We start from the raw sequence: 144,179 nt of genomic DNA, 5'->3' as shown, positions 1-144,179 counted from the left end.
CAGAAAAACCATAAACTTGAATTCAGGCTCCTCTTTAACATTTCTCTTCCAGCATGGAGATGGACTCATTCTGCTCCGTCAGGCCTCTTCAAAATTGCACTCGAAGCCGCAGCCCTTTCCTCCTGCCTTAACAAAATCATGTCAAAAGCAATTAATATCTTTAATACCTCCATCAGCGCCGACCACCAAACTGTCGATAGGCCGGCCTCTTTTTTTCCACCTTGGTGTTTGCAGCTCTTGCCTGGCCAGTGGTTTCCTCGGTTTCATTTGCTAGTGCCCTTTTGGTCAGCTGTGGTTTTCAAAGGGGCACGGGGCAGGGTGTTGTGGGCAGGACGCCCTTCCACTCTCCCCCAACCCACCCTCCAAGTATTAAGTACTTCTCTAGTGGTTGTAAAGCCTGCCGCATCTAATGCATCAGCCTGCGGATTAGACTTGACCAGACACACTCCACAATCCATTAAGGACAAGCAGAAGAAGACATTGTTGCTGCAGGTTTGAACACAAGCGATGTTGGCCAAACCTATTCTCATTTATCTGAAGACTTTGTTGAATGTCACTGTTCGCTTATTTTCCTCTCTTACAGGCATGCTGGAAAATGATGAATAATGATGCCTTTTCTGTTCTCAAGCCACCTAATTTTAAAATGCTGACAGCCATTTGTTGTCATTGAGTTTGATCTTATGCTGCTGAAGAAGTTGCCAGGGGAATTTATAAATTCTTCGATTATAGTGTCCTTTGCTTCTCATTCACTAAGGTGTTTCTTTAATAGCTTAGATTTGCAAAAGGAAGAGGAAGATGAGTTTTGACTTGTGAGCCAGGGTTCCACAATATTTGGTTTCTCCACATTTTCATTCATTTCTCTTGGCAGGCATGACCAGCAACTGAGTGGAAGGTCTTGGCAGAGCATGCGATAAAAGCTCATGATTAAAGGGGCTAAAATAAGTACTGTATATAGTTCATGTATCCATTAAACACTGGGAAAAGAAACAGAAAGGGTGAAAAAAAAATGTTTTTCTTTTCAACACTCCCTTGGTCAGTTGGTCTATATTGTATAATAGATGAATAAGTAATGTATTTGTTTTTAATATACTTTCCCGTTTTGTTTCTATGATGCATTCAGTTTAGGAACAGGACATGTAAAGCTTTCTTTGCAAAACAAAAAGTGGATGTACATCGACGCACCTACTGTCCATGATCACTCAATATCATTCAGAAGGCCCACACACCTTGGCGGGTTGGGTGGTGTTGCCGGTGAGCGCACTGTAGTGGTTTGGCACTGGGACCGAGCCTGGCTCACCAAGTGAGTGTGTGCTTTTGCTCTTCGTGAGCGTTGGCGTCCATGTTGCTGTCAGAGACGGGCTGTGCGCCTCTGCTTTACTTTGAAAAGGCAGCTATACAGCAGCTGTGCAAACACATATACATTAAGACAGAATAAGTGACTTTATGTTGGAAATGTGGTTCTGATGTTTTAGGACAGTTGTTGTTGTAGTGGTGGTGGTCTTATGTATAATTATTGCTGATGTCAATGGACTCTACTTATAATAGCACACAGGAGTGAGGAATGGAAGAATACCAGCTGGGAACAGCTTTTAGTCAGAAGTTGACTTGAATATTATCGTATGATGGATGACAATGTACCAAATTAACGTGTGACTTTGAAGTCAGTTTTAATGATCCACTATTTATCTACTGTTTTGATGATCACGTACTTTAAAATGTACTTTGTTATGATGGGCAAGTAAACAGATGACTTCATGTATGTGGCTGAGAGTTGTAAGTCACAAGTGGTGCAAATAAGTGTTGCGCCAGTGCGCATGAGCACTGGAAATTAAATTAAAACATTACTCTCCAAGTTTGTCTATGCGCTTTTACGCTCAAAAGGACAGAAAAGGTCAACATCAATTCAAAGTCAAGTCGCCACAACGATTGCTTTCAAGTGATAACTTCAAAATAAAAGCAATAAGGCATTGTTATGCATGTACATTATTATTATTATTATTTGTTCTTTTTTTATTTTGAAGTTAACCCTCGCGGAGTGTTGCATAGAAGCCTATCAGCAACCGTTGTAGTGGCTAGCTTAGCTAATGGTACATTCGCTAGCCAAACGTGTGCAAGAGCGCTGTGCAGCTTTGTTGGTTTTATCTTCATGACGCTGTATTGCAGATTCGATGGTTCAAAATATGTCTTTACGCGGCCCATGGTGGTGCAAAAAATGAATGGTCATCAGTTGGCTGCCCTAGAAAGTTATGCTCAGCAAGCTATCTGATCACAAGCATAGGCCTACTGCAAGTCAAAGGGTGGGCCATTAATTTTTCAATTGTTTTAATCAGCTGCCATTGTGTAGCCCCGGAATGAGTATGTTGTTGTAATTAGGAAATTAAAAAAGGAAAACAAAACAGTAGAAAAAGTTTATTCTGTTACATTAACTCTTTGACTGCCAAAAACGTTAAATGACGTTTAGTAAAAACCTACGGAGGGCCGCCAAGGACGTTAAAAGACGTTCTCCAATTTATTAATTTTTTGGGGGGGAAATGGGTTGAGGAAAGCCTTGCCGAGCTGTGGTGAAAGTTTCAAGCAGATCTAGTTAGCCTAATGACTATTTTTGGCCCCTAGATGGCAGCAATGACTCTCTTTTGACAAGATTGGGTAGGGGTCAGTAGAAGACGTGAGGCGGAGCTAGAGGGGACAATGGCTGGGGAAGGGAAGAGAACATGGCGACCGGTTGCAAGCAGCTCACGCTGGAGCAGTTTTTTTCAAAGACGAAAAGCATTGACCAACGCTAAAGAGCACATTGATGACGACGATGATCATCATCGATGATGATGATGGTGACTCCGAGGTTGGAAGCATTGACGCGGCAGTAGAAGACGTGAGGCGGAGCTAGATGGCTGAAGAAGCGAACAATGGCGACCGGTTGCAAGCAGCTCACACTTGGGATTTTTTTTCAAAGACGAAAGGCATCGACCAACGCTAAAGAGCACATTGATGACGACGATGTCCATCATCGATGATGATGATGGTGACTCCGAGGTTGACGCCGAAGTTGGAAGCGCTGACGCGGCGGCTATGACGACGTCATAAAGGTTCACGGGCTAGCGATGCTAACACCGGAAAACGCGGAGCACAACCGAGCACGCTCAGGCGGACGTTCAATCGGACGACGAAGAGTGCCCCGAGTCCAATGCATATTCATCGGAGTAGTGGGTACAGTCCGCTACTTGCTATTCCCCGGAAAAAAAGGCCGTCAAGAAAGTGTAACGTCTGCACGCGAAACGGACAATCGAAGTGAAACGTATCTGTTGTGCAAATCCTGCTCCGTCTCCTTGCACGTAGGGCAGTGTTACAAAAAGAAAAACTGTATTTGAAACATCCACATAATTGTAAATAGTACCACAGTTGCACACATTTGTAAATAGTTTGCGAAATTGTTTTGTCAAATTGTTACACTGTTGAATGGAAATAAACGTATTTTGCAATCTAAAAACACTTTTTCATTGTTGGTGGTGGTGTATTACAGAAGTAAAGCACTATTTAGGTGTTTGTGGCATCATTCATGGACAAAAAGAAGTGTAGAATTCACTAGAGTGCATGAAATAACATCGTTTCACAAAAAGCTCTTTTTCTCCGCTTTTTGTTTCAAAACAGAGCATTTCGGTGAAACTAACCATTTTCTATTGTTGATTACTGCAGAACGGAATAAGGTAGAAACAAACTTTTTTTTCTGATGAAGGATGAGAGTTCAATCTTTCATTTGGTAGTATGTGTGTTTCCATAGTCCAAACACAACATTTTCTGTGGACCTTGAAAGATCAGTCCATCCATCCATTTTCTTGACCGCTTTTCCTCACTAGGGTCGCGGGGGTGCTGGAGCCTATCCCAGCTGGCTTCGGGCAGTAGGCGGGGTACACCCTGAACTGGTTGCCAGCCAATCGGAGGGCATACAGAGACGAACAACCATACTCACAATCACACCTATGGACAATTTGGAGTGTTCAATTAACCTGCCATGCATGTCTTTGGAATGTGGGAGGAAACCGGAGTACCCGGTGAAACCCACGCAAGCACGGGGAGAACATGCAAACTCCACCCAGGAAGGCCGAAGCCCGGACTCGATCTCACGTCCTCTGCACTGGGAGGCGGACGTGCTAACCAGGCTCTCACCGTGCTGCCAAAATGCTTAAATCGGCTGGCACTGGCGACATCCCGTTTCTGAAAACGTCTGGCAGTCAAAGAGTTAAAAAAGAATTAAGAATTTTAAAAAAAAAGATGTATTTACGGTATCCCATTATTTGCAGCACATTTTCATATCTCTATCATACTGTGTATTTAGAATGTATACTTAAGAAGAAGTCAACTCCAACAATCCACCCATTTCATCCATCTCAAGGGGCAGGAATTTTGCCACTTTGTGTCGACTGAAAATGACGTCAAAGTTGCTCAGGGATTGCTCAGCCATGACTGGTTGTTACCCGAGCCCTTCAAGACCTTTGACAAAATGACCACTACATATTAACAGAAGCCCAGAGGTGTTGATTGAGAAGGATTTCATGTGTATACATCCTGTGTTTATTTAGTGTTTATTTCTGAATGAAAACTTTGGACTCTAACTTTAAACATAAACAAGAGGACTTCAGACATTTTACAACTTGCCTTAAATATATGTATAAATTATAAGCTTAATGATGTTTACAGGAGGAAACTTGTATATATATATTTTTTTTTATCAAAGAATTATAACTGTAATTCAACAAAAGATGCCTCTGCCAAATCTAAAAGTGGGATCTAAGGAACTGAGCGATAAAAGAAAAAGGGTGTCTTTTCAAAAAATTTTTTTACTTTTTAATAAATAGTGACCACCCCGCCCCAAATCTCTGGCCCAATACTAACTGCCTACGAGCTGTATATGTCTAATCTGTATCTATACCATATAGTTTATGCAGTAGTCCGCTCGCGAGATGGGAGGAGCAAGATGGCCGGCCTGTGACTTCAACGGCTTGCACGGGCGAATATAGGCTATTCAGTCATATATTCAGATCAGTGCCGTGAACATAGTTTAATTGCTTCCGGGTCGGGGGAAGTGACTAACGGCTCCTCTCATTCCCTTTAAATTCAGACTCAACTTGCTTGACTTGGATTCTTTGGCATTTGACTCAGACTTATATTTTAATAAAAATTCTCAACTCAACCGAGTCCAACTTTGTTTTTATTCCTGAAAATGGATGTCCTAAAAAGAAACTTGAAACAAAGTTTTATCAAAATAGGCCAGTATACATTGGCCACCCGGTAAGTATGGCTACCGGGCAGCAAGTCATCTGATTGGTTAACCTGACCTCAAGCGCCAAAGCACACAGTCTTTTTCTTTCAGGAATATCAGTCAACAGTGGGGTAATAAAATTTGATTTTACCATCCATCTAGAACTGCCCTTAGCCACAACATATATATATTAAAATAATAATAATAATAATAATTAAAAAAAAGCATGAATCAACCAGCAGGTTCTGTAAGAAGACAATTCCGGACACTTAGGGAACCACGTCGATCTTTATTCGACATTTACAGAGGCACCACAAAAAGATAAGTCGCCACCTGCCAGTATTCTTTCTATAAGAGGCAAGTGGCATGTTGTCACATTTTTGTATTTATATTAGGGAAAGAAAATAACACAGTTCCAACCCAATGTGCGGAAATGTAGAGTGCATTGCCTATTGTGAGCAGATTTTTCTATAAGGATGTATTTGCTATGGGCTTTCAATGCTGAATCTATCTTTGACAGATTGTGGTTCACTTTTGAGGGATGACAAAAATGAGCCAATTGAACAGCTTTATCTGTTATTGTTGTTCATTTAAAACAGAATGAGGTTGTCAGAAACCATCCCTTATAAGCATCGGGGCTAACTGCAGATAAGATTGATTTACTCTTTATCCCTCTGACAGCACACATATAGGGAAGAGTCATAATTCTGTGCACTGGGGAGATTAAATTCCTGTATCGCTGTCAGCTACATTAACTGACTTCCTGGATCTCAATTCAATTAGCGCAGCAGCATTCTCTAGCATTAATAAATCAATAGTGACGGCCTGCTGATAGGCGTGCCGCAGCATGTCAAAGATGCTTTCTGTGTGCATGCATGCTTACTCAAAACACGCAGACTCATCCCTTACAGAATGTCCTTCGCTCTTTAATGATCTCCAGCTGCTTCTCTTTCACATGGACAACTGGCCTTTTTTTTTTTTAAAATACACATGTACTATATGTATTTTACTATACATCTATGCACATTTTAAGACACACAAAAGATTTGCTTATTGATATACTGTAAATGAGCCAGCTTGGGATAATACAACTTTATATTACAATTGATTATTTTGAGCAGCTTACTGTTGCTGTACACAGTAATTAAAGGCTGATTGTCCCTCGAGGCTAGTAACTCTTTGCCTAATACCTTGTCAAGGACTCCAGCCAAGAAATGTTTGCCCCTGCAAGTTTAAGAAAAGACATAAGCCATTATTTTCCAGCCATTAAATCCCCACAGCTGTAGGGAAATGTCCGTGACAGCCTAGCTGGTGGAAAAGCGGAACCAGATCCTGTTGCCTCTGATGAGAAGGACAAGAAGGGGAAGAACATTCCCAATATTAATGTACTGGAGCAGCGGGAGTAAATGTTATGAAGGACTTAAAACCTCTAAAACAAAATCAACTCAGACAAGTTCCTGTGTTAGTGAACTGCCAAATTGTTGACTTGCCAACTATCAGTCATTTTCAGCTCATCTATACGTGTCCTTTACCTCCCGATAAGCATCTTTGTCTACTTGTGAACACACAAGATTCTCATTTGATGAACGAATTTTTATCAAGTTCTTCATCAGGTTCTGTCACTGGTCATTTGTCTAGGTAACTATTCAACTCTCTATTTTTCCAGTGCATATTCCTGTCTCTCAGATGTTGATTTCTCCCTGATTACACAAACGATGCGTCACTCTGTGAATCGCCAGGAGCTAATTTGGCCAGTCGGCGTGATCAGACGGTTGATAAGGGCATTGATTGGCAAAAAAGAGAAGGGTTTCATTGAGTCAAAGATACGGGGGTAACATAGCATCCATTTTAGCAATCAGTCCCGTATTTCCTCCTTCCTTCCCTTTTCCCATTTGGCCAAACTCTTCCCAGAAGTCTTTCAATATGGATTACACTACACGGAGCTTGCGGTAATTCAAGGTGAAATAAAACTCTTTAAACCTTTACATTGGTTGAGTCTGCAAGAGGAGAGGAAAGTGTAGAAGGACAGACATCAAACTGGAGGTGATTATGTCATCCCTTTGATGCCCCTATCTGCCCATTTCTACTCCTGAAACTTGATTTGGTAGTAACGGTCTAGTGAGCACGTCCTCGTTGAAGTCGCTGTCTCTTTGGATGTGAGCGCTGATCACAAAAAAAAAAAAAATCATAGGCCTTCATTATCTTCAGTCAGGCAATTTTGGGAACATAATACTGTCCTAGGATTTGGGAGCTTGCCCCCATCGGGTTTGGGGCTTGATCAAACCATACACATGGAGAAGGAGAGTTTAAGACAAGCTCACCCACCAATCGGTTCATTTCCCTTCAAAGGCATATGGTGCAAATTTGATCAAAAGTGGAGGAGAGGAGGGGAAGGACGGGGGCATCCATGTTGCTGATCTAAAAAATAAGAGTCGGTCTGTAAAAAACAAATCAAACTTTGCTTGGATTTCTGGGAGCGATTAGAGCAAAAGAAGAACCAGCTGCCCTGTTGTCAGACGCATCTCAATCTCCACTACTGGCTTGAGACCACAGACAGGAAAGAGACTAGTGCTCAACCCTTCATCTCTCATAATAATCATATAAAGAAAATATGTTTGATATAGGGCTTGTAAATTAGGTGAAGAAAAAAAACAAGTAGCGCAAGTAGAATAAGGTGATCGAGGATAGGGTTAGGAGCCACTGATAGTGTAGTCCACACAGATTACTTTCATGCAGCTGGCACGGGATCAGTTTCTATACTCAACGCTGTCTTCACAATTGTTCTGTGATTGTCTGGCAGAAAGTCTAGAGACTAGGCCGTCTCCCAAATTCAGCTGGGATCCACTCCAATCTCTGCTGTGACACTCAACAGAATAAGTGTTATCGAATGTAGAAGTGAGGGTGAGCGGGTCTACTTCACCCGCCATTCACCTGAATGTCAAATGAGCTCCAATGTGTCCTTAAATATTCATGTCTAGTGGTGGTATTAAGAGACCAGACCCTTGAATGATGAGCATATTTAATTTGCAATTATACCGCCTATCATACAGAGAGTTTGTTTTGTTGTTGCTGGCTGGGCTATAAGTTACGTTCAAATTTAGGTTGTTTTCATAGGTCAGAACTCTGGTCTGGACTAAAAAAAAAATATTGTGCATTCGATCATTTGGCATAAATTGAATATAGTCAGCAACCTGATTTAAATGCAAATGCAAAGGTTTTTCACTGACTGAAAAAAATGCCAAATCACTTAAGTGCTACAAACTAGCAGAGGCCTAGCAAAACATCTTCAGAGAGTAAACCGTAATAATACATTGACATGGAACAGTATTTAGTACAGACCATTTTTTAGGTTGTTCATCCCATCTCTGTGTACAATTAAAGCATTTTGTTTGCCATTTGTTAGATGGTTGATCAGTCAGTCAGTCAGTCAGTCAACAGAAGATTCCACCTCTGAATCTAAATGTCACAGTCATTCAGCTTTAGTAAGTAGAGTCCTACCAATTAGTACTACTACCAACTACCAAGCAGTGTGCAAATAATAACATGATTTAAAATGTAATCAAAGAAAGATCTCCAAAAAGATCCATCTGGATTTTTTTTTGTGTATTCACATCATATTGTTTTGTGGTTTTAAAGAAGCATATCTTCATATGTTGTACAGAATGGGGGGGGGGGGGCATTTCCATACCCAAAGGTTAAGAGGAAACATCAGTGGGGTCTCCTCCTTGAAGTCATCTCTACGTTTAATTGACAGCAGTAACTGAGAGGAGATGGAGAGAAGTCCTCACCCCGTGACTCTTCAGGGCCCTAAAAGCCCCTTTGTCTTCCACAAGGGACGGGGTAGAGATGGAGTTGAAAGAGTGGAGGGACCAGAGGGATTGCATACTTCATATTTTATGCCTCTAGGTAGCCAGTATTTGTCATCACCATTAATCATTCAAAATACTCAACAGAGTCATACAACATCCATTTTGTCCCTGTGAATTAAGGCGATCCCTTCACGTTATCTGCAAAAAATGTTCACTATATCAAAGTGTCACTAATCAATGCCATTACCAATAGAGTCACGGGAATAAGGGACATATAAGGTATATAAGGTACAACCCCCTCCCAGTGCTCCAAAGCCATGGTCAGGTCCAGAGGTGAAGGTCAAGTCGCAAGAGTGTCTCTCCAGCTGTAACCGTCCGTCTGTTTGCGCATTTTACTCTGACCTTGGCCTTTTGTCATAGCAGTGGACCCCCAGATTGGTCACTCTGTGTTCAATTGGTACTCATCATGCTGTTAGACAGAGAGGGGGTTAGACAAAATTAAGATTTCTCCTGTTAGCTATGGAGAATAGAGAAGTTCAGATTTTGCAGGTTTCAAAATCAATAGGCAATCTTCCAGCCACATTGATATCACATTGATTTTTAAGTCATAGGCAAAGTGTTAATTGTAATCTGCATCTCCAGTTTAAGGAGTGACTTTTCCGGTCCATTGAGCTATTCTAAAGTCAAATAACTTAATTATGGGCCTCATTTATCAAGTGCGTAGAACAGGGTCTAAATTTGTTTGTGAAAGTTAGAATGTGTGTAAGTCCCTTAAGAAGTGATCTCAACAGCAGTAATGGCTAGCACGTCAGCTGCACAGTCAAGGGTTATGGGTTCCAATCTAGCTTATTATCTTTCCATATATATTTTGAATGTTCTGCCTGTACTTGAGAGTTCCATTTTCAACCCAAACCATGTATGTTACTTTGATTAAGTGAAGTTAATTGGAGGCTCTAAATTGCCCATAGTTGTGAATGGTTGTTTGTTTATATGTACACTGCAATTGACTAATGAAGAGTACAGGGTGCTTTCCCGCCACTTGCCAGGAGGCAAATTAAGATAGGTTCCAACTCACCCGCAATCCCAGACGGGGATACGTACGTTATCAAAAATGTTATCAAAGTCTCCCCAGAGTGTTCTGGGTCATCCCCGGGGCCTCGGTGGGATATGCCTGGAGGCGTCTAGGACGCATCCTAACCAGATGTTCAAGGAACTTCACTGTCCACTCTCAGATGACCAAGTTTCTTCACCAATCCACCCTCACTTGAGAATAACCCCAACACCAAGATCTGGACCTCACCCCACCACCAGAGGAGAACACTGCACCCTCTATCGACCAAGAACTATCATCTCAGATTGGAGGTGCTCATGCACACTTCACACTTTGCTCTGAGACACTCAAGTGAAAGTTGAAGGTTGCGGCTGGATGAAGGCAGAAGAACCACATAACGAAGGGAAGCGTTAGCGGAGTCCAAACCCATACCGGAAACTTAAAATCCCCCCTGGGATTAATTGATATTTATTTTCTGCAAACAACTGCAAATATTTTAAAGGTTGACTCAGCAATACCGTACACCATTTACAAACATTACCAAAAAAAGGACTTTGTTGGCCAAATAAAAGCACTCATATATGATTGATCAACATGTTTCAAATGTCTGACAGCCCATCACCCCTCAACCCCCACCCCACACACACTTATGTGAGTTTTGATCGTTTATCTTCCATTCTCATGTATGGCTACAGTATATGGGTGTATTTCATCATTCCTACTGAAATATGCTATTGCACAGCCAGCGTAACCTTTATGTAACCACTAGTCAAGTGGGGAATTCATTTGATGGAGAGCCTTGCTTGATTTGTTTGTGGCTCCATAGAGGCTTACGACACGCATGCTGCCCCTGTTCCGTTCTGATAAATGTTCTGGTGAGTGTGGGGCAGGGGAGGGAAAACTGTGTGTGGAAGCCCGCCAAAGACTTTGGGGTATTTCACAGCTTAACTACATTAAGTGAAAACCCCACAGACACCCGCATGCATATTCAGTTATTAAATACACATATATAAGTTCCTCACACACACTGGGTGGTATTCATTGTAACAAAATGATGAAGTGGGAAGTTTGTTTTGTTCCAACTGCAAGAGGAAGGATATTCGCCTTCTTCCTTCACTCAATAGTCAACCTTCTTCACTGTGTATAAACTGTGTGTGCGTAGTATATCATTTTGTGCTTAGTATCGTCTTTTTGTCTCCATCATTGAAAATGGCACTGCTGCAAAACACTGCCGCAGACCATTATCTCACACTTAAGCTATGCTAATGATAACAATCCCTGGACACACAAATGGACCCACATGAAAGTATTGAAGTACAGCGGTACCTGTTAGTTTGAACATAATGGGTTCCTGCAAAGTGTTGAAAGTCCGAATTGTTCAACCCCCGAAACATTTTTTCCCATAGGAAATAATGTAAATGCAATTAACCCGTTTCCAAGCTCCAAAAACAGAAAATTCCTATTTTAATTACTATTTATGTTTTTTACATTTGCACCCTGTACAGCATTTAAACAATAAAAAAAAATACCTTACCTTTATGTTGTGGTGTGATGGCATCAGTGGTGAAAAAAATGTTAATGCTCGCTTTAGTTCAGTGCTGAGTTGGTGTATTTTACATTGGGCATATTGTTAGACTACTAAGGGGTCCTTGCGTGCACTGTTGGCACATTGTTGAACAGCTAAGGGGGGTCATCGTGCCAGTATTTACGGAAATAGTCACGGTAGATATAACAGATAATCTTCCTAAATTTTTCTTTGCTGTCACTGTCACTGTTGCCTTTCTTTGAGCCTATGGCGAAGAAAATTGTCGTGGAAAAATCAAAATGCACTCGCGAATGTATGGAGCACCTCCGGGACTATTAACACTCTGACTGGAAATGAGCAGCGCATCGTCTCAACTACCTCAACGTGAGCATTCAGCATCGCTCGGGTTCACTCGGCTACCAGTTCAAGGTACGTTCGGCTTAGCTTGCTTTGCTTGGGTGTTCAAACTCCGAAAATGAGCTCAAACTCCGAGGCATTTTTTGTTCCGATTTTTTGGTTGAAGTCCAATTTATACGAGTTCCGAGACGTTCAAACTCCGAGGTTTCACTGTATGTATATGTGTCCTTTCCTGTCTGTAAGACTATAAATGACTAATGAGTATTACTAGTATTATTATAGTGACCAGCTGCTGACAGGCCATACGAAACGGAACACAGTGTCCATCCAGTTGCTGCCACTTCACTCCCCACTACACACGCACATCCAAACACATACACACACACTCCTAATGTCAAGACCGGGCAGAGAGCGTGCTATTGGAACAAACACATTTACTCCGGCTGATGGCAAACCACAGTAGTGGAGTCTGTGGTGGCCTGCATTTCCTTTAATATCCTGGATAATGTACAGAGAGAAGCCAGCGCCCCAGAAAGCTACTGGATCCCAGCCAGACGTCCTAGCCCAGCGCCACAGAAGTCTTATGTAACGTTTTGATCACGACAGTAGGCAATCTCTTTCGTGTGGGAGATGTAAATTGGACTTATAACTGGACATGGCAATGTCTCAACTCTTATTAAAGTGTTCCATTTGTTGCAATTTTCCTGATGCTTGCTGAATTTCATGGTTCCATTCATTATTGCAGTTGAATTCTTTCTTTCTGAGGCACTGCAAGGACTGTACATGTTGTATAATAAAACAATAATTCTTTCTTGATAGGCAATGCTAGGAATAGTTTTCAAGCCATTTGGGGAAGGGGGGGGGGGGGGTTACACAATTGTGGCCATAAACCCAGAATACATTTTGATTTGAATTAGAATGCTGAAACACTAGTCTCCATAAATGTGTCTAATATTTTAGATGCAGATGTATAGCTACCCAATGCATTTGTTAATTAATTATTATTACTGAAGTGAGGCTACATTCAAATCAGCAGATTTGGCGTAGGCTGCTGCATCTCAATGTTAAATTGACTTTAAGATAAACATGATGGGCACTGAGAGCACAAACCTCCACAAATTACAGCAAGCAGACGCTTTCAATGTAACAATTCTATAAAATATTTCAACAGCATGTCTTTGTGCTATATATATTTTTCCAGTAATTGTGCTTTTATAATTTTTTTTTAAATATACAGATAGACTGAGATGATTTTGTTTTGCAATCCAATTGTTCCACAAACTGACACCTCGAGTTGAAATACATGTTTCTTTTTGTTTTGTCCTATATTTAGGTTTGGAAAAAATATATGTTCCTCTTAATTTGTACTCACTTTCCCTTTTTTTAAAATTGATTTGCATGTCAACTGGTAAAATGATGGGCTTTATGCATTATTTTAAGGCTGGTAAACCCCATCAATTCTTTAAATTTTAAAGTTTTTAGTTGTATAAATAATGGGTTAGGCTTAGGGTTAGTGTGGTCTCTGTATCCACATCCGAAAATGACACAAATAGCATGTTTTTGTAGAAGAAAGATGGGTTCGGTGTAGGTTTTTGTCAGCACACCCCAACACTGTCATATATAGAACAATCAATGAATTAACAAAGCATTTTTTGTTCAATGATTCTTTAACCTTGTGTAAAACGGCTATAGTTTGGGATACCTTAGATTTAACATATTCTATATGCGTTTTCCATGTTAAATGTTCATCAATAATAATACCTAGAAACTTAATTTCATTAGTCCTTTTTATTTATATTCCTTGCACTCAGTGTTGCTTCAACATCTATATTTCTACAGCTAAAAATAAAAAATCTGGTTTTACACATTTTTAGAGACGTCTGGTGGCATTGACTGTGCTATAATTGAATGTTCTAACTATGAAGAAACTGATAATTACCAATTATCTTAGATAATTCAATAAAACCTGTCTATCAGAGCTGTGGAAAAATATTATTATTATTATTATTAGTAGTAGTAGTAGTAGTAGTATTGAGTTTTCATCAACATTGACATGATGTTTATACAGTATACATGCAGATGCTGAGGATTGAGATCTATACAGAAGTAGGAGAATTATGGAGTGATAGCATCAAACAGTTTTCACGCTTTCAGTTTTCTTCATTTCTTGACCGTGACTAAAGAGGCCCCAGTGAAGCGCTTGGGCATCAGCATGAGTTGCCCCTCGCCCACTATATATGAACTTTAGCACCTTCGTTCACAACAGGTTATCCAATGCAACAGTGAGTTACTTTACCAGGTAGTTATTCTTAACTCTTTGACTGCCAAAAACGTTAAATAACGTTTAGTAAAATCCTATGGAGGAGTGCCAAAGACGTTAAAAGACGTTTGTTTCAAAACAGAGGTGAAACTAACCATTTTCTATTGTTGATTACTGAAAAACGGAATAAGGTAGAAACAAACTTTTTTTGCTGATGAAAGATGAGAGTCCAATCTTTCATTTGGTAGTATGTGTGTTTCCATAGTCCAAACACATCATTTTCTGTGGACCTTGAAAGATCAGTCAAAATGTTTAAAATCGGCTGGCACTGGGGACAACCCATTTCTGAAAACGTCTGGCAGTCAAAGAGTTAACAGGTCTACTATGCTACTACAGCATATAGTTACTGTAGGTAGCTAGCATTGCTTACGCTCAAAAAATGCTAGATGCCACAGCTAACATAACAGTTAGGTGTTATTTAAAGTGGGAAGTCACTTGAAATTTGCACTTAAAATCAGCAGAATTGACTCATTTATAAGTTATTAGTAGAGATCGCAGGCGCATGCACAGAAATGGTAAGGTGGTGTGGGGGTGGGTGGCGGGGGTACTGCATGTGCCCTAACCACAAAAGTTAATCATGGCTTGACTCGAAGTCCTCCATCGCTCTATTCACTGAAGAAACCACATTACCTCCCATGGAATAAAGCGAGTGCCACAATCAGATCTGAATAAGCATCATCTCTTTTAAACCACAAAAAAAAATGCATCAAGAGGCGGTGCGGGCAAGACGGGGAGGGCAACACTATAAGGGAAGCTGTTGGCATTAGTGTTGAGGTGCCGAGGAGGTGAGGAAGGAAACCACAATTGGGGTTTTGCAACTGAGGGGTTCTGTGTTTCAGTTTAAAAAAAAAACAGTTGTCTCTCAGAAACCGTTACAGAGACTGCCTAACCCCCGCTTCCTCACTTACAAATTCTTGCCCGCGCAGCCAAATCACTCTTCTTGACAAGACACCGGCACTTATCTATTGACACGTGTGCTCATTTTTTTTTCAAATTGGATTAATATTTTTCTCATCTCAGTTTAATTGGAGCTGGCCATATTGTTGGATCCACAAATCAAATTCCATGGTTTGTATACATTTAAAGTGTCAGAAACACTTGGATGATGTCTGGTGGGATTGATTCGCATCTGCAACCTTCCTTTCTAGACTTTTCTGTGCTAACAGTTTTCTTTAGAAAATGTTCACATTATGAGTTTAGTGTACAATCTACCCACAGTAACTCTAATTGTGATGGCTGGAATGTGGCCATTGGGCTACATTGTGCTCTTCTACAGACATGAATTCTGGGGGGTCAGTTTCAAGAAGATCAAACCAGAGTGTAACATTTTAAGACTGCAAATGTTATTACTATCACATTTACAACCAAACCTTCTTACAAGCAAAAAAAACCTATTTGAATCTTTTGGATTAAGAGGAATTTAGAACGCTTTAAAAGAGAGAAAGAAGGATTCTTAAAATTGTAATCATTCTTATGACAATGAATATTTTGTATTAAAAAATATATATATTTTAAATCCAGAAAACTTTTGCCACTGTATCATTAAAAACTGTCACAAAACAGTTGATTTGAAGATGCACAAAAATTCACAAAGTAGAGGTAAGGTAGCTCAAGTGTCACAAGGGTAACTTGGTGAATTTGACTCATTTTAGCATTGAACTGTGCCTGATAACACTTGCATATTCACTTTGCTGTAGAACATGGCTATCACCAGTGTCATAGCGTGAAGATTGGAAGCTAAACCTTTGAGAAACTGTGTCATGGCCCTCCCAACTTCTTGATGACCTTGGTGATTTGGTGTTCTGGCTTCAGCTTGGTTTTTTTTTGTTCTCAGTGAAGGCGGCTTTGGATCGACTTGGTTTCCGCGCAACAATGGTTGCTGTTAACAATGGCTGCTGTTAACAATGGCTGAATGTTACAGTTTATTTATTTATTGCAGTACAGTAGTAATTAAAAACATTCCGGTGTTCTTCTTTTTTACAAAGTTATCTGGAGTGTATTAATTCTTTTTTTTCTTGTCTTTTATTTTTAACCATATAAGTTTTCTAGCATTTGATAAATATTCCCCCCAAAAATTTAATTTTAATTTGATCAAAGCTGTCTTGGATTGATGCACATGCAGTCCTTTGTGGTACAATATCACATTTTCTACAAAGATCCTGGAGAAGGGGAGAGGAACATCTGCAAAGAGCTACAGTAATTATATCTGAGGATGTTGAGACCAAGCAAGAAGTATAAAGGAGTAAAATGAAGGGGTTTATGGTACGGGAGGGGGAGTTGGGATGGAGGGGAGGGTGCAAAAAAACTGACTGTGAAATGACTGCCAGATTTCTATTTGTGCATCTTGAAAGGCCTGTGTCTCTGCTGCTGCATATGGGATGTGGGATGAGAGCTCTGGCAAATCAAAGGCACGCTGGATAAAGATCTCTGGAAGCTCATGCTAGTAAACAGGCCCATAAAAGCCGCTTGCAGGGAGGAGCGTCAAAGAAAAACTTGAATGTCTGCCCACCGCCAATAATGCCGGAGCTTCTGCAGGCGTCAGTTCCAACACTGCACATGATGAAGCATTAGGGGACTGCATCGCTCGGTCAAATCCTTTGATTGAGGGTTGTCAGTCATGTCAACATGACTGCAATGCATAATGTAACTGCTCATGTGTTTCCATTTTAATGATGGTCCCTCTTTTTACCATGATTTCATTTTCATTGTTTTACTTTGTGACTTTTGGCAGCCGCCACAGCAAATTACTGACTGACTCATTTGAGGATTTGACTCAGCACTGTGTCAAGACTTTGTTCCAACAAGGGGTTAAAACTATCCATACTGGTGAGTTAAAGCTACCAAGAAATGGGTTACTAGCTTATCAGTATGTAATTAAAAATAATTTAAAAATCATTACCAGCATTTTCTGTGACGAAGATGCAACTTTTCACTGCCAGGGGGTCTCCACAGCAAGTTACTCACATGATGATGTTTGGCACGGTTATGACACTGAATACTCTTCCTGATGCAATCAACCCATTTTTTTACCCAAGCTTGGGACCCAGGGACGAATATGTTAGCGTTCTTCCTAACAGGGTTTGAACTTTGGTCTCTGTGTCCAAACTCACCGGTGGTACATTAAATGTCCTTCAATTTTAATATACATTTGCAAAATAACGACCATCTTCAGCTCTTCAGACTGCTCAAATTCAATCTTCAACCCAATCTGCTGGGTCAACACAATTAACCCAACCTTTGCTGAAAGTAACCCAGTCTGTTCAAAATCAACAGCTACCCAGCGAGTGGGTTAGGAAAGCAACTAGATTCTGATGGTAGGATAACCGTGAACAAGTACAGTATATTGTATAAAATTACAGCTCTAAAATTACCTTTTTCCCTCAAAAAATATTTGTATGAATAGAAACAGCATATTCCCCCAATGAACACAATTTATTTTATTTTAAACAAAATATAGAATATTTGGTACGGAAGAAATTTGGACCATTTTAAGTTCAAATAAATGAAAATTAGCATTCTTTTGTTTTAAATTTTTGTAGTAAGCCACAGTGTCCCATTACTGTAGTAGGTGAGCTATTTTTAGAACAGACCCGTGGGCTACTCATGTTGTCCTTGGGGGTAAATAGTACCTTCTAGCATCATTTTTTTTAAGGACAATGCACAGAGCAAACAGGCATCCGTGTTTGCAGTATTTCTTTCGTCTTGCTTATCAAGAAAGAGAAAAAAAAGTTCATTAGAGGCAATAAACTTCAGAGGTGGCTCATTTATTTGACTTTGCAAGCTGCCAATCATATTGCGCCTTGCTTAGACGTTGTCTAAAAAAAAAAAAGAAACTTTTTAAACCCTGAATGAGTTATTTGTTTTAATCCTGTGTAGTTTTTCTTTATTTCGTGTTTTTAATGTGAAATGTCGAAAGTCGAAGAAGAATTTCTGTCACCATTTGCGTCAGACAGTAAAGTATTCGATTCTATTCTGGTAAACCATCAAACTGGTAATCGTCCCATGTCTAAAAGCAAGCCATAATTTTTGTGTGTGCATGTTTTGGGGAATTTGGGAGAAAGTCAGAGTTATTGAGAAAAACAACAACAACGCAAGCATGGGGAGAACATGCCTCACATTGAGGCTAACGTGCTAACCAACCATCCAACTTGCCTCCCATTATTCTTATATTACTGTTAACCTCAAGGTTAGAGTAATGTTTTGTTTTATTGTACAGTACTTGCAATCCATCAAGTGGAAATTCAACATATTTTTTGTTACACACCCCGCAAGCAACCAGGTCACACACATGCAGGTATGCAGCAACTCTGCCGTTAACAATTAAATTAAATTCTGGTTTGTAACCATATGGGTGGTGTCTGGTCGGTGCTGGATTTCACTTTCCTTTCTTTTCTTTGGTCCTTCCTCGGGTCTCCTGACGGCCTCACGGCTCTGGCTGGGTTCTGAAGTGTTCGGTTTAGGTGAACGGTATGGGATTTTTTAATAGTTTTTCGGTGAACTAATGAATACACACTCACACGCACGCACATGAACATACACATTCTCACCCACATAAAAAAAATAAAAATAAATAAAATAAAAAATAAAAAAGAGAGCAATGATGATGATGAATAAAATTGCTGAATGAACAATACTGAGCTCTACAGAAAAAGAAAAAAAAGGGAAAGCAGAATAGCATCTCTCCAACAATTAATACCTTTTTTTTTTGTCTTGTCTGAAACCCTCTCATTCCAAAGCCCCAGAGCTACTTATCTTATTTTGCCATTCATGTTTACCATTTTCATTGCATTTCAGTCACTAAGTCCGTCCAAAACAGGCCAGATCAACTATACTGTCCTCAGTTTAAAGGAAGGTTATACAGCAAGTATATTAGCCAGTTTAGCTTCGAGGTCCAAGTGAAGCTGTTGACGCCAAACTATTTTATGTGAAACCCTGTAGCATTCCAATGTAGACAAACCTCCTACAGATTGCCCAAGGAAGGGAAAAAGGGAACTAGAAAAACATGGCTGCGAGAGGAAGCTTCATGCTGTGTGGCATTTGTATGTTGTTATTTTTCCGCTTGGCAAGTTCAAGTATTTCACACCACAGAAACACACTGCCTTTCGCATTCCCTAAGGTAAATACTACTCCTATTGAATTAATTACACCTCATTACCATCTTGTTGTATGTTAAATATGACAATAGAACAATTAGAACAAGCCTAAACATATTTACACAGCATATTTAATGTTTGAAAAGTTTGAGGTCAATCAAGCAATCAATTAATCAGTCAATCCTGCACCTAACAAATAATCAATGACTCACACCCAGGAAACAAAAGTAGTTGTTGCTCTTCTGGGATCTCACTGCTTACCATCATCAGGTTTTCTAATAATTAATTGCGTATTCCATGATGTAAGATGTAGTACATAACGAAGGTGACCTGACTTTGCCCCTGTTCAGCTTCCCAGTGTGCGTCTGCAGCAAAAGCATCAACAACAAAGCCCGCTCTGTGTAAACTGAGACGAAGCAGTGCCCTCCAGTGGTGTGCAAATTTAAAAAGGCTGCTTCAGGGCCACGCTGCTTTACATGCATTCCTTCTTGGCTGTAGTCAAGGGCACCTGGCTGACAAAAGCACACAGAGGAGCTTTTTTTTTTTCAACTTCATTTTCCACCACAGTCTGTGGAATGTTTATCAGTGGTGAGCATGCTGCCCCGTTAGCATGGGCAGCGGGGTTTCTGCTTTGGGCGGCGCGGAAGGTGAGCATAAGGAAGTGAGCTCCAAATTATACACAGTATTTGTCTTGCCACCGATTTGATGAAGAGATTCAGCCAGCATAACTCGTGAAGGCTTAGATGGCAATTACAGCCTTAAGGCACGATTTTGTATCAAAAAGAAAGGTTAAAATGATGATGATGTTCACGGTATCAAAATCCAATTTCAAAACATTTAAAGTCTGCTTGAACCAAGAAAATCAGCTGAGGCAGTACTACACAGTACTTACTATAAGTGTGGCACAACCCAAACAGAACAAGCTTCCACGTTTAATACAAAAAATAATAATAATAATCTTTAAGGACATACTCAACAAGTAATAAATACGTACAGCCCTGTAATTGGCTTCTTGGCTTGGTTTCTGCAATAAAACCATATATTTTGGCGAGTCATTTGGTTTCGCAGGGTTATGAAACGCACCATTCAAGATACCGTGACAGGACGTGCCTCTATTTTGGTTCAAATGAGGCTTGTCCGCTTTTGCGTTTGAACTCTTCATATTATCTGTGGCCCGACCTGCCTGGGGAGAAAGCTATGTTACGAACTTTTAATTTTATAAATTGTTCGCTCCATGAAATCATCAGCGATGAAGGAAGCGCTTGTGTGCCTTGTGTTTACAACATGCTGTAAGAGTGCATCCGCTAACTGTACTATACAAGGAAAACTTTTCTTTGTAAATGGATCCGTATTTCATAATTAGATTATTTAAATGAAAGGGCATTTAACAGAATAACATTTTGTATACTGTACCATTACAACCGAGGCAGGAAAATAACTCCGCGAAATAACGGGCTGATTTTACATGTTTTTCTTTTTTGAGTGTTGCTTTGTGCTTTATATTTCAACAGGACATACAGTAATGATGTTCAATAGCACTTTTTTTTAGACTGATACCAGTACGAGTACTCAACTCTTGCGTAGTCACCGATACCAAGTACAGACACCATAATTATGTTTGAAACATAAAATTTCCTTTAAAAAAATGTAAAAACGGACATCATTTTTAAGAAAGACCTATATTATATATCTCAATATAGCATTTTTCCTTATAATTGCGTGAAATTAAAGGGAATTTTCTATTCTTGCAATTTCTAGTTCTTGATCATAAAGGCCACAAAATGGCGGCCGATACGGGTTTTGACTGCTGTTGTGAATACTGATGCCAGGGAACCTGTCAGCCAGGCCGATTATCAGTGCCGATATTTGGCATTTTAACAAATCGGCATCTGACTTTCTTTTCTTTTCTTTTTTTTTACAAAGGTGAAGGCCGGTAAAGCTGGCATCTCAATGAGTGGCGAATGCTTGTGAACTTTGTGAATTTGGGGTTTTCGTAAAGGTTCGTAAAATATTGCAAAAGTTTGCAAAGATATTGACAGACAGTTTTTACTTGTCATAAAGAAATTAGTTTAACCCTAAGTTTTTGTTCGGAATTTAAACAAACAGAGCCTAAGTGAAAGTGAACTTTTTGAACACTTTATTTACTGTAGAAAACTGTCGCGAGCACGATGACTCCGGAAGCTACAAGCACTTTTTGTTAGTATTTTAAATCAAAGCTGTCAATTCTCTAGATCAGGGGTGTCATACTCATATTAGCTCAGGGGCCATATGGAGGAAAATATATTACCAAGTGGGCTCGATAAAATCATGGTATATAACTTAAAAACAACTGACGTCAGATTTATTGCTATTTGCGGGCAATCCTTAAATTGCGTGACTCAACTATAGATATGTTATTCCAAAAAATATCATGAATTCAAATGGAACGCGGCAACACTTTGCCCGTATGAGTTCCGGACATGTTGTATCTACCTATTTTGCATATATATTGTTCCCAGAATGCATTGTGTGGCGCAGTTAATGAAGTTATAAGGACGCTAATCCTTGTCATATGTGTTTGTGTTACCAGTAGTAATGTGTGTCATATAACAAACCGTTACTTTAGGTTATGTGTAAAACAATGACATTCAGGTCAATTCCATGTACAAGTTGCATTGCTCATCTAAGGATTGCTTGTGGAATTACAAATGTATATGTTTTGATAGTGGCAGGCTGATTAATTAGTCATGACCATTTTTTTTCTTTTCTTTCTTTCCTTTTTCTTTTCTTTTTTTTTTTGTTTTACAAAAAAATCTCACGGGCCGGATTAAACCCTTTTGCCCTTTTGCTCTTTTGCGGGCCTGATCTAACCCCCGGGCCATATGTTTGACACCCCTGCTCTAGATGATTGAAATTAAAAGGAAAAACCTTTAACATGCTGAAAAATGTAATAGTTGTTTTAACAAACATGCGCAATGGTGTTTAAACAAAGTTTAGTTGTTGTTTTTACGCTAATATTTTCTCTTTTACTGCAAATGAATATCAGCTCCAAATATTGGATTTCGGCCTCCTTGACTATTAATAATCAGTATCGGCCCTGAAAAAAAAAACATACCATTCTATCACTAACTGATACCTTGAAATAAGGCCTGGTATCGGCCCCATACTGGTATCAGTACTCGCCCATCCCTAACATATATTTATGGTGTGGGAATGAGTGTGTATTTGAATGAAAATCAAGAGAAATAAATGTTGCTATTTCTGCCCCCTTGAGCTGTATGGGAGGATGGGGTAAATTCAATTAACCTAATAAGCATGTTTTGGGTTTGTGAGAGGAAGCCAGAATACCCACAGAAAACCCATGCAAGCACATGGAGAATTTGCAAATGCAACAAACATATGATACTAGGCATCGTTATCCGGCCAATACCAAGCTTTTTCACTAGCACCCGATACCGCTTGTGGCTGTTTTACAATCAGGGACTACAAATTAGAACAACAGAAAATTGCCATTCATTTCCTCTTTCTTTAAAATTATTTTTTATTTTTTAATCTTTATGTATCAAAAGTACTAGAGGTATCAGTACTTGGTATTGGTCTGGGGGGAAAAAACCCAGTATTGAACATCTCCAATTTTTATATTTATTTCTATTTATATTCAACTCATAGAACATCTCGTGTTTGGACATCATCAGATAATGCAGGTGCATCTAATGTTGCCAGTGAATGTACACTGTATAATATAATAAATGTAGTATAAATTCATCCCCCATGCATGATCTTCCTGGTCAGCAAACGTTCCTGTGCCCTCGCTGACCTTCCCCCCCAGTATACATCATTAACTTCTCCTTATGACAAATGAGGAGGTGTTACACATTTGAAAGGTCAGGCTGCTGCTCTTTCGGCAGCACGCCGCTCGCTCAAACTCAAAACACATGTTCTCATCGTCTGTAACCCCGAAAGGTGTTAACTCAGAGTTCACAACCTCATTTGAAGTCGTCTGCGAGAGGCTCGGCTCAGTCAAGCTGAGTCATGCGCAACAACAAGTCTTGCTGGCTCAGGCCACTTCTGCCAGAGAGACAGCTGTTTTTCTTGAGTTCAGATAAACAGAACCTCTGGTGAAGGATGACATTGATACTATGCAACGATGCATGAGATTAAGAGGTGCGGATATACACAGTTAATGTTAACATGATAAAACCCTGCACTAGAGCCACATGTTCTTTATTTTGGTATTATGCCATATGAGTTTTCCCCTCCAGCGTGGGGCAGAAGATCGACCGGCACATCTACAAAGAGATCCTGCAGCGTTTGCTTCATTCGGTACGTGAGAAGAAGTGAGTGTTGTAGCAGGGAATGTCCTGGCTTTTTTTCCATGATGAAACATCTCCTCACAATGCCATGAGCATCCAACACTTCCTGGATGAGAATAACTGAACTGTACTGTAATTGCACTTCTTCCGTTGTATATGTCAACAAGTCACAGTCCCCAAAAATTTTGCAATCTATTTTATCATAATTGTACTTGTATAATACTAGATAAAGAGCGTGGGACAGCAGGGGGGGAGGAAGGGGATAAATGAACCTGTAAGCTATTCACCAGTTAGCGCTGTTTTGGCGTGACCCGTTCTGATCCGAACATTCTGAGATGGGCGTTTGTTTTTAAAGGGCAGTTCAAGTCATCACCAATTCATGCACAGCCATAATTATGGTAATAATTAGGGCTGTCAAAATGAAGGCGTTAACTCTGGTAATGAATTAAAAAATTTTAATGCGTTAAAATATTTACTAAGTGAACTCAGTTGTATTTACTTCCTGTTATGACCTATAACCTGCAGCAAAACTTAGCCACTGGCGCGGAGATGGACAAACACATAGTTTCACTTTGTTTTACTTGAATTTCAAGTAATTTGTGCACTTCACAAAGTCAGATTCCAAAAGCATTTTAGTTGTATTTCTTTTGGCGTGACGACTCGTCTCAGTAAAATGCCCTGCTCACGTTCCCTCCACGGGGCCTCACAAATCTTTGAGTATTCAAGGATCAGTTATTAGAAAACTGTTAGAACAGTCTTTGATTATAAATGTACTTTATATTTGATGATTTTACATTAATTCCAAGATTTAGTTAATATCTGTAACAAGATTTGAAGAAAATAAGTATAAGCAGAAGTAGAAATGTGTGAGCAATTGCAATTAATCGTGATTAATTGTGGAAAATTGTGCGATTAATGAGTTTTAAAAATTAATTAATTAATTAATTAATATATTTGAAATATGACATGTCACTGGCACCTATTCTAGATGCTTTCTGACTAACTTTGATCTTGTATCTCATGATTTGTATGATATCCGTGTTGGCCCGAGAAGCCCTTTGATTAAGTGCTATGTAAATCAACTTGACTTGACTTGACTTGAATCAAATCAGCCCACAGTTGTTTTTTGCTGCTTTCCACTGCAGATTGGGGAAATCAGAACCCACCAGATTGCACTCAAATAACATCCTTGGGGCTCACTGGATCTGTCTACAATGTAGACAAGAACGATGTAATCGTTCTTTTGGTCATTTTTGCAAGTGTGAGAGTAAATTACATGTCACCACCATGAAATATTAAAGCCAATGGAGCATTAATAATAGCCTGTCACTGAAGTGATGGCCAAGAAGCTGGCAAAAATGGCTGCTTGCATTAGACTCTTCTTGAGGTTAGACACTGCGGCCACCGGGCCGAGCTTTTCTTTTTAGCTGTCTGATGGAGGATCACAGGAAGTTCGTAAAAGACAATCTCCCCCGCCCAAACTGCATATTCTTGGGCAGGGAGTGCTGAGTGCATGTAAGTGCTTCTTAAACCACAACTAAGTATGTTCTCTGGACCTGACGACTCAAGCTGTGGGCAGGATGGGTATAATGATCGGTTTGGAGGAGAGAATGCTTTGCGTGCTTGTGTTTGTGTGCGAGTGTGTGTTTGTGCCCGCCTGTGGACAAAGTGGTATACAGCATAGGTTACCCACATGACTTCCACATCATGTAAGCCGCTCCCTCTGCCCCCAAAAGTGGTATGTTTGGGGTGGCTATGGCATACCAGGCCACCACTTCAAACCTTTATTCAATAACTGGACAACCTTAATTAATGTAATATGAACTCAAAACCACTGATGGCATTTGATGGTGAAGGGGAAAATATCCTTCATGAATTGAAATATAGTACCTTGAGCAATGACTTAGTATTGAAAACGATTCTTTTAAATATAAAGCAGACTGAGTATAGTAAGTGAATCCACGCTACCTGCGACGACACCATCAGTCTATAAACACAGTTTATTTAAAATCATAATAAGACAGGCAACAGTATTTTTGGGTGTGGATTCTTTCCAAAGTCTTATGGTAACATCCATCAAAGAATCCTATTGTCATATCAAAAACTATAGGCAGACAAAAAGTCTCACACTTAAGGCAAAAAGAATCTGACCCAAAGGTATTTTTGGCCATAAATTGATTCAACAGAACTGAGTAAACGTGTGAATGAGTAAAAAATAAAAAATAAAAATTAACAACACCTGAGGGACAACATATTCAATATTGCACAATGCAGCCGTTTAGTATAATATGGTGCAAAGAGCTGTAAAAGTATTTCCTTATACTTTTAAACAGCCTTGCAAGCTTGCTTTGCTCACCTATCAATACAGCGTTAATAATAACCAATAATCAGTGAATGATGGTGGGGCTGATGGTTCTTCATCCAATGCGCTGACTGAGACACTCAATAAGGCCGTTTGCAAATTGGCTAATCAATAATAAATGGTGCGCCCATAAAGCTTGTCTACCTTGTCTTGTATAAAGAAGGAAGAATGCTAAATTAACGTCTTCGATGGGTTAATTTAACAGTGAGCAAATGGAGAAGACATACATTAACATTTAGATGCTAACAGTTTTCAGCCCTTTCAATAACATAATCTAATGAAAGAACAACTACAACCTAAATGTTTTATTGATCCAACCATTTTCTTTGTCCTCATTTGTGTCCCCGTTGAGCTGGAACCTGTCCGAACTGAATTTATTCATTTATAAAAAAATTATGTTCCTGGAGTACGGAAGCGTATTACATTCACTTGAAAAAAAAAAGTCCTGTTTTTCTGACAAATTTTTGGGGGTAGCGTTGTTTATTTGAATATTTTTTTCCCTGTTTTTTTTTTTTATAATTTATTTTTCAGTTTTTTTTTATTATTATTTTCCTCTGTTTTTCTGAATATTTTTTTTCTCCTGTTTTCTGAATAATTTTTTTCAGCCTGTTTTTCTGAATATTTTTGGGACAGAATAAAAAAATCTATAAAACGGAAAAAAATATTCAGAAAAACAGAAAGAAAAAAAATAATACTCAAAAAAACAAAGCAACCCCCAAAAAATTGTCAGAAAAACAGGAGGGTTTTTTTCCAAGTGAATGCAATATACACTTTTGTACTGGAGAGCTCAGTATTGTTCATTTGGCAATTTTACCGATTTGACATGTCATCATCATTGCTCTCTTTTTTCTTTTCTCTTTTTTTCCCCCTAGCTGAATTTGATGGGGTACAACGTGAACTGATCACCTGATCATTTAGGTAAGTAAAGGTTTAATCATTCACAAGGAACATAAAGACAAACATTTACACGTAGATTCACACCTACGTACAAATTAGAGTCGTCTGTTAACCTAACAGTTATGTTTCCGGGATGTGGTAGGAAGCAGAAATAAATACCTGTAGAGAACCACAGCAAATGGATTTGATCCACTACATCACCAGGCAGCCTACATGATAATAGTCAAATAAAACAAAATGCTACTTTCTTAAATTATTTGAATGTTGGTAATTGAAGATAAAAAGAACACGCATGTTTAGGCCAGTTACAGCTGATAATTGTGGGTGAAGGTCCTTAGAAAGTGTTTAAAGCACATCACACAGGTAATGGCTTGAATCTTTTCAACTCAGCCTCTGATGATTTAGGTATTTACTAGCTTAAACTTACATGTATTTTGATCTGCGGTAAGAGGTGGCCTTCCCTGTGAATAGAGGACCATTTCACATGGTCAACCGCTTTGATTCGTCCCACTGAATGGTTCTTTTCAGCTGACATAGTTACTTTGAAACAGTGAGCGACGGGCATATAAAAGCAGCTCTTCAGGTCTTAGAAAATATTTTGGGAAACCAAAATAGACTGGTTCTAATGAGAGAGAGACAGACAGACAGACAAAAAGTGTGGGTTTTTTTTCAATGCAACTGAATAGTAGATGAGATATATACTGTTGAAATCACATTAGCAAGCGAAAAAAAATTGCCTATAGGAACTTAAGAAATCGACAGTTCCTCCACTCTTCACTGTATTTGCTTCCAGAATCATCGGGGTGGACTTGTGATTGCCTCTAAAAGTGGCTGAGGTTTCCTCAGGTCTGATTGAACATAACGAGCCACTCCTGTTGAACACCCGAAGTAGCCTCTTTTCAAGGAGAGGAGACGCCCCCTCGTCTGCTCGTCCCTGTCAAAATATTTGTACTATGCTTGTCTGTGTGTGTGCGCACGCGCATACGTGTGTTTGAAAGAGCGATACTTATGCCCCCTCCATGTGTGGGCACTGCCCAGGGTGCCTTGCAACCGCACACACTCACCCATCTCACCTAAGCAGGATGAGTCTCTGTCCATCCCTGTGCATACACACACCTCGCTGCAGCAGATTCAGACCACCCAGGCAAGAAGGGAACCATGAGAAGGCCACTTTATGCTCCCAGACAGCCCAGGCCGACCACAGTGGCGCCCCTCTGACACCCATGTAGCCACTATTACCCACAGAGCGCGCGCGCGTGTGTGTGTGTATACACATCCAGGTCGATCCTCTTGCATTGAAAAATATGTCTGGAGTCGTGGATGGGGCTGTGACTCTTCTCTTTATATTCCGTCAACCACAGGCTCCAGCACATTTAACTGGGTTAATTTAGTTTAATTACAGTTCAACATAAGACGTTTCACGTTTTGTACCTGGCAAATCTCAACGACGCACGTGAATGTCAAGTCAAACCACAGTGATGATTTCACTGCTTTTTTGCACAACCGTATTCGTGCTAATAATCATCAAACCAATGTGTTAATAGAAAAAGAATGAGAGGCTTGATTGGTCAAAGTGCCGACATTTATCTTGTGTGTTTTGTGGCCGTGATGGTTCGGTTAGGACTTGTCATATGACCGGGGCAGCTGCCAGGGATTTACAGCCCCATAAGAAAACAGCACTTTGGACTTCAACACTGCCTAGGGTTCGGGGGTGCCGCCCGTCTCCCAGTGCCCCGTTCTGCACATACTCACGCATATACTCTCGCACAAAAAAAAGAAAAAGAGAAAAAGAAAAAAAGAGAGAGAGCAATGATGATGACATGTCGAATTGGTAAGATTACCGAATGAACAATACTGAGCTCTCTCTCAGGAAAAAGGAAAATAAAAATAATTAGTGGCTTGATTGGTCAAAGTGCCGACATTTATCTTGTGTGTTTTGTGGCCGTGATGGTTCGGTTAGGACTTGTCATATGACCGGGGCAGCTGCCAGGGATTTGCGGCCTCATAAGAAAATAGCACTTTGGACTTCACCACTGCATCTGTTACCATCACCAGACCTTGGGTAAATGTGGACCAGCAGGTCAAAAACCACAACCACTGCGTCATCACTAGATACAATTGATAACACTGTGGATCAATCAAGAGAGGACACATTCGTCGTCGACATTGTTTAATCTGAGCTCGTGCTGGAATTACGTTTTTGTAGTCTCGAGTGGATCCACAGCTGCACAGCAGCACCCCCATTGACAAAACTGTGTAACTGCATGTGTGTTTTAGACTGTTTGCCGTTTTCGACTGTTTGCAGCTTTGAATGAATCCTGACGACAAATCAACATCCGCTACCAAAAGTTCATTTTGGAGGGATTTTATGAGTTACTGCAACTTCCAGCCTGCTTACTGTATAAGTAACATGCATTCGCTTGTGCTCATCAATGCAACAATTCCTCACTAGCAATAATCCAAACCTGTACAGTATCTTGCTTGTTTAATAATGCTGCGACATTCTTGCTGAGGGAGGAGGCAACGCAATCAAGCTGAACTGAAAAATCTGGAAAAGCGTGAGTCAGTTTTCTGTGAGGCTTCTCCAGCCAAGCCTTTGTCACGCCTCACATGCCGTGGCGGCTGTTTCCCCTTTGATAAACGTTTTCGACCATCTTACCTATGATCTGTTGATCGTTTTGACACCCAGTGTGCTAGTTGGAGTCTTGCCAGCAAGAGGACGCTTGAGGTGTTAACACGGTTATTAAGTAATTATCATTACTGAACAGTCTGAGCATAAACATTAGAAAATTCTGCACGGTGGAGGCTGGTGTCTGTGGATCTCACTCTGCTTCGTCTGTCCTTCCTTCCTTTCCTCAGTCTCTCCTTTGGTCTCTTGAGGTCTCCCTGATTTGTTGGAATTTTGATGTTTCTGGGGTTGGTGAAGGACTCTGGTTGGTGGCCCGGCGGGTGGTGGGTTGTGTCTGGTCGGTGCTGGATTTCACTTTCCTTTCTTTTCTTTGGTCCTTCCTCGGGTCTCCTGACGGCCTCACGACTCTGGCTGGAAGTGTTCGGTTTAGGTGAACGGTATGGGATTTTTTAATAGGTTTTAGGTGAACTAATGAATACACACTCACACGCACGCACACACGCACATACACATACTCACCCACATACAAAATAAAAAAAATATAAAAAAAAAAAAAAGAGAGAGCAATGATGATGACATGTCAAATCGGTAAAATTACCGAATGAACAATACTGAGCTCTCCAGGAAAAAATTAAATAATTCTGCACTTTATGGCGTTATTGTGTAGCCTACATGAAGCTTGGTGCTCTAAGTGCCTTTTTCTTTTAATATATAACATCAATAAATGGTTGAAAAGGTTAAACTTAAATGATGCTTTGTGCATGTGGTGCTAAAGGTCATAAGAGGAAGGAAAGAAAACAGTACAGGGAAACTAGAAAAAGTGTCGCCATCCCACGGGATGGTGAAACCGCCAGTATGAGGTGTTCATTCAGTAACTGTGCTTCATTTATTTCCCCTTGCCTCTCCGTGATTGGCTGGAAAAGATGTGTGACCAGTGAGCCGCGCAATTCCCTCCAGAGCCCGACCACGGATCTAAAGGATAGCTCTCTATCCCTCTTGTTACAAATAACTTCCTCTGACATGTTTGGGCACGCTGACAATGTTTTGACTGAAAACAGCTTTCAGGCTTGGATGGAATACAAGCTTTCAACCCCAAGGGTGGGCTACTACTTCAACTGCTGCTTTATCCCCCGAAGGAGACGACCAAGCAGCAAAAAGCAAGTCCGAGCAAGGCCTTGATAAAACAGTGAAGTCCAATGAATAAGTGTGACATAAGTTTGTTAACTCTCTCTCTCTCTCTCTCTCTCTCTCTCTCTCTCTCTCTCTCTCTCTCTCTCTCTCTCGCTCTCTCTCTCTCTCTCTCTCTCTTTCTCTGTCTCTCTTGATAGTCAGTTGAATGAGGACAGAGATGTGTCACTTTGTTGACACAGGCAGGCAGGAGTTCCTGGACATTTTTTTTCTGAATGGCTGCCATGGAATTAGTGTCTGTGGTCTCGGTTGTGTGTCTCGAAGCTGTTCCAGTTGTTGCATTTGATCTGTGTTGTGGTTCCAAACAAGCTTTGTGTCTGTACTCCAGGTCTGAAATCATTGAGCTGAACACGCACTTCAGCTTTGTGCTCTCCGCAAATGCTTTGATTTGAGTCATCGGAGGCTTAAATGCATTGTTGTCGCGGCTCCTCCATTTAAAGCCCAGCTTAGATCCGCTATAAAAGCATCTATAATAGCCAGAACAGGTCCCCTGTCATGTTTATTGTGTCTGGAATGGCTGGAGTAAAATGCTGCATTTATTGATCATCAAGTGGCACTTTACCTATATGAGACAATATATTAGTGATGGGAAAATGAAGCCTCATGAAGCTTCATGAAGCACTTTTACTATTTTTATTACTCCTCGAGATGGTGCTCTTGGTTCCATTACAAAGGCTAGTGCAATGAAAATGTATTACATTTCCACTGCCTTTTTAAACCAATAATGCCATCTAGAGGAGTCAAAAAATATCACAAGTGCTTCATGAAGTTTCATTTGTCCATCACTACAATATAGTACCATACACGCCAACTCCAGAATTATTTTGGTATTCCCTCTCTGTTCTTCATCCACCATTAACCAGAAATTAGACTATGAACCAACAAATATACAAGCAAACCCAAATTTAATGTTCTTTGATTTGTTTTCACTATTATTGATGCTTCAACTTTGAAGTTCATTATTGTGCGGATCAAACAAATCTAAATGTGGCCTAAGACAAATATGTGAAAGTTTATGAAAACGTGACCTACATTAAATAATCAAATCGTCCATACAGTACATACTGTACATTTTCTATAGCGCTTGTCCTCATTAGGGCTGAGGGTGAGAGAGGGTCTACCTCATCCGACTTTGGGCAAGAGTGGACAGGTTACCAAAAAGTAAACAGTCTTTATGTACAGGTCTTCGTGCAGTCAGCTAAATCATGGTTGTTTGCAAAGGCAGTCAATCAAACCACATTCTCAGGTGCGCCTGGGCCAGTTAAGTTTGGGAGTGGCCCTAACTTAAGTTAATTTGAACACTTAGCAGAGAAATGTAATTATATTACTTGTTCTCACAAGCAGCTTGTTGGAAAAGTACCTACTGCAATAAGAAAAAAGCTTTGAAATTAGACACTTTTTTTTGTTTGTTTGTTTGTTTGTTTGGTGATGTTGTTTTTGTTATGACCAATAACACAGGTGGGCACTTCCGCATTTTTGGCTAGTGCTTTATGGCGCAAAGGCTCAAATAAATACAAGGACTTAGCCCCACCTGTAGCACGTTTACGTCCATCGATACGAGTCAGAACAGACGGCCCTTCTCAGTCCGTGTATTTTTTCAAGGCTTCGCGTCATAAAACACTCGCCGAAAGGTATGCATCCGTCAATGAAACGACGGTTTTGCTCACCTCTGGAAAATAGCCATATTTGGATTCTGTGTTTTGAATTGAAGACACTTTAAAGCTGGACAACATTTATACACTAAAAGAAGAGCATAGAGCTACTGTTTCGTAGCGTTTTGTACGGGGAAAAGTCCATTATTGCAATGCAAGACATACGGCTGCTCTGAAATGCACCTTGTATATCTAATGGTGTATTTGTTTAAAAGGTTGAGACATGGGGCTATTTTTTAAAAATACATTTGCTTGAAGTATTTTCAAAAATAGTCCCATGATAAAATAAAATAAAAACCTTTGCTTGATTTGCGGCACTGTGGCTCACTGGTTAGCACGTCTGCCTCCCAGCGCAGAGGCCGTGAGATAGAGTTTGGCCTTCCTGAGTGGAGTCTGCATGTTCTCCCCATGCCTGTGTGGGTTTTCTCCGGGTATGCCGGTTTCCTCCCACATTCCAAAAACATGCATGATAGGTTAATTGAAGAGTCTAAAATTCCCCTAGGTGTGATTGTGAGTGTGAATGGTTGTTTGTCCCTGTGTGCCCTGTGATTGACTGGCAACCAGTTCAGGGTGTATCCCCCGCCTACTGCCCGATGCCAGCTGGGATAGGCTCCAGCACCCCGCGACCCTTGTGAAGAATAAGCGGTTCAGAAGATAGATGGATGGATGAACATTTGCTTAATTTAAAAAATGACTTAAGACAACGGGAAAATGTGGTTCACTGGGTGAGACCTGGTTTAACAGCCATTCCTTTTGGGTCAGACTTCAATCAAACTTTTGTCTCTTTTCACCTCAGCCTTCTCTTTTTTTCACTGGTCCTCTGGGACAAGTCTTCCTGATCAGGCAATCAGAACACTGGAATGCTTATCCCTCAAGTGGCCTAATCAGAGGTGATAGTGAAATCAATGAGGTGGATGGATCCTAACAGGAATTTGAAATTAACACCAGGCTCGAAGATCAATGAGTGTTTGCAGCTGAAGAGATTCGACCTTGCTGGTTGGATTGGACTTCTATTTATAACGCATAGAAGGGGAGAAAATGAGCATCAATAATAGTGTTAATTAGAGGTCAAATTAAAGGTCAGCCAAAGGAGTGAGATACCACTTTATAAAAATCGGATATCTAAAGATAATCTATATGCCACTGTTTAGAAAGAAAACTGATATCGTGCAAATCAATCACAGACATGAACAGATGATTGATTTAGTCTTTAACTATTCCGTGGCAATTATTGAAAACTCAAAACGATAACGAAATCGACGGAGCGCCTTTGACGGTCAACCAGTTATCTTATGAATAAAGTCATATGAGAGAAAAAAACAAAGATGAGAGCTATAGAGATCAGATTAAGGAGGGAATTGCCACCATCTCGTCACCATCTGGACCGTATCACCTCAGCCATGACTCCAATGATGTCACTCTGAGAGAAGATGGTACCAATTAAAACAAAAGGCCACATGTGTTTCTTGAAAAGGATGTTACAGGCTTTGGAAAGTCAATTTATCAGAAACAAGTTTGCCACCAATGACTTTGCTACCCTGTAAGACTCAAGTTGAGTCTTCCATGCTAAAAGATTTGTTCGTTTGGTTGCAGAGCAGCTCAGTGATACGGGCTCTTCTCTTGCTTCTCTTTCAGGATCGGAGACGACTCAAGTGCTTTCCCAGAATCTGTCAGGGTTGAACAAGAACAACGCTCCATCCATCACTGGATGGATCCATGGGTTTTTCATTTGACTGGGGAGGCCCACTTCAGAGACCAGGCCCAAAACATGTTCCAACGCCTGCCATTTGGCTCACGTATATCAAAACACTCACTCATTCATTCGTTTGTCTCTCTCTATTTCCTCTGTCTCATTTATCTTTATTCCTTACTTTCTCCCTCTCCCTTCTGCCTCTAGAACACTTTTTCTCACTTCTAATGAGGAGCGGTGAAAATTATGATGTGATCCAAAGGTCAAAGCTGCAAATGAAACACACATTTCAGAACTCAACTGGTAGGATGTGCTATGCTTCCAGAAATCAAGCTGGAGTGTACACAAGCATCTGAGTTCCTGTCATTGCACAAATATCGGTGGAGGGGGGGGGGGGGGGTTTGTTTTATGTGTGCGCCACTCACACTGGTATATGGATTATGTGACTGTTTGGTGGTAGCCGGAGAAGTCGTACGCGCACACTGGCAGCCACACTTCCGTCAGTCTGTCGCTACGTAAGTAGTTTACTTCTGCCGGTGTGTGAATGTGATAAGTGCATGAATAATGTGTCCATTGTCTTTGAGTGTCCTGAAAAGCACTGTATAAATTTGATGCATTATTATTGTGATTAACTATGAATTCCAGCTCATCCTAAATGTAACTGACAATCACGTCTAATCTCCATATAGTCTCCAGTAATTTGCTCAGTTAAACACCAAGGCTCAGCTTGTGAATGTCACAAGACCAAACTCAGAAAACATGTGAGCTGTGATTGGACGTTACCTGAGCCCTGAGCAACTCTGATGTCATCTTCAGTCGACAGCAAGTGGAAAAATGGTCGCCCCCTAAAATGGATAAAAATAGTTGGATTTTGCTTCATAACTCATTTTCATTTCAATTCAATTCAAAATGTGTATTTCTTTTTTTAATTTCTTTTTTATGAAAGGGACAGAAATTAGTGAAACTTGTGGTATCTGCCCCTGATCAAAAAAGGAAAATAAATAAATAAATAAAATAAAAAATAACAATAATAGTAATAATAATCAACACCAAAAAAATGACATTAGTCAATATGCTATTATGGTAACAAACAAGAGCATTGCCTTGTGCTGTATACATTTTTCCAGTAGTTGAGCTTTTCTTTTTTTTTTTTAAAGACTGAGATGATTTAGTTTTATAATCCAGATTGTTCCACAAACTGACACCTTGAGTTGAAATACATTGTTCTTTTTGTTTTGTTCTGTATTTAGGTTTGGAAAAAATTATCTGTTCCTCTTAATTTGTACTCACTTTTCCTTTTTTGGAATTTGATTTTCATGTTAATTGGTAAGACTTCATGACGGGCTTTATACATTATTTTAAGGCAATTCAATTCCATCAATTTGTTGAATATTAAAGTTATTATTTGTATAAATATTGGATTAGTGTGGTCTCTGTATCCACATCCGAAAATGACACAAATAGCACGTTTTTGTAGAAGAAAGATGGGCTTGGTGTAGGTTTTGCAGGCTCACTCCCACACTTCAATGCAATAGGCCAGGTATGGAACAATCAATGAATTATATAACAATAACAAAGCATGCTTGTTCAATGATTTTTCAACCTTGTGTAAAACGGCTATATTCCACAAATGTAATATTCATCAGAATGTCATGTTTAGACTAGTGAGATCACATAAAACATATTGTCAAGAAATGTTTAAGGATGACTTTCACTTTAACCAATTGTTGTTTATTACATCAATAAATTCATCAGAGTTGAGGAAAGGTTTTTAATGATTAATTGACAGCTGAAATAATAATTACCGATAGTTCCCTAAAAGTGAGGTTAAACACTACCACTCTTACAAAGTAGCATGTCGGTGAATTCAGTGCAGCGCAATCGATGATCTCCCAAATTATTCGACATGTCCAGACATGTTCCGGGTTAGGTTTCCTGACTAATTTGCATGTTTTGATTGTTGTGCCCGGCTGATAATTGCATTCCTGTGTGTTGTGAACGTGGTATCATGTGGAGTAAGAAGCACGTATTGGCCTCAGCATGTCAACACTCACCAGTTAGAGTCCTGAGAGTGAAAATTGATTAGGGATCAGTGGCAAACAGATGGTTTATTTACTCACCTCTGACACTGGCGATTTGAAAGCAGGGACTGACAAATGTTCCTGAACTGCCTCTTTTTCGATTTTGACTTGTTGACCTCTCTTATCCTGCCCTGCCACTCATATCTCCAAGCAGGAAGGAAACTGTTGTTGAGAAACAGTCGACCGTTTTCCTCTGTTCATCTTTTGTCGGCTCTGTTGGAAAAACAGAAGTAACGACCCAAGTCTTTCTGGACATTGTATTGAGGTTTACTCACAGGACAACTACTTATATTTTTTTCTTCAAGCTCCCCGCAAAGCTCCACTTTGATTAAAAGAGAAATTTATTTTCTGTCACTCACAGTTTTTTAAGATGTTTACACGAAGAGCATATTGGGTCTGTTACTTATTTCCATTTCACTCTAGGTAAATACTGTATACGGATCAACCTCATATTAAAACATATTTTTTTAATTATATGATAATCAAACAAATTAGGAGTTGTTTATGGCCCCGTGCTCGAGCGCTGGCTACTTTGAGCAAAGTCTCAACAATGTGGATCTTGTTTGGCTGACGTTTGAAGCGGTTTGACTGTTTGGAGTGTCCTGTTAACTCAGACTTTTAAATAGCTGCTTTTGAAGCCTTTTCCATGTGCTCTCGTCTAAACCCAATCTGTGAGCTCCTGGAAGCCCAAGGGGAACATTATCGAATTAAACACAAAAACACACTTTCATCTTATTTTTTTATTTTCATTTTGTCGACTCTAAACCTTCCACCAACCCTGAAGAGACAGCAGCTCCTTTCAACAGCAAGCGCTCCACTAACTTTGCCTTGATTATCATCTATCCAATAATTGGGGGAGACTGTGGCTAGTTGCATCACTTTTTATACTTTTATATATTTTTGGGAAGGAATACATTATATATATATATATATATATATATATATATATATATATATATATATATATATAGAAACAGAATGTATACCAGATGAAAGACCAAAGTCTTAGTTATAGTTTTTTGTATTCATGTTACTTTCATACTTTGTGTCAGTGCCGAGTTATAAGACGTAAAATAGAGGGCGTGAACATGTGACATGTTGTCCCACCAATGGGTAAGTTGTCACACTACATGGGGTAAACTGTCACACTGGACTTTGCAACAAATAAAAAAAAAACACAATTATCAATTTTCTCCTGTTTTGTTTGGGGGGGGGGGGGGTTACAGCCAGAGAAATTGTCATTGATCTTGAAAATTTACCATCGTTACTGAGCAAACTTTAACATAAAATTTCATGAAATTGATTAAAGTCCTTAGGAACTGCTGGCATGTAGGTAATAGCTCTCAGCCTTAAATGCCTGTTTTGCTTCCCTCAAACTGTCAATTTGAGATTAAATTGAATTTAAAAAAAATTAAGCATTTCAGTTAATGGATTGATGATTGAAACTTAACTTAAGTTTAAGTTTAACTTAACTGGAAAATCCTTTTTTAAACAATGAAACAAAACTAATTTCCTCATTTTAAGACTCATCATCTGAAGGGCGATTCTGGCATATGAAAACCGTGTTGCCAGAGGTGCATTTTTCATTGGCCCATTCTTTGCATATGTGACAACAAACCCCAAAATGACTGAATGAATGAATCTCTCCTATAACGAGTCCACATGATTTACTGCTAGAATTAGTCTAGGTGCGACGCCAGTTTCAAGATATATGAAGTTGAAAATTTTTACTTTGGGTTGTGCAAAACAGATAACTGCCACTCATCTCAGCTCACAATGTGCTATTCTCTTCTCAGACAGTACACAACCCCTGACCATTTATACAAAGAAAAGTAGTATTCCACTTTTCAGTTGCTTTTTTGCTCTGGTGGAAAAGAAAATTGCAATGTGACAACTTACCCATGATACAACTAGCCCCAGTCTCCCCTATATCTACATTAATTGCGACAGTATGTGCATTGTTTCAAAATGATGTGCTCCGCCTTCAATTAGACAACGCATACACTCACTCACCACATCATTAAATACACCTGTACAGTCAAATAGAAGACATTGTGGTTATTGTTTGCTTTAGCACAGAACTACATTATGTCATGTGTTTCTAATATTAGAACACACGAGAGACATTAGAAATATTCAGTTTTACTGCTGCAAATCCCAGCCACAATAAAAAAGAAATTCTATTGCAACTTGGGTACCTACAAAATAATTTCAGTCAAATGTATAGCTATTTTTAGAATTGTTGCTATACCTCCTGATTTAACTATGCTGTGCAAGTGGGCTTAATGTTGTGGAAATAAACCTAAAATAATTTAGCATAGTATGTTAGGTGTGTTGTTAGAGATTCTTCTCTTCTGCCTTTGAGATGAAAAGAGACAAGTGAGACTCTGTGTATCAGTGCATTCCCAGCTAACATTTCAGAGAACACTTTCACAAACCACTGGTAAAAATGTTGCTCTCCAGTTAATGGTCTTCTGCTCACACATGAGACCAAACAGAACAAACAAAAGCACTTATGTTGAACACATAGGAAAGAGAATGTTTTATTAATTCTAAATAAGCCCCATACCTATCGTAAACACCTATATTACTGTAATGCTATCATTAATATGACTGAGAGGAAGACTTTCAGTCTGATAAACAGCAAACAGCTTTCCATTTTCCTCCGACTAAAATCATTTAATGGCCAGATTGAATCAGTGAAATTAAATTGCTGTATCAGCCCCCATATAGCTTACTTGCCAATGGGAAAACATAAGCTTCTAACTCAGAATAACTTGACACTGGGCTACAACAAATAGATCTGATTTGTTTTGTGTAAATTGATGACAATCCCATGTTCACTCTTAAAGCCCTGTTTGAATGTACAGTATATACTACACTGCATGTCGAGACAGGCTCCCCACCTGCCTGAACTCAGAGTCTTGGTAAACCATTATTGTTTTATGTACGAGGCCACAGCCCAGATCGCACCCCGAACATGCGGCAGATACGAGGTGTGGGTGAGCCGTGCGACAGTGCTGCTCATGGCCAGCATGGAGTATTTTTAACTGTCAGCACTAAATGCCTCATTCAGCCCCAGCATATCTCAACCCCTCCACCACCCTCCTCATAACCTCAACCAGAATATCTCCATGTCTGTGTGCACAGAACCACTGGAAGGCTTGCCAGCTGTTTACACGGAAACACACAGTGACACAAACTTGCATAAACATACACACATACATACTTTGTGTTAATATATATATATATATATATATATCGTAATTAATCGCATGACTTCAATAGTCAACTCACAATTAATCGCAAATATTGTACGATAAAATGTACAATAAAATATTTCTTAAGTTTTCACACTATTTTTAACAAATGTTTTTTTTCTTAAATGTTAAACTAAAACAAATATGGCTGCATCTTTTAGTCATTGTTGCGGTAATTTCACAATATTTCATAAAGAAAAAAAATTTAAAACAGTGTGATATTGATTTGTGTTAAGGTCATTTTTCTGCCACTAGATGGCATGATTGCATTTGTGAGACTTTTGTGACAGCCCAGTGCTATCTAATCTTGAAAAACTTGAAAAATTTTGCAAATTTTTTAAATTGTATAATACAACTTGACCCCAGTCTCCACTAGCCTGGCAAGCCACACCCTCCTCTCTACTCTGCTCCTCGCTCATTGATTCATTTCACTGTCTGTTAGCTCAGGTTTGCCCCGCCTCAGAAATGCGACGGATAGGACGGTTGACCAGACTCACTCTCCGGCAAAGGATTTCCAGGCTGAAGTCTCCACAACTGTATGCATTATTATTAATTTTATTACTGCTAAATTTTGACGTGGATGTGTCTGCTGCGATTCGACTGGAATTTCCCCCCCTACAGGCTTTCCAAGTAAGGGATGGTCGCGCGTTAAAAAAATATGTGGCATTAAACGATCTTTAACTCATTTGCTCCCAAAAACGCATAAATACGGTCTATTTGAAATGTCTTTAAGTGTCCCAAAGACGTATTTATGCATTTTTTATGGGGTTTTTTTTATGCTAGCCTCTCAACTGCAAAGAATGGTTGAAGAAATTACTATTATTATTATTACACAAACGGCCAGCAGGTAGCAGCAGAGCAAAAGAGATCAACAATGCAGGACCATGTTGAAAAAAACAAACATTTAATCACATTTCTAAATAGATTTGTGAATAATTAGGAAATTTAGCTATCTTCTAATGGTAATTTCTGCAAAACGGAAACAGATAGAAATATATTTTTTTCCGGGTGAAAGAAGAGACTCTAATCTTTCTTTTGGTATAATACATGTTTTTTATAGCAATAGAACACAATAGTCTGTGAGCCTAGCAAAATCAGTCAAAATCCAGTAAAACAGCCGGGAGCAAAGGGGGTTGCTTCAGTGAAAATAGCTGGGAGTGAATGAGTTAAATTAACTGAAAATTAAAACACAAATTTTGACACCCCTACTTTTTGTACATTATTTTGCAACGTGATAGTATTATTAGGAGGTGGATTAGGTCACATATATTCCTATTGAAGGTCGTGATCCACTGTTATTTATTCAATGCATCCTCCCAAGGAGTATTTACAGAAAATGAAATGAAAACCTAATTAATGTCATTGTCAACACTTCTATCTTCCTTTCTACTGTTCTCCTAAGTCAAAGCGACTCTGGTGCAAAGGTTCATTTAAACAACAATGCTACTGTTGTCCTAGAGCAGCGCTGTATATAAATGTTCATGAAAGTGGAATATTTGAAAATACACACTTCCCCTGCACACATACAAACATGGTGTGATTTGGCCCAGGCCTGTGCAGCCTGTTGACAAGTTGGAGGAATGGAATGTCTAAGAAACTGTGCCCACACATCGAGCAGCCGCCCAAAAGCTTCGCCCAGCCTCACACTCCTGCAGGAGGTGCAGCGAGGGAACAGCAGGAGAGGAATGCAAACAAATAACTTGTTCTTATTAAACAATGCTGCTGCAATTAAACACGCACTTTTTCACGCACCTTGCGCCTCAAACTCTCTGATAAAGGTTTGGAGATGATGGGTGGTAAAGTTTGACAAGATGATGATTATCACTGCAATGCAGCTGCAGGGCATTCGCTCATTTTGATGAGCCAATATTATTTATGACTTAATGAATTACTCTCTCACAACCACCCACCACGCAAGATTTTGAATCTGGACCAGGCGAGGCTTCTTTTTTTCTTTTTTCTTTTTTAATCTCCAGGCAGTTTTCAATAGGCACAATCTTGAAGTTTGCCTCAGCTGCTTCAGTTTTTCCTCAGGTACTGATCAAATCTGAGTTTAGGTGTCCCAAGGAGCCGCCAATGTTCATCGCACCTTCTATTTGAGATATTTCAGCATTGTATCACAGTCGTACGGCGGGGCCCTCGCCTTCCCTTGTGTTTTGAGAAGTAATGAATGAGCGAGTGGAGCTTTAGTGGGGCTGTTTTGTATTTTTAGAGCTGCGCATCTGTGGTCTATCAGACCCGGCCCATTCAGAGGAGCCATAGGAGTGTATTTTGGGCCAGACTGAGTTCAGGCCCACACAGAATTGCTGACAGACACAGTTAAAGAAATAAAGAGGGATGCTTTCCTTTTGGAGGGAGACCAAATTATGTAGGAACAATTACATTCAAGAGAAAAACCAAGAGAATTGGCAGATATGATGTTTAAATGTGTGAAAGTGTATGTATAGGGGGAGAGAACAGCCAGTGTGGTATTTCAACAAATGGGAAGTAGTGTGCAAACATCTGGGGCCATCAGTACTAGCTGATGTTTGAATAAACTTTTTCCAAAGCAGACATTTTGACCAAAACTAAAGGATATAGTGTATTTGGAAGTACATTGGAACATATTTCCAAGTATGTTCTATTGTACCAAGTTGCAAATACATTTAAATGTATTTGCAAATAGGTTTAAATGTATTTAAATATGTTCAAATGTATTTGGTAGTTCGCTTGAATGTACTTGTAGGCTAAATGCTAAAAACATAACATAATTCCATGGGCTATTGACTTGCGCATTCGCAAGTTAAAAAAACAAATGCTATTTTTTTTATAGCAATAAATTCGAAAAAACCTAACATTCTTTATTCATATTTTTTATTATTTATTATTATGGTGCATGATTTCTATTGTGCATTTTTCCCATAATGCCACAGGGTATTGATGTGTATGTGTTCATGCCCAGTAGCATTATGGGGGGGATGCCAAACGGAAACCATGCACTGCAGATTAAATAATGAATAATTTAAAAATTACGAATAAACAGAATTTACTTAAGGAATTTCTGAACCTATTTATATTAGCATAATGTAGGCCATAATATGTTGCTAAAACAATAGCCTCTTTCTAACTTGCCCATGTTCAAGTCAATACCCCTTGGCATTATGGGGGAAAAAATGCTCTGCTTATAGGATTTAGTCTACAAGTACATTCAAGCATACTTACGAATATGTTTAAACATATTTTCAAATACGCTCAAACATATTTGTCTGTTGACAGCTCATCCTTGGCACAGGTCTGCTGTCTATTATGTAGTTTTCCTGCTTTATATGGTCATCATAGCATTGCTAGGACATTTTTTGCAGTTCATAAATGTGCCATGTGTAATGGGGGGGGGAATGCATCATGGGTAAAAATAAATAAATAAATAAATAAATAAACATTTCTACTTGCAACTTAACCAAGACAATAAATATCATACCCCAAAAAATAATGACATATAAAATCTCTTTTTGTCTATGTTTTGTTCCTAGTTGGTTTAGTCCATATTAATAGCGTTAAAGATAACAGTTGTCTTATTTATACACCTGACCAGATACTATTTCAGTTGGCTCACTGATTGAGGCAATTTGCATGGCCCATGTAATGTGGATACAGCTCTCCGGCTATGATTCCCCGCATTAATATTTAATTGCCATCAAAGTGTGTTTTCAAAGTATAGGGTGACACTCCGATCTCCCGCTCCAGTCACAATAGAGCTGATTCCGGAGCGAGTGAGGTGCGTAGTGTGGTTCCAAAGAGACGACTTCTCGGTCATCTTATCCCTCCCTCCCCAGCGATGACACCTGTAGCGCCTCTCCACCAACAGTAAATCACGTGACCATTTCCTCACATGGAAATCCTAATCCGTGTGACCAAGAAGCCTCCTCGGCTCAAGACAGATTGAAACCCGAGGCGACGGCATTAAGAATTAAAAATGCGAGAAAGTGGTCCCCCTGCGCGCCTTGTTTTGTCATCAGTGTTCCATTAGTGTCACTTTATTCCGCACCTCCTCGCCTCCTCCCCTCAGGATGTTTGAGTCAATACCGGGAATACCGGGACGGTTTCTGCTCAAATGGTTACAATATACCTTCTTCACGCCTAAAGAGTTGGCAAAGGTTGTTTGGCTGAGAGGCAGTCTGAGCTTCAGATTGGGCCACTCAGCTTTAGGGACAAACGTACACTGTAATTGTACAAAATTTGGAATGGGTTAAATATCTTTCTTCAACCTCGGCCACACACCCCATCGATAAAGGCGGCCCTTCAAAGATCGTAGATTACGTAATGTTATTAACCAAATTCTTCACTTATACAGTACTGCATGTGTCATTGATAAAATTTAAAAAAAAATCGTTTGACACCATCCCCATGCACACTGTGCTTTATGGTTCGTGATTCATTATGGGGACCCAGATTTTGTTGCCCTTACCTCCAGCAACCCTCCCACATGTTCTGCATTTGTGTCTGATTGTGTTTGCGTCTTCCTCTTTTCGTATAACGCCTTCATGTTTCCTTTCTTGATTTTCATGTCCTTTAGATTTCCCTGTGATCTGCATTCCAGGTTATTTGCTTGTGTAAGCGTTGTTGTTTTCCCATTTGCTCTACATTTTGAAGTGTTTTCCCATTTGCTCTACATTTTGAAGTGTTTTGAGCTTTCACTGTGTTTCCATCCATTAACTCTGAAAGAAAGTAGTTGTTTTGGCCTGTGTACTTCTTTGCTTAACCTCAAGTAAATATTTAGTAAATAAATAAAATCTAGAAAAAGAATCTCTTGTGTTAACCAATGTGAGTTTCCATGTGTACGTGAATATGGGGGCGGAAGTAGACAAAAAAAATGAGCCCAAACCATTACCAATAGCACAAAAGTATGATATACACACCATAACCACATATTGAATAATTCTCCAACTGCCCACAAAGAATGAAGAGTGCCTTCAGTAAACTGTTGTTACACCAAATGTGCAAAAACACTAGAGTTGTCAAACGATTACATTTTTAAATCAAATTAATCACAGGTTATAATTTTGATTAATCATGATAAATCACTCAATTAAAAAGGCTTTTTATCAACAACAAAATCTTGCCAAATTTGAAGAGTACCTGTTATGTGTTAATTCTTGCTGCCATCCCATTTCAAATGGAATTTTGACATCAATAGTCGTCAATGGAACTAAATGAGTTAATGTTATGAGGACGTCTGCAACATTTTTTTAATCCACTGCATCAGTTAATTACTTGCATAATTTAAAATTAAAAAAATAACCCAAATATTTTTACATGAAAAATATTCTGAATGTCATACCCAAACATTTGGTAAATGCTTTTAATGCATGTAGATATGTTTATTGCTCAAACACAACCTGTGCTACCTTTAATATAACCATCTGCTGTCAAGCTAAAAGATCATCTGCGGTCAAAATTAATAGTACAATTAATCTGTGTTAATACATGATTAATGTGATATTTTTGTGATTAATCAATGAGATAACGTTTTATATACATATTGGACAAACGAATATTGCATATCACATATGCATAATAAAACGTGTATAATCAGGAAACTAAGATGATGCCTGTGTTAACCCACATGAATGGCATCTCACTGTGTGACAAATAAATTAATCCTCCAGTTTCCAGGTGACCTCATAGCTGAATGACTGTTTATATATCATCGGTCATTCAAAAGTTTCCTGGAAGTGACCATAATTACATGCTTTAATGAAAACACATCATGCTTTCCAGTTTATATGGGAGGCTTAAATGTAGGTCTGTCTGTGCTAAAAGGAGTCAGCTCACAAAGTGAGAGTGACTTTGGAGCACTACGTTGCAATCTTTTAAAGGTACAATGTGTAATAAGTGACCACTAGATGCTGCTATAGCATAGAATGTAGCCAAAGTGCATGCATTTAGAAGGACGCAGCAAACAAGAGCGGCTAGCGGGTGTTAGTCGGAACCATTGGCTGGAGTGGCTAACAAGAGCAGCTAAGAAGAGAAGCTAGTAAAAAAAATAAATCTAGTAAAAGCTTGCAAGAGCAAAGCAGAAGGTGACAAGCGACAGAAGCCTGAATCTGAATCTGCGACGACCACCTGCAGGCCCCAGCTGTTAGTGGCGGTCGACCCATTGGGTCAGACACTAGATGCAAGCACCACCAAGGCTAACTACGTTCCTTTGGGCATCTAGAGCAGGAAGATGGCGGCGAAATATGTCAGCCTCTTGTAAGGTGAGGCTCCAGCCATGTAATATAATTAGTGATTACTAGACCTTCGATTACTTTTTTTTTAAGCACATTAATGTGATAGAACATATTTTTTTGCATATTATTGAAATCAATAGTGTTTATTTTTTATTGAATTAATTATTAGTTCACCACTAGGTGGTGCTAAAGATTACACACTGTGTCTTGAAAAGAAAATAATCAGTAAAGTAACTAGGTTACTTTTTAAAGCAAGTAATCAGTAAAGTAACTTTTACTTTTAAAGTAAGTAATCAGTAAAGTAACTGTTACTTTTTAAAGCAAGTAATCAGTAAAGTAACTTTTACTTTTAAAGTAAGTAATCAGTAAAGTAACTAGATTACTTTTTAAAGCAAGTACAGTAATCAGTAAAAAAAACTGTAGCAAGTAATCACTAAAGTAACTAGGTTACTTTTTAAATGGAATTAATTATTAGACCACCATTAGATGGCGCTAATGATTACACACTGTGACTTAAAAGTTAACAAAGCTAGCTGAGCACAGGTACAGTAAATATAGTGAATCAGCTCACATGTAAATAATACAGGAGACATGTTAGACTATTGGATGTCGAGCGGTTTTACTGAATTTTGACTGATTTTGCAAGGCCCACAGAATATTGTAATAAATATAATAAAACAATAACATGGAACCTACCAAAGGAAAGAGTCTCTTCTTTCATCAGGAAAAAAAAAAGTATATTTTTATCTATTTCTGTTTTGCGGCAATTAGCATTAGAATATGGCTAAGTTTCATCATTATTCACAAATCTATTTAGAATTGTGAGATTTTTTTCAACATGGCCCTGGTTGATCTTTTTTGCTCTGCTGCCACCTGCCAGCCATTTGTGTAATAACTACAATTTCTTCAACCGTTCTTTGCAGTTGAGAGGCTGCATCAAAGCCTTCTGTATGCTCTAGCATTAAAAAAAAAAGAAAGACATTAAAAAAATTCTAAATACTGTACATCTTTGGGACACTTAAAACATTTAAAATTGGGAGCAAATGAGTTAATAATGTGTTTGTGGAAATACGAATTAACAGCAATATCCACCTGTTTTTATCCATCTAAGGGGGCGGCCATTTTGTCACTTGTTGTTGACTGACCGTCATCTGTTTTCTGGATTTGGTCATGTGACATTCGCAAGCAAGTTCAGTGTTCAACCAAGGTGTGTCCCCTAGGCTAATTTGCGTCACATGTGTATTCAAACTTGTATTAGATGGGCGACAAGTTGTTACTGTGCCGTTTACTGACAGGCAACAAAAAAACATGGACCAGAGGAAGCAAACGAGCGAGTTGTCTCGGGAGTTTAAACAAGTCTAAGTGAAAGTTCATTTTATTGCAATTGTTGCCTCAAAAGTTTGTGCAGTAAATTATTAAGGGTTCCATCATTTTTGTCCAGTCCTGTATCCAAATCAACAAAGGCAATGATTTGTAGGCCTTGAATCTTTATTCTACATCAATAAATACATTAGCAATAAGTTCAACTATATAGTACGTATGCCCATGCTCTCATATGATAGAATTAGTATCTGTGTTTAAAGGTTTGGCCATTTACGTGAAATTCTAAGCCGGACAGGGAGTAATTTGGACACAGGGAAAATTGATTTTGACCATCAGCACTTTCTCATTTTCAAACAGCGCCTGCGGCTAAATGGGTTAGCCTGTTAAACACATTACACAGGTAGCTTCTCCTTTCCTCCCCAATGATTATGTGTCCGCCTTGAGCAATTGATATTTCTTGCAAATAAGAAAATTATCATATTCCATGACTGGAAAGAGAAATTAGGGTGTTATGGATTAGAGACTCGGGACTGAGCGAGAGAAACTGAGCTACATTTTTCTTTATTTGTTATTTTTTCAAAGGGTGGGGTGCACATATCAAATGTCCTGAGCTATATGGGAATGGTGGTGCTGTCAGGCCTCATCAATAGAATTATACAGTCAACTATCAGGGTGACAGAAGGAAGACTTTAACTCTACTAAGGCGCATAAGGAAGCTGTAATTTCAGCACCAAACCATACATTGTAGTGATAAATCATAATTCTAGCCAAAGTCCTCCACTAAATCTTTTTTTTTTTGGGCTGCATCAGACTGATGTAAAAAGTATTTGATTTATTTTATCTTGCAAGTAACAATAATGATGAGTGGGGAGTTACACATGAGTCTGGAGCCGGGTCTTAAAGAATCGGTAGCAATGAGGTGTGGGCCTTATTGAGCCTACTGCATTTCCAGCCATGTCAGAAGGGCTCCTCCTGCCCTGTGGCCCCGACATCTGTTTGCAGACTGTATAGCTGGAGCCCCTTGGCAGTCTAAGTAGAACCACATGGGGGAACCTGATAGTGGCCCTTGGCTTGGAGGAGAACTTAACCTGGCCAGCGGTGCCTGTGAGATGGATGGTCACTTGCCACTGGACCTGACCCTTCAGCAGACATGTCGTGGTTTACTCGCAGGTAGTTTGGGTGGACAATCTCTCTCACTTTGCCCTCATGCAGACAGCTCATCCATTCTACATCCTCTCATGGGTTTTTGTGGCTGCGGTGCCCTCAGGAGTGTCCGAGCGATAAGGAGCATTTACTGTAGGGCCGGTCGGCACGCGAACAACACCAAACACACTAATGAGAGTGAGACAAAGCCACAGGCCACAGACATCCAGTAAACAGCAGACCACAGTCCACAAGATGCAAGCTCTCTCCTCCATTTAAACATGCAGGTATTGAACACAAAGGCACCACCTTTCTCTTGGAGTTTCTTAGTGCTTTCACTTACTTACATAATTGACATCAATGGGCTCATATTCAGTCAGTGGTGGTGAGTTTGCATTAGGGGCGGGGGTTATTTATTTATTTCTAATGTGTGCAGCAGATCTTCCAAAAGCACAAGTGGTTGTGTTCAAAATATTTCTGTTTTTGTGTATGTGTGTGTGTGTTCCACCACAGAATTGGGCCTGTGATAGTAAAGACAAAAATTGAGACGATGACCATATACTAAAAATAGTTGGGTCAAAAATAACCCAACTATGGGTCAAAAATGGACCGATCCTCTACTTGGGTCTATTTTACCCAACTTTGAGTCAAGAAATGGGTCTTTTGGTGTAAAATAACTCCTAAATATTGGTCAGATCCTTTACTTGGGTGGAAAAAAAAATTGGGTTATTTTGTATAAAACAAATCAGAAAGTTGGGTCAAATTGACCCACAAAGTGGATCGGTCCATTTTTTATCCATAATTGGGCTACTTTTGACCCAACTCTTTTTAGAGGGTAGAATCAGAAAATGAACCGATTGTGATGATAGGGTTGATCAGTACTTACACTGTTTTATATGAACAATAGAATTAAATACCAATTAGACACACAAATTCTGCAAAAGCCCATGAATGATACTCATTTCTTTGCCCAAAAAAAAAGTCCCAAATAGAGGGGGTGTATTATACAAGGAGCTAAAAAATGAATTAACATTTTTCACATTGTTTAGACATTTACCAGTACCAAGTTGTTGTAAGAAAAATAGAATCACAGATTTATAGCGCATTTCACACATAACGTAATTCAATATGCTTCACAAACAGTAACAGTTATTGCAATTTAAAGGCAAAATTTTTTGTTTTTTTAATGCTCAAGAAAATTACTAAAAGAGTGTACAATGCAAGTACAAAATGCTTGACAATATGACTTTAAAAATAATTTGAAAGACCTTAATTATATGTATAGGAAAATAGCATAGTTTTTAACCTGGATTTAAAAGCAGTTACACTTTATTCGTTCATATTATTGACTTTGATAATAAAGAATACTAGCAAATTGGGGGACCGTATTTCAGACAAGAACAGAGAAAATACCATGATTTTTGAGGGAAATTAGAGGGCATATTATATATGGGTGCGTATTATTCACGTGATTTTACAGTGCATTTTAGCAGTCAGATGCCAACATAGAATAGCATGTAGTCGAAAGCACAATGGCTAATGACAAGCAAGAAATGAAGCTTACCGTCATATTTCTGCTTTTATACCAAAAATGGTTCTCTATTTAATAAATAACACTATTAAGTGTGTGTGTATAGAGTGAGTGTGAGAGAGAGCGAGAGAGAGAGAGAGAAATTCCAAAATAAATCCACTGTAGAATGTATGAAGGTTGTTTTTCTTGTTTTGTTTTTTCACTGGCGACAGTTTGGACATGGAACAAATCAATTCATCTGATATTATATATTATGGAAATGTTTGTTTTGAAATTAGAACTTGAAAGTTGAAATACTTTCACAGAATCAATTGTGATTGACTATGGAGGTTACACTGCATTTTATATTTAAAACAGAGCAGTGATTCGATTAGGAAATGAATATGGAGTGATGTACTGTAGTTAGTGTGTGTCTGTTTGACTACCTGCTTGTGCCAGCTCTCTCTTCACTGTCAGTGCCTTGTTTTCCTTTCAGACAGCCTGGTGGGCTTGGATTGGCATATACAGATGTTTTCATTGGACTTTGGGTCACAAATGTTTGTGGCACTCAAATTCTGCCTAGCAACAAGTGGCTGGGCAAGAACAAGATCTAAAAGTTCTTTTGATCAATAGAATTTATTTTAGTTGTATTGCAAATGAATCATAAATGTTTCGTGATGTCTGGATAATTAATAACATTGCTGTTGGAAGTAAGATTGGAATTTCAAAGAGGCTGTGACAAGTACAACAATTAATGTAGTTTCCAGATATGTAGCCTACCTAAATGGATGGTACCCCACCAATTATTTTCAAATTGTTACTGAATACAACACAGGCAAGAGGCCCAGCAAATGTGGAATAACGGTGTCATTGCCTTGCATTGTCACAACTCAAAGCAATGAACAATATTTGATTGTTGAGTCAGGCAATAAGAATAATCCATCTCCGACTTGTCTAATATGCTCTGCAGCCATGTGCTTCCAGTTACGTCAGCGCTCAGAGGTTAAGTGAAACTACCTGCTGCTCTGTGTCGGGCGATTATTTGCTTTGTCCGCAGCACTGCCAGATCATAAAACACTTTCACCCGGCATGTTCTCAAAGTCCCTGGGGTTCATTATTGTTACGCCCAAACGTGTCACTGTTTAAAGGCACCTTTTTAATGTGGTGTTATGGCAACCCACTGTGAGCTTTTACAAACAATATGGGCATTTTTGTAAAAAAGATGCTCCTCCTCGTGCATATTCACAAAACTGATGATTGTGAGTCTGGAAATGATACAGTAAATAATGAAAAATGAGGTTTCTACTTGCAAATGGGATGTGACATGAAAGTGAACTGGAGGCCTGGCTCTGGTTTCCTGTCTGAATGGCTGTTAATTAATGCAGCAGACGAAGGCCATCACTCTTTTCTGGTCTGAGAATGCCACAAGCAGTTCTGGTAGCTCACTCATCCACATGCAACATCCACGTGCTTTTCCATTTTTCAAGAATCATGTCCATTAGTGGATTTGTAAATCCATCCAGACGTCCATTCTCGATACCACTTATCCTTATAGGGGTGTGGCCTATCCCAGCTGACTTCGGGCTACACCCTAGACTGGTCGCCTTCCAGCATTTGGAAATCCAGCTCACTTTTTTTTCTTTTCTTTTTCCTTTTTACATCACACAGATGCACCAAGAAAACAGAGAGAAGATCAAGGCTTTTTCACCCTCTATTAGTTAGGAGAGCCCGTCCATACTGAAAGGTTTCCAAAACCGCAGATGATTAGTCAATGTCTCTCCGCTTGACTTCATTTGCAAGATTGGGAGATCAAAAGGCCATGTAGGTCCTCTAAGATGATCTATAATCATTCGAGACTCCAGCATGATCATTAAATACTGTAGTATGGGTGTCTTTGCCCCAGTGCCAGCTCCAAATTTCTGCTCCCTTTAGCAGACGCCACTCATGGGGAAACATTGGCGCCTCCCATAGACTGTGATTAAAGTAAATGAATGAAATAAGATACAAGGAAATTGAAATGATTAGTTTTTATAGTAACCACGATGACTGGCACGGCCCCCAGAGCTTCGGAACAGGAACAGCTGAGCCAATACAGAGATTGCGTTCAACTGTAAATTGGAGTAGACGAGCAAGCAGAGAGGGTACTCTATAATAGCAACACGGCAACGTAAGACAAAAATTACATTCAATATGCATTCCAGCCCAAGGGTTTCGCCATGAAATACAGTCAGCTTTCAAACACTCCAAAATCCCCCAACAATGTCTGGTTTTGATCACAGACAGATATTGACATTTCTGTCACACAAGAATGTTATTCCCGGGAAAAACATCATTTTTACTTAGATTTCAGTCGGAGGCAGTGTGTTTGAAATGAAACTGAAAGAGTACTAAAGCCTTGAACCTTGACCATATTTACAGTAGAGAATAAGCACACATTCAGGCGCTGATTGACTTAAAAGTTGTTGTAATTTCCATAAAATTTTCCCTTCACAAAGTGAATAAAGAACGTACCTGGATCACAATTAAATGGAAACAGCATGTGAAGGTAGGCTGAAAATCTCGCTATAAAACTATGAGAAGTCAGAAATTGATCAAATATTACATTAAACCGCTAATACATTTTAATTAATTAATTAATTTTAATTTAATTAATTTGATTGAATACCATATTTTTAGTTTGTTGTAAAAAAAAAAAAAAAAAAGTGTATATGAAAATTCATTTCAATTTTATTTTACCAATAAAAATATCAATGTAGTTAAAGAACTTCATATTGATTTAATAACCAATCGCAGACACATAAAACTACATCTTCCTAATTATCAATGCTGTTAGTTGTGCCATAAAGCTTCCGGTGGTAGCCCAATAAATTTGTTCAGCACTTTGGGCCCTATTTTACGTGCCCAGAGTAAAACGCAGTTTAACTGTGTAAATGGGCGGAGTTTTCTTTCTTTTGCCATTTTCCTAGACTTTGCACAGGTAGAATTCGGTATAGCGGGGCCTTTGCGTCCAATCATAATGAAGGGCATTTGCATTAAAATCAGGTTGGTCGGAGTGCACACAATACTCAACATTGAGGAAACAAATCGACTCGCTGGGCTCCGCCAGATGAGATTGCCGTGTACCTAGTGCTTTACACAGGCAAACTGCAAGAGCTTGCCTTGCGTATGATGTAGTAAGATGAGGTCAATTGGAGACTGCTATGCACCCCTGGATTGTGCGCCCATGTGTGAACCCCACCCCCATACAGTTGTGAGGTATGGTCAAGGTGTTGCAATTAAAACATTTATAAGATGATAATGAGAGAATTGATTTCTACAATGATTGTCCAATACTGTTGTCATACACCCCCTGCGCCATGAGTTAGACAAGGTTTTACCAAGTCTAAAATGTAGTCTACTTTTTGTCACCAATAATCTTTTAATATGCTTTTTTTTATTTGCGGTGACTGGTACGCTTGTGGCGTGGCATCAGAAAAGAGGCAAAGAAAAACAAAATGGAGTTGTCCTTTTAGTTGTCCCAGAAGTCTCATAAGATTTGTTAACGTCTTGTGTAATGTAATGTTATTGTTTGACCTTCAAGTTATTATTTGGGCTTTGGGAAATAATTCTTCAAAATCTTTGGGTTGAACTCCATACTGTATAACATTTGGAGTTGTTTTTTATGTTTTGTAATGATCACACATTAAGAATTTTCTAAAATAGCTTTTCATGGCATTTGCATAATTTCCCCTACATCTCATTTCCAATTTACAAATTGGACTCAGCAAACCTTAGGGCACAAGTTCACATGACAATATTTACATCACAAGCCACGCAAAGTATGAACTGGCTTTTAAAAGAACATTTCTCCAACTAAGTATTCAGATGCAGACTTTCAAATAATAAGTGTTGTTTGTCCGCTGACACCAATTGGACTAGGAACTGTAAATGGTGCAGTTTTATATGTTTCACTGCTACTTCTGGGCTGGGGTTCCCCACTGAGAACCCCGCAACTAATTAGACACTTTGGAAAACCAAAGTGCGTCTTCACAGACACAACACCAAGGCAGTATGTATGAGAAATTCCCAACCTCAAATATAGCATGCACAACCAGAGTTTGTACTGTGAATCTGTCAAATGGCAAATTACAGACTAAGGTCGGAGTGAAAAAAGGGTGGTGTAATTTATTCAGAATGCTTTGCCAGTGCACATGGAGTAGCAATTTCAAACATGGGTAAAACTATAAATAATTTATATTACCATGTGTTTCTTAAATACTTTAAATAAATCCTAAACCGATGAAAAATCATGTATATATTCATGTTATAAAAGTGAATTAAACACTTGCTAGTGAGGTGGCTTAATGCTATCACGATAACCATGAAGCTAAATGGCGTATACATGAATAGACAATCACAGCTCAACTGTAAAAGCAATATATTTCACTATCCACAATTTTCCACTGCAACTTCATATCCTGACCACCTGGGATTAGACCCACAGAGCACCAGTGGATATTGTGCGATTTGTCCCTTTACACTTTCTCTCATCACCTGTTTCCCCTCTAGAAGCTGCACATAAGGCACCACTGGACCCCAGCTCCTTTTCCACCTTGCAGCTTGACTATAAAGGCACAAACCTTACAACCATATGTATGCCGAGTCTGCAGGAAGGCGTGAGGGGAAAGAGAAGAGGGTACTCTTTTTTCCCCCTTTTTTTATGACAGAGGAACAAAAGTTACCACGTGAAGCAACATTGGCCCTATGAAAAGCACTCCAGTAAGTCAAAACAGCTGCATGGATGTGCATCTTGCTGTGGGGCTTTGTGGGGGTGTGGATATATTGGCTGGTTGCCAAGCTGGAAGCTTCTGAGATTCATAGAAGGGCACAAAATGTCGCATGCACTAGTGGCCAAACCAAAACCACCATGACCATGGGGGAAATGACATCATTCGCTATGGTTTGGCAGGCCGCTATGATGGCATTATAATAGTGATGGCCTCACACTTGAAAAACGATCCAAAAATTGGTTAACCACTGAGGAAAAGACATGGGGCCACAATGAATGATGAGAGAAGAAGGTGAATGTTATTTAATCTGTTTGTAGCCAAACAGGTACTGTATAATCAGGCAGCCAGGAATCAACCACCAATTTGGGTAATTAGGAAGTTTTATAGAGAATTTTATGGTGTTCATACCATAAACCTCAATAACCATTGTGATCTCCCATGTGACACATTTCATCATACTATATAATAAGATTGTGGTCGATACAAACATTGGATAAACCCAAATTACTTTGGTGGTCTTATCAGATGTCACATCAATGTTCAGACTCTAAGGATCGGCAACTGCATTAAAGCAAAACACATGTGTTCACATACACTTTTGAGCACAGAGATGAGAGGAAGTGGTCATTTTTTGAATGATTGTTTTTATCCTCTTTGACAACATTACAAAACATATGAATGGTCAGTGATTGTTGAATCACCTCATGACTTCATTTTACAGAAAGTCAAGTTCCTTTATACAACATGTACAGTAGCAATGGATAAGACGGAGTTTTAGCCTCTGGATTTTTTCATCCTTAAAGTGACAGTGTGTAGGATTTAGTGCCATCTTGTGGTGAACTAATAGAATGCAATGATTTTGAAGCACGCACACCACGATGCCACAGAAAGACCACACTTTGCAAGCCCACCACCAAATACTACTAGGGATGTAACAGCAATATTGTGATTTTGCAACGTTAAAACTGCCGCAATAGTGTCGTTGTCATGTCACACTATTAAGAGAAGCTAATTTTTTGAAAAGGCCAAGTTTATTTCCAGCACCCTCTGGTGGTTAGTTTATTATAGTACAATTTAATTTTAATCAGGCATGTTTTGGCCACCTACGTTTAAGACCCACTCTAATGGTCAGATGAGAGTAGGGTGGCCAGACGTCCGGATTTAGGCCGAACTGTCCCACTTTTAAGTGATGAGTCTGGCATCCTGCGCAACCCTAAGCCGAACGCTGGTTTGTCCGCCTTTTAAAGAATATGAGCCATGGTTGATTTTATGTGACCCAACATCAGCCCCACCTCCGTTTGTCACAACTGGTCAGTGTATGGCAAACTGCTTGGCAAAACATTTCTCTAAAACCTAAAAGTCACCCCCAAAAACTTGAAGTTTTCCTGGAAATTCAATAATATTAAAAAAAAAAAAATTGATATCTCAGCTCCTGAAGCAGATAGAAACAGAAACATAATTCCAAAAAGATTTCAGAGCTTACACCTGTGGTGTTTACATAAACATAAGTTTATTATTATAAACCTTCTTTAAAAAAAAATAATAATAATCAACAAACAAATGTCGCATCTGCGGGTACATAACTCCATATATATTTACCTTCAACACTGGAGCGCAGTTGTAGTAACCTCGAGGAGGTCAAAATTTTCAACATCCTCATTGCCTACAAACATATTTCTTAACAGCATGTCACTGTCGACTGGTTGATTTGAATTCCTCCCGTGCTGCTGTCAATCGCGTCATTTATTTCATAACTCCCGCAAATCTGCGTCAACAATGAATGCTTGAATAAACTTCTAGGACATGCTAAGAGGCCCACGTCACCCTCTCATGCATATTCTGATTAATTAAAATGGCTAAGAGACCAAGAATTGGTCAAAACAAATCCAAAGAATTTATCCACTCTTCCAGGTTTAAGGGTAGAAGCGCGGTCACGTGCTCCCGGCTTTAATGGGTTAGAAACATGGTACTGGAAATGAAATAAATTGTCCAAAAAAAGTTTGACTTTTTATTGATATTTTTTACCATTTAGTGCACAAACATGATCTATAAACCATGCAAAACTTTATTGTTGATGAAAATACACCGCAAGTTAGATATACAGTGTTCCCCTTGTTTTCCGCTGGGGTTAGGTTCCAAAAAATACTCAATAATAAATAAAATCCGCGAAGTAGTTAAAGCTTTGTTTTACATTTATTATAAATGTTTTAAGGCACTAAAACCCCTTAACACACAGTTTATACACTTTTCTCATGAAGGCATTTACATTTTCTCATATTTCTCTCTCGTTTAAGCATTCTCAATGTTCAAACCTTCATAAATTTGATAAAATAGGCACATTACTGTAAAAAAAAAAATGCATGCAAAATTGCACAAAAATCTGCAAAACAGTGAGGTTGTGAAAAGTAAACTGCGTTATAGCGAGGGAAAACGTATTCATTTTTTAAAATATGTCCTCCTTTTTGACCTTATGGAAGTGGCCGCCATAGATGAGGGGGAACGTAACGTACGGAACGGAACGTAATTTGTGAGTTTCTTCACAAATTGACTCAAGTCACAATGTGTGCAAGTATTAGCACAATATTAAGTGTTATTAGTAGATTGTAGACCGTTAATGTGCATTGAGATGAATGTTACCTGTACTATTTGAACTATGTATAATATATAATTATGACCTCCGCTAATTAGCATTGTATAGAGCCATTGAAAATAAAATGATTGGCCAAGCCTATTTCTTTCTATTTCACTGATCTTATGTACAAAAACACAATATTGTGTGTGTGTTTTTCAATATGAGGTTTTATTTTTATGTTGTGAGTTTTATACAGTAGGCTATAGAGCTTTTTTATATTGCCCACCTCCCCACAATATTGTGATAATTATAATATCGGGAGGTTCATGTCGTGATAATATTGTAACGTGACCTTTGGCTCTCATTACATCCCTAATTACTACCAATTATTATTTGGAGTGAGCAAGCAAGCAAACAGTATCTATAGACGGCGCAGCGAGCAAGAGTGACTAGCAAGAACTAGCTGGAGCGGCTAACAATTGTGCCTAACAGGAGAAGCTGGCAAAAAAGCAAAGCAAAGGGAGACAAGTGGAGGGAGCCCGAATCACGGGACTTAAGACGACCACCTGCAGGCCCCAAGCTGTGAAAGGTAAGCGGCAGTTGACCCATTGAGTACGACACTTGCTGCAAGCACCACCAGTGGCTAATTAAGTTCGCAAAGCTCTTCTTCTTCGGATATGTGTTGCAGAAAGATGGCGGCCAAACATGCCAGGTTCCTGTAAGGCGAGGTGCAACCTATTTAGTATAGTTGGCGATTACTCGTACTGACTATGCTAAACTGCATAAGAGTCCCCTAACTTTAACCCTATGGAACATTTTGTTGTTGAAATATTTTTCTGAATGAATATAAATAAATTCCCTCAGACACACTGCAAAATCTCATAGCATGTCCAAGGACTGAAAGAGGCAATACAACGTTCAGTTGCTGAAGGTGTAATGCCCTTTTTTCCTTATAATACAGAGAATGTTACTGTGATGCAACCTCCCTGTAAGTAGTAATCATTTTAAAAACCTTTCATACTATTTTTGCTGTCAGGATGCTAAGACGCTTTACATTCATTGCTGGGGTTTTCAAACAAATGATTCTCCTGAAGCATCCCAAATGTGTGTTTATCTACAAGATTCAATATTATTGTGATGCTTGAGCTGAATTCAATAGATTCCTCCTCTTTCACTTGTGCCTCTGCTGCAATCCGATATGACAATAGGAGATGGGCATGGATCATTCTTTCAGGCGCAGCCTTTTCTAACTTCATCATACTGGCGCAGCGAGCCCCGCAAGGGGCCATGAGAGTCTGAAAACACCCCAGTCCATTACTCAGACCAAGCGGCTAACCTGGAGGTGGAGTGTTCCCTCTGAGGCTTTTGGCTTTAATGGACTCTGTTAAACACATTCTCTCTGTATATTACTTTTAGGCTTGACCCCTATCTGGTTTCTATATACTCAAACATGTTGTGCCCCATGTTGGTCCTTTTTCCTGCCTTGCATTAGTGAAAATAATGTACAGTAATGTTTTGCTGTTGTTGTTTTTGTGCAGGGAATTTATTTTTTAAAGATTTAAAAATGAACCCTTAGTCTGAACATTAGACATTTTACAATGCCATTTTTGCCATAAAACTATTAGATTAGGGCTCTTAATGATTAGATTAGTGACTTGAGCTAGGTCGTTGTGTCGCTGTGACCTGTCTTGGCTTAGCGTCTTCCTATCTAGTTGCACTCTGGCACACTTATCTAGTTGAAACCAGTTAAGACCATCAGGCAAAAGGCTATATAGCTCACCCTTGAGGACATGTCGTTTTTTTTTGTCCTTCCTAAAACATCTTCCCATTAAATCTATTGGTTGTTATTTAATATAAATATTTTTAAATGTAAATTATTTATAGATTAATATAATAATAATAATAATAATAATAATAATAACAATAATAATAATAATAATAATAATAATAATAATAATAAAGATAAGGAAGATAAAGGTAAAGAAAAAAGAAACATGTGGGAGGTTTACTAATAATACATATAATAATATTATAAATTTATTTATAGTTAATATACAATAAAAATATATATATAAAACTGCTAAATATATAATATTACTATAGAAATTGAATATTACAACAACAACAAAACAATTTATGTTAAAATATTCTGAACTCCTGTTTTCGTTCCAGTGTTGTACACTCTAAAAATGGATTGGTTAAAAACAACTGCCAATCTAGTAGGTTATGCTCATATTGGCTTGATTAACCAATAGATTGGTCTGGCATTGACCATTTCGAGTGGTTACGGGCATACCAATTTTATTGGTTAGCCAAACAACCAAAGAAATTGCCTACAATAGAAAGTAAGTAAGGAAATATATTTATCATATCAATTTATTGTATTCCAAATGTATTTATAAATTGTTACGTGATTACAATATATTATACTAGATATATTAAAAATAAGATAGTGTTTAAAAATGGAAATGTGTGACCAGTTAGGTGGCCTAGTGGTAGAGTGTCTACTCTGAGATTGGGAGGTTGTGGGTTCAATCCTACCTGGGTCATACCAAAGACTATTCACGTGTGTAGCCCCTGCTGCTGCTCACCGCTCCTCGTGGAATGGGTCAAATATGGAGAGTGAATTTCGCCCCACAATCAGTGGTCCTTTTTTACGGGAATGTCAGCCTCTAACACAGATTAACCAATATCTTGGTCATAATGACCAATTTGTATCCGTTGGCCCAATCACCAATATATATTGGTTGAAAACGCCTACCATTGTAGAATGGTTGTTTTAACCAAAGGATCTGTCGGACACATAACTACTAGCTAGATCGGTCAAATTTAACCTTTTTGTGTGTGTGTGTGGTGGGGGGGGGGGGTAATTTACTGAGCAGATCATGCTGCCTATAGGAGTTTATGTACATATAGGCTAAGCCTTAGTGGACAGATAAGCATCTTGTTCTTCTTCAAGCCACAAAGTAGTTGAGACTGAATCAACAGTGCGACTTCTGGTTCCAGCCAAGTTGTGCTCTCTATTTGGCCTCCTTTGCGTTAAGAACTGATTCATTTCTACATTTGAAAATGTCGACTAATGTCCACATATTTTAATAAGCCATTGTGTCCAAAGTTGCTTTCATTCGTACTCCATGTCCACACTAGTGTGTTTCTAGTCTCTACTACTCAGCTGTCAAATTATTTATAGATCCTTAAATTGATTAGATGCCATACCAGTGCATATATTTATGTTTTATGAGTGTTTTATGTATTTATTTGAATTAATGCAACTGGCAGTAATTCGTCTGTAATGACATGGGATTTGTAAAAAGTTCAAACAGTTCAACCCTCACTGTGGACAAAAATATACCCCAAAAATATGTACAAGACAAAGAATAAAAACATATACAAGTTTGCTGTTCATGTGCCCTTGAGCAAGGCGCCACCACTGTCACTAGCTCAAGAGGCGCAACAATTCAGCCTGCACCATTTCACTCTGACATTTCTCCTTGCATGCCTGTGTGTGTGTGTGTGTGTGCGTGTGTGTGTGTGTGTGTGTGTGTGTGTGTGTGTGTGTGTGTGTGTGTGTGTGTTTTACAGCAGTGTGAAAGTTTAATTTCCACCTCGGGGATTAGAATCCGTACAATAAATAAATCAAATCAGTTATAAGAATTTTTTCAGACTAGTAAAAAACAACAACAGCAACAACATTTTGAGTATGGTTTGTCGTTGTAAATCTCAAATATTGTCACCAGTAGTTATTTGTGAGTCTGTGTAATGGAAATTAATGGATTAGATTAAATGTATTAATTAGATAAAAGTACATACCTTTGATATAGTATTATTCTATTAATGATAAATATATTTTCCCTGATTATTAAATTATTCTTAACATCATCCCCAGGGGATATGTCTCCATCTGGAAAATGCTTGAATATAAATGTTGGGCTTCACAAAATATCTTTCTTAAAGGATATAGAAGATCTTTTCAATTCCTAAATAGCTCAGGAGGTAAACCGTTCTAACCACAAAGAAAGGGCTCATTTAGCACTGAGGAGGTTGACAGTGGTGTTGTTGTTGACACTTGTTTAAGATATTTGGCACTGGCTTCCTCATCATCAGATTTAAAGTTGGAATGTAAGCACCTTGAAGTCAACATGAAAGGAGTCTGTATTTTTTACACCGAACAATTTGGTTCTCATCAGAGCAGAGTCACTTTTATCACTTTTGTGTGTCTAATTTTTACCCACATTAATAATCTGCTTGTGATCTTTTTTCTCCGCAGTGAGTCAAATAAGGGACAATTTGTAGAAGACTGTTGTCTTACACAGCTGTTTGTCCTAGGGGGTTTCTCCGTTATTAACCTTCATCAACAGCGCATTGTTTGGTCAACTGAGAAATGTAGTATTGAAAAAGGAAATCATTTATCATTCAACTTTTGGGCTCTCCTCATGGGAAGTCTTGTGGATATCATGGGGAGTCGTTTTTTTTTTTTTTTTTTAACTGCTCATTGCTTTCATCTAAACTGAGAGCCCAGATTGCTTTTGGCTGATGGAAACCAAGGAACGTTTGAATTTCGAGAAACAACAATGATTTGGAAAATTGCTTTTTTATTTGACGTTTTCATGGTTTAATGTCAGAAAATATCAAGAAAAGGTCTCCCTCTTGTGGTTTATTTGGGGGTTGACATGCAGAAGCAGGCGGTTCTTATCCATTACAAGCAGTGGTCACTTCATTTGATACTGATGGACGAAAGGATGGGTGGAGGGGTGGGTATTGGAGGGGTCGGTGGGTTGGTGATGTGGTCAAGGTAATGTGCAGTACAGTACAGTACAGTGCAGGAGTATATACTTTTACTAGTCTGACTTAGAGAAGATAACATTACAGACATATTTCATGTAATACAGTACACAACTTCAAACTGCATGGCCACAATATTTTACCAGTACCTCCCTGTGTCAATATTAAATGACTGATATTATCTTTATAGAGTCAGTTTTATTATTATTATTATTACTATTATTATTATTATTATTATTATTATTATTATTATTATTATTATTCTTTCACAGGCTTTCATAGTGTACTCAAGTGTACAGTACTTCCCTCTCATAGTCCCACTTGGCCACCCACTTATTGGAATCATTCAAACTTTTTATTGCTGTCCTTTGAGTTTATATTGTTGTTGCACTTTTGTTTTGATCAGTAATTATGATCATAAAGTTGGTGGATCATTCCATTGGATGACAACTCAAGAGACATCAATGTGCCCGCAATGTACTAGCACTGTCCCTGTGGTTGCTGCTAGTGGAAAAGCCATAATGGCCTTTAATTGGAGGCCTAATTGTGTGCGGTGGAGCAAAAGCATTGGCTACAAAATGTGTGTGGTATTTGAGTGCATAGATAGGTGGATCTTCTGTGTAATAGTTGTACTTGATACACACCAAATTGACTTCTCCTGGCCTGTGACTAGTTCCTAAAGAAGCAAGGACCATCCCAAATTATAAATGTCATGATGTATAATATTAGCATCCATTTGCCAGCGTGAAAAGTAGTTAACTAGTGAGTCAAGATCACACATACATGGGCATTTGTGTTGACACAAAGATATGTTTGGTGCGAGGCTCTTTATAGAGATTCTTTTGCAAATAGCTCAGTGATCTGTGCCCTCTGGAAATGTAGTAAAGCAACAGCAGCTCAGACATCAATAGGATGCTTTTTGACTGTTGGGATGACTGATAATGTGCTGTGAAGAATGGTTCCAGATGAAAATGTGTTTAATTACATATGACCGTGGAAGAGATGAATTTCCCCTTTCGAACAAATGTATTGCTGCAATATCATTAGGTTATTTCCAGAGCCATACAAGTACATTTTACCCAAAAAGACTATTTGGTCCCAGTCTAAACAGAGTCAAATTTACACTTTTTACATTACATTTACTCTGAATATTTTACTTTCTTCCAAGTGTAAATTTTAGAGTACTCAACTCTTGAGTACTACTGATACCACTAGTACTTTTCATATACATTAAATTTCCACCCCCCCAAAAAAAGTGCAAGATCGATTTAAAGAAACACCTATTATTCCAATACAGTATATCATATATAATCGCATGAAATTAATGGCATTTTATGTTACTCTAATTTTTATTTACTGTTCATAAAATTTCCACAAGTATTGGTAGTTTTTCAACCCTAAATAACATTACGGCAAAAGACAATTAGCAGCTGTGATTCACTACCTGTTATCGAGAACACAAGACATCCAAAATGACATAATGGAATTACCTGAAAACCATTGTCTATTAAAACATTATTTCTTTAAAGTGATTATCGTCATTTGTTATTTTCTGTATAGCTGTGTAAATATATATCATATTCTTAGGTTATGTTTTAATTTCCATTTGTTTGTATCGTAGTTAGCAGAATTAAATGGTGGCGCATGGAGCAATGAAAAACCCAATACAGCGTAAGGAGTATGAGCGCAATCTTTTCCAGGATGCTGGTCAACCTCAAAATTGCTCAAATTTCAAATTAATTTTTCCATATCAGAAAGAATTGAAATTAAGATCAACTGTTCCAGGGTCAAACAGTCAGCATCACACATTTATCAATTGTTGAGACATGTTTTGAGGACACTTTTAATATTTTTAATTGCCATAGAAATATAAAAAGAAGTCAAACAAAAAAACTGCAAATTGTGTACTCACCATAAATATGGGGACACCTGAATTCACAATTGGGAAGCTTTAACAAAGTAGCCTTTTTCCTCAACATGTATATATCAAACGTTTTTTTCTTGCTATGTGATTAGAGTGTGACATTTATTTATTTGTTTGCTTGTTTTAGGATTTTGTGGTTCATGCTTATAGAAAGAGGCTGGTTATGGCAGGTCAATGTAGTCCTGTACCCTTTGAACTGCTGTGGTAACCAAAGTAGCTCGCTGCAATTCAGAACAATTTGAAAATGGAGATTTGTCAGAGCACAGTATACTTTTCCATTTTGTCTTAGGCTTAGAGAAGCTGGCAGCATTTCTGGAAGCAGTTGAGCTATTTTCACTTTGCCTTCTAGAATCTCAACTGCAACAATTAACGCTGTCTACTCGACAAGACTTTTCCAAAGTGTTCATGAACTCCAGTTCCAGGCTCACTTTTCTAATGTCCATTTTGTGGCTTACTGCCACATGAGTGAAGTTCAAGATTATTTAATGTATTGTAGATGTTGAGTGGACAAACTGAAGTTTGGAAAACGTTTGCCAATTCAACATTATTATTTTTTTCTGCTGTACTGTGCTGTTATAAATATTTTATATAAAATACAAATTATTAGCAATCATAATTTGTATTACTATTTATGTTAGTGCAGCACATTACCCTAGCGGTTAGCACGTCTGCTTCACAGCATCCCTGAGTGTAGAAAATAAATTCAAGGCTGTCGTTTGGAAGATGACGAGGCAAGGAGAAAGATGAAACAAATCAAGTCGTCCCTGGTCTTGATCACGTTGGCACCATTGGGGAACATTTGGGCGAAATGGAAAACAAGACGCCATCTTTATGTTCCATTCATGTCTGCTGTGCCTCAGCACAAGTCTCCTGGACTCCCACACTCACTTTGACACATTCACACAAATGCACACTTGCAGCGCAGGCTGGAGCTTGTGGTTCCACTCCAGTGACAAGAGGCTGTAGTCAGGGTGGCGACGCTTCAGGAGTAGCTCCTCATCTTGGAGAAGCATGTTTGCGTTGGCCTGGAATTAATAACTTTTCATTTAGTGCGGAAATGACAGGAATAGTAATTAAGGAAATGGAATGATTTTATTGGCCATGATGTTTATATTAACTTCCAGATGTGAAGCAGCTGCTTGTGCAGTAAGTGGCCTTATCCCCACCCCCCATGTACAATCTGGATAAACTTTTATTAAGAGTAACATAACAGCACCAATGAAATATGTTGCTGGGTGCAGATTAATATATAATAATTTAAATAATGATTATGTAACATGAATTTCCAGCATTTAAACTAATATCGCATGCAGACTGATTAACATGTGATGGCTATGAGGCACCATGAAGTCTGTTCTGTATTCATGAATGTGTCCCTCAAGTGCAATTTATTTGCAGATATACTGTTACTCTATTTTAGGCGTGATTTGCTTGACTGGTAAAGTTAATATTGAAGAGTGGCTGTTCAGCAATTTTGGGTGGCCTCCCCAAGCATATGTGAGATCCATATCAGACTGCACTAAAGTTCACATAACACTAAACGGCAGTGACATTATGGCCAGATTCCTTATATTGCCTGGCACAGAGCCTCAATGCATTTAAAATTAATATAAAGCCACTCTCTGCTATAACGTTTGAAGCTTTTCTGATATGTTTAAGCTGACTGGCTCACGTACAATATACTGTATGTGCTACATAAATTGTGAAAATGTGTGTGTACTGTATAACAAAAAAAAATAGAACGTTACTGATAAGCATCTGGCCATTCTCAGGTGAAAAGGGAGGAACCCTAAGGGGATATTTCCTGTGTCAGCAAGCGAATGCTTGAACTGAAAAATATGACTGCATTACATTAGTAAAGACATTCAACAGTCAACGCAAACATTTCATGTCTGGATGTGTAAAATGATATATAGCCATGTTTTGCAACTCGTGCTTTGAAATTTTATACTAAATTGAATGATGATAATTGCTGATTTTTCTGGTCACTTTCATCAAATCCTTTGGATATGTAAAAAAGTTATTTTATCTTTTTCACAGCAATAGACAAACCGTGTCCATTACTGTAGCAAGAGATGGCTGCGATGTGCTCTGCATCTGGTTCCCAGTGAAAATGCATCACTCCATTAACAATGCCTCTGATCTCGAGGATGCTTTAATCTAAGACTATAAACTCAATTTAATTACATCCTGCAAAAGAGCTCTATTAGTGCAATGCAATCAAATAGGGATTGCATCCGTTTGGCAACTCAAATATGCTCAAATGGCTTTTGAAAGTGTTTACGTTTGTCAGTGCATCGACTCAGCCCATGAATATAATCCAAGGACATAATTGATATTTGTGCTTTTTATGGTCAAAAACACATTTTCTTGCTAGGATAATTGAGAATAAGTTTTCCCTTTTCTAAACAGACTTTTCATTTAGCACGTGGCTGCATACTTGACCTTTCACGCATCACTGTACAACATTCAATAATACACTCTGTCTAGTCAGTGGAGTTGAAGACAAGCAGTATTTCTATTTATTATATTGTATTTATATTGTAAAAATTAGAAAACACAAGATGAGTTTATTAATTTTACAGTATGTAAACCACTACATAATATGTGCACGTTTAAATGTTACTTTGTAATCAATCTCTACACTCTAAAAACAGGTGGGTAAAAAATAAGCCAATTGGGTCAGAAAGGGACTTTTTGTTTTATTTGTTTAACCCAAATTTGAGTTATGCATTTAACAAACAAAAAAAAGTTTTGTAAAATGAATAACCCACAAAACAACCCAAAATATGTGTGCTGGAGCCGATACCGGGTGACTGGTCGAGGTGGAGTACGCCCAAGACTGGTCACCAGTCAATTGCATGGCTTTATAAACAAACTCTTTTAATCATTATTTCTTTTTCAGATTTTCATTTATTATAGCTACTCATTATTCAAGAGGAAATTCAATACGATGCTTGTGTTGTAACTAAATGAAATTGCTTTTTTTTGGGGGGGGGGGGGGCAGGTTCATGTATTTAACAAATCGAAATGAACCAGAGACATTGAAGATCATGTATAAAGTTTATCTGAGCAAGGAGGAGGTGCTTTTACAGCCAGATTACGTCACTAGATACTGTAGGCGGTGCGCCCCATTATGAACTGCTGGCCTACGGCGAAGCTGGCAGGGGCAAAGTCGTCAGTGATTTTCATGTATGGATGCAACACAACCGAAAGAACAAGGACGACGGTGTACCGCTGAAATAAGCTGCTTGTCGAACGGCACTGACCGATAGCTCTGTGCATGTGCATGCTAAGTTACCGTCGACTCTGCACATGCACTTTAGTTACCGTTGGTTCTGCTAAGTTACTGTTAGCTCCTCTCAAAGGCTGTTGCATCGAGTTAGACTGTGTTTCTTAAAATACTTACCCATTGTATTTGTTTTAATATCTGATTAACATTTGACAATTATATGACATGGTTAAAAAAAACTATTTGAATGTGAATGAAGGACTTCAGTTCATTTCATTCATTTAGTATGCCTTAACTCTTTGAGCCACCTCGATCCCTTGGCCTTGACAAAATGGTGCTGAGCGCATGCACAGTGGTACTTTCAGCTAAACTCGGCAAATCAGCTCCCCTCTGTAGTACACAATGCACAATGTCATACAATTAAAACAAGGGAATTGGAAATAGCCTTTCACATGCAAAAATATTTTTGGGACTTTCTTCAAATGTGATTTATTGATAGCACACGTTTTAGCACCGACAAAGAAAGCAAACCTCATGAAAATTGGTGATGAAATGAGCAAGTTCCACCTTATTTTCAATGTCCATGTATTGCCTTTTATGGGAAAGTCGCCCCTGCCAACATGGTCGCCATGTAGGCAAGGGGGTTAGCCGGCTGCGACAGCGAGCTGACGTTTTTTGTTGTTGTTTTTTTTTAATGTATGTTTTTATTTTTACAAACATTATTGAAAACAGAAAAGCGCGCTGGCGTTTCTGACTGGTGTTCATATTTATGGAATAACGTAATATGTATAAAATAAAATAAAATAAAATAAATAAAAGTAAATAAGAAATTGCGCAACGTCCGCTCTACAACTTCCGGTCTTCTTCGTAATGGCGTCCGGCGGTGGGGTTTGTGTTTTTCTCTTTATTTTAATGGAAGTTCAGTTTCATTTCTTATACCAGATAGTGCTTGTACTACTAACGATGGGTCTCTGTAATGATACTGTATCCATTTTATGACATTATGTGTACGTACTTTGTAATAATCGTAACAGTTTGGCGTTGTGGCGACGTTGCTATGCTAATGTCTTGTGAGCTAACGTCAAAATCCACAAGACGGGTTACGGTTTTAAATGATCTACAATTGACTCTTTGTATTGACTTACTATGGAGTTAATTGGTTTATTAACTGTAATGTCGTGACTTCCAGGAAAAGAGTGCACCTACCGAGGGGGATCTGACGGAATCCTTGGCGTCTTCAAAGAGAGAGGACAGACTACGAAAGTTCCGCGAGTTACATTTTAAACGGGTAGGACTACATTTTTATATTCATTATTTCAGTCTATCACTAAATAGCTATTGTGTCTCGGTTGGTCATGCTTGACGATCATTTAAAATGCCTGTCTGATGTTTAACAAACAAATCAGATCTATGTGATTATTGTTGTACAGTCTTTTTTTGTTATTTATTTCTAACCTACCCTCGAAGCCTAAAAGCTTGAAAATCTAAATAAGAAACTGGACTTGTACACCAGAGAATGATATCACAACACACTACAGGGATTGGGTCTTAATTGACATTTAATGAATAGCATTGTTAAAACTCAACAGGGAACATGACAGATACAGACATATTTTCAGTATGCCAAGTTTTGAAAAATTGAGTTTGACCTGGCTCACCATCTCAGTGACCTTAGTGCGAAACATCCATTTTATTACTATACTGTAGTATTCTGTATCCTCATCCACAGAATGAAGCACGCAAGCTCAATCACCAGGAAGTTGTTGAGGAGGATAAGAGGTTGAAGCTACCCTCAAACTGGGAGGCTAAAAAAGCTAGACTGGAGTGGGAACTTAATGAAAATGAGAAGAAAAAGGTATGTAACACATTTCTCCCATGGGCCTATAAAAGTCTAAATACAGTCAGATCCATAAATATTTCAACTCGAATCAGTTGTTACGGTGTTTAGAAATGAAATGAACAAAGTGTGCTGACTTCATTCAGACTTTCAGCTTTAATTTGGGTGTATTTAGGGCTGCAGTTATTGAGTATTTCAGTATTTGAATACTCTATTGAGGATTTTGATCAAATGTATTTTTACTTGGATAAAAAGTCATTTTAAATACACAACAAAAAAATAAGACATTTTCACTTGATAATAAAAAACAATTGGTTTCCTTTTTCCCTTTTTTTTTAATCAACAATTTATTTTTCCAAATTGTACACTTACATTATATGGCAGGGCAGTGTTTGTGCATTTATGTATTTGAACCAGTTGACCAGTAATAAGGCATTTTATTCCTTCACGTTACATCTTCTTTTTTTTTTTTAATAATTTTAATATTTATAATGTTTTACTGTTTACAATTTATTTCAGCCATTCGGCAGTTGTAAGCGAGCCATTTTGTTTTACGTGACATGAATATTAGAGAATTGAGCAATTTCAATGCAGCTTGTGACGAATCTACAGAGTGCAGACACGAAACACATTACTGGAGCGACACATCGGGAGCCAGTTGAAACGTAACACGTCAGCCTTCACGTCACACTAAAATAACATATTCACGGCCAACCTACCCCGGCGGCGTGGGGGGAGTTGCGTACCTGGCGGCTGTCGGGACCGGTTCCAAGGCAGCATCTTGGTCGAGCTGTCCTCACCCGCTCGCTGCCGGCGTAGCTTTGGGCCTGTCGGACTCCCGCGAGCTGGCCGTACCCTCGGCCTTGTTCGCTGCGGCCACTCGCTCTGTCCAGTAATGATCTTTCTGCAGGTTCACCTATGGAAACCTTTTTCCCTTTCGTAGTCGTCACCATTTCTGCATTCCGCTCGCCCTTTCCTCTTTCCTTCGTTCCTGTGCCTTGAACATCCGCTTCTTCTTCCTTCCCTTGTGTTGGTGATGTAAGAGGATAAATTGAAAGTAGTCCAGGTATCCGCTACGCTAGAGTCTTAAATAAACAAGTATTCAAGGCAGGAAAACGCCCTCAATGATTTTTCATACTTGAGGTACTCTATTTACTTGAGTAATCGTTGCAGCCATAGGTGTATGTACAGCCAAATCAGGTGAACATTGTAGAGATGACAATTTGTTTTGTAAATATGAAATCTTCAACTTGGGGCATTTTCCCTTCAGTTTTGTCTTCAGCAAGTGAAATGCATGCTCAATTGGATTCAGGTCAGGTGATTGGCTTTGCCATTGCATAGCATTCCATTTTTGTAACTTAAAAAACAAAATATTTTGTATGCTTTCGATTACTGTCCATCTAGACTGTACAGTGCCGTCCAATGAGTTCTGAAGCATTTGGCTTAATATGAGCCGATAATATTGGCCAAAACACTTGAGAATTCATCCTGATGCTTTTGACAGCAATCAGATCATCAAAAACTGCGAGAGCCAGTTCCATTGGCAGTCATGCATGCCAATGTCATGACACTACCACTAAGCTTCACCGATGAAGAAGACTTTATGAATCCCACAGTAGGAAAATTCACTTGTTACAGTAAGCAATAATAGACAATATTATGAAAGGAATAAGTTTCATCAGGTGATGCGGGAAAATAGTTATTTACAAATTCATTCATTCATTTATTTCAGGCAGCAATCAAAATCAACAATTTATCAATTTATCCAGACAATACTCAACTACACCTAGCCTGAAAAGGAGTGGAAGGAAGAAAAACGTTTCCATGAACACTGGAAAAACATGTGTGTCTACAAACAGAACTAAAACAATGTGTTAATTAACTAACATGACATCAAAAGATGAAAATGAAAACTAACAATACCAGCTTGACTAAGAGACGAATCAGACACAAAACAAAAGCACAAACAGCACATATCAATAGTTCCAAGACAAAAATATACCAACAATGGTATTGGATAATATACCCACAATAATAAAAAAGCAGCAAGCTTACACTATCACAATAAGATGGAAGATTGATGTAAGTTTTGCACTCTCCATATACCATATTTTTATACAATAGATTGAATCTGTGGATGTTTTGGCATTGCTTGTGTTGTACCTCTAAGCTGTTCCAAAGTTTCACCCCACGCACAGACACACAAATGCATTTTTTTTGTAATCAACAAAGATTCCAACTGCATATTTTTTCTGTTCCAGTGCATTTCTAATTTATTCTATTGCAAATAACATCAAGTCGGAGATTAAACATCAACTGTCTATGAATGTTGCCATTAAGACGGTCGACTGGTTAGCACGATTAGCACATAATCATCACGGTGCAAAAGTCGTGGGTTCAAATCCGGGCTCCAGAATACCTATGTGGAGTTTGCATGTTCCCCCTGTGTCAGTTTTCTCCAGGTACTTTAGTTTCCTCTCACATTCCAAAAGCATGCATGGTTGATTAATTGAAGGCTCTAAATTGTCCGTCAGTGTGAATGGTTGTTTGTTTAATTGTGCCCGGTGATTGTCTGGCAACCAGTTCAGGGTGTTCCCTGTTTCTTGCCCAAAGAGAGCTGTGATTGGCTCCAGCATGCCTGTGGCCCTAGTGAGGATAAGTTGCTCATAAAATGCATGTATGTTACCATCACATTTTGGTAACAATCCATACACTGATGACAATTATGAATAATACAATGATATCCATCTTGCTGTAGTGCTCTGTGAAAGATGATGAATGTTGACTAAAAAAGGGACATCATTTTTTGGGTGTTTGATCATATTAACCCACACCAAAGATTAAAGATTTTCTTCTAAACATACATTTTTTTTCTATTAACCTACATTTAGGTTGTTTTTCTTATTAGTAATTGAATTTGCTTGTATTTTGCTTTTCTTTTGTTGTTGTTGTTGTTTTTATAAGGAATGTGCAGCCAAAGGTGAAGACTACCACAGAGTGAAACTCCTTGATATCACGGCTGGTGATGCAGAGCGATGGGAGAGAAAGAAAAAGAAGAAGAATCCTGACACAGGATTTGCAGGTTGGGTGTAAAATCGATTTAAAACCTATTTTATAAAAATAAAAAAATAAAATTGATGGACTTTGTTCCTTTATCAAATATACAAGGGATAGTGAAATACTATTGGGAAGTAGTTCTCAAACCTCATGACAAACTAATTTGCATCCAGGAGCATTTGACTTCACTGGGGGGGAAAAGTAGTCTGTCAACAATGTACGACCATGTGCAGAATCTTAATGCAACTATTTCTCAAAAATGCAAAGTTTTAAAACCAGCATACAAAGTGTAAACTTTTGTATATGTAATTCTGTGTTGGGCAGTACCCTGATACAGACAAAGCGGTGATGTCATCGCCTGGTTTACTGCTGAATAGGGGAGCAGTTGTTTTGTGTCTCTGGATGTGCAGCATTGAGTCAGCAACAACTGTCACTTTGTGTTGTCAAGATAGGCAGTTGGATCCTTGTGGACTTTTGATCAACCAGGAACACTTGACACGAGCTGTACTGCACACTTAAAGTTATGATTAAATGATCTTGACTACTAAGATCAAAGACTCATCTAAAGATAGCGGGTACATGAAGCTTGATATTGAGCAAATAACCTGCTCCCCTACATCCCGCTTGCTTTGTGTTATATGTCACCTTTTGAGTTGCACATTAAGTTGTCATGTCATTTTTATTTTATTTTATTTGTTTTACACAGTTGTGAATGGCATTGCATGTAAAGACCTCACAAGAATACTGTGCTAATTGGGTACTGTTCACACCTTAATCCCCTAAAAAGGCTTTCGCCTGTCAAGTATGGTAACTACCATATTTCTGTTTCTTGAGAACTCACGTAAATGTTGCATCCAATCCAGGTTATGCTGAGGCCCAATTTCGGCAGTATCAGAGGCTCAGCAAGCAGATCAGACCAGACATGCAAAACTATGAGAAACAGCGAGAAGAATGGTGAGTAAATGTCCAATATTTGAATTTGTTTAGTAAATATTGTAGTTGTGTCATGGAGTGGTAGATATACATTGAGGGAACATGACCTCTGGCCATTCTTAATTTTGGTTCCGCTGATGAAAAGACATAAGAATGATATATGAACACATCTCTGCTATTATGACCATATCTAGTCAAACATAATCAATCCTAAGGATTTTGCTTGGCTTAATCGTTTTAGCATTCATCGCATCACATGTGCACAAAGTACATCTTATACATGAATGACTGTACCCAGTTTTGCCCGGGGGTAGTTTCATCCAAACGCTACACTGTCATTTAAAGAATTTAAACTCTGAATCTCTGGCAAGCACGCGAAGGTCAAGGAAGCGCCCGCAGGGCTGTCTTGCCTTGAAACGTTGTCGCATGCACAACCGTGAATGATGCACCGACACATTTTGCCCCGAGCCACACTATCGTCTTTCAGCAAAATGACCAAGATCACAATGGCGGTATAGAGAAGCACATTGAAGTATGCTAAAATGCAGATTAGCTGTGGCTCTGGATTTATAATTTGTTTGGCACATCCCCCGCAGCGGTGAGGACTTCCACCCCACATCCAATAGTTTGATCCACGGCACCCACGTCCCTTCCGAAGAGGGCATCGACCGCATGGTGGAAGATGTCGAGAAACAGTAAGTCAAAAGATGATCATCATTTTTAACTTTTAATTAACACCCCACCATACAAAAAACATTTTCTCTTCTTGTGTGTTATACAATCAACCGATTTGCTGGTATCCACACTCCAAAAATGTATTATCCACATAGTAATTTGATAGATTGTTATTTCTCGTATTAAGATGTATTTTTTGTGAAAAGGTAATGGATAAGTTCTCTTACCTTGCTAACAGTTTTGGCTGTCTTGATTTGCACTGCTCACGAAAAACCATGACGGCCCATGAGTGGAGTCATCCCAAAACAGGGAAACTAACGCAAATTAAAAATATATATATTTTGTTGTCGTGCTATCAAAAGTGTTGGTTTTTTTTCTTCCTTTTTTGGGTGTCTTAATTTGGTACAAGTTCCCATATGTTTGCATATGGCTCCAACAGCGCGGACCCACGTCTATCGATCGCACGGCAATACACTAGCCTGAGGATGAAACCTTTCAGTTCTTTCAATCATACGTCAGTTGCTGTTTACTTTGGTTACCCACATGCCCAAGCGCAAAAAACACTGCTGCTTCCCTTTTAAAAAATCTTTTCAGATTAATCAGATTATAGTGCCACAAAATTCCTTTGGGACTTTTTTTAAATGCTTGTTTTGGTCACGCAACCATGCACAACTGCTGGGCTGGCCAAATAAATGTAACAAGGGAGGCCTGTAAGAATGTTTGATAAACATTCAACAAATTGGGTATAGGACTGTTAGGGAGGGTGTTGACGCATTATATCAATTAGATTTTATCTGAAACGATAAACACCTCATGCAAGCAGCAGATAGGGGTCAATTGAGTTTCCAGTAAAACTTCTGAAGTGATGTTCAAGAAGGTTTGCCTGATTCAGTTAGTTCGCTGAACACCACGTTTACCGTTGTTACTTTTCGGACAGCGATTTGTGGAATCGACCACTAACCTGCTCTTTTCTGTGGTGCAGGATTGAAAAGCGGGCCAAATATAGCAGACGAAGGGCCTACAACGACGACGCAGACATTGATTACATTAACGAGAGGAACGCCAAGTTCAACAAGAAAGCTGAACGCTTCTATGGCAAATACACAGCAGAGATCAAGCAGAACCTGGAGAGGGGCACTGCTGTTTAAGATACCTTTGAGTCATCATTACGAGAAAATGAACAGTGTGTTGCTAGTCTTTTTATATACGTTGTGCATCGTTTATCTTATGATGTATCCGCTAAATGTAATGTTTGTGCAGTTTAAGAATACCCTTTGCGGTATTCTCACACTTCTTTTTAAATAAACCACTTTCAGTGATCCTTCAATCGAGAGCACGAGTTGGGTGTTTCTTTTTGTGCGTGTGTGTTTGTGTGTGTGGTCTCATGACAGCGGCATTTCGAGCGTGAGAATTAACTACTATCAAGACACATCGGACCTTGGGGCTTGTTGGCTGACAAATGTGTTTGATGTAGGTGCACAGTGGTAAGGAGCAACAAGAGCGTAATTCAATTCATTATCATCTAGCACATCTCTGTCTGACCAACTTGCCTGAAGCAGTTACATGAGAGCCTTGTGACTAGTGAGATTAATGGCAGGCTATTCCCATGCACTCCCCCAAAACACCTCCACCTACTCATCCAAGTATGATGATGGCACAGCGCCCTCACAGTTACCTGGAGATTATTTTGTGGTTCTCAAACCATTTGAATTCCTTTTATTTTTTGCCACTAAATAGGGATACTTCTACCTGTGTATTTTTCCTAAACAAAAAAAAAACTAAAATGCGTGCCATAATTTCATAATCCCGTTAAACAACCTTTGTCTCAAAAAATCTGAAGGCCACATTTCCTTCATGTTTTAATAAGTTTAAAACCACCCAACCGCCAAGATACTGGCCAAATTATGTTTCAGCTATTTTAGCACATATTCATCACACAGAAAACAAATGTCATGATACAGTAAACAATGACACAATGAACCCCACTGGTACTGCACCCACGTTTGAAAACCACTCGTGATATCTAGGGAGATTTCATTACAGTCACCTAAAGGACATGGAAGTCCATTAATGACCCTATAGTTCAAGTTTAAGATCCACTTTGCAACAAATGCATGTTGGCAACTTGAGATGCTGCTCTATTTAAATATCACTTTTATCTTTTTCTCTCTTTTTTAAGAAAGATGTATTTCAACTCAATGTGTCAGTCTGTGGAACAATCTGGATTGTAAAAATCTTCTATTTGTATTTTTTATTTAAATGTATATAAGCACAATTACTGCAAAAATATATACAGCATAAGGACACATATTTATTTTGAGTTATTTTGTAATATTGTAACACTGAAAGCGTCTTGACCGCTCGCTGTCATTCATTTTGTGTTTCATTTTTTAGTTAATCGGGGACAGACAAAACAAGTTTTACTTCTGTCTGTCACTTTTACTTTACTTTGAATTTGAATATTGCTTTATATTGTCTTTGTCTTTTACAAAATAATGAAATAAATCATTGATTATCTGAGCACTGAAATACCACTTTATCTGCCGAACAACAATAAAAATAGCAATGTAACCTCACATTGAACAGCTAGTTCATCAGATGAGAAGTGAGGGGCCACAAGGGAAGAAAAATAGAACATGAGGAAAAATGCCAAGTGTAAAATTACACGCAAAAACATGTTTGTCCATTGTACTGACGCAAACTGGTAATTGTGAGAAGAGCGACATCTTGTGGACATGATCAAAAACTGCAACAATCAACGCTGAGTAAGTTAAACAGGCAGTACGTGCCACAAAAAAATAATTGTCAAACACATTTTTCAGCATCTGGAAAGTAGAAACAGGGTGGCTCATAAGTTTCCACTTGAGACATGTTTTTACTGAATACAGAATGTAACACCGTATGGTGGAAAACTTATTTTTGCAGCTCCACATCTAACATAAAGATAAGGTTTCCTCATGGTTCTTAACCTCAACTTAACATTTCCTGCTGTAGCAGAGACCAACACAGCGTTCAGGAGGACATTGGACTATACGTTATGATACAAAACTGTTTCATTTCAGCATTCTTTGGATCTTATATGAATCACCTAAGAGATGCTTTTTGCCTTTTCACACCATGAGATGTTTTTTTTTGTGTGAGACATGTTTCACAATGTGTCTTGGGAATTAAAAGATAAAAGTTGGTTTTCTAAGGTAAGGCAGCTTTAAGCACACCTGCAAACTGATTGGACTCTGTATTCTTGACCTCAGTCTGATAAGAGTATCTGCCAACTATCTACACTACGACGTGTGCCTTTTCACATACTTAATTTTAGTCTGTTATCACAAGTGTATCAGTATCATGCCAAATAATAATATACTGTTGAAAGAATTGACCAAGTTTACTTTTCATCAATAAATAACTTTATTTGAACAGCAAAAATACAGGTCTAGGGGAAAGAAATGATCCCACCTGAATGATTTCTTCCCTTCTTCCAACTTAAATCATCTGAAAGAAAATGTCATGATGAATTGACCTAACATATGTACAAAGTATTTACAAAATATGCAGTGTCCTTTTGGTTGTGCCCCAATCCATCCTAGCGTGACTTGTTGCGCACTTGTTTGCGTGCCCTGGCGGACTGGCTGGACATGACTGGGACCCAGTGGCCATAGGGCTTCCTGCCTTCATAGCTGTCCACTTGAGCTGTTACCTTAACACCAGATGGCGCTATTACACTTGGTTTTGCCACACAATTCTGGGGAGAGACAATAAAGTAAAACCTTGAGTTCTCTTTTTACACCAGTATAAGAGAGGGGGGGGGACTTCATCCTTATTGATTAAAATATAATATCATAGTATATAATATAGTATGATAGGGCCCCAGTGTTCATCAAAAACAAGTGTTATGAGACTTAAAATTACAATTTATACTGTATTACTGGACTCATAATTATGCAGTTGAAAAAGCGTTTATTTCTTACATATTTGCATGCACCTGAACTGTACTTAGCCAGTGATAAAGGAGCCTGCATTCAGCACTGGGAATCACCATTCTAAGACATGCATGTGCACTTGGTCTAAGAGTATGTGGTCACTTACATTGATGTTGAAAGTGATGGTTTTAGTTTTTGCGGCCATCTTTGGGCTGGTGATAATGGCCTCTGCTTCGGTGCTCTGTTTCAAGACAAGAATAGCACAACTAGTAAGACTTTAGTAGAACGAGTGTTGAACTGTTTTACTTCACAGACTCAATCTAGCTTCGGACAATACTTTTATAGAAAGCACTTTTACTGCAGAAAACCACATGCACATTTACTCTCACTGTTGTCACAGCCAACTCCTGGGCAGACGCCTCATGTACCAACTTATCTTTGGCATATGGAGACGACTTCTTCATCTGGTTCTAGCTCTCTTGACAGGAATAGTCATTATAAAGCACACGCCCAAGCTCCATCAGCAAGTGGTGGATTCTGCTAAATAACGATGACCCATTTCAACTGCAAACCATAGATACATTTGTCATGTCAACACAGTACTGCCTGGAGAACGCAGTGTATCAGTCCTCTAATTTGCTTGTCTTACGTGTACAGTTCTGTGTGTTTCATTTACATATGTGCTAATCCAGGTACAGAATAGATAACGCAGTGTGTGCAGGACAAGAATCATCAGTAAACCTTTCACGCAAGTCACATGACAGCCTTTTATTCCCAGGTGCCGGTGAGTGCAGACCACTGTCATGTTATCTATGAAGACAGGAATAAATACAGAAAGTATGTGCAGTCCCTCAAGGTTCCAAAAGGTCAACACAAGAAATACATCACAAAACACACTCTTGTATTGACTCTCTTTAGAAATTGTGTTGGCCTTACACATTTCAGTTGGATGGTTTAGTTTGTTTCAAATATTTTGCCAGTGCAGCTAATGGCAAACTGAGTTAAATGACCCATTAAAATCATGATACTTACGCTGTATCTATAAATATAGATCTTTATAGCCCATGATATATGTTCTTATTTCATGTATATGCCTCACTTCTAGCTTTGTGTCTTAAAACTATTTTGGCTAATGCGATGAGGTAAGCGGTTTTCTTCAAAAATATTTTTTATATACCTTCGGTTACGTTCACACTGCAGGGCATGATGGCTTCTACTTTAAGATGACGGCATTGCCATGCGAAACAAATGTGCCGTTTGTGTGGCTCAATTACAACTGTCACCACTTTGTGCTTCCTGTTTGGGAGTGGAATTAAATTAAAGTCAAATATAAAATCAACACCGCTACTCTAAACAATTTTGCAGATGCACTAAGGATCTTGAGCACTACTCTCTCGAGCACACACTCCCACCTACAAAGCACAAATAATGCCTATTGATGATGTATAGGCGTTACCCCTAAGGGTTCAAACGATAAAGATCTCACGAATATGCAAATACAAAAGAGGCAGAGGTCGGATTTAAAAGAAAATCTTGTTAGGGTTGGGGAAAACTAAAGTTATACGTCGCATATATGGGCACAAATAATGGAATTCACCTGCAGTGTGAACATAGCCATATATTATCACTTACAAAGTGCTCTGACCAATCCTAATCATGGTTAACATATTTAACGGGGCTGACACCCACCTGTGATGCATTCTCAGGGTGTGGTCTCACCCTTGGCTCAAACTCAGGTAGCTCCCATAGGGGCTCCTCCACCTGCTCTGACAGAATCGGTTTCACACTCTCCGGAAGCTCCAATTTCTCCACTCCCAGCAGCTTCATGGCATTGGTTTTTGCAGCTTTGAGAAGTTCTTTTTTATCTGAGGGGAAAAACAAGTGATGCTACAATCAGTACATGTAATATTTTCAGGCTGGAGTTGTTTTTTTTTCTTATTCAAATTACCTTTCAAGCTCAAACTGGCTGAACTTCTTGAAGATCTAGAGGGGCTTCTATAGGATCTGGATGGTGATCTGGGAAACCTGTTAAAACGATCTTGAGCCTTGCTGTATCTCCTCCCGGCAAATGAAGACCTTGAGCGGGACCTGGAACTTGAGCGTCTGCGGTGCCCGTAATACCTGTCCAGTGAGGGTGAGCGGCTGTAGGATCGAGAGTGTGCCCTGTAGCGGCGCCCCCTGCTGTGTCTTCTTTGGCTGCGACAGTGGGAATGTCTGTGGCAGCGAGGATGAGAGCGGGACCTGGAACGAGAGGAGGAACCACTGCTGGGTGACGAAGACCTGTGACGCCCCCTGTCACTGCCAAAGGATGAGGAAGGGCTGCTTTCATAACTATTCCTGGAGCAGTCGGACGAGGGGCTGCTCTGAGCAAAAATCCCGCTAGAGTCACCACTCTGGTGAACATGAGCCATTGCTAGGTGAGAGTCTTCTCCCTTGGTCATCGTCTTGCACAAGCTGGAAAGAAAAAGAAAAATGGGATTAAGGAAAACATTGAACAATTTCCCATGGTATGTCAGTGTAATACAGTACCACAGTTTGTCATTTTGTTGTTCCTACAAAGCAAGAGTATTTGCCTGTTAGTATTGTTGTACACTGACTATCCCCGTGTGTTGTAATTAGTTAATAGGCCTTCAGAGTGTGTGGAAGTATTAAGACTTAAAAAAATTGTTTGTTTTTTGCTCTATATGGAGGATTTTGACCAGGTGTAAAGAATGCATTTCCTCGCGACAATCGGTGTTTCAGTTTTTCACGTTGAACACAGTAGCTAGAAGGAAACATGTAAACGATGAATAATCGAAAACAAATACTAACCTATTCGGGGTTCAACGCGTATGGTATATTACTCGGCTGTTTTTTTGTCCAGCCCACGTGATTAATGTCGTTCTTACGTAACAACAACGTACTGGAAAATTCCAGATAGTTGCTCTATATGGCGGATTTTCACCGAGTGTAAAGAACGTGTATTTCGCCGCGACCATCGGTGTTTCAGTTTTTAATGTTTAACACAGTAGCTAGCAGGAAACATGCAAACGATGAATAATCGAAAACAAATACTAACCTATTCGGGGTTCAACACGTATGGTATATTACTTGGCTGTTTGTCCAGCCCACGTGATTAATGGCGTTCTTACGTAACGACAACGTACTGGAAAATTCCAGCTTATACAAGCTAGCGTTAGCTGTAGCTCGAACATGGCATGCTTTCATTGTTCTGACCGGCTTTTGGCTACTTTCAAATACTAGCATACAAAGCAAGGCGTTTATACACAAACTTACTAAACACTGCGATTATACCACTTCTAGAAATACAAATTAATAACAATATAATTTGATGACCTTACCAGAAAGACTGTCGCTTCAGTTGAAACCGTAACAAATACCTTATGATCGCCTTTTACAAACTAATTGAGTAATTTGGATGCTATTAAATATATTTTCTGATCGATTGTTAAATGTCTGCAACCAATCCCGTTGTCGTGCTGCTGTGAATGTGAAATCGGTCTGGTGGAACAAAGAGTTTTACTGTGCTTCTGGAAATTTCCAGTCACGTGATTCTCTTCTGTGACGCCCTCTCCTGGCGATATGTTCGAAAGCTTTCAAAAGCAATCAAGACTCAATGAACAGATTTATTCATTAATTTTTACTTAATCATAAGGACGTTTATAAACATTTCAACAATATAAACGTTATCTTTCTGCAGGGGAAAAAAAAGCTTATGTAAGGTAAACGTGAAACGCTGAACTGTGCAAGTCTTTACGTGAATTCATGTTGTGATGTAGTGCCATTACGTATTCGTGGAAATCAGTTCAATAATGTGAGGGTGTAAATATTACAACTCACAAGCTGTGATAGCAGCGGCTTCAACACAGCAAAATAAAGGTGCCATTGCCCTTTTGGGAAATGTAGGCGATGGGAATCTCGCGATAAGGCATCCTATGTAGATGCCTCGCGATAGCTTCTGCACAAAGTTTATGTCATATCTCGCGATATTTATACGACTTAGAAGAGCTGCGCGAGCGCGATACTTGTTCCTCAAAGTGACAGTCCTCTCGGATCGCTTCTCTGCGACCTGGAAACAAACCTAGGATTGTTCAGAGATGGATATTGTGACTGTTTTGCCCCCCAATTTTGGATATGTCATATTCACTTATCTTTACAGTTGGATTATGCTGACTTATTTAGGTGTAAAAGTTGGAGCAGCCAGGAAGAAGTATGGCGTTAAGGTAGTGGTGTTTTCATTTCAGTGGAGTAGTGGACGAAATATTTAGCGATTGATTGAGTTGGCGTTTGTTGCTTTTGAAGAGTCATTGTTGTGTTATTAATATTTTGTAATAAAATAATCACGTGTCCTGTATTGTACAGTATCCAACAATGTACAGTGACAAGGAGCAAGTATTCAACTGTGTCCAGAGAGCCCATCAAAACACACTTGAGGTCTATCCGCAATGGCTTGTGTTCCAGACCATCGCAGCCATTGTCTATCCGGTATGCTTTATTTTAATTCAATTTCAAGATATTCGTCATAATGGTTTCTTCAAACGTCAGTCTTGTGGGATGGGCGAACGTTATCTTTGCACTCTGACATGATGATAATGATAACGGCCTCAGGAGCCAATAGCATAGTCACAATGACGAAGCACATTTTCAATGATCTGGATTTGAATGTTGTTTGTTGATTATCTATTCTCAGTTATCAGCGTCAGTGCTGGGGGCAATTTGGGTGACCAGTCGAATTTCCTATGCCTGGGGCTATTACACTGGAGGTAAGTCTGAAAATTAGGGATAAATCACTTATTTAAAAAAAATATATATATTTTTTTATTTTATTCCTCAGGATTTCTACAACAATTGGTCTATTTACTTCCAAAACGGCCTTACAACTGAACTCTACATAGAGTGATTGAAATTGAAAGTTAGAAATGCATCTTATGGCCAAATGTGACATCATTTTTTAGGCTCTTTGAATATGTATTTTATATATATATATATATATATATATATATATATATATATATATATATATATATATATATATATATATATATATATATATATATATATATATATAATCTTGCACAGTTTGAAGGGTAATGCATTGCCATATAATTCAGTAAAGTTTTTGTAAAGATTATTAAATCAACTGTATTTTTAAAATTGTACTTTAAAATATGGAATGCTTTGTGTTTACAGAACCTGCTAAGAGAATGAACGGTGTCTATGGCTACATTGGATTATTCGGAGTCATCGGTCTGTCCATATCTGTAGCCTTGCAGTTGCTTGGAGTTTTTTAAGATTGTCCAAAGCAAATTGCTCTTGTGTTTTCCAATGGGACCTGACACAATTATATAATGATATGTTTTTACATGTATCACCTTCTTCTTTTTTAAATTAGTTTACGGCATTAATTAAACTACAGATGTTACTGAAATTGCATTTCATACTCTAATCACTATGCCATGTTTTGATTATGACTGAGAATTGTTATGAGTTGAATCCTGTTCTCCATCTAAAACAATTAAAACATCAAAATGTTTGCCTTGTTGTTTTTGTCCAGTTATTTGTATTTTCAGGGCACTGAATCAATTGCAACTTGCCTGTTCACTTTGTCATGAAAGACATTTTGACTCTCATCCAAAGCAGGCCCGTCTGTTCATGCTCAAAGACGAGCTAGTGGTAAAGGCTCCAAGTGTATATCCTCACTGTTTCTCAACCAACACATTAGTGTATCGTGGGAAAATACCCAATGTCATTATTTTTTATTTTAAAAAAAAACATCAATCCATTTTCTATGCTACTTGTAGAGTACTATTTTTCTGAAAGCTGGCAAAAAATAGTTTTGTCTATATGAACTTGGTTGCCATGGCACTATAAAGTGCCATGAGAATCAGGTGCTGTGGAAAATAATCCAATTTCATTAAAGGGTACAAAACCCCTATTTATCCACCTGTGTAAAATTGCTACATTGACTAATACAGTATATACACATAATAATTTAAAAGAAATAAATAATTGGCTTGCATTGTGGGACTAATAAGGTTATCTAAATTCTAAAGGTTGGAAAACACTGGGCTTAGGGATCAAAGTGAGACTATTTTGCAACTTGCGCACCAAATGTTTCCTTGAAACTCAGTTTCAGGCAACCCCTGTTTTAGACAAGTTTGCTGCTTGTAATTGTCAGTTGGGGTGTTAGTAATATATGACACAAAAAATAATAGTTTTACGGGATGTAAGTAAACAGGTACAATATATATATTGCAGAGTTTGCATGATGATGCATTTCCATATATTATGTGTACAATTATTCATAAATATGCCTTCTAAATAAATAGTGGAGCAGAGTCATAATTTATTATAAAGTAAATATAAACGTTAAGAAACCATCGACGGTACAATTTGCAATTCTGAACGTTTGACCCAATTTAGCATAGTAAAGCATTCCTATGATTGCTCATATGGTTCAGAAGAGACTGCTGGAAGTCCTCGTGTGACTCACATGACGTTTCAGACACAAAGCTCTTCAAAGCTGGCGAATACCACCATCAAACGGAACAGATGATATCAGAAAATCGTAAACGACTGCACACACACTAAAAAAATCAATTTTAAGTTGGGATGAACTCTGCTCACTGCTTAAACTCACGCATATGCAACAATTAATTATTTAAAACGGAAACGAAAACAGAAATCACGCTACATCAGTGGTTGGTTACAGTTTAAAATGGTTGACATTTTTAATAGTTTCATTGATTATTCAAATTGACAGTATATGAATAATGTTAATAGTTCTGTTTTAATTAATCAAAACCATTTTAAAATGTAAAATAATGTGCGTTAAAACAATATATTTCATTCTTTCCCATTGCCCTTGAAGGCACCAATATCAATAGCTGCTTAGCGTTCCTCGTAACCGTGTGGGCGAACTGCGCATGCGCATGACCGAGCTCTCGGAAGCAAAGTCGGCCTGATCCAAAGGGTCCACATCAAAAAAATCGAAAATAAGAGGTACGTACTCATTTAAAAACGACTCAAGAGTGTGTAAACATTACGGACGTATGAGTTTTCCCGTAACATCGTCGTTGTCTCGTGGGTTTTACAATCGGTTTCAGCGACGTCTTGGTGAGACGGCACCTTAGAGGAAATGTTTGCTAGTATCAAAGCGACGAACAAAAGAATGCTACGACACAGTAGTGTTTATTTCCACTGTCTTGCCGACTATTTGCGTCACGTAGTTAATAGTGTATGTCTTGAGGAGTTGTTATCAAATGTGTGTTACAGATTTGCCCTTTTCTGTTTCACATTTCAGGATAAAGCAATTGTTAGTCATTTTGTTGCTTGAGTTGGGCATCATCCCCTTACAGCAGTTGCGCACTAACGTTGCCTTTGCTTGTGTTTTATTTTTTAATTTTGCGTATTGGTCTAAACCTAAATAAATAGCAAAGCACACATAGCTAATAGTTCTTCGAATGTCGTGTTTAGTTATTAAACGATTCTTGTTGACGAGACGTTCTTCCTTTTCCAGAACCATGTCAGGCATTCTGGACGGGATTCGGTGCGGAGAGTGCGACTGCAGTGTGGACTGGTCTGAAAAAAGAAACACCGTCGCATCTATAGCTGCTGGCGTTCTGGTATTTCTCATTTTCCCATGTTCCTTAATCCTATTTTTTTTATTGTGCAGATAACCAAACAACAAAGTCCAACCACAATCCATTGACACATTTTTTGTACACCAGTTGTAGCACAACTCACCTTTCACATCTTAGTTTTTTTTCTTGTGCCATTGCAGTTCTTTACAGGTTGGTGGATCATCATAGATGCAGCAGTTAAGTATCCAGCTGAAGAGCAGTTTCCCCATTCTTATCACACATGTGGAGTCATCGCTACTGTAGCTTTTCTCATGTAAGGCTGGGTTTACAAACACTTTCTAACTAGTCAGATGTATTATTTGGTTTGATGAATAAGCAGTTGTGAAGATGGATGGTTTGTTACTCAGCTTGGTAAAACTGACAATATTCTTCTGTTAATTTTTAATGAAAACAGTCTAACACGCATTGCAACCCAGCAGTTTGCAGTGTAATGTACAGGGATGTGATTTTTCCGCTAATTCGCGGAATTCCGCTTTTTTTTATCCCCCCCCCCAAAAAAAAATACATTCCTTTTTTTTTTTTTTTTTTTTAGTAGTAGTAGTAGTTCATTGTGTATGCACATGACTCCGACAGATAACATCTTCTGCTATAACAAAGACATTTGTGGTATGCTCTAATATGAGTTACTTTTCATTTGGTCATGATACAATTATTTGTTCATGAAATTTGAACTCTTCAACATTATTTATGTGTTAACTTAGTAATCACATTAGTTAGATATGATGATATTCTCAGTGATAGTTTTTAAAAGCAAAGGCAGTCCAATGTTTTTGAATGTGACTGATTTTGAGTTGACTAAAACTGCCATTTTATATGGAATAGTTCAATATACATTGAAAATTTATGCTGTTGTTTTGTCTATTTCTTTGTCATGTGAGTGCATTGAAAGTACTTAAAAACACGGAAAACCCATGAGCTCCGGGGGGACCCTAGCTGGGTGCCAGCGGCTCCCAGACCCCCGGCTAAATTTTCAGATAATTTCACTTTGGTCAAATCACATCCCTGAATGTAAGAAAACCCATACACATTGAGTTATTGTATATTAACACTATATTTGAATTTGTTTTGTGCAGGATAAATGCTGTGTCAAATGGCCAGGTGAGAGGTGACAGCTATAGTGAAGGCTGCATGGGGCAGACGGGTATGTACATGGGCAACCTGACATTAAGATACACATTAAGAAAATCCAGTACAAGAGCTTCATCAAAATATGAGAATGATGCTAAATTACATGGGATGAATTTCTATTTTGGTTACCTTGATTAGGTGGATGAGGGAAATGAAATATTAACTTCTTAGTATAATGCTTGCTATTTCAACAACCACAATAATAAATATGGTATTGTTAAATGAATATACCTCTAATAGCGTCAGTCAATACAAAAAAAATAGTCAATGTAGTTCACATGAAGCAGGAGTGCAATTTTTTTTGCCCCAAAAGATCTATTTTTCAAGCAGCCAACCTCCCGTGATTGACTTTTTTTTTTTTCACACCGCACAAAAAAATGCAAGGCTACTTAATCATCGCCGGATGACATGCTTCAGATAGCAGAACTCTTTAAATTATACATGTATATCTTAAATTATGCATGTTTATCTAACGCTGCAGCAGTTGAGTTGATGACAATCCTTGTGCTCCAGCACTACATACATGCAACAGTCAAGCAAAAGCCCACCCTTTGTTATCTCTCTCTTTGCAGGCTCTCGTATTTGGCTCTTCATTGGCTTCATGATGTCTTTTGGATCCCTCATTGCCTCTATGTGGATCCTCTTTGGAGGTTTTGTAGTGCCTCGTAAGTAACTGGAAAGTTTTGTTCTGATTGAGTCATTTACAATGAATGACAATTGATTGCACTCCTGTTGAGGCATTGTTAAAAAAAAAAAAAATTAATCTGGTATCCAAATATATGTAATTGAAATCATAAGCTTCATGTTTTTTCATTTCTCCTCAGAGAAGCATATTGTGTACCCTGGAATTGCCATTTTCTTCCAGAATGCATTCATTTTCTTTGGGTAAGTCAGTAGGCCGAAGCGATCCTGTTAATATTTCAGATGTCATATTCCGCAAAATAACTGACACGCTCCTTTATTTTTATTCAGGGCCCTGGTGTTCAAGTTTGGACGTACAGAGGATCTGTGGCAATAACTGACCCCAAGTGTGTCTGTCCATCATTGTTATACTGTACACTTCTTTCTTTGTTGTTTAAGACGATATGCTTCAGGCTTCAGTGATTATTCATCACTTTATATGTAGCCTCTCTAGTGTTCAGGATTGACTTGTTTAATTTATATTTTTGTCGCTGTTTTAAAAGGCTAAATCGTAACCAAGCACAAATCATGGATTCATTCACAGATTGACTGTTTTGAACTGTGGCACATTTTCAAATGTGTGTCTGCCCTGTGCAGCTGTGTTGTTGAAGATGGTATAAAACTTGTGTATACTAGGTCCAAGCCTCCTGTGGGTATGCCTTTGCTCTCCCATTGTTTTATGTAACCTGTCAGCAGAGTGAAAATAACACATTTTGTGATGTACAAAATACCTGAGGGAACTACCATGAACATGCATACTGACAAAACTCACCATGTGAGATTGTATCTCTGAAATAACATGAATTGAGCTCTGAATCATCTTGTCATGTAGATTTATTGTAAAATGGTCATGATCTTGCGTAGCTGAATTGGGGTCTGCTAGATTTACTTACTGTTTGGCCATTTCTTACATTTGTACAAAGGGGCCAGACTTTGGCTACCATGGTATAATTAAACAATCATTCTCAGCAGGAAACAGGTTTTGCAATTGTCTTTTGTAAATGTGTACAGTTCCAGGGTCAGTCCTCAGATTACTTGCGAACTGCAAGATGCTCAAACTGCAAAACATAATTTTGTTTGTTTTTGAGGTCGCACACACATAAAACATCTTTATTAATTGTTTTTATTTCTTAAAGCTACTGTGTTTTATTTAGTGACATCTAGTGGTAAACTATTAAATGCAACAATTTTTGAGCATGTGCACTAAAGTACCTCAGAGAGACCACACTTGGCAAGCCTTCCACCAATTAAGCCTACTACCAATAATTATTGGCTTAAATGAGCGAGCAGGAGTTAGCGGGAGTGGCTAGCAAGAGCAAAGCACATGGAGACAGGCCTATATCTTGGGACAAAGCGACACTCGCTGCAAGCACCACTAGAGGCTGTGTTCTCTTAAGTTCTTTCTTTCCTTTGGGTAAATGTAGCACAAGGATGGCAGCGAAATATGTCAGCCTCCTACAAGGTGTGGTACGGCCTACAGTATGTAATATAGTGCGCTGATGTTGCATATTGAAATCAAGTGTTTTTTTTTACACCTCAAGATGGCACTAAATTTTACTGTCTAAGAATCTTAAGGTTTTTTTTTTAATGTTCTCTTACCTTCCAGAAAGCCTGATCATGAAAACATTTTTTATCTTGGGGTGGTCTCCAGATGTCCCACTTTAATAGTACCCCTTTAAACATAGAAAAGTGACTAACATTCAGATACTGTTTGTATTTTTTTTCTTCACATTTTGAGCATATTTTGTCCTGCAGAATTTGAAAACTACTTAGTACTACATAATTGTACCTGTTATGATCCCCATGCTCAGGCTTACAGCTATCGTGATGATGAGAACACAAATGTGAAATACAGCAAACCGAATCGCCCTGTAAATGAAAGACCACTTTACTCACATGTTGTGTGCGTGAGTGTCCAAATGTGACATTGCGACAAAGCATATTTACGTTGTGTGATCATCACACTGTTGAATTTGCAGGACCAGGTGTATCAGCCATCCCAGTAGCCCAGGGAGTCCATGTGTGCTCAGAACACTACGGGTGTCATGGCACTCAAAGGCAAGCAGCATGTGGTTCTGGTTGGTAAAACGTGGTATGATATAGATTGATGAGAAACTGACAGATCAGCACATTGATCACCACCTTGAGGTATTGGAATCCAATGGTTGACACAGCAGCCGCGGCCAGTCCAGTTGTCATGGCCTCCCATGGGTAACGTATTGACGGCATGGAAACCCCGACAGCGACACCGCCAGCAAGTATGCATGACTGAAAATGGGCCTAATAAGAGAGTGACAACATAAGCTCAATGCCTCTGTGAAACGAATCGGTCCAAACAATCACTTTAACGTACTGGATTGACTTTTCCATTTGGACTGGAGAGTGCAGACACAGCCACAGATGCTACAGCACTGACAGCCAAGGCCAGGTAGGTGCTGCACACTGCCCCCAACCTCCTCTCGGGAAAATTAGGATCCATGAGGATGGAGTTAAAACTAGGCCAAAACATCCAGAGAAACACAGTACCTATAGAAATGAAATGTTAGCACTTAGGGGTGTAAACAAGGGGGAGAAAAGTAATACCCCTGACATTGAGTGTGAGTGATTCTTTTTCTTTTCTAGCAAAATGTTTTCCTTTGTCATGTTTGGTGGAACTGTTGATTGCTGGCTGTTTTACTTTTGACAATAATATAGTAAATTTTCTTACAATATTATTTGTCAAGAATATTTACATATTCGCGCGATTGGGGGGCGCAGGGGTGGGGGTGCGAGTGTTGGAACGCTGCTAGCAGTGGCCGGAAACGGCGCTGATAGTCGGAAGTCCGTGGCATCTACCCCATTAAAACATCCATGTTACAACACACACACACACACACACACACACACACATAAAACCCACGCACGCGCGCACACACACACACACAAAGGTTTGTTTTACTATCTTTGTGGAGCCATCTCATTGACATAATGCATTTCCTAGCCCCTAACCCCAACCATCAAAAATGATTGCCTACCCCTATTCCTTACCCTAACCTCATCCATAACCCAATTCAAACCTAACCTCTAAAATCAAGTCTTGACCCTCAAAAAGAGGTCTAAACTTGTAGGGCCTAGCAAAATTAATAATTATGTTTGTTTGTTTAAAAAAAAAATACATTGTGGGGCACAGAGAAACCATGTGAGGGAAAGAAAAACCCACCCACGGTCAGGTCATCCACACTGAGAGTGATGACACCCCATGGCAACAAGGATTGCCACCATCCCAGAGACCGCGGGCCAGACTGACTGATTGGTCACACATGGTGCAGTGCTCCCCCAGTCCTCCAGGCCTAAGAAGCCTTAAGGATGAAAATGTATAGAAATACAATTTTTTGACTTGAATTCCCCTTGAAGAACAAGTTTTTGGTTTTATAACTTGCAAATTTGTTAAATGTTATGTTATTTTGCCTACCGTAAATTAACAAAAAAGGTTTCTTCTTTAAAAATTGCTCGAAATTTGGATTCAGTGGGATGCAATTTAGTGCCTTGCTCAAAGGTCAAAGGCCCTTCAGTCTGAACTTGGATTCTTCACCACTGGAAAAGTGTGTCTGAAAGAATACATGCCCACGCTGGGTTTGTCCTTCGAACAGCATTTAAAGCCTGTACAGTATGTAAAGCCATAGCCATCTACACACCTAACATGGAGAACAATCCTGTTTTGCGGTCAAGTTTCTCCTTCTCGAATCGCCCTTCTGATTCTTTCCGATAGAGGATCCACGTCAGCACAAGACCAAAGAAAGCTCCAAAGATGTGAAGCATCATAATGCAGTTCAAATGCTGTACCTATAATCATGTTGTGAATTAATTACAAAAGGTGGAGTAGCCTATAATTTACTACAGGGCAATTTTTTAAGGTCTCAACATTAAATCAGTGAAACAAAAACGTTCTTACCGGCAGCAAAGTCTGCAGGAGCCACTCATTCAGGACAAAGCCAAATACCTCCAGCAGGGCCATGAGAATTAGGTGGACAGGATTTGTTTTGCCTTGCACAGCCCCAATTGAGATAAGAACTGAGGCTGTGCACATCTCAGCAACCACCAAGCTATATACAATATGTTAAAATGCTCATTCCATTATGACGTTTCAAATTTTTTCAAGCAGGACATATCTTGTATATTTGCTAAATTAATTATTGATAATTACCTTCTCAGGTCAATCTTAATCTTCCCTCTGTAATACCAGGACTCAAAGCCATTGAGTATGAGTGCCCACTGGGTTGCAATGACAGCTATGAGAAGGTTGAACCCTGAGCCACTGAAACCATAGCGTACTAAAAAAGTGCTCAAGAAGCCAAAACCAAAGAAGGCCATCACATTCAAATCCTGGAACACTGGGGGAAAAAAGAACAAGTTTTAAAATAATTTTTAATTGTGGCCCACATTGCAACACAGCCAAAACATACAATGACACATTTTGTGTAATTATTTGTCCTTTTTCAGCATTTGTTTGCTTTTTTTTTTTTTTAGCAATGAATAAAATAAACCATTTATAACGCTTTAGATGACGTACCTGGATACAAATTGCTGAATGTAATCCCATTCACGTTGTTTTCAATCTCAAAGTAGAAGTAATACACGGCAATAAAGCCTGCCTGTAAGAAAAGCAAAAAAGGAGCCAAACGAGAACGCAAACTTGGGGCGTATTTGGGAGCCATAGTAGATCACTTTGCTCCAGCAGACGCATGTTTCACTCTGATGATATGAAATAGGGCACAGCCCACCGTGCAACTTTTTGTTATCATCTACTACATGAGCAGGGAAAGAGAAAGTAAAAGCCCACCTCAACCTATTGAAATTTGAAAAAATATTCAAATTTGAATCTTCTCTTCATTTGAGCATTGAAAACAGAATATATACCAAATATAAATAATACTTCATACAAACTGGATTAAGTAAGAACCTGAAAATACTATTTTCTGAAAAAATGTTTTACAAACTGAATATAAAACTGGTCTCAGGGCTCAGTTTTTACATTATTTGCATAATAATAATAATGCATCAGATTTATAGCGCGAATACACGCACGCTCGCACACACGCACGCACATACACATGCTCACCCACATAAACAAACAAACAAAAAATATATATATACAATATATATAATTTTATTTTTATTTTTTTTTTAAAGAAAAAAAAAGGAGAGCAATGATGATGTCAAATCGAATGAACAATACTGAGCTTTCCTGAGAAAAAAAAAGATTTATAGCGCTTTTCTAGACACTCAAAGACGCTTTATAAGGGACTGGATACATGAGCATCATTTAAGTATCTTGAGGCCGGGCTGAGAGTCCTCTTTTTTGCAGCATGACCGACTAAAACCGCCATTTTGAGCTGTGACGTAAGCTCGGAATTGTCCATACAGGTACAGTATTTTTTCGATTTCTATGTAATGACACAAACGCGACAAAACACAGGAAAATATCTAAGCAAGCCCCGCCCCCTTGTGCATCTGATTGGCCAATGAGCAATACCCGATTTGTCCACAAACAAGGCGATTGGTTTTCCGAGGAGACATTTCACACGCCACTGCTCTTTAGTCATGAAAGAGGGATGTGAATGAAAGGTGGCCTCGCAACATAAATGGCTGTTCTCCGTATCTGTCAAAGCGAGAGGCCTCGGCGAAAAAATTGATTGGATATTCCAAACGTCTGCCAACTAGACACACGTAAAATACAGCGCGGCCAGGACACAGTGAGTCTGCGCTAAGAGCAAAAGAGGAGGTTCCCGAATAGAGTCCTTTATTTATTTCTTTGTTGCCAGTCGGGAAAATAATTACAGCGACACATACTACAGCACTTCATTTATTTCCGTTGTCCGCAAACGCTAGAAAACTGGATAAGATTACGGCGGTTGCTCGAAGGCCAAAGCCAAGTGGAGGAGGATGAAGCGGCGCAATGCGGACTGCAGCAAACTCCGACGGCCGGTAAAACGGAATCGAATCACCGAGGGGATATACGGCAGGTAACTTAAATATATGGAGCCTGACGGATGTGTTGTCCTCGCGACAACAAATGGCAGTGCTCGTTAAAAATGACAACGGCTCGGGGGCTGTAAAATAAGGAAGCTTCCCATGTTTATATTGATACAACTGTAATGCTACTGCTAGCTAGCTTGTTAACACGGCTAACTAGCTGCTATTGATAGCACAGTGTACGCTAGTCGTCGCTTTTCGTTGTAAATAGCGGCTAGCTGTGTGGAGCTAGCATGTTGCGCTAGCTAGGCCACACAACAGCCAGTTTTCAACAACACAGCAAACATGTCACTTTTTTTTTTGTATAAACTGCCGTGGAGTTTTTGGATAGACCTTAACCGACGTTACCAATTTATACTCCCAGCTCAGGCCGGTTGACAGCTGTCGGTTAAGGATAATTCATTGGCTTTGCTAAAGTATTCTCTAGAATCAACGTTTGTGTCCTTAATGCAAACAAACTAAACTACACGAGTCTTACTAGCAAAATATGACAATGCTTTTGTTGGCTTTACATTTAAAATAGAGAAGTATGTCGCCCTTATACTGGATTCTTGAGTTAAAACAACCTGGAAATTGATTGGTTGCTCTCCACATGCAGCCACACCTGACAGGTCCAACCTCTTTGAACTTTCTATAAATGAAGTGAGCCAAATGCTAAAGGGCAATAGTCACACACGTTTCAAGTCCTTGAAATATTGATAATGTACACTGCACTACTTATAATCAAACTCCTGGGTTATGTGACTCAGTCAAGACTCTGCATATCTGAAACTGAAAGAAACAGTAACATCTAACATTTCAACACGCTCACTTAATGGACCTCAACAGCCGACCATCTTGTAATATCTAAATGCTCAGTAATAGCATTTAAGTGCAGGAATGGACCTTATCCAGGATGCATACTCAAGATTTAAGGATTCACATATGATTTATGAAAGCCTCGTTACATTTTATAAGCTGCTTAGACTAAATGCAGCAAACAGTTTTGCAATCTATTAAACAACAGTAATAGGCTCCACTATATAGTAGGGGTGCACCGATCGATCGGCCGGCCAATTTATCGGCCATGATTTCTTTTATTTGGGGGATCGGTGATCGGTGATCGGCCGATCCCTTAAATATAAACCGATCTCATCTCCCTCTTCAGAGGTCTGAAAGAGTCAGTCACTGTCTTCTACTGAGATAACTAATACGTTTTTCATTTTTATTTCAGAGAACTACTTAATTTGCCGTTAAAACAACCCATTTTTCACAGATATATTGTTCAATGTTTTCCAATAAAATAAGATTGGAACTCTGAATGTTTATGCTGCTTGTTATGAAAAAAATCGAGATCGGAAAAATCGGGATTGGCTGGTCAGACTTTTTTTAAGAGATCGGTGATCGGCCAGAAAATTGTGATTGGTGCACCCCAAATATATTGCCTACTCTACATTAGCAATTATTTCAGTAATTGTTGAAGTTATTATTTTTTTGATTAATCAATGAATTGGATTAAGAAAAACTTAATTCCATCCCTTTATTCAAAAACTGGACATTATCGCAAATTGGTAGTGCACAAGCATAAATTAGTAATGATTCAGTTACTGGTTTGGTATGTAATGCGAGCAAAATAAGCAAAAATGTTGATCGTTGTTTTCCAAAGTATAAGAGATTGTTTTGTCCTGGTTTAAAACAAAAGTTAATCAGACCACTTTCATGGAGGATGCCAGAAATTGTGCAATATTTACTGTGGAGAAACTGAAATTGCGTGTATTTGGACAGTTTTAAATAAAAAAGATATCTAAACAATTAAAATAATTGATTAATTTGATAATAGGACTAGTTGTCAATTAATTGATTGTTGCACCTTTACTCAGCATTGATCTCGTCTAGATATAGACCGATGTGTTTTTCAGCGCCGATACCAATACAGATTATTAGCAGTCAAGGAGGCTAATAACCAATATTTGTAGCTTATATCGTTGGTGTAACAAGGAAAATATTAATGTCAGAATTTTGAATAATACAATGCCAACATGTAACTTCAAGCATTATTATTAAAACAGTGATTCAAATTGTCAGCATATGTTTTTTCTTTTTCTTTTTATCGTAGGCAATGGACATCTTTATTAAAATTCTTAAAAAAGGGTGCTCCCAGGCACAGCAACATGTCTTTAGAAAGTTTAATTAAATCTTAAACAAGTAAATAGCGCCCTAAAGTTTTCTACACTAAACAAAGCTTTACAAAATGTCATTATAACTGAAATGTTAATGTTTTATTTAGCTGTCTTTAACGTTCAAACAAAAAGTGTAGGGAATTCCCAGGCTCAGTGGAATCTTCTAGAAAGTTAACTGAAAATGTAAATAAAAGTTTACCCAATTTTAAGAAGATCTGTTGTCGGCCAACTGATATGAAAAAGGCTGATACCGATATGCGTCAAAATGCCAAATATTGGCGCCGATAATCAACCCGTCTGATAATCGGTCTATCCCTAATCTAGTCATACACATTTCAACTACAACTGGTACAATTTTGGTATTCGATGCTGTAGCTCAGTGGTTACCAACTTTGTGCTTGCGGGTGACCACATGAGTAGCATGCAGGCCATTTTGAAAAATAACTCACCTGTGATGGAACATTGTGATTCATTTGGAGTGTTGTAGATATCAAGAAGTGGGGCTCAATAAAAATAAAAAATAAAAAAAAAAGGTTGACGACCCCAAGTAGATGATAACGATCACAATATTGCCAGTAATCAGAAATGTTTATATAGTCAAGTGTGTATTTATATTTCAAAGTGTCTCCCATCTTTGCAGTACTTTCCTGTACCTGAAGTTCCTGGTGGTGTGGGCGTTAGTGCTACTGGCTGACTTTGTTTTGGAGTTCCGGTTTGAGTACCTCTGGCCGTTCTGGCTCTTCCTCCGGAGTGTGTACGACTCTTTTAGATACCAGGGGCTGGTGAGTGGATATTTATTCAGTATTTGTAAAGCTTGGCATTGTGAATGCTAAACTTGGCTTTCAAAATGTGTTTTTCAAAACCATATTTGAAAGAGAAGCGCGATTTTCAAAATTGTCATGAGCTAAAAAAGTGCTAATATCAATGAATGTGTGGAATAGACTAAGCAAGTTGCCCGTTTCATTTATACCACAGATCAAGTTGTATATGTACACTCCTGTTGTCAAGGTTTTCAGGTCAAATAATGATGCATGAACAACTTCTTTGTGTAGGTTTGGTGTCTTGTCACCAAAATGCATCCAATTTATGTGCCATGCATCCTCAGGGCTATCCTGCAGACCAGCTTTAAGATTTCTCTAACCATTCTTCCTTTCTTCAACAGGCCTTCTCAGTATTCTTTGTGTTTGTGGCACTTACTTCGGACTTCATTTGCCTCCTCTTCATCCCAGTGCAATGGCTGTTCTTTGCTGCCAGTACTTACGTGTGGGTGCAGTATGTCTGGCACACAGGTAACCCCCCCGGCCGGTTTTCATGGTTATTATTTTGTACATACTGCAAATGCCCAATGTATGCTTAGCTCATGATGACCTAGGAGGCATCGTGCTGTTTAGACCCCAGCTTTCTGATAGAAATCCTGCAGGAGCTACTATTCAGGGGAGGGAAATGGTCTCTACTTACTTCTTGAACCACTTAAGTTCACCTGTGACTAACATAGCCTTTGGAAATCATCACAGCACTGATCACATATCAAATCCATAAACTGTAGACAAAAGTATAGCTATGGCAGGGTTTGAACTTATCGCCTGTGTTAATGTTTTAATGTGTGCATATATTTTTACTGTTACTGTTTTTTGTCCTCAGAGAGGGGAGTCTGTCTACCCACTGTGTCTCTATGGATACTCTTCGTGTACATAGAGGCGGCCATCAGATTCAAAGACCTGAAGAACTTCCATGTAGACTTGTGTCGCCCGTTTGCTGCACACTGGTGAGCCGACTGTCGTCTTGAGCGGATTTTGGGCAGATGCGATGACACTAAAGAAGAAACGGGTTAACTTACACTTGTGTTGATTCTGCCTTTTTTGAAGCATTGGTTATCCAGTGGTGACACTGGGCTTTGGCTTTAAGAGCTATGTAAGCTATAAGATGCGCCTCCGGAAGCAGAAAGATGTGCAGAAGGAGAACGAGTTTTACATGCAGCTCCTTCAGCAGGCTCTGCCACCAGAGCAACAGATGCTCCAAAGGCAAGAACGAGAAGCAGAAGAAGGTGAGACTCAAAAGTGTTTCTGTGCGCATCAAAACAAGTCTTTAACTTCAAATATCCCGATTGTGCTATCAAATAGGGGCAAGAAAGTATGTGAACTGTTTGGAATTTCATGGTTTTCTGAATACATTTGTCATATGTGATCTGATCCTCGTCGAAGGCTGCGCGAACACATACTGCAGGTCAATTCCTATTTCTTTGCTCATATGTGACATGGCCATTTTTTAAACTGTTTTTTTTTCTTTCTTTTTTTCCAACTATGAGCTCATTTTGAATTTGAGGCCTGCAACACACTTCATAAAAGCTGTGACAGCAGCATGTTTACTACTGCATCACCTTTCCTGACAACACTCAATAAGCATTTGGGAACTGAGGACACTAATTGTTGAAGCTTTGTAGGTGAAATTCTTTCCCATTCTTGCTTGATGTACAACTTCAGTTGCTCAACAATCTGAGGCTTCCATTTTCATATTTTGCACTTCATAATGTGCCACACATTTTCAATAGGAGATGGGTCTGGACTGCTGGCAGACCAGTGTAGCACTCACTCGCACTCTTCTACTACAAAGCTATGCTCTTGTAACACATGCAGAAAGTGGTCAGCATTGTCTTGCTGAAATAAGAAGGGACATCTCACTTGAAGCATAAATCATGAAGTGGACTTGAATGGTGATATTAACAATTCTACCACACAGAAGGTTCATTTTTGAACAAGGCAATGACGTTGCGTTATCTTTAGTAGACATTTCCATGAAATGACATCATTCGTCTCATTTACCTCACTCCTGTCATCTGCTCGTGTCCTTGATGGGATTTTCCAAACATGTAATCAGAGGAGCGAGTACAAAGTACCTAGGAAGCTGAAAATAGAGGAATAAGATGAGACCTTTACACGTGCGATAATGTTGACTACCATAAACACTGCGGTGATGCGTTTTGTGTGTGTTACGCGGTCGTGTTTTGTTCGCGTGTCCCACTTCACAGATTCGTTCGATTTGAAGTCGCATTTGTTCTTGTAATGTGAACAACTACATAAAAAGATCAGAATTGATCATCATGCCTTGCAGTGTGAATGTAGCTGAAGTCAAGGGTATGGATAAATCTGCCTTAAATTATACACTGCATTTTTATGATCACGTATGTGTTTTAGGGGTGTAACAGAAAAAAAATGAAATTGGAAAATAGGTTTTGATTTAAAAGATGTGAGCACATCAAACCGAATTTAATCCTTCCACTTTAAAATATTGATTGTTTGATTGATTGATTTGTATCAGGGACAGTACATTTCAGTAAATATGCCAGAATTAGTCAAAAGGCTATTTTTCATCTGCAGTCCCGAGACAGATCATTAATGTCACCCTTATAAAATAAAATAAGATAAAATGCACAACAATAACAATACATTCACAAAAATACTATTAAGGTAAAATTACATTTTACTTAACAAAAGCAATACATTTACTTTGCACGTGGTGGGAATTGCAGTCCGTGCGGATGCTGTACGGAAATTGCTCCGTGTTCATTCCGCAGTCGGTGTGAATTGGGCGTAACGATCCTGATCTTTAGAATCGACTTTGTTGGAGGAGGGAAACATCTAAAACCTGCAGGACTCCAGCCCTCGAAGACCAGGACTGAGGAAGCCTGTTTTAACCTGTACAATTGCAAAGACAATGATTGCATCCTACCTTCCTAGTGAGCCGTACCATATTGGATTGTTCCACTTCAAAATGAGCTGTCCTTGAATAATAACTCACCTTATGTATCGAGATACGTGTAGAATTGTCTTGTATTGGAGAGATGCACACCCCTAATGTCTTTAACAACAACAAAAACTTGTAGTGCGTGTGGAAAAAATTGTGAACGCTTGGTTTTAGATGGTCCTAGATGAAGGTCAGATCACATTTGACACATTTAGCCATTTTAAAATAGAAAATCCAAAAAGTTTACTTAATTTTTCTTGTCATTAAATAAATGGGGTAGATGCCACGAACTTCCCACTTCCGGGTTTCACACATCAGCGTCGTTTCCGGCCACTGACGGCCGCATTCCAACACTCGCACCCCAACCCCTGCGCCCGCTCCCGCCGATGTCTCAGCTCTCTGAAATGCTTCAGACAACTGAGACAGACACACTAGTGCACTACACACTCGCACCCGTCGACGGGAACGCGCAACCGAGGGGCAGAAAGGCGGAAGCGCAAAAACCGCTATGCGGCCCACACGTCACAAAGCCGATGTGTGAAAACTAGGAAATCGGAAGTCCCGCCTCCTTCGTGGCATATATGAGGTATATGCCACTGTATATACAATTTTAATAACATTTTACTTTTTTGTAATGTTTGTGTTTAGGTCTTTTGCCCAAATTTAAAGTGTTAATTTCAGTCATAGCAATTATTCAACTGTGTATAGTAATTCGGGCTGCAAGTTCCAACTAATGATTAATTGATGATTAATGATAGGTTAATCTGTTGATTATTTTGTAGATGAATCAGATTTTTGGTGACAAAACGTTTTAATTTTCATCCCTTTAGTCCAAAATAGAACTTCAAAAACAGATATTACAAAGATTTTGACAATTTTAATTTAAACACAGTCTGTAAACCATTAATCAATTATCAAAATATCAAATTGATACTTGATTCATTGTCGATTAATTGTTGCACCTCTAATAATAGAACTTGTAGACTGACTGTTATTATATCAGAAATGTCATTAATCGAGCTATTCTTCCAGCAGCAGCGAAAGGAGTTTCTGAAGTGGAGGCACCTCCGGTTTCACAGAATGGCGCCCCTGCCAATAAAAAGCCCCCAGCACCTTTGCCAGAGTTAGAGTATCGAGAAAAGGGGAAAGAGGGAAAAGGTGGCGGGGAGGCTAAAAAGCAGCACAACAGCAACAGCATCCTGCCATCGTCAGTGGACTCTAAACTCCAAGAGATGGAGTATATGGAGAACCATGTGAACAGCAAGAGACTGACCAGTGAACTGGGCAGCACAGAAAACTTGTTGCTTAAAGAGGACAATAATTCCTCCTGCTCATCCTCATCCTCCTCCTGCTCCAAAAACTACAAAAACAGCAATGCCACGACGCTCAACAGCTCCCCCCGTGGCCACAGTGCAACCAATGGCAGCGTGCCCTCCTCCGCGCCATCGTCCTCTTCCACGGGGAAGAATGAGAAGAAGCACAAGTTAGCGGTGGGGAAGGGGACGTCAAGTGGCTCCAACAGGGACCCTACAGACAACTGTATTCCCAACAATCAGCTGAGCAAGCCCGAAGCACTTGTTAGGTAAGCACACACAAGTGGTTATTTGACCCTCTGCTGACTTTCTTTTACAAAAAAAAGTACAAAGTTATAAACCAATGTGTTGGATTGAGGGCAATAATTACTGTGATCAATTCCCTACCCACCAGCTAGAATTCTGACACCCACAATCCATTTTCAAAATTTAATTTCGACTAGCAACTGCCACATGTGGGCAAAAAAATGAAACCACGCAGTCTCTTCTTCACATACACAAGGTGCGCATGACGTCACATCCGCAGACAGAGGGCGGGAACTTCGAACCCTATTGGCCAGAGGCTAGCAGGAGTAACCATTGTGGACAGCCAATGTGTTAATCTGATAATTAGCAGATGTTTGAGTCTTAAATGGTAGAGATAGACCGATGTGTTTTTTTCAGGGCTGATACCGATGCTGATTATTAGTAGTCAAGGAGGCCGATAACCAATATTTGAAGCCGATATAAATTTTCAGTAAAAAAAAAAAAAAAAAAGAGGGGTGGAATATATTGGCGTCAATTTAAAAAAATATATACACAAATGCCAATCTTGACTTTGTTATAATGCCTTAAAGCTAATAATTAATTAATGCTTATTGAGCATTTTGGCTTTTCAAAATATAGATAAAAAAAAAAACTTAGACAATATACTTATCAGAACGTCTTAAAAAAGTAAATGGAAACTTAAAGAAGTAAATACCATAGCAGTTTTTTTCCACACACACCAAAAAACCCTGAAATCTTAAACTTTCACATTTCTTTGTTTTAATGTCGAACAAAAACGAAAGGTTCAGAAGGTTCCCAGGATCAGCGGCATCACTAAAGTTAACTGAAAATTTAAATAAATAGCTCCCAGAGATGAAAATGGTTTTAGATTTACCTTTTATCGGCCATCAGATTTTGAAAAAAGGCAGATACCGATATTCATCAAAATGCCCATAATTGGTCGGTCTATCCCTATTCCTAATAAATGGTCAAATAAAAAGGCTATTGTAAAGATATTTTAGGGCAAATTGATCCATAGAGCAGCTTTAAAGACCTGTATGTTTACTTTACTTACTGAGCTCTTGAAATTTCAAAGTTTTTTTTTTACACTTCCGAAGGCCTGACTTGCACTTAAAGACAATTCAGAATCTTTTAGTTTTTATTTATAATTATTTCAATAAAATCAAAACAATAATATTATATAACAATATATAAACCCCAAATTGGTACTGTGTGAAATACTTACCTGATTTGAAAGCCAAACAATGAAATGAATTGTGTATCGTATCGGGCCCTTGTGAATTAAATCCAATCAATTTTGTAAATCTGAATCGATACTCAGCCCTACACGACGGACTTGCAAACAATGCAATGAATCCATCAAAAGTGCTTCATCTCATAGAGCTAAGCTTTATGGGCCAAGCCCCTGCATGAAGAGATAAGCCTTTTGTATTTTGTTGTTGTTGTGAGACACTTTGCATGAGCAAACTGGTTGTGGTCAGCTGTTTCTGTTCATAGCGGAACGAGAACACGATTAGAACAAAACCGATTATCCATATTTAAGTCTGTTTTTCCACTTCTGCTTGGCGTGTTCATCTTCAATAAATGGCTCAGAAATAATTTCCCTCTTGTGGCCCAAAATACAGCAAATTGATTGTCAGTCTAAACAAGAAGAAAATCTTCTGGTGTTATTATTATTATTAAAATGTGAACAATATTTACATGGGTCAATATTTGTCTGCTCATGCTCTCATGTGCGACAGATTGGAGCAGGACGTTAAGAAGTTGAAGGCGGACCTGCAGGCGAGCCGGCAGATGGAACAGGACCTGCGCAGCCAGATCGGCTCACTTGGCAGCGCTGAGCGCTCGATACGTACCGAGCTGGGTCAACTCCGTCAGGAGAACGAGCTGCTGCAGAACAAGTGGGTGGCTTGAATCGTAATCGCATTGTTTTACAATAATGTAAGAGCTTATTGTATTATCGTATCATATATATATATCATATCCCAGAGAGCAGTTTTAATCATGTGGGCGGTGCATACTTTGAAATCTTTGCATAGTGGGTTTCACTCTAAATTAATCAATGATGTCAAATAACTCCAACATTGACCTAAATTTAAATCAGACTGTTAAAAATTCACTTTGGGACTTGAAATCAAGTTTGAAGCTTTTTAACACCAACATTTTAACACTCCGTCTTTTTTGCTGTGAATGTGTAAAACAGTCTAAGATTCTCAAAATATTAAAATGTCAATCTTTGGACTGAAAAAAAATATTACGTTATCTGACAAGTTTTACATTATCAGTTTTGAGGGGGAAAAAAAGACCCAGCTGGAAATCTGATAAATCCCCTATAATGAAATAATAGGCTATCCGTAAAAATGTTATTGCAATATCAGTCAGGATTTTTATTAGTTTTTATATTGCCAGGGTTTCTGTGTGTCATTAAATGGGTTTTGCAAAGGCCTTAAATGACATTAAAAAGCATTACGTACTATGTCCAGAGGCATGAAAATTAAAAATGTTGCTTTTCTTACGTTTACATACCACATTGTGCAAAGGAGTCACTATAACACACTGTATCAATAATAAATGTGATTAAAAATAGATGTATTTGTGGGGGCTGGAGACTTGTAATTTACAATTAACAAAATCGCCTGGAGCCCATAAGTTGCTTCTTGCGCCACATACCAATTGCTCTGAATTTGAAAAGAAAAATGTAGCATTTCTGTCACCAATGTCCATCCTGAAACACTAATGCCACCTAGTGGCTGAAAATTATATCAATACAAGTCTATGACCCAATAAGTTGCATTAAAAACGGCATTAAAACCTGCAGAAACCCAGACTACATTATTGGTGAAATGTATGCATTATTGGGTTTTGTTACATTTTTGATTGACCTAAGTGGAAATGTTATTACATTTTCAGGCGTTATTAACATTTTCAGGAAATTATTACATTATAAGGTACAACAAAGCTAATCAGTAAAGAGCATTTAAAAAAAAAAAAAAAAAAAAGGTCACAACATGCTATACTTTTTGTCAGTCATTTCAAATGTTTGTGATTTGTGGGATTGTAGGCTCCATAATGCTGTGCAGGCAAAGCAAAAGGACAAGCAGGCTGTGGGTCAACTGGAGAAGAGGCTCAAAGCTGAGCAGGAAGCTCGCAGCGCTGCTGAGAAACAGCTGGCGGATGAGAAGAAGCGCAAAAAGCTGGAGGAGGCCACGGCAGCCCGGGCCGTCGCTCTAGCTGCTGCTTCCAGGTAACGCCGCATCCACAATGTTGTTGTTTTTTTTATCTGCTCACCATCATTTGTTGGGCTCAAATGAAGTCGTTGCTGCTTTGCAGGGGAGAATGCACAGACACGCTGCGACGGCGGATCACGGAATTAGAAAACGAGTGTAAGAAACTAAACCTGGACAACAAGCTAAAGGAAGACCAGATCCGAGAGCTTGACTTGAAGGTCCAGGTAATATTTTAAACTACTTGCTGTCATTATTCCACAATCCAGACAACCCTGAATGATGTTGCCCTCAACCTGAATTGCACCTTTCTGACCTTCCAGGAGCTTCATAAATACAAGGAAAATGAAAAAGACACAGAAGTGCTGATGTCAGCGCTGTCAGCCATGCAGGACAAGACCCAACACTTGGAGAACAGCCTTAGTGCCGAGACCAGGATCAAACTGGACCTCTTCTCTGCACTGGGAGACGCAAAGAGACAGCAAGAAATTGTGCAAGGTCCGTATTTTCCACCAAGAGTCATAGCGTCACAAACATTACAAATCCAACCTGGTTTGACCCCAATTTCATATTAATGATGAGAAGAAGCTTCTGTTACCTTGTTTACGGACTAATCGTCAACTTTTAATGTCTGTCCCCAGGTCAGATTCTTCAGAAAGATCTTGAAATTAAAGATTTGAAGCAAAAGATAGCCGAAGTGATGGCCGTCATGCCCAGCATCTCGTACACAACCGACACCAGCAGCATGACCCCCGTGGCCCCCCACTACTCCTCCAAATTCATGGACACCAACCCCTCCGGATTGGACCCCAATGCCTCAGTTTACCAGCCACTCAAAAAGTGACCGCTTTGTTCTATTGCTCCCTCCAGTCCCCCCCTTTTTTTCCTCTTTTTTTTTTAAATGGGGTTCCCTGGCCCAGCACCTTTCAATCTGCTCGGCATGTCTGCGGCTGAGAATGTTTTTCTTGGGTCTTTTTTCCCCCCTCCTCGCCAGGTCAGAAGGATGTTGTATTGTGTGTAGTTAAAACAAAAGACGAAAAAAATAATATTGCAGACATCACATCAACTATAGGAAGTCCCAGTTTTTTTTTCTTCTCATCAGTGTTTCGTGAAACCTCACAGATTCAGGGATCTCGACGATGTTGCTCTCCATTTTCACCCCTATTACAAATCCTGGCCATGAGTAGATTGCAATTTGGCCCAAGGGACTAATATATTTAGGCGTAAGGCTGAAACTAACGATTATTTTAATAATCGGGTAATCTGTTGATTATTTTGTCAATCCATGAATCGGATACAAAAGTTTTAATTTCCATCCTTTTATTTAAAAACAGGACATTATTTCACATTGCCAGTGCAAAAATATGAAGTCATTCAAATTCAGTTACTGGTTTTGTCCGTAACATGTCAGAAAATATGCAAATTGGTGGATCATTGTTTTCCGAAGTAATTTTTTTATTTTTTTATTTGGATTCAACACAAAGATAATCAGTTTGTTTTCATGACGGACGACAGAAACCACATAATATTTGTTATTTATCAGTTAATTTGATAATCAATTGGTAATCAAATAACAAAATTGATGAATTTGATAATCGATTAGTAATCGATTAATCGTTGCACCTCTATTTAGGAGTATGGCACAGAATCCCCATCAAACAGATCCCAATTTGTACCGCATTGATTTATTCGAATCTCAAGGTAGCAAGAAAACCAGAGGAGTGTTGTGCATCGTTAGCACAGATCCATTCAGTTGTATTTATTATTTTTTATCCACAATTGGACCCCAAATAAGCAGTGATCTATGATGCTGTGGGCTTTAGTGGCAAAAGATGTGCGATTTTGTCTGATTGTCTCTTTTTTTCAAGATTCAAGATGGAAGTGTGGTAAAGCTCATAAACGGGAGACTCTTCTAAATAATTTGCAAGCACCTCTTTCTCCCTCCTGAGTTAGAACCAGAAAGCACTTCAAGTTCAGGGGGCAGAGGACGTTTGTCAATTTATCTCCCCCCCCCAAAAAAAAATGCTATTTGAACCTAATTACAAATGCAGGAATGAATGACCTCACAGAGCTCATCCACTCCTTGTCAACTTTTCTTTTTCAACTTGCAATTCTTGCACTGCAGAAAACACATTTGAAAGGGAAAACCTAAAATGGGCCGTGCAATGACAATAAGAGAGCTTTGAAATGCCAAACTTTAAAATATTGCACTTAAAGTAACTATTTAATTGAACCTCCCTCCTCTATAGTTTGTGTGCCAAGAATGCAATTCTAATTTCTCTAGTTGTGCATTTAAGAATGTACTTCAAATAGATTGGCTGCCATGTCAAAAACTGCATTTAATACTTCTGTTATGCGGGAGTGGTGACCTGTTTGGAATCGACGATATAATTGGCAGCAAAGGGACTCAAAAATTGGATTTCTTCTGGTGAATGTTAAGAGTATTTTCAAGTGGGTTCCAAAGCCGTTTTGTGAACTACACGTTCTGCTTTCCCTGCAGCCAGAAAACCGCTCCAGTCTGATAAGGTTTCACCATCATCTCAAATGGTCATTTTGTGTATGTGGTTTTCACTTTCAGTATATGGAGGATTTTTCTTTCTTTCTTCATTTTATTTTTGGGCTTGATTGCTGTCATTGGCTCTTGAAAAAAAAAAAAGTGTTGTGAAAATAATTCTAGACAATTGTTGGTCAACTGATTGTTGAAAATATAGAAAAGTGTTTTTGTTTTTTGTTTTCTATGCCCAGTCACTGCTCTTCCCCATCCAGGTCTGACCTTGGCTGCGCTCTCGCTCTGTGAGGTTTACAAGGAATAAATGTGTTTGTTTTTTTCTTGCAAATTGATGATCTCTTGTGTTGACTTCCCTTTTTAAATACCCACACTTCTTATGAGTAAAGCAAAAATTAAAGATTTTCTTTACAATATGTTCTATGCAACCCCACTAGTCTAAACAGGGTTGTCTGATTAATATGGCGTTTGCTGAGCTAACCAGCAAAATCCACCTGTTTAGATCCATCGAAGGGGGCGGCCATTTTGCCACTTTCTGTCGATTTAAAATGACATCACAGTTATCGTCTTGAGTAACTGTTATTTTCAGTTGACAGCATCTTACAAAATGGCCGCCACATTTCACAAACGCAATTTTGTCGGTAATCAGAATACCACATGTAGACTAGTGGGAGCATGTATACATGTTATTGTGTTAAAAAGAAAAAAGTTGCATTTCATAAATTGTATGTGTTCGTGTTTTGAATTACTAAGTAGTACATTAATCATGTAAATAACTTTTTATACGTAGCAAACCCTAATAATTTCGACTCTGGCCACCATAGTTGTTCCGTCTAAAAGATGGAAAGGACACAAGAAACTGGTACAAGACAAGTCGTGTTAAGGTTGATAATTGATTCCCACCCCGACATAGACACATTATGTAATACGATATCCCTAATTTCTCTGACAATATTTAATAAACAATGACATTTGGCCAGGGTATAAATGGGTAATTCGGATTTTAAATCCTGCAAATTACTCGTTCATAAAGTGTAGTTAAATGTTCTAGCCACAGGGAGGCACTATATAAACAGGTACATACAGACCGTCCTTTCAAAAACGAATCTTGAAAAGAACAAATCATAACGAGGAAGTTAAAACACAATCTGTTGCAATGCTTAACTACTGTATAACATGCATTCTCGTTGGTGTTGCTGCAAAATTGAAACCGATGATTTAAAAACGTTCCCAACACTGGTAAGGTAACCTGCTTTAAAATTTAAATCACGAGTTCAACTGCATGAAGAATGAGCCCATGCGCCGCATACTTTTAGATCTGATTACTCATCTGATGCACTTGGACGCGATAAGGAAACACAAAGCCAATGCATGAAAGAAACCTTGCTCAGCACTATCACGTGCCAAGTTTGCCAAATGCTTCTCATAAAAGCAGACAGTGGTGGATCAAAAGAAGATGAATATAAAAGTGCATCCACCTCATCCATAATAGCTCCAGTCAGGTCCATAAACATTTGGACATATTTATCATCTTTTGGCTTGAAACACCACCACAAAGGATTTGAAAGGAAACAAGCATGATGTACTGCTGCAGACTCAGCTTTAATTGGAGGGTATTAATTTAAATCCAAATCAGGTTCCGCTTATTTGTACAATGATTTTCAAATCCTTTTCAATACACTACAGGTCTGGACTGCAGGCAGGCCATTCAAGTACTAGTCTTTTACAAAGCCACGCTGTTCTAGCAAGTACAGAATGTAGCATGACACTGTTATGCTGAAGTAAGCATTGTCGTCCCTGAAAAAGAAATTTCTTCAATTGCATCACATGTTGCTCAAAAAACCTGTATGCACCTATCGGGATAAATGGTGCCTTCACAAATGTGCAAATTAGTCATGCCTTGATGACGCTTCACAGTGCAGATGGTCAATGCCCCAAAGCATATTGTGAAAGCAACCAGAGTTTAAAAAAAAATAATTAAAACAATTATAAGAGGTGGAATGTTATGCAATATCTGAGGCAAGTTTGTGGAATTTCCCAATTCTGAAAAGGCCCCATTTTAAATTTTCTGAAAATTATTTTCTATTAGCCATATATTTTTAAATTTTAAATTCTTCATCTACTCACTTTGAACCCCCCCCCCCCCAATTTTTTTATTTATATTGCCATCATATTACTTAAAATGTTTTTGTTGTCATACTTTAAGCACCTTCATCATCTCTCGAATATATCTTACATCATTTTACGCGCTTTACTCCCAAACACAATTTGGTGTTACTCCATCAAATACAGCACTTCCCAAAGCACCTTTCAAAAGCTGAACAGTTACTCTCGCTGACAACGATTCTCTCTTTGATATTGTTTGAGCCATCATCGTGTCACTGTTAGTCACTGTCACCAGAGCTTGCGCATAGATTGTGAAATGTTATGCAATACTAGGCTACACGTCCCTGGGGACTATTAGCCGGCGTCTCTTTTGTCTCTGAGCTTGTCAGCCTCTCTGAAATCCAGTCTTGCTGGATTCAAAGGCCCTGGAGACATGATTCATTTGCTGATTGTCAGTGGACAAGTAATTAAGTACAAATACTTCACTAGGCCACTAGTACAATTTCATTTTTCCATGACTATATGAAATTTACTGGACCATTTGTTTTTGACATTTACTTTTACTCCATAAATTTGAAAAATTATATTTGCACTTTGTAGCCTATTCCTTACTTGTAAAAAGAAGAACATTACGACAGACAGACTGACTGACTGACTGACTGACTGACTGGTATCGGCACCAATAGTGATACCTGGTATCGGTACTCACCCCATGTTTGTTCAAATGGAATTTGCAGGTTTAGAAAGAGTGTATCAGCCATTGCAATTTATTTATTATTTAAAAGGATACTCATTGAATTATTTAGTGTTGAATTTATGTCTATACCAAAATATTGTGTTCATTTTTAAAAACAGTGTATTATAATGCTCAAATATTTTAAACGCAAACCGTTCAAGAGTTTTTTTTAAACATTAACTTAAAAATGTTTAATTTCAATTTTGGATATTACTGTCATTGTCCGATCTCATTTTAATTCAAATTAAAAACGTGTTATTGTCTTACCTCCACTTGTAGATTAAGTCCATGTGCTTCTCCCTCACAATCAGAAAATAAACCTATTGCTTTCCTGTAAAAGTTCTTCTTCTTCTAAGGTCTCTTGGTATGTATGAATAAAGATTAATGCCAGCAAAGACAAATCTTCCTTCAGTCCTTTTCCAAATGAATGTTTTGAGTGATGTTTCCACAGACCCCGTCATAGTCCAAAACAGTGTCGATCCAAACCTCTTGGACAAAAAGCTAAGACGCTGTCCAAGAGCTTTTCACTCATTCCCACCATTAGTGACCTGTGCAGTCTGACAGAATCAGCCTTTAAAGTTACAAAGACAAAGAACTAGCTAGTTGTCCGAATAGTGTAGAAGAAGGGCATCATAGCCACGGTGTGGAGAAAAACTAATGTCTGCACAGACAGCCCCTTTGAACTTGGACTCCAGTTTGACACCCCTGCTTGTGCCAGCCTAAAAAACACAAGTTTTAAAAAACTAAACAAAACAAAAAACGATCTAATCGGAAAAACACATGCCAATAAGGTGTTTTTCTATTATTATTATTTTTATTTTATTTTAAAGGTTTATTGTTACGTAACTCATCTAAAGTGTTAACAAAGTTACTGATATAGATTGTAAAGTGCCCCCCCCCCCAATATGAGCATTAATGCTCGTCAAAGTAATAAAATTGGGAAACTATTTTGTGTGTAGACTTATTTTTTGTTAAGTGGATATTATATATAGAATTGACATTGAAAATGCATTTTTCAATTTTTGTACTTGATGAAAAACTACAAATTCATCTTTATTTTTTTTTTACTTGATTTCATGTTAGGTTTCGTCAGGGTTCATTCAAGTTTGCAAACATTTGCTAAATGATCGCCTAGAGTTTTAATGCTCTTTCTTGTTGCAAGAAAATTTTGAACATATTCAGACGTTAAATTGTAAATATCGCTTTTCACCACGAGATAGCAGGCATCCGTAGGTCAGATTACAGAATGAGGTTATTTTTGATTGTTCAAACCTGGTTGGATCTTTTATACAGGCATTCAGCATGAAATATATGAATATATTGTGATACTGTGACGTTGGTTAAAAAAGAAGAAGACATATGCACATATTCTGTCCATATTAAAATGCCTGATGAAAAATTGTGGCCCATTTTATTTATGTATTTATTTTTACAGAAGTAATTGTAGCCACGTTATCTCTGAGATGTTTATGCAACTCCTGAGTGGATTTAATTCGCGTGTGAAAGCAGTGGTTGAGTTTCTTGTTTTAGAGAGCACCGCCCGCCCGGGACGCGTGCATCGCTATTACAACCGCTCCGCTCACGTTTTCTACAAACCGGCGTCACGCGTATTATCTGCTCGATTTACATATGTAACACCGCCCAGGGGGCAGAGTGTGTTGATCCACTGTCGATTGAAAAACCGTGCGGAAAGGACGAAAACAGATGAGAAAAGTTCAGGAGGACTGCTGTTTTCAAACAGGCGGGGTGATTCGACATACAGTGTACGGCTTGACGGGGGTTTGCCCCACTTTGACACCGCGATATGGACGTTTTGAAATCCGCTGGAAGGGCGATTATACGAAGCCCCAGCCTCGCCAAACAGTCGTGGGGAGGTGGCAGACATAGAAGTGAGTACATTTATTTATTTTTGCTACGCGTAAAAAGAAGGCGCAAGCTTGTGCTAATTTGGCTACACCGAGCTAGCAGCAGGTCTATAAGCGCGTGCCTTAAATGTTACAAATCGCCAGCCACACTTGTTGGGGCAACTTGGAGTCAATGTGGCGGGTGTTTGGCAACCAGTAGAACTAAAATCATATAAGAATATGAAGTTTAACTTGCTAATTAAAGTCGGGAATGTGTACATTTACGCATTGAACTTGACTCGGACTCTGACAGCAGCGCCCCGTATCTCCACAATGGACACCCGGAGAGTGCACTTATGGTAAAATGATACTGCCCTTCCTCATGATTCACTCGTCGAGTCTTGTTTAATGTTTGTCCAAATGTGGCCATATCACAAGAGAGGTCCGTCGGTGCTGTGTGAAAACCCGGTGTTGTCTGCCACGTCACGTCTGAGATTTACACCAGAGGTACAGGCTGGGGAATTAGTGGTCGTATTTCTGGCAAGGCTGTACAATCCTAGCAACCCTCTGTTGCTAGGCGATGCACTGTGTGAAACAAAAATGAGTGTGAGTGAACTGAAAGTCGTATTTAGCCTCGACTTGTCCTTGACTATAATTTTGGGGTTTAATTGCCATGGAAGCCGCTTATGAGCTTTTCAGTGTGTACAGTCTTCACTCATAAATAATGTTTTGCATGATCATGAATGCACATACAGTAGCTTCCCCCAGTAACAAAAGGGAGATGTCCCCATCATGACCCTACAACGCACGCGACGGGGCACTGGGCAGGGAGATGTCACACGTGCCACTCGGTGTACTTAGTGTTTTGTTTTAATGATGAGAGTAATGCATGCTGAGCAGGTATCATTCACATCTAAACAGGAAAGCAGCCACAGGGTTCGGCTTTTGCATCCCCAGAGGAAGCTCGAAGCCTGACCCAGCACAGTATAAACAAGTATTGATTTATTTTTTTTAGGGTCAAATGTCTGCATGAAAATATGACGTAAGTACAAAAACAGTGAGTTGATGTACATCTTATGTGGGTCAAGAACTTTGCTTTAAAACCAAAATGTGAAATTACGGGAACTGAGTCTGAGACTCTCTTGTGTATGCCCTTTATCTTCAGACACAAGTTATTAAAGATGAAATAGTGTACATTTTTCCCTGTGAATAAATTAAAGGAAATTGTACACTGCAGTGGTTCCTCGTATATTCTTGGTTCAGCACCCATGGATTCACCTGTTGGAGCACACCCCCAATATACCAACCCCCGTTTTTCAAGTAAAATACTTATTGGCAGTATATTTTTGTTTGTTCAAGAATGTTTTGGGCTAACAACATTAAACAAAATCAGTTATAATGGTTGGCAACTTTTTGCTATTTGCGGTCGACCCTGGCCCTTATCTGCCGCAAATTGACCGGGTTACACTGTATTTGAAATTATATACACGGTACAGTCAACCCTGTATATGGCGGTTGATGTTCCAGACCAACCTGCAGTAGGTACACTCTAAAAACAGTTGGGTGAAAAATAACCCAACTATGGGTCAAAATGAACTGATCCTGTACTTGGGTCAATTTGACCCAACTTTGCGTCAAGAAATGGGTCTTTTAGTGTAAAGCAACTCATAAATATTGGTCAGATCCTTTACTTGGGTTAAAAATTTGGGTCATTTTGTATAAAACAACCCAGAAAGTTGGGTCAAATTGACCCATAAAGTGGATCGGTCCATTTTTGATTCATAATTGGGTTACTTTTGACCCAACAGTTTTTAGAGTATAAAACTTGGAGCGTCTATCACAAGCAATAAGTGAGGGAATGCATTACCATGATTCTCGTTGAGAGTAGAATTTTGATCAACATCTCTAATCCTTTACTGTCAGAAACTCTTTCCATAAGGCTGTCTCACTCGCTCTACTCATGTTAGTGGATTTGACTGTATCTAAGAGGCATGCATGTTTTGACTAATAGAGTGACCGAAAAACTATTATCCCCTTCCAAAAGAATAAGAATGCGCATCTTGTTATGTTTTAATAATAGCGTCATGCAATAAGTTGAACAATATGAATGGCAGCGAGAGATCTTATTAAAATGCAATGAATTACACTTGGAAACAAATGGAATTAGAGAGCAAAAAAGCCCTGTTACCCTATTAATTTTAGGTGGATAAAGGTGTCTGTCATGTTTGAGTAAATTTGTTTTATTTCTATAATTGATTTATAAAAATTTAGGACATAGAAAAGAGGATGCATGCTGTTAAACCCGTTTCACACTGCACTTATTAAGGCGCAACTCTCCATCATCAAACCCATTCATTGTGGAAGTGGTGAGGGACGAGGATCACAGAATGCAGTGTTGCTGGGCAGCGTGGCATGGCAGGGGGATATGTGCTGTACTAGCAAAGTGCCTTGAATTTAAAAAAAATAAAAAATAAAATATATATATATATATATATATTTTCAAGAGTGGAGTCATTGTGATGTCACAGAAGCCCAGAGGGGCTAGTGGAGCGGTTTAGTGCTATATTCATAGACTTATTTACAGCTTTATTTTATAGCATAGGTACATCTTGAAGATGTGCAGTCTACTTCTGGTCTAAATTAGCAGCAAAAAATCTCTTGTGATTTCCTGATAGGCTACCACGTCTCTGTCCATTTAAAACATGGTGGGGTGCGTCTGTATTCAACAACAAAAAACATTCCATCGCCTCTGTTTTTCTTGGCTGTTTTCAGTGCCCACCACTCTTCACAGCAGGTTTTGAAAAATACATGACATACACTTGGCGTGACTTCAGAAGTAAGATTCACTGAAAGCTGTCATTAGCCTGAGATTCGGAAGCTTTTGAAACATTTACTGTATATTTTTCTAAGCAAGTATTGTTAGAATGATGAACAATTGTACTAGATCATACTTTTTAGATACATGTATTTGCACGTTATCTTCAACAATGCTGTCCTTATTCATATAACTGCTTTTCTTGTTAGGTATTGATCGATGATGCTTGTGATCATTTCTCACCTTTTACTTGAATTATCTTTTTTTGCATAGTCCCCAACCACAGAGGAGTTGGTTGTACAATGTGAAACTTTATGGCACAATTAAAAGTTTTTTTTTTTTAACTTTGTTCTGTGTCTGTATATGCCCATAGGTGTTTTTTCTTTGTCTGAGTTGGAGGTTTCTAAATTAATCACTTGTCCTAATTGGAGTCTAATAATGCTGGAATATATTTTGCAGTTGTTGGATTGAGCTGGGATAGGATGATGCTATCTCAGCAGAGAGGCTGGTTACTAAAAAAAAATGAAAAGAAACAAATGTTACTTTGGTAACGAGTTAATTGTTGCTATTTCATCTAAAAAAATCTTCTTTGGCATCCCTTTTTAATGAACATTAGATATTAGTGTCTTGGGGCTGTGTGTATGTGTATGCACCCTCTGTAGTCTCACTGTTTAAAACTTGATAGGTAATGACACAATTTTTTATTTCTAAGTCAGTCTCCTCTTGATGCACACTTTCGTTGCAATGAGAGAGAGAGAGCACAGTCTTATCTGCATCTGCATTCTGTTTTTTCTTCATGCAGCCATTACCACACCATGTTAATACTTGGGTGGGGCGCCCAAGTAAACTAGCCGCTGCCCAAGAAGTGTTCAAGAAAATTTTACGTATTTTAAAACTATAAGGTGCACTTAAATTTGTCTTATGTGTGCACCGAGTTCCGGAGACGTTTTCCTTCCAGCCAAGCTTCGAGGCAAATGTTGCTGCGCCAACGCACGTTTCTGATTGGTGGTCTGGTTCACGCTCTTTCTTGGTTGGCCGCTGGCCTATGTTGGGACTGCGAGGGATGCGGGTGTCAATGGATTGTGAACGGCTGTTAAAGTACACGGCAACGAACAACGTGAGTACCGTGAGTTAAATAGTTGAATAATAAAGTACAACTGAACTCATTATTTTACTCAAGTTGCCATTTTAAAACACATGGTAGAATGCTTGCTACCGTATTTTAGCATGCATGCTACCATTTGTTTTTAGCATGCATGCGCCAAGTATGATACGGTGCGCTTGTTTCGTAGCCGTAGTTAGCCACCAGTAGCTGTGCGTGTGTGTGTGTGGGGGGTGAGGACGTGTGTGTGAATAGGAAAAAACAAGGCAAACTGTCAGTGCAAGATATGAAGTGTAAAATTACAATAAGTTTCAACTTTTTAAAACTTCTCTTATTATTTTCTAATAACAAAAATCCAGGTAATGAATTCCACGCAACCATAGCTCGATAAAATTTGTTCTACATGAAGGCAATACACACCTTGTTTCACTAACCTGACCTGTGCCATAACCTTGATAATATGGGAAAAAAGAAAGAAACCTTGCCATAAATATATATATATGTATACACACATATATATATATATATATATATATATATATATATGAGAGAGAGAATTTTTTAAAATTCATTGCACACACTCATCTTCCTCTTTTTCTAATCAGTTAATTACTTGCATAATTTAAAATGAAAAAAAAAATGACTCTGATAATTTGACATGAACAAATATTCCGAATGTCATATGCAAACATTTATTAAATGCTTTACTTTAATTCATGTTGTTATGTTTATTGCTCAAACACAACCTGTGCTACCTTTAACGTAACCATCCGCTGTCAGCAAAAAGATCATCTGCGGTCAGAATTAAAATTATGTGATTAATGCGATAATTTTTTGGTGATTAATTAATTAGTTAACTCTTTAACTGTGACAGCACTAATATATATAATTTGTATTTATTTTTTGTTGAAGTTGCTGCAAGTTAATGCTGATCGGAAAGAAGTGTTTAAATGCCCATTTGGTATTTAGAAAAACAAAGCAAATCAGAAAAGAGGAAAAAAATTTAAAACATTATCAATAATGTTGTCATGTGCTTTTTCTGGTCAGTTTGGTTGTTTTCACAGGAAACTCCATGTGTGAGTTATCATTTGAGATGTGTGATAAAATAAAGGAAGGGTTGGAGTGCATAACACAACCTCTATTTAACGGAAGGATGACTCAGTTGTGGTATTGTGTAACTGTCCAAAAAGGAACTGGAATTTTACATGAACTAATTTGGTGCCAACATAACATAGTATTATATTAGTAAGTTATGATTTTGTTCATTCACAGATTGAACTTCAAGGATGTTTTCACCCCGAACCTCATCATACTGTGCATGTCGTTAGTGTATGTGAGGCCATTTTGGTGGAGTGAGCTGACAGTTGTAAAAGAGGATCAAGGTTTTGGCAGAGTAGTAAAGAGCTTGCGCCAGTACAAGACCACCTGACCTGATTGCACCATTTGCAATCTAAACTATTTTCTAAACATGATTGGTAGAGCAAAGCTTGGTGTTTTCCCAGTGTATTCTCGAAACGCAATCCCCATCCCCTGAGCAAACATTGCTCCATTACATGTTCCTTCATTTCAAGGCAGCATCACACAGTCGAGTGGTGCTCACTGACCACTGCCAGCAAACTGCTCCAGCACGGCCAATAAGCCTTTGAAGTTTGCACTAATCGGTGCCGGAGCTGCATTGAGCTCTGCTGCTGAGTGTTGGTTGTATGAATGCAAATGTGACCAATATGAACATGGATTATTATCTTTCCACATGAAGCAGCACCCACTGGATATATGCACATCTAAAATTAGAACACAAGATTTTGTTTCCAGTGTGTCAGGCTTTTTTATTTTAATGCAAAGCTGTTTCATTGCGCAATAATGGGATCTAGTAGCTATTGTCTTTCTCTTTCATGTTTGCTGGACTCCAACTGTGTCAATAGGTTTGATCTCCTCATCCGTACAGGCGGAGAGGGTTCCCCAGACTTTATTGTCAAGGTCAAATGCTGCTCTTCAGAGGTCTTTTCAAAATATTAGCATGGGCAGTTGAAACTGAGCAGCCTTGTATGGATGTCTTCTTTGGCAGTTAAGTTCAAACCAAATCTTCCAGTTCAGTTTGGTTCCCCAGGGTGGAGTTTCAAATGCAAAACACCCAAACTTGGTTTATATTTCCATCCTTGGCATGATTTAAAGGTAGGACGAATTACTTATTGTATGTAAATCAAATCACATCAAACCAGCACTGAGGGCTGCATACTAAAGAAATTGGGGATGTGAAAACCACTTTGACGTTCTCTTTATGTTTATCAAACACACTATAATCAAGTTTCTGTAGATACTGTGTTTTGTAACGCATTATGTTTATCCATCCATCCATTAGAGTGCTTGTCCGTATTCAGGTAGCTGGAACATATCGCAGCTCACTATGAATTTATAGTATGTGTGTGTGTGTGTGTACTGTACATGTGTATATACACTTTAACATACCCTAGCTGAAATTATAAACTACTGTAGTGTATATAAATACATAATATACTGTACAATAGATTTGGTGGTTGGGGGTGTGTGGTAAAATGACTTATTTTCATTATTGTTTTGTTTAATGATCGTGCTATTCTCAATACACTTTAGTTTAATTTGAATACCTTTCAGAATTAAATATATATATATATATATATATATCTTTTTTTTTTTAAAGAATAGTACTCATAGTACTCAATAGCACTAATAGTAGTTACAAATTCTGCTAGTGTATGTAAACTTGAGCGCAACTGTATACGTTAGAATGTGTCAAAACAGCTGTCGCCTCGTAATGGGGTATATGCCACGAAGGAAGCGAGACTTCCGGGTTTTCGCACATCAGTTTTGTGTCCCACCCATTAGCGGGAGCGCGTGGTTGTGGGGCGCAGGGGTGGGGGTGCGAGTGCAGCCAGCAGTGGACGGAAACGGCGCTGATGTGTGTCACCCGGAAGTCCGTGGCATCTATCCCATTGAAATTCATAGTTCAGCCTGGTAAATTTGATTTTGAACATAAACAGCAATTATATATCTTGCTGCATATGATAATAATTTTGATGAAGTGCTATGATAGTGCCGGGAGAGAATGATCTGTTCTCCAGGCTTGAGCTTGAAGACCTTGACCTAACCGTGGGTGTAGCCTTTCAAACCCACCCATCAATTAACTAGGCATTTAGACCAGTACAGTATAGCTATTACCCATAACCACTCAGGGTTGGTTTGGCTGTTCCCGCCTTCTCTAAGTCATTGCTGGCATTCTGCTCAAATACTTTAATTCAGAAAGCTTGTAAGGGGACATACAGTATGAAATATAGACTGTTCTAAATCTAAACGGATTCTGACATCCGTGGGGCAAATTTTAAGAATACTACCCCTACACTCAGTTTCTCTGCCCATTAATTGGCATCATCATTGGGCGAAGATCTGCCACTTTCAAGCAAGGGCTATCACGTCAAAGCCAAAATGTAAGCAGAACAGCATTGAATTTTGTTGGATGTAGAGGGAACTGTTGGCTAACAGCGTTAGCACCTGATAAATAAGTGGCACATACTTAATCGCTCATTACTATACTGACACAATGGGGTACTTGTGTTTTGTTATGTCTGCTGCATGTCCATTTTTGTCAGGCCTTCAACCCCGTCAATAAATATTAATCGGCGCATTTGTACAGATCCCACGGCGACCAACGAGAATAGTAATCGCTGCTCAAAGGACAATGTACTTGACACGGCGTTCATCTAGATCTGTAAGCACTCAGCACCCATCCCACCTGTCAACAAATCATTGTCTGTTGCACCCCGCCACCCCGCCACCCCGGACATGTCGATTGGAGGATCTCACAATTTTTCACAACCCAAATATGGCCTGCTGATAAAAATCCTGAAGGAAACAGTAACATTTGGTGGCTTGGTGATTAAGTGGTATATTGATGGACACATGACATTAAGGATGTTATTGAGACACCAAGGAGCTATTTTAAAATGTGAAAAATGTGTAATAAGTAATATGTTATCAGTTTCACTTTCAGGGATTGTTTTATTAGGTAGATCAACTCGATTGGTTCCTTTTCTTCTTATGCTACCCCAAGGACTTTTTGTGTTTAGCCATAAAAATCAGCCAGATGGTTCTACTATCCATTGAATAAGTTTAAGTAGTTGGAAGGAATTGTTTTATAAGAGGAGGTTGAGAAGAGAGAAAAAAAATACCGCTGGGTTTTTCTTGTTAAATTAATCTGAAGGCAATTTTCTGCATGAACTGTCACTGTAAAGATATGAATATGATCATATTGAGTGAATAGAAAACTGTAATGGCAGAGACCCAGCGTATTTAATACAACTAATCTTACAAGTCTTCCTATTAAATAAGGCAGTTCAGTGATATAAAACCAATTATAGGCAATCATTCAAGCTGTGTGATGCAATCAATTTGATCATGTGGTTAATGTTCGGAAACCTTTTAACATTTACAGCACATACTAAACATTACATTAGTTAAAAACACTTTGACAATCAAATGCTATTATGTGTTTTGGGTTAAGGCAAAAAGGTGGTAATAATGGTTAATGCTATGTGCCCTTGCTGAGAAGTTGGCAACTTTTTTGTGAAGTACCGGTACATTTCTAAATAAAAACAAGAAAATATTGTTTTATCTTTAGCTGCTCTAGAATATTAGGATTCAAGTGTTTTGGCAATGTCTTAAAGTTATTGACCTATGACACTATTACTGAAATAGTTTGATTTACACTGCATCATATCCCTTATGTGATTTGCATTTACAGAGCTTCCAGAGAACTGGACAGACACAAGAGAGACCCTTCTGGAGGGCATGGTCTTCCAGCTCAAGTACCTGGGGGTCACAATGGTTGAGCAGCCCAAAGGAGAAGAGCTGTCTGCGGCTGCTGTCAAGAGGATAGTGGCCACAGTGAGATTCTGCATGCACATAAACCTGCACACAAACTCACATATGAAAAGACTGAATGCATCCTAAATCACATTTAAGACTCCCCATTTTAAAATGAGGTTTTCCAGAACAGTTTAACATTTACTTTGCTGAAATGCATAATTCTCATCCAGCTGGTTGCTTGCCAGGACTTCCTTGAGGACCAAGCTGACATTTAAATGAAAATGCAATTAGTTTGGACACTCTTGCTCAGGACATGGCTCAGTCAGCCTTATCATGCAAAAAAAAAAAGGCTTAATGTTATTGGATCTGGCAGCTCGGGGGATAATTTAGTTGGTGGTAAAACAATGGTGGGACCTGGGACATGGGGGGAGGAGGGATAGGCTGATTGCTGCTTAATCAACTATACTTGCCCACAGTGTTGTAAGATATCAGGATATCTGTGTTAGAAATCTTGAGTCACAAAAGCAGTGTGTAGTGTTTTTTGTTTTGGTTCACAGTCAAAAATGATTTTATATACGGGAGGAAAATCCAAACCTATATGACCCTCTGCGAACCTAATTAGATGGACCTACTCTTGGCAACAATTAGTGTTTGCAATAACGAAGTGAGTAGCCTTTTGCATCGGCTGTGAAGAAATGTTCTTCTTTATAGAACTGTTTTAACTCATTTATTCTATATTATTCTTGTTCTCAGGCCTGAACAGCTCTTTTAACATCATACCACAACATGCAAATTGGATTTAAATCCGTCTTTTGACTTGGCCACTCCAAAACCTTCATTTAGATTATTTTATTTAAGTTAGGAATTTTTTATTAGCCATTTAATGGTGGACATACTGGTATGCTTTGGGTCATTAACTTCATTTTTTTCGGGTATACAGCAAAAATGATTTTTACTTTAATCAGCAGAGGGTTTTGCCCTGAAACTCTCCCATAGATACCATGTTTGCCCAGTCTTTCTTTTGGTAGAGTCAAATGAACTTACAGTAACTGAGGCCAGTGAGCCATGCAGTACTTGTATTACTGTAGTATGCTTGTTTGTGATATTCTGGTTGATTTGTCATTGTACTCCTTGAATAACTTTAGTTGGCCAATCATTCCTGGGATAGTTAACCACTGTTATGAGTTTTGCCATATTTGTGGGTAATAGCTTTGACTGTGGTTGGTTGGAGCCTAAAGCATTGGAAATGGCTTTGTAGCATGTTCCTGACTGATAGATTTCAGTCACTTAGTGTCTTGTTTGTTCTTGAATTTCTGTGGATAGTAGCATGATGCATTTTTTTTTTGCGATCTTGTGGCTTTCTTCGTTTTGTCTGACAGGTACTATTGAAGTGATCTGGCCTGGGTGTGGCCAGCGAAATTGTACTTGGCTTTCCAAAAACTGTGGTTAGTCACAGTTAGCTCATGATTCAACAAGGCACAGCAAATCCCTTTTCACAAAGGACCGAAAAACATCATTTAAAAACTGCATTCCGTATTTACATGGCGTGTTTTTGTTAGATATTAAAATTGGTTTGAAAAATTGAAATATATGCAAAATACTTTTTCACTGCATTGTATGTACGTTCAGTCTCATACTTGTCGTATTGTTTTACTTCATGTTTGTCGTTCAGGCCAAAGCCAGTGGAAAAAAGCTCCAGAAGGTTACACTAACAGTCTCCCCTCGTGGAATCATCCTTTATGACAGTGCCTCCAACCAGCTAATAGAGAACATTTCCATTTACAGGTCAGTGAACAATTCAATTGAGCGAGTTTTTAAATACTTTCAGTCTTATCTTGGCTTCATCCCTAGATTGAAACAAAAGTATTCATCACATGGCTGTAATCCTCAGTCACTGGATTGTTGTGTTGAGGAAAAAGGTGTGACGTGCAAGTGTTTGTGTGTGTCTGTCAGCAGTATGCCTCGCTCTTGCCTGGAAGCTGCACAACAGCTGTATGTCTGCCATGCAGGTGTGACTTACTGTCTGACGTACACATTTTGTCACACCCAAGTGACACAAACATTCCTACAATTGCCATAGAAACCATTTGCCTGCCTCAGCCTGCATACTTCTACTGTAGCTGCATGACCTTAGCTGGCCTCGAGCTAAAGAATCATGCACAAATGACTTAAGTTCCATTTTAATGAGTCTGTATAAGCAGCGATAGAACTGGAATCTTTTTTAGAAGGCATCTACATGACATTTCAGTTTTGTCTTTCCTCCACAAAGTATGCTTATTATTTTCCATAAATTTGTGAAATGTCTTAAATTCTTTCAATTAGTGTTATTTTTGTTACACCAACACAATGACATTGTGGCCATTGAGCGGCATTTCAAGATATTCTGTTGTAAATAATACATCACTTTATCATAGTTGTAATATAAAAATGTCACTAACACAAAGTATTTGTGCAGGACATGGACAAACAAACTAATAGAAATGCGATAAATTAATATAAATATACCAGCAATCCATCAGATTTTTGTCAGTCAAAACTGACCATTAATATCAACCAGGCAAAAAGTTCATTAGTTTGTCTCAATGTTGTGGCTAGTGGGCTGGATTTACACCCTATAGTTCAAGTGACACAATCCGAGATATTTTGCTGTCAAGTGACACAATTCGAATTCATGATACATCACCATAGGAAATGTATTTATTTATTTATTTATTTATGACAACAACTACCAGTGGTGTTTCATTTTGTTTAAATCAAGGAAGGGCTGATGGGGGTTGGCAAATAGTCGAGTCCGGACCAACTAAATGGTACCAGTTAATATTGGTATCATTTATTCCTCATCACTTTCTGTAGTGACGCTGCCTGGAGCTGACAGCCATGTCGTTATGTGCAATTTGGTCATCTGCATTTGTGTTGTTTCCTGCAATATTTACGTAAATGTACATATTATCATTGGACATGTCACTTGAAATGTTTGGATTTTAAATTGGGTACTCGGACCTACAGTGTGAATCCATCTTAGGTGTGATTGACAGCAAAGTCTTTATTTGTATTTCTCTACTTGTCTGTCAGTATCAGGGTGTGAATGTCACAACTTAACACCATCTATATTAAATCTGCTCTCTAGTCTGTAGGGTTGGGTTTTATCCAAGTAACATTTCACATTGAAAGGAGGGTCAAGGCAGAATGTCTTGGATTCAGATCAAAATTTATTTAAGTGCATTCAGACACTCTGGGGTCTGACTGTTTATTTATTAGTGGTTTTAAGACCCGAATGGAAACCCTTAATTGATTTTCATTCAGTGCAAATAATAGTCATGTCCATCAAATTGAACATGACAATGAATTTACAGTGTAAAAACCATGTGATGTGCGTGCAGCAATCTCCTCAACAGGATGTGAAGAAACAAAGCGTCTTGTATCTACCTTGCTATCTGAGTTTTACTCCCTTAATATTCTCCAGGAAGTTGGTTGATCAATAAAGTAAATTGATCGGACTGCTAGACACCCAATTTCCCAACGCCCTCATTGCAAACGTTTGCCATATTGGCTTGCTGCAATGCTTGCTGCCAACCTTTGTTCATCAACCCTTATTGATTTCAAATTTGCATTCCTTTAGATTCACCTTGATGACTTTGTTGTGGTTTACCCTACATACGTACATTGAGATTCACAGCACCAACATCTCAAGAGAAAAATAAACATTTGTATAAGGGTGTTCCTCCACCATTTTAAATGCCATTAAACAGTATGTGTAGCCATTACATACTGTAAGTAGTGGAGAACATATTCTCTCTATAGCGTGCATGCTCAGTATATAAAGCCCTTCAAACAACACAGTTTTACGTTTTTGATAGTATTGCAACACTAGATTGAACCATTAAAATTGTGTGTGTTTCCTTTTTTTCAGAATATCTTATTGTACAGCAGATAAGATGCATGACAAAGTGTTTGCCTACATCGTTCAGAGCCAACACAATGAGGCACTTGAGTGTCATGCCTTCCTCTGCACAAAGAGAAAAGTGGTAAGCAATTAAGACTGTCTTTCAATGCAAACCTAGCTTTGTGGTGGCGTTTGTTTAAAAAAAAAAATGTAGGCAGTATGTAACCACTTTGTTTCTTTGACAACAAGTTAACATTAAGTCAGAACTGAAGAAAGATGAGGGAAAACACGAAGGGAGGCTAGTTTGCCATCATTCCCTCCTTCCCTAGAGGCTACCGAACAAGTGAGCCCCTCCCTGCACTTCCTTCCCTTCACTAATTTAGTTCTTGCCAAAATGCTTCATAGCCTCCCGGCTACAGTACATAAAACTGGTCATGGTGATTGGTGACTCTTCCTCCTTTTGAAGTGTCTTTATTGTCATGGTAGCGGTCACATACATAGCTCTGTGCCTGAATATCTAATCTGTGGATTAGGAACCAATGAGTTATTATGTAATAGTTGTCATTTGTTTTCCTTTACTCATTTCCCCTCTTATGTGTGTGTGTGTGCGCTTCCTCCCCCACCAGGCACAAGCAGTAACCCTAACAGTGGCACAGGCTTTCAGAGTGGCATTTGAATTCTGGCAGGCTGCCAAGGAAGGTACGCATGGTGTCCTCCACTAGCTGTATGACAGATGAGTGGAAACGCCTCTCTCTCCCTTCCCCCCTCTGTTGTTTTCCTTTCCCTTTAACAGATTGAGTGTTATTGTTTTTTTAACAAATGCATACTCTCACTGCATTTTATTTTGGTCATAAGGAACACCGTACAACAACTTCAGTCTCTCTCATATGACGTACAGTTGATAGTGGAACTAAAAATCTTGCGTTTACAAATATAAGGCTAATTTCTTTATGATACAGTCAAAGTATTATTGAAGAATAACCTTTCTAGTTACTGTGGTTCATTTGCCTGACTTACATGCAAGCAACATGGGTTCACTTCCTACTTGGTAAGAGTGTGAATTGTTGTACATTCAATGTTCCCACTGGCAATCAGTCCAGGATATAGTCCACCTTTTGTATGAAGTCAGCATGATAGGTGGCAGTTCCCCATGACCGTGAATTGGATAAGCTGTTAGAGAGAGAAAATAGATGAATAGAGAACCTTTTCAGATTTCTATCATTCAGATATGCAAAGAAGCTGTCCATGAAATTTGATATTTTTTAGGGTCATACCACAGCAAGAATGCACTTCATCGGTGAGATTTTCTTTTTCTTTTGGTGTGCCTCTCCAGCTCAGACAATCGACTGTTTTCCCGTTTTTGCTCTCATCGCTAGGATGCAGACTAGGAACTTTTAACACCTCTACAATGGCTGCCTCCAGTAGTTGTACGTTAAAATGGTTTAATGCTTTTAGCTACATGAGAGGCGCACAATATTTGACGTACCTTAATGCATTTTAGTGTACACCACTGAAAATTATTTGCAGGGGTAGTAGCAAAAATGTTTACTCGTGTAAGAATACTTAGTCAATTAAAAGTAAATAGTAGTCCTTCAAATACTGTAATAACTTAAGATTAGATATTCAGTACAGTATTCAACACTGCACAAGTACAGAGTAACTTGTGAGTAACTCATTATTTAATGGAGTAAGTGCTAGTGTAAGTGTGTCTCCTGGTTTCATTAGACTAGTGAAACAGAGTCATGTGACAGTGTCTGACAAACCAAAACAAATACTTTGTACAAGCAAAAACATACAAGTTAAAATAGCAAGCCAATTGTAGCTAAAAGTAACATAGTAAAAGTAGCTTTATTCTTGACAAAAATCCTCACTACTTAAATGTAAGGGACAGTATGTAGCATGTGCCTACCCACCTCTGCCTCACTGACAATGTTAAGCAAAATAGAGCATCATTAACTTTGTAAACTCATATATATTCCTCAAAGTCAAAGTTCCAGCGGTTTGGATATGTAGTGACCAAATTATCATCTAACCTACTGAGAAATTCCTCTTTCTAATTGGTATTTGTAATGGTTAAAGACTATTGACATTGAAGAGAAGTAGAAAGTAGCTAAGGTTATAGCTTCGGCGATGGTGGCCAGACTAGTCTTAATCTGCCATTTCCTTTCTGCATAGAACATAGCCTAACAGGAGATTTGTTTCATTGTATAGACAGTTTTTATTTTTGTTTGCCAAAGCAACCCAACCCACCCTTTCATACAGCATGTGCAGGCACCCTTCTGGACATGGCAGATAATCAAATTGCTGCGTAAGGAGGGTGTCTCATACATGGCTTCTCGTTCTTTTCACACGGCTCAGCAGAGCAGTCATGTAATTTAATGCATGTGATGTTTCACAGTCGATGATTAGTGGAGAGGAAGGTATAAGATATAAACTGTATATTTTTGTGCAAGATTATATATTTACTTATATCTGTACAAGATCAGTATCACTGTCAGGTTTAATAAGGTTAATTTCCACTTACCTTTTCCTTTTGTTAGCCCCCCATCCTTCATGTCTGTCTACTTATATTCTTGACACATACTCTTAAAACACTAACAATTGGGTTAAAAATAACCCAAATTGGGTAAAAAAAGTTTTAAAAAATGTTTTGGGTTATTTATTAAGCCAAAAAGTTGGGTGAAATGAATAAACGAACAAAACAAAAAAATTGGGTTGTAGTTGTTTTTCCTCATTTTTGGTTGTCAAAATGACTAGACCCCAAAAACCCAATACATTATATTTGGTTTTGGGTTATTCTTTTGACCGAACTTTTTGGTTTAGATAGGTAAACCAAAACGTTGGGTCAGTCCCTTTTTGGCCCAATTTTTTACCCTAATAATAATTATAATTATAATAATAATAATAAATTCAATTTGTAATGCTCTTTTCATCAACATTATCTCAAAGTGCTACAAATAAAGAAAAAAAAATCATGTTCATAATTAAATGTCATAGGCCTTTTTAAATGAAAAGGTTTTCAGGCCCGATTTAAAAGAGTCCAGGCTCTGGTTGGACCTCAACTGGATTGGGAGCTTGTTCCAGAGTCGCGGTGCGGCTGCCCAAAAAGCTCTATTATTAGGGTGATACTGTAGCCCTAGCATGCTCAACTTTTTCCGAGAAGGAAAGTGAATGAAGAAGAAAGGAGTCAGAGGTTGGGTGTCTTTAGATAGTGAATTTGAAAAGGGAGAAAAATGTGTGTGATTATGTGATAGTATCACTGTTGGTTACTGATATTGTTTCACATGAGGCAAGCTTATATATTCAGCCTTTTATGAAGGTTTGATATTTACAATTCCCACATTTCTACGCTACTGTCAAGTTCTAGTGTGTTGCGCAAAAAATGTGTGCACTTTTGCGAGTGTATCACATGTATTGTTAGCCTAAGTTGAGTTAAACATCTAAAAAAAAAAAAAAAAAAAACATCTCCCAAGCCCTGCTTACTGTGTTACTTCTCTTTACCACTACTTGTTTTCAAATAACATGGAGATACTATATGTGTTCTTGTACCTCAATATAATGCCACCAAAGTGAAATGCATGCTCACTGGTACTGGATTAGAGAGTGGAGAATACATTTGTACATTTGTTTTCTTGAATGTACATTTGTTTTCTTGAAAAGAAAGTAGTGGTCTCTTGTGGCCAAGGAAGCAAGAAAAGAAGGTGGGGGAAAACATCAGAGAACCAAATCAGGAAGAGGGTATCTGTGTATGAAGCCAAACACTCACATTCCAACAGTCAACCACAAGCTCCTGACCTGCATTCCTTCGCATACTACAATTCCCAGTAGTTTTAAAACATATGTACAATATTTTACTAAACTGCCCGGGCTTATGGGACATTAGCAAACACAGCTGCTCTAGTAGTACCACAACTACTATTACTACTACTACCATTACTTTTGCTAATAATTTATATGTGTATGCATGTTGTAAATATTTTTAAGGGAACAAAAAATGTGATGACACTGGGAATATTAGTTGTTGTTGATGAAATGTACTATGGTAAACCTTAACGGATGATGTTTGGCAAAAGCCTATTGGTGTTACACAGATGTTTAATTTAAATGCTGCAATCACAATTGAATGAAGTGGATGTTATTATTTTTGCAGTCCAGTGCTTCACAATTCAAGCAAACTCCAATAATTAGGCTAATCTTATCAGCCAATTGTTCAAGCATATTATTGTATGTGTGACTGGTGGAACATTTGAATATTTTATTTTACACAGCTGCTAAATGAGTGCACAGTTGTGCAAGGACAATCACCCATTGTTAGAGCTTTCCTGTGTCACAGCACACTGGGTTTTTCTATAACTGCACTCTCTCTCTTTGTCAAAAATGCCACATACACAGAAAAGGAGAAGCGAGTGAAGTCGGGTTCAGATGGTGAAGGAGTCAACAGTGGCCAGTCAGACAGCTCAGCGAGCCTTGGCAGCCTGAAGGGAGGAGGTCAGTCATGTCACCTAACATTATGCCATCTGGAACAGAAATCAGCCACTTGTCAAATGTAGGGGTCGGAGTTCAGCTGACAGAGTTGGCACTTTGGCTTCATTATAATACCTAAAAAAAAAAAAGACATCAAGGGTGAATGCACATGATATTGGGTGTTAGGATGCTTTATTTAATTTGCTAGCACAATAGTACATTTAGCTACAGTTTGTTTACAAACCACTGGAATAACTGATGGTTTATGGATCCTCCAAAGATTCTACTCTGCTTGCCTTGTGAACAGGAAGTTATTGACATCTCAATGAGCTTGACATCCTGTAAGGCATCATTAGCTATGGTTATTGTCCTGGCTGAGATAAGACACATCCTTGCTGTCAGTGGCACAATGGCTGCTCACCCATTCATGTGTGTGCATGCGTGTCCTTTTCCTGTCACATTAAATACATCAAATATTAAATGCTCCTGTTTTCTCTGACCCATGTGGACGGAGGGTTCAGCTTGATGCAAGTCCAGGAACATGTGACATCAGCTTTGTAGTCATCCTTGCAGCCAAATGGCCCCAAGCTAGAAAGGGATCTCTTAAATCAGTTCTGACGCTTTATTTGTGAGAAGAGACTAACGTAAGCCTATAGATTTCTTTTTAATGGGTTTAAGAGGCATTTGGATTTGACTGTATATCATGCCTCTAAGCAGACAGAGTGTTTTTGTGGAATAGATTCTTCTAAATACAATTGGCATCATTTCTACAGGGCTGAAACCTCTCTGTTTGTCGTGGCACAGATTGAGGGCAGCTCAGCATTGGTGCCATCACCAGGTTATATTTATGCCCCCTTTACTCAGGCAGCAGGCCACTTAGTTAGTGAGACTCGGCGTCACTTATGCCGCTTTTGCCATGAAATACGATACACTCTTCTTGGCAATGAAACAACAACTGGTTGTGTACTCTGACTCAGTCCCACGGTCCCACCTTAACAAATTACAGGTCCATCATCAATAATGCCTTCAAATGGGGAGATTTCTGTGAATATTTAAAAGCCGGTGCTGACGGAGAGGAGACCGGTTGAATTCTACACGGCACACAAGTGGCGTTCTCATTCAACTACAAATAACAGGTCATAGGAAGGTCGCCTGAAGATAAACTGTACGTTTTGAGAAGTGAGATTTCAGCACTGAACAATTGCTTTAGAGAGAGTGGACTTTTAACTGCTCCCAGTGGACGTCATTAGCTTTAAAGAGTGCTCAAATATTCGGGTTGACACAAATTAGTCAGCCGGGGAAAGCATCGCATTACAGGTCAATGCAGTCAATGTGGTGCATCGGGGTTATTCCAAGCTCACTTATCACATAATACACAGATGGGAACTCCTATCAGGTACATTAGATGCTTCGTAAGGAGAAGTGAACATGAACATACTGTAGAGAAGCATCAAAATAATTTTGAATTCACACTGCTATTTATGGATGCATGAGCGCAACAGGATGCAATTAAAGGTGTATACACTTGTTAAATGTGTAAAATTATCCTTTTTGTGTTGTTTTTCTTTTGCAGAAGTAACCACAACAAAACTCCTAGATTTGGCGGAAGGGGCCAATGCAACGTTGGTCCACTCAGGAACAATTCAAGCAGATTTGAGTTCCTTTACAGTGCATAATCATGCGACTGAGAACAACAATACAGTATGGGTAAGACGAGAGTCAGCAGTTTGTTCAGTTTCAACTGTATAGCTTGATATAATGGAATACTGTATTAGACAGTTAAGTTCATGCAATTGATTAAGGGGAAACTTCGATGGGCTGTCATGCAAATTAGACATCGTTGGCCTCAGGCCTAAACCTTGTACCTCCAAAATAGTCACTTTTTAGGAGACCCCCAAAACATTGCATCATCAAATAGAGCAAGCCAATTTCAACACTCAAGATAATAATAATCAATAAATTGCAAAAATGACACCCGCATGTGTGGACTGACTAAAAGTACAGTATAGATTTAAAAAATAAAAAATGAAATAAGTCTAATTGTAACCTTATGAGGTTTTGGCCCGATGCCAGCGATATGTAAAATAAGCAATATACACTTTGACTAAAATAATACTTTCTCTTCAAAACTCTGTGGTGAATAAAAAGATAATTCAATTTTTAGAATCTTTTTTTTTTTGTACTCTGTACTCTGGTCCAATTTATGAACATTAATGATCTTGTTTTGGTTCTGAATGTGGAAATGGGATTTGGTCGCTGTTCAGGGGTCTGTCTAGTCTCGTGGGATGCAGGGCACCCCAAAATCTTCAAAATTTTCAGTATTTGCCTAATCACCCTTAACAATAAGCTGTTTATGTAGCAGTTTGACAAAATAACTACAAATTATAAACAATATATATCTCCTTTTTCTGAGTAACATTAAGTCACTGTTTATGGTTAGAAAATGAAACTGTTGTCTGTGCCTCTTTGTGTGATTTAGAAATTAACCTTCTTCCTGTCTCTGTCACAGGAGCTTGAGGACGGTCTGGATGAGGCTTTCTCAAGGTAAATAGAGATCCTTTTTATTTTTTTGGACAATTAAATATTGAGCAAACAAATTAAATATGAATTAAATGAAATAGTAACCAGCATTTAATCTCACAACCACATTTGATACGTATGAACTAAAGTGAGTGATATTCTTTTATGATTTTTATCAAAATGACTTTACCAAAATATTAGAAACACCCCCAACTATCCTGCAGTGCATTTGCCGTCCACTCTATTACAATGGTTAACTTATTGTTAAACCAATACCAATCAAAGCTTTAATGAATATTTTTTATTTTGTTAAAGGCAGGGTTGTTCTGGAATTGCATCAGTGTAGGTCCACCTAATGTAGTGTTATGTAATTAATGTAATGTTATTTTTTGTGAATTAAGTGTACAAGTATTTTATTAGTTAACATTGAATTTTATAAAAATAAAATAAAAAACTATAGATTTTATTTTTTAAGTTGCCACAGTATGTAATTGTAATTCCGAGTTTGCACTAATATTTTTTGTGGTTCTTCTTCCATTTAGTGGTGGTTATTTTAACTGCATTTTGCTTTATTCAACTGGATTCGCACTGTAGGTTAAAATGCCCATTTCCAATAATAAGAATAATAAGAATAATAAGAATAATATCAGATTATTTTAAAAAATATATATTTTTGTGTGTGGAAGCAACATGTTCGTGGAGGAGCATGTTGGAGCAGCATAGTAGTTAACACGTCTTGTGGCGCAGTTCTGAGTGTGTGGTTTTTAATCCTGGTTCTGACGTTCCTGTGTGGAATTCTGTCTGTGCTTATGTGGGATATCTCCCCGACCGAATACTCTGTCTTCTCCCCCACATTCCTAAAACATGCATGGGAGGTTCATTAAAGACTTTAAATTTGTCTAATTGCAATTGGATGGTGACCAATCCAGGGCCCTGCCCCTTGGCCAAGTAAGCTGGGATAGGCCCCAGCTCATTGGCATTTTACATGACATGCATATATAGTGACATATGTCTGACAGATGTAAACAATATATATATATATATATATATATATATATATATATATATATATATATATATATAACACACAAGTATATGTTCCATATGCTTTTTTGTTTTTTTACTTAGGAGTAAAAATTTGATTTGTTTCACAACCGAGCAGTGTATGATTGATGTTCTGTTATGCTTATGATTGATTGGAATTGCTCCAGCTGGTATATGCCATCCATAAAGTAATCTAAATAGAGCTGTGATTTATAGACTATTTTAGTCTGCATGCCTGCAAGTAAGCTATCAAAGCCATCAGGTGGTCGACTGCCAGGTTGTATAGCGCATCTGTTGTTTACAGGTATTTTTTATTTATCTTCTTTTTAGACCACCATGAAGTCTCATTCATCCTTTATTGGTGCATGCATGAAGGGTGGGATGCTCTACAGTTTATACAAACAAGAACCTGGAGGCTTTTTTTGTTTTTGTTTGCTCTGTTATCAGATGATTATTTTTCTCCGCCCTGTAATTACACCCCGACATCATAAATCTCCCACTCTCCGTTTAATGAGAATGCTTCTGGCATGAGCACGGATGGAGCTATTCCATAATTGAAGGCTGCTTTATGGACTGCCCGGTTAATGTCGCCCATTAGAAAAAACTGTTTTTATTGGAAGTTTTTTGTTGTTGTTGGAGTATAGGAATAAATTGCTCCTGCTTCCCCCACGCACCTGAAATGCAGGTCAATCTGTTGTACATACTTCTACTTTCACTACTATCTGGTAACAGTATCAAGCAGTTAGTGAGCTGACATACATGTGCCGTACGTACTTAGATTTTTATTCCATTGCAGCTTTGGGATTGATAAGTACTGTAGTTAACCTACTTCTCCACTAGGTAGCAAAGTGCACTCAAGGAAAAGCAAGGACATTTTGAACATGTATTGCCTTTGAACATGTTCAAAATGTGTAACAAGAAAAACAAACATTAAAACTGATGGCAAATGTCTGGCGAACTTTAGCGAATGTTGTGACCTTAAATGAACCTTGACGTGAAATCCACATTCACTAGCATCGCATATGTTGACCCCTCAGTGGGATACGGGCTTTACTTTTACTGGTTTGGGCCATATCAGAAAATACTGGTAGGCAAAAGTGTTCATCTTTTTTTCCAAATGTTTTGTTTTGATTGAAGATCAAGGTTATTTTAGTTAACTAAAACTAACGAAACAACTATAACTAAAAAAATTTATTTTATTTTTATTTTTTAAATGAAATAAAAACAAAAATGCTTTTAAAAAACGAAAACTGCATTTTATGTTTACGAAACTAACAAAAAACAACTGTAATTAGAACAAAAATGTCCTTCGTTTTAGTCTTTGGTAATTATTTTAAACGTGATGTTAAATATATTTATTTAATCCGAATAAGGACGTTTAAAAAAAAAATAAAAAATGGGATCAACATGTTGGTCTTTTTAAAGGTCGGTGATGATGGGTGCACAATTAATTTCACAATTGATTAATGGTTGCAACTCTCGATGGGATAAATAGTAAACCAATAAAAACAAGTATGGACTGATTTTTTCCCCTTCTTTTTACTGGTTTGATATTTGCATTAGCAAACAGTTGAACATATAAATAGCCAGTGAAGACGTTTCTTCTAGTTGGAGCATATTTGCATGCCTGACTTGTGATATTTGCCCCCCTTTCCAGCCGCAGTCTGGATAGCTTTGAATCCTGCTCAGGTAACAATGTCATTCACTGGATCTTGTGAGATCCACTTCATTGTCCCGCTTCATTTGTCTGGATCTTCATATGTAGATTCATTCCAATTTCCAACGTGTCATCAGCCATTAAGTCAGAGTCCACTCGTTGACATGCGTCTACATCTACCTGCTCAAGAATCACCCTTTTGCCACTGACTTGTTGTCAGTTTGGACCCGAGCCTTTCATGCAAAGACAATTTGTAGCCACATGGTTAATCTTTTTAAACATGTGCCTACAGCTCATCTTTAAGCACTCTTATTCTCTTTTGTGCATTTCTAATCTTGTCCTTTCAAATGTCCCCTCCCAGACTCGCTGAGTCTCGCACTAACCCCCAGGTCCTGGACATTGGGGTAAACCCTCAGGATTTTACCACTGATGAGTGCCTGTCCCCGGGCAAATGGGACCAGGAAGACGCAGACTTCCCAGCACAACAAGACTCTCCGGGGTTGTAATTGAAAGCCTCCGCCCAGATAGACCGGCAGGGAAAAAGACCAGAGCGTCGGTGGGTTCTCCGCAGCCCACCGACTTCCCCTGATGGCTCCGACTGGCGGCTCTCAGGTGCTTCTGCATCCAATCGACCAGAGACGGTTGACTCGAGCAGGCTTTGCACTCAACAGGCCAAAGCAATAGGAAAATATGAAATTGGTGTCTTTTCAACAACAATGTGCAACCATTTGATGTTTGTTAAACTTCTTGTCACGTCTCTTTATCCATTTACTTTATGTACTGTGTTTGTGTGTTGTTGTTGTTTTTTTTTTTTTACACAATGTTTAAGACAAGTTTGTGTATGTGAGCAGTTTATCACAACAGGTCAGTGTTTGTGTGCTGTCATTGTTACTGTTACGGATGGAGATGTTTCAGTTTCACTCAATGGTGAAGGTCACCAAAGCACCAATCCACACTCAGTTAGTTACTACCTGTGTGCATCAAGGCTTTTGCTCTTGTCAGGCAATACAAGCTTTAAGGAAAAGTATGAATGTGTTTAGTGAAAGTGTGTGCGCGCTAAGAGATATAACAAATGACAATCCTATTTTTTTCCAAAAGCAAAATCTATTTTTGCACTGTGCATGTATTCATGTTTAAGAGCACATAAGGGAATTTAATGTCAAAACCCACTCATACCTTGAATACAGTGGAGTACCCTTTCTTACCTGCATTATAAACACCTGGGGCATCGAGAGCGCTGCTCAAATTGACCGTAAGAAGTCTAGCAACACCGATAGGGTGACGGAACACTAGTCTTAATACGTTGCATTTCCAATGATTTAAAAACAATGTTTGAGGGCTTTATTACTCTGTCCTTTGGCTTGTAAACCCCAGAAGCAACATTCATGTTTAGAACCATCAAAAAAAGATTTGGAGGGCAGCGTATTCAACAACTGTTTGGGGCATTGATATATTCCTGGGGTTCACTCATCAGTGTTATTTTTGTACCTTTTTGTCCCATGTATGAAATTAACTTAAGTTTAATTTACATTAAATCAATATAAAGTATGTTTGCTTATTCACAGTTGTTCCTACATTTTGTTTGTGCACTAATTTTAATGGTTAAGTATTTTTAAAGCCTTAAATAGATGCAGAATGCTCAGTTAAGTTTCAGAATCTGCAAAAGTGTTCAAGTATTTCACGAGTTACATTTGTTTAAAGGGATACTTAACTTTATTGAGCCATTTTCAGCAGTAAAAAGTTATTTTCTCCTGAATTAATTTAATAACTTCATTATTTTTCTTGTACAATTAATACCTTCAACCCTTTAATCCAGGGGTGCGCAAGTCTGATCCTGGAGAGCCTCTATCTAGCCTGTTTTCCATGTTTCTCTCCACCAACACACCTGATTCATGATCGTTATCAGGCTTCTGCAAAGCTTGCTGATGAGCTGACCATTGGATTCAGCTGCGTTGGAGGAGGGAGACATGGGAAACAGGCTGGATAGCGGCTCTCGGACTGGCCTTTTGCACCTCTGCTTAAGGTTTCATATTCCGTTCAATGATATTTTACTGAGCTATAGCGACAACCATTTTTGTTTAGTTAAAATTTGTATTCATAAGGTCCAAGTTTAATTTACTATACCATTGTTTAGTAATGGTAAAAGAGACGGAAAAAAGTGAATGCCCCACTATGAAATCAAAATTCTTTAATAGGTATTCATATTCAACATTTAATCTGATTATGCATGAACATCCAAAGGATTATACATCTAACGTGCAACAATTCACTTGCACAACAAATGCAATATTTTTCACAGCAAGTACAAAAACATGCGGTACATTAAAGGTATATGAAACAAGTGCGGTTAGAAATATAGTCAAATTGCAAATATTAAGATGTTGCTTATTGAGCTGTATAATTTCCACATAGAAATTCAAATGTATTATATGTATCTGAAAGAATTCAAACAATTTGCAAACATAAAAAACAAGACATGCACAATATAGAAACAAACGTAACAAGAGCAACCATTACAACAATTCAAAGAATACAAAAGTTAAACTGAACTTCTTTCAAAGATTTTCGGCACCTTTTCAAAGCGCTTATGCGTTAGCATGTTCTTGGCCTGCCACTCGTCGAGGGACATTTTCAGCTCGTCGTTCCTTTGGTGTGTCCTTGCCCTGTAGTTCCTGAAAGGAAGTGCAAGTATCAAGTGTAAATTTCCTGCGTCCTAAGAATGAAACGACAGACACGTGTACCTGCGTGTGAGGTCAGACGGATGTTGCCATGGCCTTCCAGAGGAGTCTTGGCCCACTTGTGTCATGAGACCTCGCAGTTCACTGACAGCATCTTTAGAAAACGCATCAGCATTGTTAAAAGTTATTGTGTAGCGGTTCGAATGAAGCTCTGACGTACCTTGAGCAGCATCTGAAGCCTCGCTCAAATGTCTGTGAACAGACTGGACGTACATCTTTTTCTCTCGCTCCCAATCGGCCTCAGTGTTCAACACCACCTGCCTGCAAAACAACGCCGATCAATGGTGGCTTTGCTGAGACACTTTTGACGTGCCATATCGACAAAAAGTATTGGGACACCTGCAACAGTCTCGGATGACTTTAGACTTCAGAATTACCACAAAAAAAAACACACCAAAGCTGCAATATTAAGCACACTTGAACAAAATTCAATTCAGCCTATCCCAGTTGACTGGGCAAAACATGGACTACACCCAGGTTTGGCAGCCATATTTAAACCAACCAAACGAAAATGCTCCATATAAATACACCAATCGAAATAAACAGACCCAATCCGAATAGAAAATCACACTTGGAAATATGGCGGCATCCAACCAGAGTTGGTCTGTAATGGGAGAGCTAGTTTTTAACCAATTGTAAAAACTTGGTTTTAATCAAGCTGTTGCTTTAATAAAAGTATGAAACTATCGCAAGTACTGTGATTAATAGACGACTGATGACATCAAATCTGAAGGTCATGTCTGTAAAATGGCTGTTAATATTAAACATGACACATGTAAACAAAACACTGCCCCGCTTTAACTCTTTAAGGTCTATTGTTTATTAATTTTATAATTAACTTGATGTTGAAGTGTTAACTATTCTTTTTTTTTTTTTTTTAATCCACACACACACATGAATATTTGGATCAGTATCCAGGTTAATACTAAAGCGTGCACAAATGATGTAATTAATGCCTATGGCCACACAAAGATTCTGTTGTTATTTTGTGCCATTTTCTCTCGCGCTCCAATATATATATCTATAAATATTTTTTTTAGTGGCTCCATCAATGTTGCAGTATAGTTAAATCTTGATTTAAAGGATTGAATGGAATTTAGCAGACAAAATGTGGAGCAAGTAGTAGTAGTGTCTGCGAGCAATATCTGTTAATTCCAGAAGTGGCCGCTGTTGCCTCTTGAACATTCTACTGTATACAGTTCACCAGTATGCTACTGATTTTGGTCCGGTACGGTTAGCGTGTTTGTCCAGCTTCACTATGGCACCCAAATGTATTGAAGGTGAAAAAAAGGAAGCGCGCTAACCTTAGTCTTGGTGACAAACTGTTTCCGTGCTTCACTACTCTGAAGCTCCACTATGTGATCACGGCAGTATTAGACTATCACAGCAATGTATAGGTAAATATCTAATTGTATGTATACAGTATATGTAAATGTAATATTGCCAAATATCGTCATTGGCCTTTTATTTTTTTATACAAATCCAAAGGCCGATATGGTATCTCACTGAGCGGTGAATGTTTGCGAACATAGCAAATTTATGGTTTTTCATCAGGATTTGTGAGATGTTCACAGTTTTTACTTGTCGCAAAGAATTATCAAAAATATTCAGACCATTTTTCACAGTTTGCAAAGATCTTTTGAAACTTTTTTTGAACCCTGAAGAAAACCCCAAATTAGCTGCATTTGCATATATTTGTCACCCAGTGAGATCAAGGGAACTTTTCATTTATGGATTTATTTAAATTTCCACTGAATTCAAAAAATTATGCCGACACTGGGAACGCCCTACATTTATTATAATAAAAATAAAAATGAAAAATATGTTGACATTTTTATTTTTTTTATTTACGGTAGAAAACTTTAGAGAACTATTTACTTACCTAGTTTTGTATTTAACTTAACACATGCTGATGACCCTGGAAGCACCCCAGTGTTTCCCACACCATGTTAATACTTGGGCGGGCCACCCAAGTAAATTGCCCACCACCCAAGAAGCTTTCAAGAAAGTGTATAAAAAATATATATCTTAAAAACAACAACAACAAAAAACATGTCGCGACAGGATATACCGCATGTAACGTTAGTTTGCCATCACTCACTTGTGGATTGTGAGGCTAGAAGAGACGTAGTAACAGGACTGATCCCCACCGCCGGAGTCCACCCACCCAAGTAGATTTTCAAATCTGTGGGAAACTGCACCCTGCATTTTTTTTTAATCATTTTTAAACAAAGCTGTCAACTCTTTATGTTTAAAATTAAAAGAAAACATTTTTTTTCCTTTTGTTAATTGAGCTTTTACTGAAATTGAATATTGGCTTTTTTTCTTTTTTTTTATTCTGCCGCTGATAATTTTTCTTTTACTGCAAATGAATCGGATTGAAATATCGGTTATCGGACTCCTTGACTACTAATAATCGGTATAGGCCTAGAAAAATATATTAAATGAACCAGCACGCGATTAAACATCACTTTCCACAGTCATTTAGTAATGTGTTTGCTTCTATAGTACTAACCTCCCACAAAGCATGAAGACTTTACTGGTACTGGGCTTTGATGTGAACAACTCCTTGTCTAGATCTTCTCCATGAGGTGTAGCTTGTGCACTGCTGGAAATGGGTCGAGCGACAACATGCACAACCGACTTGACCTAAAAACAAAACAAAACAAAACACAGCATCACATCATAACACTATTGTGAGTTGAGCACTCCGTTTGTACTCATCTGGTTACCTGAACTTTTAAACTGGTGTCAAAGTTGCTGTTGCAGTCATAATTTGGCTGCACTTCCGCTCCTGTTTGGCTCCCACTTCCACGCTCCACCTTTTCGCACACAGATGATTCTAGAACAGGGGGACCAATATTCCACACCTCGTCCACCTCCCTGAAAGATTCTACCGCCGAGTCCAGTGACAGCCCGCTCACAGCAGGGTACGGACCTTTCACTGCGCGAGAGGCTTTGTTTGAAGAGTGGCTCTTGTCGGCAGACGGCTTCAGAATTGGACTAGGCGCAGGTAGGGAATGGAGTGACGGCGTGAGGCACATGGACAAATAACCCTTATCTACATCTTCATCTTTTCCATTCGGACCCGTGTCTTTACAGGGATCATAGGGACTGATGCGCAATAGCTCACCAGTTTCAGGTTCAAAGACATGCTCATACTTGAACACACGTGGATCGGTTCTGGTGACACTGCATGCTTCCGGACCGTACTTACATGCCACAGGTTCTAAATTCACAGACTCGCTGGTTGTGATTTTGATGGGTGGCGTTTTTGCAAACAGTGAGGCCTCAGAGGGGGCTACAGGGGAGTGTTTCCCCATTCGAAAGCTGCATTGGGATAGGAGACAGCCCGCGTCTGGTGTTGACACCTTGCAACTGATTAGTCGTTTCTTTGCCGGAGTTTCAAAGCAGAGATCCTGATTGGAATCTTCCAGTTTCCGCTTGGTCCCCCTATTGTTGAGAACCTCACTTTTTAAATGAATAACTGGCTCCGGACACTTGTGTCGACTCCTCCCAGCAAATGCTGACCTTGCGTATGCTGACAAAGATTTAAGGTGTCTGAAAGAGTTGTTCTCGGGCTGCATTTTTTTTTTAAAATCCAAGTCTGTTAAAAGAGAATAAAGGAAAATATGTTTACTAATTTACAAATTTCAACAGTATAATCAATTAACCAACCTAGCCGTATAAATACGAAGGGCAGCGATTCCTTACCAAAGAGGCGTGACAAATAACTGTGCTGTGAGACATCAGAAATTCTATCTGTCATGTGAGGATGTGTGGAAACCTATTGCATACACATGTTGCCATTCATACATCAAAAATAGTTTACACTCACTAAGCAAATTTCTGATGTCATCATTATTTTAGTATGCAGTGTTTTTGTAAATCTGCGTGGTGGTGTGCAATGTTTTTTTTTCTTATATAAAATATGTGCTTTGGCTCAAAGGTTTGGAAACACAGCTAAAAAAGCTGCAGTAAGGGCATCATTTAGGACACTATCTGTCAGTCCTACAATCCCAACGAAAAGCTAATATTTCCCAGACCTTGTCTCCAAAATGCAATGCATGCACTTCATTTTGCATCAGCCTTTTAAACCTTAAGATTTACAAATTAAACCATGGAACCTAAGAAGTCCAAAAAAATATAATTAAAAAAAGAAGAAGTTTAAACTAACTGAAAAACACAAACGTTCATTAATAGTAAGCGATGCACTGATATACACCGCCCGTATTGTTTTAGTTACTTTTAATGCTGAAGAAACTAACGTCCCAAACATTTCAGTCGATTTGAACTTCAAACTGGACTGCCTCGCGCACATTTTTATAGCTAGCTCGCGGCTACTTTAGCTTCGCGCTAATGTCTCCGATAGCTTATAAACGTATTCGCTTTAGCATAAAAAAGAAGACTATTGCAACCGGAAAGTTTAACTTACACAAGATGTCGATCCTCCACAGAACTCCTGCAAAGTCACCTCTTCTAGGTAATGTCTGGACAACACTGTCACTCAACTCAACACTCATCACGCCATGCAGACAAGCGCACCACTTGAGATTTAGGTTGTTCAAAATCTTTTTTTTTTTAAATTTAATTTCTCTATAATAATAATAATAATAATAATTATTATTATTATTTGGCCTGTCTGGGCACAAAACGGCTAGGGGTGGTGGTGGGGAGGGTGTCAACTTGAATATTTCTCTTTATTTATAGTTTCTCTTAATTCTTAAAAGGGAAAATCTAGTAGGACAACAGATTCAAATGTAAAGCAGTGCCCAACAGTATGTATATTAAAAAATAACTAAAAATCCAAATAAATCCCCGCCATGACCTCGTCCTCTTCCCAACTATTTTCCTCCGCCGCCATCTTGTGGCTGATTCAGGTATCTCTGCCAATGCCATACCTGACGTCTGGAGCACAGGGAAGATTTTAAAAAAAAAACACGCAATGTCTGGTGTTTTTTTTTTTTTTTTTTGCACCGGGCCTCTCAGCATGGTGTTACGCCACTGGAAAGAGGTGAAGTAAATACACCGTTAAATGTGCAGTGCGCATATAGTGTTATTATTGACAACGTGCTCCGGAGCAATAAGCCTACGATTAACTTCAACGTCGTATACTAATCAGTAAATATGGACGGTTTCATTTTTGTGCAGCTGTCTGCAAAAACGGTCTCAAAATAAAATTCAACTCAACGAGTTACCTGACTAATAAAATAAAGTCGATTTAATTGTGGTTACCATACAAATCTGGCAAGGTGAGTTAAATGAGTAGTAGATTAAGTAGTGTCTACTTATCCAATTTTACAGTGTACTTGAAGGGATACCTGACTCAAAGATGATATTTTGTCCAGAATTAATTTGATAACTTCATTAATTTCCATGTATAATTAATACCTTTAAAAACACATTTTCCCACTTGCTGTCGACTGAAGATGAAATCACACGTGCTGATAAAATCGGCAACGGCCAATCATGGCTCACTTGTTTTCTGGGTTTGGTATGAGGACGCGTGATGTCATCTTCAGTCGACAGCAAGTGGCAAAATGAGTTTTTGATGGCATTAATTGTTCATGAAGTTATCACATTAATTTTATAGACCAAATAATAACTTCTTACTGGTGAAAATGGCTAAATGAGTCAAGTATCTCTTTAACAAGTTAAATTAAAGGTTAGCGAATAATTGTCATCACTTAGAAATTTGTTACAAGTTACCTGAACTTTTCAAGTAAACTCTACTTATTTGGATTTACAGTGAAGACATAATACATTTTTGCAAAAGTTGCAAGTGTACCGAACCAGGCTGACCAAAAAACTGAGAACGGAACCTTGGATTTAGTGCAGTGATTCCCTGTCAGTGTGCCGTGGGAAAATATCCAATGCAAAATATTTGGATGAAAAAATATTTATTTTCTATAAAAGGTGTTTTGTTAATCTATTCCAATCACATATAGTAACATGCAGAACAATCAAATGCTCTTCCACTACATGGCAGTAGGTACACGACACATACATTTAATCCCTTTATCCACTTTTTGTGAATCATTTTGCCAAGTGGTTTATGTCAGATTTTTTTCCAACGTGAAATGCTGTGTGCATGTGCCCTGGCTCAATAAAGGTTGGGAAACACTGATTTAGTGAACCGCTCCACTAGGAATTAAAAGGAAATTTCTGAAGAATTTGATTTTTTTCCCCAGCTCAGTGTCCATTTACAGTCGTGGACAAATTTGTTTGAGAAAAAATAATGAAAGATAATAATAATTGTAATAAAGGAAAATTTCATCAGAATTAACCAATGAAAATCAGCCTTTGCTTATGATCTGTAGTTTAATAGAATTTTATACTGGTAAATTAAAAAAAAAAACATATTTGGTGAAGATCTTTCACTAAACCCATCTCTTTTTGCTCTTTCACCAGCATTGTTCTGACGCCAGGTGTGAGGTTTCCATATTAACATCACCAGGGGGAGCTGTAAGGCCACATTTTTTCATAGACCCTTCTCCTCGGTCCTCTCATTATTTAGGCATATTTTCCCCATATTTGACGAGTGTGATCCTCACAGAGATGTAACTGACGTGGGAATTACATACAGTGTCTACTAACTGACATGGTTTTGTTTATAGGCACACACTCACACACACGCACACGCACACACACGCACACGCACGCGCACACACAATGTCAACTAACACATTCCAGTAACGAGCCATCAGCTTGTTAGAAAACTATAATCACAATAATAGACATATTGTTAAATGAATAGCATCTTACTGTCCAAACTAATTAAAATTTTATGTGCACAGTACATATTTTTCTTTATAAATTAGGCATATTTTCATGTGCCGTGCTTTGTTTTCATGTAAAGGGTGTTGCTACTCAATTTCTCATAAAGACCGTCATACAACTATCCTCTTTCATGCCATTTCAGTACTTGTATGTGTGTATTTCTATATATGTAACTGTATGGAAAGAAGAGTGTGACATTTCTCATTTTGAAACAAATAAGGAGTTGCTCTTCTTGTTATTGTTGTTCAGCCCATGTTAATGTGTTTTTTTCTATATATGGTTTTAATTGTATTTTTTATCTCTTGTGGAAGTTGTGGGAATATCAGTGTTGATCCGGTTTGCCCAATAACACATCATTTCCCAAATCTGATTTCTCCTTGCCATTTCACATTCAGGTACACATTTCTTAAATGTTTTAAACTGACGGCATTGAATTAAAACCTTCTAAAACTCCAAAGATACAAAATATATGGTTTGGAATATTCATTTCATTACCGGAAAATAATAATTCAACAACATATTTCCATACATTTCAGCTTGGTGGCCTAGTGGTTAAAGTTGAAGGCTCGATGCAGCCCTAGTAGTCTAAACACAGTATTCTGATTAATATTGCGTTTGTGGAATACAATGAGTTAAGCAGTAAAATCCACCCGTTTTTATCCAATCACAGCTTAGCTTCATAAAACAGGTGAGCCATGATTGGTCGTTTCCTGAACCCTGAGCAACTGTGATGTCATTTTCAGTTGACACCTAGTGAGAAAATGCCCGCCCCGTGAAATGGATAAAAACAGGTGGATTTTGCTGCTTAACTCCTATTTAACAGACGCAATTAATTCTGTGTTTAGACTAGTGGGGTCAGTGGGGACAGTCAACACATTGTACAGAACATTTTTGGGTTCACTTCCTCTTTAACACAGCTGCTTCACACAGTGGGGGACCCCCCAACCCCATAACCATTATGCTGATGAAAATCATGCGAGAGCGGATGCTATTGTATTCTTCAGAATATACAGTATTGAATTAAAAACATGTTAGATTACATCAACAGCAAAGCGTATTTAGGATTGAGGAAGCAAATTGGGAATTAGATAAAATGCAAATCTTGCATTGTACAAAAAAATACACTTAAGGGAACATTATTGCATAATTCATAAGCTATATTAATAAGCTAAATGAAATGTAGAATGTAAATGCCTGTGCGTCAATTTGAAAAAATGTATAAAATGTTACAGAAAAAAGTAATTAAAGGCACAGTGTGTAAAAATACGATAAGATACGGATTCTTGAAGGAGAAGAACTTCATGAACATAGTAATTGGTGGTAGGCTTGAAAAGTGTGGTCTCTATGAGGCACCGTATAAACACGTGCATCAAATTTAAATCGTTGCATTCTATTAGTTCACCACTTGGTGGCACTAAATTCTCCACCCCTTAAGTTAAATCAATTCAAATGAATTCATGACATTTTTTTATTTTTATTTTGTATATAATAATAATATAATAGAATAATACACTTCTTTGTGCCGACCTGTGTATCGTTTTCATGTTCTTCCCGTACTTGCTTGGGATTTCTCCGGTTCCTGGTTTCCTCCCACATTAAAAAAAAAAATAAAAAATAATTAAATTAAATTAAAT

The 144,179-nt window shown here is 38.6% G+C and overlaps 8 protein-coding genes across 15 annotated transcripts; 5 read left to right on the top strand and 3 right to left on the bottom strand.

The window, feature by feature from the left end:
* The first annotated feature begins 67,771 nt into the window (after nt 1–67,771).
* On the top strand, nt 67,772–74,759 carry syf2 (SYF2 pre-mRNA-splicing factor). Its single transcript, XM_077543612.1, has 7 exons — nt 67,772–67,812; nt 68,114–68,212; nt 68,654–68,779; nt 71,726–71,843; nt 72,682–72,772; nt 73,348–73,446; nt 74,409–74,759. The coding sequence occupies exons 1-7, from the start codon at nt 67,795–67,797 to the stop codon at nt 74,572–74,574; spliced, it is 717 nt and encodes a 238-aa protein (XP_077399738.1). The 5' UTR covers nt 67,772–67,794; the 3' UTR covers nt 74,575–74,759.
* Nucleotides 74,760–76,807: 2,048 nt separating this feature from the next.
* rsrp1 (arginine/serine-rich protein 1) lies at nt 76,808–80,868 on the bottom strand. The gene is made up of 5 exons (XM_077543364.1): nt 80,685–80,868; nt 79,292–79,797; nt 79,033–79,208; nt 77,510–77,584; nt 76,808–77,165 (listed from the first exon to the last, which is right to left on the bottom strand). The coding sequence occupies exons 2-5, from the start codon at nt 79,782–79,784 to the stop codon at nt 77,007–77,009; spliced, it is 903 nt and encodes a 300-aa protein (XP_077399490.1). The 5' UTR covers nt 79,785–79,797; nt 80,685–80,868; the 3' UTR covers nt 76,808–77,006.
* Nucleotides 80,869–81,327: 459 nt separating this feature from the next.
* Nucleotides 81,328–82,876, top strand: mgst3b (microsomal glutathione S-transferase 3b). Its single transcript, XM_077543490.1, has 4 exons — nt 81,328–81,566; nt 81,706–81,828; nt 82,034–82,106; nt 82,534–82,876. Exons 1-4 carry the CDS (start codon nt 81,441–81,443, stop codon nt 82,632–82,634), a joined length of 423 nt encoding a protein of 140 aa, XP_077399616.1. The 5' UTR covers nt 81,328–81,440; the 3' UTR covers nt 82,635–82,876.
* A 1,323-nt stretch (nt 82,877–84,199) lies between these two features.
* tmem50a (transmembrane protein 50A) lies at nt 84,200–87,771 on the top strand. 2 transcript variants are annotated; one of them, XM_077543164.1, is made up of 7 exons: nt 84,200–84,345; nt 84,863–84,968; nt 85,127–85,239; nt 86,060–86,127; nt 86,687–86,779; nt 86,939–86,999; nt 87,087–87,771. In XM_077543164.1, exons 2-7 carry the CDS (start codon nt 84,867–84,869, stop codon nt 87,130–87,132), a joined length of 483 nt encoding a protein of 160 aa, XP_077399290.1. In that variant the 5' UTR covers nt 84,200–84,345; nt 84,863–84,866; the 3' UTR covers nt 87,133–87,771. The 2 variants fall into 2 exon arrangements, with proteins under 2 accessions (XP_077399290.1, XP_077399364.1); XM_077543238.1 differs by lacking the exon at nt 84,200–84,345 and adding an exon at nt 84,386–84,459.
* rhd (Rh blood group, D antigen) lies at nt 87,612–109,450 on the bottom strand. Of its 5 annotated transcripts, none has more exons than XM_077542813.1 (13): nt 109,127–109,450; nt 97,786–97,867; nt 96,630–96,778; nt 91,345–91,426; nt 90,979–91,165; nt 90,727–90,877; nt 90,470–90,617; nt 89,149–89,321; nt 88,938–89,075; nt 88,743–88,870; nt 88,585–88,664; nt 88,395–88,468; nt 87,612–87,853 (listed from the first exon to the last, which is right to left on the bottom strand). In XM_077542813.1, exons 3-13 carry the CDS (start codon nt 96,669–96,671, stop codon nt 87,827–87,829), a joined length of 1,230 nt encoding a protein of 409 aa, XP_077398939.1. In that variant the 5' UTR covers nt 96,672–96,778; nt 97,786–97,867; nt 109,127–109,450; the 3' UTR covers nt 87,612–87,826. The 5 variants fall into 5 exon arrangements, with proteins under 5 accessions (XP_077398939.1, XP_077399027.1, XP_077399117.1 ...); XM_077542901.1 differs by having other exon boundaries at nt 95,620–96,778; nt 109,127–109,448; XM_077542991.1 differs by having other exon boundaries at nt 90,979–91,426; nt 95,620–96,778; nt 109,127–109,448.
* Nucleotides 92,648–106,352, top strand: maco1b (macoilin 1b). Its single transcript, XM_077542626.1, has 11 exons — nt 92,648–92,797; nt 95,607–95,748; nt 96,129–96,255; nt 96,608–96,731; nt 96,832–97,010; nt 99,743–100,289; nt 102,030–102,188; nt 103,349–103,531; nt 103,618–103,738; nt 103,835–104,009; nt 104,153–106,352. The coding sequence occupies exons 1-11, from the start codon at nt 92,718–92,720 to the stop codon at nt 104,353–104,355; spliced, it is 2,040 nt and encodes a 679-aa protein (XP_077398752.1). The 5' UTR covers nt 92,648–92,717; the 3' UTR covers nt 104,356–106,352.
* A 999-nt stretch (nt 109,451–110,449) lies between the features above and the next one.
* Nucleotides 110,450–134,587, top strand: ldlrap1b (low density lipoprotein receptor adaptor protein 1b). Of its 2 annotated transcripts, XM_077542515.1 has the most exons (10): nt 110,450–110,748; nt 119,395–119,537; nt 121,132–121,244; nt 123,370–123,484; nt 123,969–124,041; nt 127,735–127,830; nt 129,380–129,513; nt 130,316–130,350; nt 133,028–133,059; nt 133,389–134,587. In XM_077542515.1, the coding sequence occupies exons 1-10, from the start codon at nt 110,664–110,666 to the stop codon at nt 133,433–133,435; spliced, it is 873 nt and encodes a 290-aa protein (XP_077398641.1). In that variant the 5' UTR covers nt 110,450–110,663; the 3' UTR covers nt 133,436–134,587. The 2 variants fall into 2 exon arrangements, with proteins under 2 accessions (XP_077398641.1, XP_077398549.1); XM_077542423.1 differs by lacking the exon at nt 133,028–133,059 and having other exon boundaries at nt 110,454–110,748.
* A 613-nt stretch (nt 134,588–135,200) lies between these two features.
* kop (askopos) lies at nt 135,201–140,746 on the bottom strand. 2 transcript variants are annotated; one of them, XM_077542303.1, is made up of 6 exons: nt 140,667–140,746; nt 138,498–139,372; nt 138,281–138,414; nt 135,926–136,026; nt 135,769–135,859; nt 135,201–135,699 (listed from the first exon to the last, which is right to left on the bottom strand). In XM_077542303.1, exons 2-6 carry the CDS (start codon nt 139,350–139,352, stop codon nt 135,567–135,569), a joined length of 1,314 nt encoding a protein of 437 aa, XP_077398429.1. In that variant the 5' UTR covers nt 139,353–139,372; nt 140,667–140,746; the 3' UTR covers nt 135,201–135,566. The 2 variants fall into 2 exon arrangements, with proteins under 2 accessions (XP_077398429.1, XP_077398341.1); XM_077542215.1 differs by lacking the exon at nt 140,667–140,746 and adding an exon at nt 140,201–140,625.
* Between the last annotated feature and the right edge of the window lie 3,433 nt (nt 140,747–144,179).

The sequence above is a fragment of the Vanacampus margaritifer genome, chromosome 1 (genome assembly GCF_051991255.1).
Source record: "Vanacampus margaritifer isolate UIUO_Vmar chromosome 1, RoL_Vmar_1.0, whole genome shotgun sequence".
Taxonomy (NCBI): domain Eukaryota; kingdom Metazoa; phylum Chordata; class Actinopteri; order Syngnathiformes; family Syngnathidae; genus Vanacampus; species Vanacampus margaritifer.
The sequence above is the reverse complement of the archived record's forward strand: the minus strand, read 5'-3'. Positions and strand labels throughout refer to the sequence as shown.

Excerpts from the sequence above, each read along its gene's own strand:
- syf2 (XM_077543612.1), top strand. Across the intron at positions 68,780-71,725 it reads ATGAAAATGAGAAGAAAAAG|GAATGTGCAGCCAAAGGTGA; the intron begins GTATGTAACACA and ends TGTTTTTATAAG. Across the intron at positions 71,844-72,681 it reads TCCTGACACAGGATTTGCAG|GTTATGCTGAGGCCCAATTT; the intron begins GTTGGGTGTAAA and ends CATCCAATCCAG.
- rsrp1 (XM_077543364.1), bottom strand. The coding sequence starts at position 79,784 with ATGACCAAGGGAGAAGACTCTCACCTAGCAATGGCTCATGTTCACCAG. Across the intron at positions 79,209-79,291 it reads AGCCAGTTTGAGCTTGAAAG|ATAAAAAAGAACTTCTCAAA; the intron begins GTAATTTGAATA and ends TTTTCCCCTCAG. Across the intron at positions 77,585-79,032 it reads ACCCTGAGAATGCATCACAG|AGCACCGAAGCAGAGGCCAT; the intron begins GTGGGTGTCAGC and ends GTCTTGAAACAG.
- mgst3b (XM_077543490.1), top strand. The coding sequence starts at position 81,441 with ATGGATATTGTGACTGTTTTGCCCCCCAATTTTGGATATGTCATATTC. Across the intron at positions 81,567-81,705 it reads GGAAGAAGTATGGCGTTAAG|TATCCAACAATGTACAGTGA; the intron begins GTAGTGGTGTTT and ends TGTATTGTACAG. Across the intron at positions 81,829-82,033 it reads TCGCAGCCATTGTCTATCCG|TTATCAGCGTCAGTGCTGGG; the intron begins GTATGCTTTATT and ends ATCTATTCTCAG.
- tmem50a (XM_077543164.1), top strand. The coding sequence starts at position 84,867 with ATGTCAGGCATTCTGGACGGGATTCGGTGCGGAGAGTGCGACTGCAGT. Across the intron at positions 86,780-86,938 it reads TGGAGGTTTTGTAGTGCCTC|AGAAGCATATTGTGTACCCT; the intron begins GTAAGTAACTGG and ends ATTTCTCCTCAG. Across the intron at positions 87,000-87,086 it reads AATGCATTCATTTTCTTTGG|GGCCCTGGTGTTCAAGTTTG; the intron begins GTAAGTCAGTAG and ends ATTTTTATTCAG.
- rhd (XM_077542739.1), bottom strand. The coding sequence starts at position 91,489 with ATGGCTCCCAAATACGCCCCAAGTTTGCGTTCTCGTTTGGCTCCTTTT. Across the intron at positions 91,166-91,344 it reads ATTCAGCAATTTGTATCCAG|TGTTCCAGGATTTGAATGTG; the intron begins GTACGTCATCTA and ends TTTTTCCCCCAG. Across the intron at positions 90,618-90,726 it reads TCCTGCAGACTTTGCTGCCG|GTACAGCATTTGAACTGCAT; the intron begins GTAAGAACGTTT and ends ACATGATTATAG.
- maco1b (XM_077542626.1), top strand. The coding sequence starts at position 92,718 with ATGAAGCGGCGCAATGCGGACTGCAGCAAACTCCGACGGCCGGTAAAA. Across the intron at positions 96,732-96,831 it reads CGCCCGTTTGCTGCACACTG|CATTGGTTATCCAGTGGTGA; the intron begins GTGAGCCGACTG and ends CCTTTTTTGAAG. Across the intron at positions 100,290-102,029 it reads AAGCCCGAAGCACTTGTTAG|ATTGGAGCAGGACGTTAAGA; the intron begins GTAAGCACACAC and ends CATGTGCGACAG.
- ldlrap1b (XM_077542423.1), top strand. The coding sequence starts at position 110,664 with ATGGACGTTTTGAAATCCGCTGGAAGGGCGATTATACGAAGCCCCAGC. Across the intron at positions 123,485-123,968 it reads TCTGCACAAAGAGAAAAGTG|GCACAAGCAGTAACCCTAAC; the intron begins GTAAGCAATTAA and ends CTCCCCCACCAG. Across the intron at positions 124,042-127,734 it reads CTGGCAGGCTGCCAAGGAAG|AAAAGGAGAAGCGAGTGAAG; the intron begins GTACGCATGGTG and ends CCACATACACAG.
- kop (XM_077542215.1), bottom strand. The coding sequence starts at position 140,288 with ATGAGTGTTGAGTTGAGTGACAGTGTTGTCCAGACATTACCTAGAAGA. Across the intron at positions 136,027-138,280 it reads GTCTTCATGCTTTGTGGGAG|GCAGGTGGTGTTGAACACTG; the intron begins GTTAGTACTATA and ends GTTGTTTTGCAG. Across the intron at positions 135,860-135,925 it reads GGCTTCAGATGCTGCTCAAG|ATGCTGTCAGTGAACTGCGA; the intron begins GTACGTCAGAGC and ends CGTTTTCTAAAG.